The sequence below is a fragment of the Coptis chinensis genome, chromosome 5 (genome assembly GCF_015680905.1).
Source record: "Coptis chinensis isolate HL-2020 chromosome 5, ASM1568090v1, whole genome shotgun sequence".
Taxonomy (NCBI): Eukaryota; Viridiplantae; Streptophyta; class Magnoliopsida; order Ranunculales; family Ranunculaceae; genus Coptis; species Coptis chinensis.
The window spans coordinates 37875052-38019230 of NC_141460.1; the positions used below are offsets into that span (position 1 = coordinate 37875052).

At 37.4% G+C, this 144179-nt stretch overlaps 1 long non-coding RNA gene and 2 pseudogenes across 1 annotated transcript; 1 reads left to right on the forward strand and 2 right to left on the reverse strand.

The window, feature by feature from the left end:
• The first annotated feature begins 2195 nt into the window (after positions 1–2195).
• LOC147497455 (uncharacterized) lies at positions 2196–4002 on the forward strand. Its single transcript, XR_015195130.1, has 3 exons — positions 2196–2272; positions 2396–2495; positions 3888–4002. It is a non-coding gene; the product is annotated as an uncharacterized LOC147497455 (long non-coding RNA).
• A 34998-nt stretch (positions 4003–39000) lies between these two features.
• Positions 39001–95933, reverse strand: LOC147497456 (uncharacterized; annotated as a pseudogene).
• A 19563-nt stretch (positions 95934–115496) lies between these two features.
• On the reverse strand, positions 115497–116107 carry LOC147497457 (uncharacterized; annotated as a pseudogene).
• Between the last annotated feature and the right edge of the window lie 28072 nt (positions 116108–144179).

Below are 144179 nucleotides of genomic sequence, written 5' to 3' on the forward strand. Positions count from 1 at the left end.
GTTCCCTAGCTTTGTAAAAGCTTTGTCCTTAGTTACATGCAGTTGTGTGGTAAAAGCATTCTTCTTGATGCTCTTCGAGTGACAGATAATTAGGAATATAAATAGGGGAACTTATTTCTATTTCTTTTGTTCATAGAGAATTCCAGCAGAATTCTGTAGTTTAGACCTTCCAAAACATGATTCTAATAACAATAATCGCACTTGGTAGGCACTTGTTATATATTTGGAGGAAGATATTAAAGGGAAAGTACCCTTACTTTTAACCAACTATTTCAAGCTGTAACATACACAGGGAGCCTTGTAGCACTTGGTGTTACCAATGAAACGTTAGGAAGAGCTGAGGCATGAATATAGACAACGGTATGTATTCGACACAGATATTTTGAGAATATGAAGTGTCCATGTTACGCAGATTGTAAGTTATATCATTTTTCATGCCCCAAAAGCTTTGCAAAGAGTTTTCATCGAGAATAAGGAGGAAACATGTATTGAAAACAACAAACGTTAATAGTAGTGATTCACTTAATAGACTGGAGTAGTGAGTGTGACTGGAAGCATATCACAATGATTTGAATGTTGGTGTATTATGTTATGGAAAAGACTTTAAAGCAAAGGACATTGGGCATCCATTTATTCTACCGCTGAGGAGAAAGGTTGATCTTAGTAATAACGTAATGAACAAGGCTGGGACAGAAACCTTAGTGATTGAACTGTTACTAAAGAATATAGTGTTAAGGTGATTATCTTGTTATGTTTCTTCTATACTACCATATAATTCGATGTGTTGTTTTGCTTTCCTATAACAAAATTACTTTTGTGATGCATCCTTGCTTTTCATTTGCAGGTACTACCAACTGTTATGAAACTTTTTGCATCGAATGACCGGGCAATTCGAAGTCAAGGCCCTCCAAAGATATAGATCAGTACGGAGAATCATTGTCTTCTCAAATTGTAGACGAGCAAGTATGTGGTCAACGATGATAGTTTCTCTTCTAACATTTAGAAAACTCTTTAGGTCATAATCCACCTGATATATATGTATTTATTCCGTTCAATATCAGATTGGAAATCCTAAAATGTTTGAGTGATCCTTGCGATTAGGTTCACCCTCATGTTGCTATGGGCTTTTTCTGATACATCTGCTTTTCTTCGGGAGTTGACTTTAAAATCCTTGCTTGTATTGGCTCCTAAGGTATGAATCGCTTCTCTAGGCTTTCAAGTTTCATATAACTTCTGACACCTCATAGAATTGTACAATTTATGTTTAAGTCTCTATTTATATAATGAAATTTCATTAAGGAAAGCAAACCATATTACATCCAAGAGAGTCTATACTATATACGTATCTGCACGGAAACTAAGACATCCCAGTGAGGTTTCCACCTTGTAGCCCACTCATCCTTTTCCATCCTAGTTAGATAGGTGATACTATATTGTGAGTTTGTAGATGTCTGTGGCGTACATTTTCAAATATGTTAGAGCCCTTTAATCTATCTGACATTTTTCGTAGAGGTTAGAGTTTCTTTGGCTGTCTTATGGCTTGTATTGTTTCTCTTGTGAGGACAGTAATATCTTTCCATCTTGCTACATTAAATTATTTTTAATAAAGCATATTATAAAAGTTTCTTCGTGTTTGGTTTGGAATTGCAGCTATCGCAACGTACTATTTCAGGATCGTTGCTGAAATATCTTTCAAAACTACAGGTGTGGTTGTCTAAATTATTCTTTGTTCAATGTTAGTGGTCCTACATTCTTTATCATTACACAAGATATGATCATTTTGTACTTTCATTTATTGAAACCATTAGATATGGTTGAATACTTGATATCTGTTTTTCTTGTAGTTTTTACAATTTTATCAGTCATTCAGGTGGATGAAGAACCGGCAATCAGAACAAATACCACAATTCTTCTTGGGAATATTGTTGGCTATCTTAATGAAGGGGTTAGTTTGTAAAACCATCATATTCTGTAGATTTGTTGCTCTTCAAACTACACTGAAAGTTATTTCATTTTAGGTAGTTATAAGCTGGGATGCGGATTTAACTAGTTAAGATGTTAGATATTCGGGGTGATTGTTTAGAACATGCTCATGACTGGAGCATTTTGTTAGCTCTTACAAGTAATTAGGTGGCATATGCCGACCTACTTAATAATAATTTTATTAACCATAATTTTCAATGATTTGCAATGTAGACAAGGAAGAGGGTTCTGATTAATGCATTTACAGTTCGTGCTCTGCATGATACTTTCAGTCCAGCTCGTGGAGCAGGTATTACTCCAATCGATTTCACAATGCGTCAATCATATCTACTCTTTATAGATGTAGTCTCCCATGTTTTAGATAACTTATCATATTTTTCAACTGATGAGTACATAATATATTTTGTGGCAGGTGTTATGGCTTTATGTGCAACCAGTTCCTATTATGACACCACTGAAATTGCAACAAGAATTCTCCCGAATGTTATCGTACTTACAATTGATCCTGACAGGTAAATATTTATGAGCATCTTTTAGTATTTTATTACAAAAATTGGTTCAATAAACCATATCCTATTTGACTATTAAATAAATAAAACCTTACTGGAATGTTGTCCCTATGATCAATTTGAAGTTGGGTATTAAGTGTGTCGGATATGAGATTATAGAAATCCATGCCTTCCAAGGTTTGACTGTTTGAGAAGGTTAGTGTGGGAAATATAGGATAATAGGCTTTAGCATATTATTATTTTCACAGTTAATAAAGAAATCAACTTGTGTCATCATTTTTAGATGTAGAATTATCGTGATTGTATTAGCACATGGAGTTATCCTCGTAAATTCTTTTTCCCAAAATCTAGTTGGATAGTGGGTACTCTTTCTATCCACTATGGCTTAGAATTGAAAGGCATGTCCAATAGGTTTCTAGAGTCAAAAAGCGTGTCCAATAGGTTTCTTATTCGTTTAGGTATTCAGCTAAAGAATCATGTGAGTTTACCTCATCTACTATTTTGTGTTACATACTTGTATGTTTGGTCCTACTAGTTCATCTGTTGCACACTTGCACTTGTCTTTTTCTCTCCCTGTCCTTGCTAGACACTTTCTCTTCACACTCTGTGGATTCTCTTGATGGATAGTTTTTACAGGCATTACAGATCCTTTATGTATACCCTACCTTTATTTGTTATCTCTTCTCATCACCATGCATAGTTCTTTCTATCTTATGAGATGTTGATATATTATTAGTATTATTTTAATAAATCTTAGGTTTAGGCAGACCACTACCTGTAATAGTAGAAACTATTACAATTCTCCCACATAGACTTCATGGAATTGTGGGAGGGGCGAATAATAATGAGAACAAAGCCTGAAAGTTGCGCCAAAGCCGCCAATCCTACAGGCTAGGGGAACCTAGCTTAAGTCTAACAATCATATCAACATATTTTCTTACATAAATTGAAAAAATAAGAAGGTTTTAGGTTTGAATTTTTTTGAAAAACACCGGTGATATACGGTATACCCCCAAGTTGAAATGGAATTGTGACCTTGTAGATGGATTGCGGATTGTAAATTATTGAAAAACGTTTGTTCTACCCCCAACATTTAGTAGTGTCAATTTTATGAGCTTTCAATTTCTCCATCAGTGTTTTGTAAGTGGAAAGATGCAGATTTTCTCTCTGAACTGTTACTTTAATGTTTAAATTCATATTGCTATGGTTGAACTAAATATATTGATATTCAACCAAATTTTTTTGGCAAAGATGACCCAATTGATTCTCAACGAAAGATTTAATGCACCATCATTGATTGACACTCGTTCATTTGATCAACATGTATATCCTTCTTCTCAAGTTTTCCTTCATATTCATTATCCAATATCTTTTTTTTTCTTGTTTTGTTTTTAGGGGACCCAATTATATGGTCCTAAAGCAGAAGGATGGCGAGATCTTGGAATGTTTGATTTGATGCAGGTAAGACACTACACTCAACTTCCTGGATCTTAAATATTGATTAAACGTATATATATTATGGTCACATTTTGCCTCGATTATTAGAAGATAAAATATTGATGCAATAAATGGTTTTCCCATTAGTATAAGTTAATTACATACTATGATACCTTTTTTTAGATATTTGGACGTGCTGGAAGACCGCAATTTGACCAAAGTGGTGAAGGCATCATCATAACATCTCATGACAAGTTGGCCTACTATTTGCGAGTAGTGAAGGCATCACCACAATTCAATTCCTAATATTTTGTATGTTTTAGAGTTACGTGAGAGATCAAAGGGTTTTGTTTTAGAGTTATTAGGACTAATTCTATCCATGTATTTTGTTTACAAAAGACTTAATGAGTTTAATGATTGTTATTATATTTTTGGTTAATTATCTCATAAATAAAGTGTTATCAAAGTTAAGATTTGCAATTTGTGAATGAATTATGTAGAGTATGTTTGGTTTAAGTGCTTTCTTTCCTGTTATTGTATCCAAGTGAATGCTTAAGTTTTTAGTGGGATGGATGTGTATAATATGTGGGATGGATAATAGAAGCAGGTGGTCTAGGAACAATTGGGACCAAAATATTTAATTTTCTTTTTATGCTTCCAAATTTAGCAACGGTTACGTATCCGTTAGTAATTGAAGCATAAGTAACGGTTACCTATCCATTAGAAATGGAAAATTACCAACACTTTTATTTGTTGGAAACGAATTAAAAACAAAATCAATAACCGTTACTAATAAATTACTAACGGTTCTTATGTGTTACTGAAATTAATTTCAGCAACACTTAATAATCGTTAGTAAATTTTTTAACACTTTATAACCGTCACTAATATCTGTTACTAATATTTGTCACGCTTTTGTGTCAACGCAGGATAACCGTTACTAATATTTTTTGTAATGGATGTATATCTGTTACAAGTCTTCTGTTATGGTGTAGTGAATTATGCGAGTAATAAATAAAAGTTAATGCTGATTATGTGTTTTTATGTATTTCAGGCATTAGAGTCGAGATAAAGGAGCAAGGGTTGGTTGCTAAGAAGTTTTGTGATTAAAGACCAAGATTCAAGGAGAAAAAGCCTTTTTAAAGCCCGGTCAAAGCTGAAAAGTCAAAGTCAACGCGGGTAGAAACAGCGCACAAAAGTCAATGGAACTTTCGAAGGCTGTATCATTGGACTCAAACCTCGGAATTGGGTTTACCTTATGTCAAAAAGACCGGCTCGGAAATATCTTTCTAATAGTCTAAGCCTTGACTCAATCAGAGGAGCAGAAGTGGATGAAAAGTCTTTGGAAGTTAAATCCAGCTGAAAAGTCCTAAGTAGACTGAAGAAATTAGGTTTTGGACTCGATTTTCCGGCCCAAAACATGGCTCCTCAGCCCATGCACGAAAATGTGGATCTGGTCTCCTCCATTTGAACACAGAAGACTTAACTCTTAAGCAAGTAGTTTTTTAAGTAGACATTAGCATATAGTTTTTAGATCTAGATTTAGACTCCATTAATTAATTAGTTTTTTGTCTTGTTTTAAATTCAGTTATTGAATTATTGTTATTGCTATTCATTAGATCAATAAAGTTAATTAGTTCTTCATAATCTAGTTTCATTTTCATTAAATCATTGTAGTTTCAATTCATAGATTTAGTTATTTATCATTATTAGTTTCAATTAAATCTTGCATGATTAGATTTCCATTTGAATTGAAATATGCAAATTTAGAATCTTTATATCATGTCTTGTTTAAATTCATTTAGAAATGATAGTGTAATGATTCTAGGTTAAACCTCCATTAGAGGTTGAAGAAGTCTTGATGAAAATTTGATTTTTGTTAGCTTAGAAATCGTCGTGATAATCTATTCAATTCTAGAAAGTAATTAGTTCCCTTGAGAATGGGTTTGATTGCTTCACATGCTAGTTATTATTTGGTAGAGATTGTCATGAATAGTTAGGGATTAGAATTACCAATTTGTTATACGAAAATATTTCAATTTGGATTGCGACATTTCTTTGTTAGTTGATTAAGTTGAGTTAAGGTGGAATCAATCCCCCCTAATTCTTTATCTAGATTCAAATCTTAGTATTTCCATAGTTTGAATTATCGTATCTTGTTAGTATAATTTGCATCGTAGTATAATTTTAGCAATACTCTCATTGACTTTGGATAGATTGATAATCTTAGTAAACGTTAATTCTAAAGAACTAGGAGTGGAACGAATCTTCTATTCCCACTATATTGCTATAGAATCGAGAGTAGAAAAAATTTGATAATCCCTTCACAAGAAATAGTTTTAGTTTTACTTGCGTTTGAGTTTCGTAACTTATTCGTAGGTAAAACTATCATTTTACGTTTATCACCGAACTAAGATAGGTAGAATGATGTCTTCTATTGGGTCAGCTCATGATCCATTGAACCCATAGAGGGGCTACTGGATCGATCATGACTGACCTAGGCATGTTCATCTCCTTCAGAGTTCGGTAAAATAAGATGTCACACGAACTGCCTGGGTTGATCAGGACGTGCTGGACAGTCCAGTTGCTGATCTTGACATGGACCACTAGGGCATCATTGTGTGAGAGACACACATTGTTGAGATTAGCCTCAGTGAAAGTGATGTCTCCTGAGTTGTAGGCCATTGCGTGTGGGGCAGAAGCCACTTGTGAGGAGAACTGGTAGACTTCTTGGAGAGTGCCTACTCATCTCATTTTCTCCCTAGAGGATGCAACAGAGTCATCTTGGAATGTGACCATGTTGATTGTTCTATGATTTTCCCTATCAGAAAAATGTTGGCAGCGTTCATGGCGAGAACGCTCGTTGGAGCGTCCTCTAGCGTGTGAACGAGGTCGTTGGTGGTGGCGTGGAGGAGATCGACTTCCTTCTCGCCAGGCCATGAGCTTGTGGTGTAGGTCACTGATAAGAGCCCAAAACTGTAGTTTTAACTCCTTTAACAATATTTTTTTAGACCAATTATGTGATTAATAAGTAAGAGTTAGTACAGTTATCGTGCTTTTGTGTATTTTAGGCATTAGAGTCAAATATGTACAGAAATACGTCCCTTTTGTGGGATAAAGGAGCAAGGGTTGGTTGCTAAGAAGGTCTATGATAAAAAGGCCAAGATTCAAGGAGAAAAAGCCCTTTTAAAGCCCAGTCAAAGGTGAAAAGTCAAAGTCAACGTGGGCAGAAACAACACATAAAAGTCAACAGAACTTTTGAAGGCCGTATCGTTGAACTCAAACCTCAGAATTGGGCCTACCTTATGTCAAAACGACCGGCTCGGAAAGAGATTTCCAATGGTCTAAGCTTTAACCTAATCAGAGGAGTAGAAATGGGTGAAAAGTCCGTGGAAGTCAAATCCAGCTGAAAAGGCCTTTGTGGACTGAAGAAATTGGGTTTTGGGCTCGATTTTTCGGCCCAAAACATAGCTCCTCAGCCCATGCACGAAAAAGTGGATTTCGACTCCTCCATTTGTATGGAGAAGACTTAACTCTTAAGTTTACCTAGATCTAGATTAGAAAATTAGGTTAGACTCCATTAATTAGTTAGAATAGCTTGTTTTAGATCTAGTTTTTACCTTCAATTAATTAGTGTTAGAACAAAGTAGATTATTATTTAGAATCACTATTAGTTTTATAATAAAGTATTAGTTTTTATTTCAATTTAGTTATTGATTAAATTCTTATTTAGTTTTAGTTGTTTTAAATTCATACATTAGGTTATCTTCATTTTGATTCTTAGACTATTGTTAAAATTAGATTTATAAAGTTTAAATTAGTTATTAAATTATGATTTGTTATTATTGTTCTTGTGTTGGGAATGATAGTATAATGATATTAGGCTAAAACCTACATTAGAGAAGGTTAAGGAAGGCATGTGAGGATGATTGTTTGTTAGAATAGTTGTTATTTAGAATAGAAATTTCACATCTCATTACTCTCACCATTGTTCTTTGTATTTGATTAATTAAATTCTATTTTGTCTTGATAGATTAAGAGTGGAATGATTCCGTACTCTATATATTGCATGAATATATATGTGAGAGTAGGAAATAAATAATTGATACCGTAAGAATGAGGTTAAAGTAAACTAATTGAGTTTTTACTGGTTATCAAATGGCGCCACTGCCATCTTAATCTCATTCAAGACAAGAATTCAATTGTTTGAATTCAAGGGGCAATCCCCCATTCTCTACCCACCCACCCTTTTAATTTTTCATTCTTATTTCTTGAATTTTCGGAACTGTTCATTATTTAAGGCATAGGGGTTGCGGATTCACAGAGGAAAACACTGCAGTAAAGGTATTTTTAAATTTCAAAAAATTCTGAAAATTTACAGGTGTAATCCTTAAGGTGTTATTGATTTACTGTAATTTTGTCAGATTTTTCCTAATTGGTTTGCCTTGTGAACAAATATTATCTTTACAGTACTGCATTTCAGTTTTCAAACCGTAAGTTCTTGAAAAATAGACTAGTAAGATTACTTAAGCAGTTCCAAAAATTCTAAACTTTTTACAGGAGTATCTATCTTAAGTAAGGAGTTTTCAGTAAACATTTGACGGGTATTTTATTTGTTTTGACCTCCTAAATAGTGGAGTGTTTCCAGTGTGTTTCTGCAGTTTTGTAAACACTTAATTTCTGGAACAACAGCCAGTAAGGATGGTTTGTAGAACTCCAATTGCTCTAAAATGTTTACAGAAATAGCCAAGATCTGTCAGGAGTCTCCAGTAAAATTTTGGAGATTTTTGTCTCTGTTTTGATTGGTTAACCTTTCAGTTGTTTGTATTGTGTCCGAAAACTGTTTCACAAACTTTGAAGGGTAGTAGATGGACTTTCATAACTCCGATTGATCTGAAATTTTGCTGACTACTTGATAGACATCTTAACAAACTACTGTAAAAATTTCAAATTTTTTGGAGCGCGCCTCGCACCCTAGATAGCCTATTTCCAAGCGCACCCTGCGCTTAACTGCATGGACATTGTGTCAAGCACTAGCGCGCCCCGCGTTCAACCGCCAAGACATTGTGTCAAGCACAAACGTGACCCGCGCCGTAGGTAGCCTATTTCCAAGTGTACCCTGTGCTCAACCACTTGGAACTTGAGTTAGACAGGAGCTCGACCCATGCCCTACCGAGGTCATTTCTGAGCGCGACCCGCGCCCCTTTCTAGAGCAGCCCGATTTTCACAGGTCAGTCCAAATTTTCATTTTTTTAAGTTATTCAGCGTTTCTAATATCATACAAACACTGAGATCGCATATACAAGATGCTATTCAAATGCGTAGCAAGGAGGCATTCAGGTACTCCTTCTTCTGCTGCTCGCCTCTTCTCTCATAAGAGTTTTAATTTTAGTATAATTAGGCTTGTTTTTCATAGACATAAATACCACATGCCTATCTAGAATTTCACACACTACACCTACATCAATGGCTAAAGAACAAGAGACTCCTCTCTCTGATTTTTATAAAGCCCTAAACGATGGCCCTAAGTCGTGCATCGTTCTTCCAGACCTAGTGGGGGATTTTCGAATTCCCCCTAATATATTTAACTTGTTACAAGTTTTTCATGGTTTAGACCACGAGAAGCCTTACCAGCATATCCATAGGATAGACCAAGTTCTCACTATATTCTATCATCCTAGCGTAAGTCCGGATCAAGTTAAACTTAGGGTGTTTCCATTCACCCTAGCCGACAAGGCGGCGTCTTGGTTAACTCCCCAAACGCCAAACTCTATGGACTCATGGGCTAATCTTGTTCAATTGTTCATGGAACAGTTTTATCCACCACTGAAGACAGATGAAATACTTTAAAAGATTCATTTCTTCCACCAGAATCCTCATTAATCCTTTTCAGAGGCTTGGAATTGTTGTAGGAACCGTTATTTCAGAATGACTATTTCTACAAACCGCGAACACCACACGCAGCGGAATTAATGGGTGTCCACGATTTGTGATTAGAAAACATACCTTTTGAGAATCGGCTTAAATGTAATCTCTGAGAATCCAAGATTTATGAAATCCGAAATCAACCTCTTGATCTTCTGTTGTATTCCTTTAGAATAGATTGGACGTTGTGTGGACAATGATCTACCAACCCCTTCTTTCTCACAAAGCTAGATCCAATTTTGGATCTATCTTTCCTTGCCTCTTTTTCTAATCCAGTGAATAGTGAATTTCGGCCAGAGAGAGATTATTCTATTTATAGGATACAACAGGGACCATGAGGAGAAATTAGGGTTGGGCCTCCTGACGAGGTTGGGCTTCCCATGTTCGCCCAGAACACACGACCCAAGTCCATCAACAAATGGCTTATTCCACTAAAGGCCATTGTTGCACTACCGCCCTAATCCCAAATTACGTGTCAGCATTTATGGACTCCATATTATATGCTCGTTGATCTCCCCGTGTTTAAGATATCGAATGTCCGTTCATTAAGTCAAGTTACTGACAACTACATTAATCAACTTCTTATGTCCTTGAGTAGTACCACTCAACCTCATTGTCATGTCGGAATAAATCCACCTGCAGGGTTTACATGACAATATTTTTGAGCTCCTCAAGGGGACATCATCAACCCGACTTCTTGTGGGACATGAATTCCTTCTATAATCAATAGCACACCTTACATACAATGTCATTACCCAATCCATCGAGTTTGTTGATTCACAAATGAATCTCACTCATTGATGATTTAAAGCCATGTACAATACATGTAAGTGCCCGTTATTATATCCGGATTAGGAGGACAAGCATCCATAATAACAGAGGCGTTTGTTCTCTTATATAGTAAGTAGAAGGAGAAACAACCTCACTTGGTCCTGTTCAATACACACAAAGTGTACTAGTGTAATCCTATAGTCAAGATAGACTAATACCAGATTATACTACAACCGTACTAATGGTTTGTCCAAATCCATCTAGGTTGTGAACGATTACTTATACTTTAAAAGGTATTGATGATATGTGATAAGAGCCCAAAACTGTAGTTTTAACCTTTTAACAGTCATACTTTTGGACCAATTATGTGAGTAATAATTAAGAGTTAACACCGATTACGTATTTTTATGCATTTCAGGCTTCAAAGTCCATTATGTGCAGAAATGTGCCACTTTAGTGAGATAAAGGAGAAAAGGTCGGTTACTAAGGAGTTCCGTGATTAAAGGCCAAGATTCAAGAAGATAAAGCCTTCCTAAAGCCCGGTCAAAAGCTGAAAAGTCGACACGGGCTGAAACAGCACACAAGTCAGCAGAACTTCCGAAAGCCGTATCTTTGGACTCAGACCTCGGAATTGGGCCTACCTTATGTCAAAACGACCGGCTCGGAAAGAGCTTTCCAATGGTCTAAGCCTTGACCCAATAAGAGGAGTAGAAGTGGATGAAAAGTCTGTGGAAGCCAACTGCAGCTGAAGAGGCCTTTTTGGACTGAAAGAATTGGGTTTTGGGCCTGATTCTCTGGCCCAAAACATGGCTCCAAGCCCATGCACGATTTTTGGATCTGAAAGTATAAAAACCAAATCTTAGCTCTTTGTTAATGGTACCTAGTTAGACCTAAAATAATATAGATAATTCTAGATCTGTTTTCATTAATTAAATTAAGCTTTAGTTCCATTTTCAATTCTTGTTTTAGATTAAGTCTTTGAATCATTGTTCTTGATTGATTAGATAAATAAAATAGTTGTTTTATCAATTTCAAATTGTGTTATTTCAATCTATTAGATCTAGTTTTAATTATTGTTGGTTACCATCTCTTAGTTGTTAATTAGAATTTTAATCATTGTTTAGTTTAGATGGTAATTTTCGAATCTTGATAATATGTTTAGTTTAGATTCATATGGAAATGATTGTGGAATGATTCAAGGCTAAAACCTCCATTAGAGGGGTTGATGAAGCCTTGATGAAAACTTGGTGGTATAGTGTAGAAACATTGTAGAATCTATTCCAATCTAGAAGGTCGTGATTCGCCATGAGAATGGGTGGACGACCTCACATGCTAGTTAGTACTCGGTAGAAATGCCATGAACACTAGGGATTAGAACTCGAATTTCTTGCCGTAAGAACGTAAGAATCGAGATACAAGAATCTATGTTAGGCTATTAAGTTGGATTCGAGGTGGATTCAATTCCCCTCTAATCCTTTATCTAGATTCAAAACAATCATATTTCCATAGTATTCGTAGTTAAATTCAAGTAATCAAATTCAGTAAGTATCGTAGCATATCACCTTCGTAAAGCTCTCATTGACTTAAGACCAACTAATTAGATTAGAAAACATTCCATGCTAGAGCACTTGGAGGGGAACGAACTTCCTACTCCACTATATCTCATAGGATTGAGAGTAGAGAAACTTTGATAAATATAAGCATCATAAGATAGTTTTAGTTTACTTACGTTTTGACTTTCATTGTTCATTTCGTAGGTAGACTATTCAATTTTATCTTTTATCAAATGGCGCCGCTGCCATCTTAGTTGCACTTTAGCATTGTTTTCATAGTAGAATTAGTCATTTTTAAGTCCCATTAAACCCACCCACCCTTGTTTGATTCATATTGTGGTTATTCGTTTTAGCGTTGAAAAATTCCGGGACAGAATTACACGGAGCGATCGCTTATAAGGAGCGGCGCTGCGCTCTATAGTTGGACTTCGAGCGACCCCCCTCATACCAAAGCGACCAGCTCACTTGTTGGACAAAGGAGCTGAAATTCTATGCCAAATAACCTGCGCCCTATGCAAAATTTTGCGGATTTCTACAGGTTTGTTTCGAATTTCGATTTTTTTAGTTTTTCAGTGTTCTAACTTGTTATTTACACTGAACACGCGTAAACAAGACGCTATTCATAAGCGAAGCAAGGACGCTATCAGGTATTCCTTTCTTCCATACCTCGCATCTCCAGTTAGAGGTTCATACTAATATATCAAGATTGTTTGGATTGTTTTCGTGTTTAGACTTAGCTTGCATGAGATTAAGGTCTGGTTGGAGAAAAACACCGAGCGTAATTAACCGTCAACAAACAAACATATCGAGTATACCAATCACAACACCTCTAACTACTATCCCACCAACCATACCGACATAATGGGTGAAGAAAAGAGACTCCTCTCTCCAGACTTTTACAAAGCTTTGAGCGATAGCCCTAAATCTTGCATCGTTCTAGCGGACCGGTGGAAGATTTTCGAATCCCCCCAAACATATTTAATTTGTTACCCGTTTTCCATGGTTTAGGCCATGAAAAACCTTACCAACACATGCGTAAGATTGAACAAGTCCTTACAACATTCCATCATCCAACGGTTGGTGCGGAACAAATTAAACTGAGGGTATTTCCCTTCACCTTAGCCCGATAAGGCGCGTCTTGGTTAAGCGCCTGCCCGCTTAACTCGTGGACTCGTGGGCTAAACTTGTTCAGCTATTTATGGAACATTTTACCCCCCCTAAAGACGGATGAAATGCTTTCCAAGATTCATTTCTTCGCCGTAACCCTCATGAATCATTTTCGAGGCTTGAAATCGCTTTCACCGATCCGCTAATAGAGTGTCCACACCATAACCTAGCAAAAGACACGTTAGTTCGTGCCTTTTTCAAAGGACTTCAACATCACCATAAAGAAGTCCTTGACATAATGAATGGGGGTAGTTTCCTAAGTAAAGGAGCCTCGGAGGCTTACAAATTTTAGAAGAACAAACTAAACCTTAATAACAAAAGGTGTTTCCCGATACCAAAACAAAACAAACACAGCCTTTGAGGTAAACGGTAATACTAGTACGTAAACGACAATAGTAGGTGACCTAAATGCCATCACCACTCTCCGCCTGGAAAAGTGGTTGATAACAAAGTAACTATGCCTATAGTTACCCCATCAAGATACTCTACACCGGATATCGAACTAGATAATCTTTGAAATAGAAACCGAAGAACCTACCAGCGTAGAGGTACCGGTTAAACCACAACCTAAGAAACAGAAAGCCAAGGTTACACATCAAGTCGAGCCATACGCTAAATATAGAATTTAAACCACCATTCCCTCAAAAAATTAGCCATGCTAACTAGGGATACCAACTTCGAGGAGATTAGGAACGTTTTCAAAAATCTAACGATAAACCTTCCTTTTCTCGAAGCTATTAAAAAGCTACCTAATCACGCTAAGTTTCTTAAAGATTTATGCACTACTAGGCGTAAGACCAACATACCTAAAGACGCCTTTTTAACTGAACAATCCCCAACTTTATCCGAAAATAATGGAATTGTTAAGTACAAGGACCCTGGTCGTCCTACTGTAAAATGCACCTTAGGAGATTCCCACACGACGACCGCGTTATTAGACCTGGGGGCGAGTGTTAACTTACTCCCATATTACTTGTATAAACAAATAGGTCTACAGGAAATGCAACCTACAAAAATAACGTTGCAATTAGCGGACAGGTCTATTAAGTATCCTAAGGGTGTAGTGGAAAACGTGCTTGTTAAGGTTCAGGATTTCTACTATCCTGCGGATTTTGTTATCCTCGATACGAAGTCACTAATGACTCTGCACCGATCATCTTTAGGCGCCCTTTTTAGCAACCGCCAACGCATTTATTAATTGCGCGATGGTAAGATGTCCTTATCTTTTGGCCATCTCACGGTTGAGGTAAATGTTTTAAAATGATGAAACAGTTACTGTGATTCGTCTATAGATGGGGAGGTTAGCATGATCGAGAGCTTAGCTCAAGATTATTTTAACAACGTTTTTCGAAAACAATATTTACAATTTCCTTTCTTTTGGAAAGTCAGATTTTGTAAATGACTCCTACTTAGAGGAAGTCAACACCATCCTTGAGTCCACACCAATTGTAGACACTTCGGTTGCTCCACATATTGAGTATGAAGACTTGCTACCTAAGCAAGTATTCATTATGCAAAATGAGGACCCCGACGAAACATCTATTGATTTTCCTTCCACCCCAGTGCTTAAACCCCTTCCCCCAGAGTTAAAATATATTCAACTCAATCCGGATGGTAGTCATCCAATAATTATATCTTCTCTGTTATCTAAGGATGAAGAGACACGTTTAATCCGGGTGATTAGGGAACATCGGTCTGCGATTGGTTGGTCCCTAGCTGACATTAAGGGAATTGACCCCTAATATTTGCACTCATCGTATCCATTTGGAGGATAACGCGAAGACTTTCGCTGAACCTCGGCCGCTTGAACCCCGCCATGAAAGAGGTGGTTAGGGAAGAAGTCTTACGATTACTCGATCGCGGTATCATATACCCAATCTCGATAGCAAATGGGTCAGCCCCATTCATGTAGTTCCTAAGAAATCGGGGAGTTACCATGGTTCAGAACGGAAAGGGTGACTATGTTGTCACACAAGGTCCTATGAAATGGAGGATCGTATTGATTCTGACGCGTTTAAATGCTATGACACTAAATGATCACTTTCCTTTACCTTTTATAGATCAAATGCTCGAGCGCCTAGCTGGTCATGCTTTTTATTGTTTTCTAGATGGCTACTCAGGCTATTTTCAGATTATTATTGATATTGATGACCAAGAAAAGACTACCTTCACATGTCCCTTTGGAACGTATGCCTATAAACGAATGCCTTTTGGCCTTTGTAATGCTCCTGGAACCTTCCAGCGGTGTATGCTTCATATATTTAGTGACATGGTAGAGCGCTTTATGGAAGTTTTCATGGATGATTTTTCTATCTATGGAGACTCCTTCATAGACTGTTTGTCTAACCTGTCTAAGGTTTTGACAAGGTGTGAAGAAAAGAGCCACGTTTTAAACTGGGAAAAGTGTCATTTCATGGTGAAAAAGGGCATAGTACTAGGTCACATTGTATCTAGTGATGGCATCGAAGTAGATAAGGCCAAACTAGATAAGATAGCGACTCTACCTAAACCATGGACTGTCCGTGATATTAGAGCCTTTCTAGGCCATGCAGGTTTTTATAGGCGATTTATCAAAGACTTCTCGAAAATAGCTAGGCCTTTACCTAATCTGCTTTTGAAAGATGCAATCTTTGATTTTAATTTTAATTGTAAGCAGGCTTTTGAAACTTTAAAAGCCGCCCTAACCTCTGCACCAATTATACAGCCTCCCGATTGGTCTAAACCTTTCGAACTCATGTGTGATACTTGGGACAAAAACTAGATAATAAGTCCACTGTCATTTATTATGCTAGTAAAACATTAAACGATGCTCAACGAAATTATTCAACTACAGAAAAAGAATTCTTAGCCGTCATTTACGCTTTAGATAAGTTTCGTCCTTATTTGGTTGGTTCTAAAACTTTAGTTTACACGGACCATGCAGCCCTTAAGTACCTTCTTGCAAAGAAGGATGCTAAGTAGAGATTAATCCGATGGATCCTTCTCTTGCAAGAGTTCACATTAGAAATAAAGGACAAAAGAGGGGTCGAAAACGTAGTTGCCGACCACTTATCTAGACTCACAAACGACGATCAAACTGATTCTGAGTCCATACCAGACTCTTTTCCTGATGACCATCTGTATGCCATTTTTTCAGCACCATGGTATGTTGACATTGTAAATTATCTAGCGGCTGATGTTATGCCTTATAATTGGTCAAGAAATGAACGTAAGAAGTTTTTGGCCAGAGTTAAGTTATACTACTGGGATGAGCCCTACCTTTTTAAGTATTGTGTGGATCAAATTATTCGTCGTTGTATTCCCCAGTGGGAATATAATGTAGTTCTATCGTTCTGCCATGACAAAGAGTGTGGTGGCCATTTTAGTGGGATGAAAACAGCCGCTAAAGTTCTTCAATGTGGATTTTATTGGCCTACCCTTTTTAAGGATGCCCAAGTGCATTGCAAGACGTGTATTCGTTGCCAACAACTTGGACGAATCACGAAGCGTAATATGATGCCATTAAATCCAATCTTGATAGTTGAAATTTTTGACGTTTGGGGCATTGATTTCATGGGTCCTTTCCCGGTTTCCCACGGTTTAATTTATATTCTAATTGCTGTGGACTACGTGTCAAAATGGATAGAGGCCCTAGCTTGCCGTAGCAATGACCATAAGACCGTTGTATTTTTTATTAAAAAATATATTTTCTGTCGGTTTGGCATTCCTAAAGCCATCATTAGTGATGGTGGAACACATTTTTGCAACAGAGTTGTTGCATCCCTAGTGAAAAAGTATGGAGTTACACACAAAGTAGCAACTCCTTATCATCCACAAACTAGCGGACAAGTAGAAGTTTCTAATAGGGAATTCAAAAAGATTTTAGAAACAACTGTAAACCCTGATAGGAAAGACTGGTCAAAGCGTCTATCGGATGCCTTATGGGCTTATAGAACTGCTTTCAAAACTCCTATAGGTATGTCTCCCTTTAGACTTGTATTTGGGAAACCATGTCATTTGCCCGTTGAATTAGAGCACCGTGCTCTGTGGGCTATAAAAAGCCTTAACTTCAATATTGATGAGGCAGGTGTCAAACGCAAGTTGCAATTGAATGAGCTTGAAGAAATTAAGTGGCGATTATTCGCATGCGATCTCATGAGAAGGATTATAAAGCTAACATGAAACGCGTGTTCATGATAAGCATATCTTGCGTAAAGAGTTGGTGGTCGGTCAAAAGGTTTTGCTTTACAACTCCCATCTACATGTTTTCCCAGGCAAACTAAAAACCCGTTGGTCTGGCCGTTTTCTAGTTACTGAAGTCACCCCTTACGGGGCAATTACCTTGGTAAATCCAAATGACAATAGTACCTTTCAAGTTAATGGTCAACGGTTAAAATATTTTCATGAACTTCTGTCCCCCGATGTAGAGGAAGTCCTTTTACAGGACCCTGTCTATGAGGACTGACCCTTGTCATTTGGTGTACTTACTTTCATTTCCATATACTGATAAGTGCACCATTCAGGTAACCGGGCCCTCCCTATGGAGTGTGTGGATGTAAGTACCGGATCCTAAGTCCACAGTTCACATAATTAACGTTTTCCACTTTTGCATGTTTTCTCGGTTTTTGAGTCATGTTCCTCTATGGAGTGAATTATGTATTTATTGTTTTTCGTGTTTCTTATAATAAACAAATAAAATTAAAATTAAAATTCTTAAAATCATAGAAATAGCAATCCAACAAGTCTTGGGAATCTGACTTTAAACGACCCACGTTGTAAACAAATTTTGTGTTTAAAAAATTTGTTTGGGGGTGGGCAGTCAATATTTCCAGCGGGATTGCTCGAACTTTCTATTGGTTTTGTTTAGGCCCATTAGTTCAATTGGGTTGACGTAATCTAAACTTAGATTTCCTTCGTTCGCATAACTTACGTCACACACGCACTTCGAGGCGTTCTTCCACCCTCTTTTACGTCACCCATGGTTGGAATTGAGTGTTTTATGGATCATTGGATTGGAAATTCTCTACTGATCATTTCCATAACTCATTCGCCAAAATCGGGAAAGTAACGAAGCGGCAAATTGAGTTTGAATTTGAGCGAAAAATCGAAAAATTTCGGAATTCAAACTGGGCTTGGGCCCAACCCGCATGCACGTTGCGCGTCTCCTTCCTTCCCAACCCACACACACAGTGTTTCCACTTCAATCCCAAACCGCCGGTTACAAGTTAAATTAAATTTTGGAAACCAAAATAAAAAATAAATATAGAGAGAGTGAAGAAAACCTAACTACACCTACAACAAGGAAATCAAATCAACCTTAAATCTTCTCTAAACAATCATCACCACCAACCCAACTTCGAAAAACAGCCACCAATTATAGTTTCCACCACCACCACCAACGCCACCAACGCCGTTTTTAGTAGTTTTCTTCAAACTCGCCTCCCCCACAGTCTACAAACCATTAGTAGTCTAAGAAATTTCAATGGCGCTACGACGTAGAATTTTGCCGGAAAACGCGTTTGCTTCCGACAATTTCGCACCATTTTATGACGCGGAGATGTTCAAGAGACATTGGAACGGACTGTGGTACTCAACTGAGGAGTTCTATCACTATGATTTGGTAGAACAGTTTTATAAAAAGCGAGAATTGGAAGGATAGGATTTTCATAAAGTTAGGAGGAACGCGGAGAGAAGTAACGGTGAGGCGGTTGTTAGTGAACTATTATGAATTACGCTTTGAAAGCAACCTAGTAGCGACAATTCAGGAATCGGTATCTTGGAGTTCCTGCTTTGATGAAGGATACTTGTCGTGGAGGGTGAATACAATCCGACATCCCATTCGTCCGCCCGGACCACCCTCGAACCAATCAACCGGGCCGTAGCTCGGTGGATTGGTAGGAACATCCTCGGGAAAGACAAAGTCGAGTGATATCACCGCAATGTCTCGCGACGTTCTCGGATTTTGCAAACAAAGAAGTATAATTTCTGCATCCTTGATTTAATGTTTAATGTGATTCGAGGAGTGGGGAAGAGTTTAAGCGCCTCTTCCCATATTGATCACTAAGATCATGCTCTCCTTAGAAATGCGCAAGATCTGCTCCTATTAAGATGAAATTGCATTCTAATGCAAGTATCTATCTGGATTGCATCCAAGAGACTTGGCCGTTAATGCGAAGAAAAATGGATGAGTCGGAGGATGAAAGGGAAGATATGACATGTCCGGATGAAGATGCATTAGAGAAGTGTAATTCTAATGTAGAACGATGCAAGTGTTGCAAACTGCCTTGCGGTGCGTTTATGGTATTTGTGGAGATATCCGAAATAGACAGATAGTAGTTCAAAAGAAGCAAGGGAACCTTCAGAGGAGATTTGAAATGCTCGAAGGGGTTCTGGACGATATCTTGTCTAACATGGAGACTATCCACCAGCAACAACAAACCCAGTATGCAGTACTCGGTACTGAGATGGAAGCCCAACGCTTGTTCCGAATAGAGATGCTACGACGCATGCCACCCGTGGAGGACTCTATTTCGGCCGAGTCCGACAGGCATGAGCGTCGTCGCCGAAGGACAGATGGTTCAAGTCATTCTCCATCCCAGAGCCAATCTCCATCTCAGGGTCCATCATCATCACAAAACTAGGTGTTCACCCCAGTTGGAGTTCGCTGTTATTTCATAATTTCGTTTTATTAGAAGGATTTTAATTCAGTAGTTAAATTTAAATAGTAATGTGTTTATTTAATGTTGTTTGGATTTATATTTTATTTTATTTTTAATATAATTGGTTATTTTCAAGTACTGCTTGTTTTATCATTTATCCCACCTTCCCGACTTGTTTGGGGGTGGAAATATTTAGACCGAGCATAAGTCGTTATATGATCATATATATGTTAAGTTGTCTTGGAGGAAAGGTTGATAATTTGGCCGATATCGGCATATCTATGACTTGTGTGGTGGTAGCATGAAATCTAGGAGAGTTTAGAAGTTATTATTCTAAATCCAGTATGAAGATACCAGGATTTTTAGGAAATCATGAAAATGGCTTGTTTCCGTTTTAGGTTTTGGGAATTTTCCTATTTGCGGAAATTGCCTTCAAACAAATAGGGAACTTCCCGATTCGTTTTGGAAGCTCCTAACCTATTTAAACTCCATCCTTTCTATACTAACAAACCACAATACATCCCACCATCATCCCGCACCATCCACTCCAAGTGTTACCTTCTTTTTGCTCTAAACTCCGATTTGGCTTACGAACGCTACGCTAGCGCGCTTTTGTCGGCGCACTCCGCGCTTTTACTTTTTTTGAAGAATTTTGTCAGAGCGCGACCCGCCCTCAGCTACTGGACCTAGAGCGACCGCCATCATACCAAACCCGCGACCAGCCATAACACCTAATCGCATTTACACAAGGCGCCGCGACGCACCTTCGCGTGAACGCGGAAATTTCCAATTTTCACAGGGTCATTCCAAGATTTTTTGTGGAACTGTTCAAAGAGTAGTTAAGATGACATCTCCTATAGTCATACCTGAACAGTCTTTCGAAGATGTGTTGGGCACCGAGACCTATGGACACTGGTTCCGACACAGGATCCTGCAGTTAGGATGGCGTCATCTACTGGTAAGTGATGACGAGTCATATTCACCACAACTTACTGCTTATTTCTATGACCACGTTAAATTCTATTGTAATTAGGATGGAGATCAAGAATTCTCCGTCGTAGTCGATGACATGACACATGAATTCAATAAAAATTTGGTCGCCTTAGTTTTAGGCATACCAATACCTGATCCTGTTCACACATGGGCATATATGACTGATAATGCATATCTTTATTATTATACATATTTCCATGATTATTATGGGGAGGGTATTTCGAGTAATGGACCGAGGGCGATATAGCATTGCCCCTTGGTAGCTTTTCCTAAACGTAGGCACCACCATGTTATTCATCCCGATGAATATTTTGGGGAATGGCGGTTCATTTTGCAAACAAGATCGCTGGTGACATTTTCCTCGCTTTAGCTGAGGGACGTCGCCGATATGACATCCCCCGAGTTTTAGTCGCTAGTCTTAAGAGAGCCCAAGGCATGAGGCATAAGTATCTTCTTATGCCTGTTTTGGTAAGCCGCATCATGCGTAGTTGTTTACCTTAATTATGTGCACAATTCACAGATTGGAAAAAGGTTGAAGTCATGAGACCCACTAATAGGGTGGTTCGCTCATTGCGAATAATGACTTGGCTGGGATGGCAGGTGCAGCCTCATTTGGTCGCCCCGTACATCCCATCAGACATAATAACACTTAACAGGTTAGCATTAGTAGATGATAAATGGCGGCAAGCTTGGCAAGTTATAATGGACTGGCAAGATGCGAAGGAACCTCATATCTTTAATGAGGAGGAGGATGCTTAAGCGGGAGATAAGGTAAGTTTTTAGTTTTTTAGTGTATGCTTATGTCCCAAGCAATTTAATTCGGTTAACCCATAATGGGTGGAACTCGTATAGAGTTGCGTCAGTTTATTTCCTATAGTAGTACGTTCTAACTTTGTTTTGCAGATGTTCCTGAATTTCACACGTTTCAATGGTATTTTTCCTACCCTCTTTATTTACAATACTTTGAGGACAAAGCATGATTCTTGTTTGGGGGGGGGGGGCATAGAAACACGTGTAATTGAGGCATATGTTAGGATATAGATATGTATAATATGCATTTGTTTTCTAGTTAAAATTTTTAAAAAAATTCAAAAATATAAATAAATAAGTTATGCTATACACTTAGGAATATTGGTATTGTTGTCTTTCTCCATGCTCTTAACAATCTAGAAGTCTCACATAGCTTTTGCATCAGAATAATTGTTAGAAACTTAGGTTAATATATAGGTAATAATCTTTGCATCTATCTATAAATATATTACATGAGTATCTATGATTGTTAGCAGTAAGTTTCTGAAATCTAAGCTAGAGTACTTATTCTACAAATCCTGTGAGACTATATCCTAAAGCCTTATATGAGCGAAACATTTGAGAAATGACACAAGGGAGAAGTAAAATCCGGATAGAGATATCACACGTCCACTTGCTTGATCACTATGCCATATCCTAAGCGAGAATTTAGGCCCTTTTGGATCGATATAGCCAGAAATTCAAACCTATGAATTATTTTTCGCTAGTCGCCCCTCTGAGCCTTTCTTTAGCCTTCCATAAACCACAATTCCTTTACCCTGTTACAAAAACAAAAAAAAAAATAAAAAATAAACCAACCTACCCAATTTAGAATAAGTCTGAGAATAGAATGAGTGAAGAAAGAAGAAGAGAAAAACCTGTGTAAACAAAAATTAGTTAGTTGCTTCAGAAAAAGAAAAGAAGTTTCCATCCAAGGAAAAGAAAAAAAATATAGAAAAAAATAAAAACTCCAAAAATAGAATAAAAGGGAGTCAAAAGTCAAAGAAAAGAAAAAGAAAAATATGGCTAAGGATGGAAACAAAGTATAGAAGCAAAAAAAAATAACAAGGTTTTCTCTAAGTTACATAATATGAAGACTCTATTATCTCAGACTTGTCCTTTTGAATATCCATTTCCTTCCTTTTTAAACCATCTCCTAATCCCCACAACACCTAATAAAGACCTCTAGCTCAATTAGGAATAGGTTAGTGTGATAGTAAGTGGCAGATGTGCTTGATCGACTCCGGCTTCCTTGTTGTCATTGAGATTGTAAGGTAAAGTGTGCCCACTGCACACTGGAGTAGCGAAACTTGAGTGGAAAAATCAGAGTGGTTTTTGTCTTGACATTTATGTGAGGACCTACTTAAGGACACTATTCCGAGTTTTCAGAAACGAACCTGCTAGGCATTTCATAGTATTACTCATAGTATATATATTTGTATCATAGATGATTGATTATTATGCATATATTAGCTTAGGTTTTTGACTTGGTTATTCTTATTCATTTGCTAGTGAGATGTATAGATAGTTGGGACATGAATGAGGAAACAATAGTTTTATTTCTTAGTAGTTGTAGTATAGTTGAAGTTTGTGAGTACCTTCACTGGAAAACTCTCACGAGGCTATAACTCGTCCACTAGGGAATTCCTAGTGGTTTAAGGCCTTGTTGCATATGGTCAATGCAATCGCACTCAGCGAAACGAGAGTAGATAGAACTCCATTTTTGGTCACTTATTCTAATTTCTCATCTTTGCTTGAGGAAAAGCAAAATGCTATTTGGGGGTGGTTTGATAAGAGCCTAAAACTGTAGTTTTAACCCTTTAACAGTCATACTTTTGGACCAATTATGTGAGTAATAATTAAGAGTTAACACTGATTACGTGTTTTTATGCATTTCAGGCTTCAAAGTCCATTATGTGCAGAAATGATCCACTTTAGTGAGATAAAGGAGAAAAGGTCGGTTACTAAGGAGTTCTGTGATTAAATGCCAAGATTCAAGAAGATAAAGCCTTCCTAAAGCCCGGTCAAAAGCTGAAAAGTCGACACGGGCTGAAACAGCACACAAGTCAGCAGAACTTCCGAAAGCCGTATCTTTGGACTCAGACCTCGGAATTGGGCCTACCTTATGTCAAAACGACCGGCTCGGAAAGAGCTTTCCAATGGTCTAAGGCTTGACCCAATCAGAGGAGCAAAAGTAGATGAAAAGTCTGTGGAAGCCAACTGCAGCTGAAGAGGCCTTTTTGGACTGAAAGAATTGGGTTTTGGGCCTGATTCTCTGGCCCAAAACATGGCTCCAAGCCCATGCACGATTTTTGGATCTGAAAGTATAAAAACTAAAGCTTAGCTCTTTGTTAATGGTAGCTAGTTAGACATAAAATAATATAGATAATTCTAGATCTGTTTTCATTAATTAAATTAAGCTTTAGTTCCATTTTCAATTCTTTTTTTAGATTAAGTCTTTGAATCATTATTCTTGATTGATTAGATAAATAAAATAGTTGTTTTATCAATTTCGAATTGTGTTATTTTAATCTATTAGATCTAGTTTTAATTATTGTTGGTTACCATCTCTTAGTTGTTAATTAGAATTTTAATCATTGTTTAGTTTAGATTAGTAATTTTCGAATCTTGGTAATATGTTTAGTTTAGATTCATATGGAAATGATTGTGGAATGATTCAAGGCTAAAACCTCCATTAGAGGGGTTGATGAAGCCTTGATGAAAACTTGGTGGTATAGTGTAGAAACATTGTAGAATCTATTCCAATCTAGAAGGTCGTGATTCGCCATGAGAATGGGTGGACGACCTCACATGCTAGTTAGTACTCGGTAGAAATGCCATGAACACTAGGGATTAGAACTCGAATTTGTTGCCGTAAGAACGTAAGAATCGAGATACAAGAATCTATGTTAGGCTATTAAGTTGGATTCGAGGTGGATTCAATTCCCCTCTAATCCTTTATCTAGATTCAAAACAATCATATTTCCATAGCATTCGTAGTTAAATTCAAGTAATCAAATTCAGTAAGTATCGTAGCATATCACATTCGTAAAGCTCTCATTGACTTAAGACCGACTAATTAGATTAGAAAACATTTCATGCTAGAGCACTAGGAGTGGAACGAACTTCCTACTCCACTATATCTCATAAGATTGAGAGTAGAGAAACTTTGATAAATATAAGCATCATAAGATAGTTTGTTTACTTACGTTTTGACTTTCATCGTTCATTTCGTAGGGAGACTATTCAATTTTATCTTTTTCAATATGATCTTCTGTGTGTCCACACCATATCATCTACAACATAAAGTATTAGACACATGCATATAACTAATAACATATATAATATGCATAACATTTGCCCATATGATTCTCATTCAAAATATAAAGAATTAGAGTTAATACAAAAGTAATGATTTTAGTATATAACCCTATCAATTGTTTCACTGATCTTCTCATTGAATGCCCGCATCATAATCTTGCGCAGGACACGCTTGTTTGTGCCTTCTTCAAAGGGCTTTTACATCGTCATAAGGAGGTTCTAGATATCATGATTGGGGGTAGTTTTCTTTGTAAAGGAGCCTTGGAGGCTTATACATTCTTAGAAGATCAATCTAAGAGGAACAACAATTGGGGAGTTAACGACACTTCCCGCTCCACTCTTTCTTCTTTTGAGGTTAAACCTGATTCCGAGCTTAAAACTCTTATCGATGCCCTCACTAAAAAGGTAGATGCCATCTCTGTTCAACAACAACCCACTCCAGTCATGAACATTACATCTACTCATTATAATGTTTGTTTTAGTCTTGAGCATTCCGACTTCTATTGTCCTCTTGTTTATGCACAACCACCACCACAACCATCAAACTTCCACCAGTTAACTAAACCTCAAGGACAAGGAAACTTAGGTGACTAGAATAGAGGTTTAGTGCCCATGACCCAGAACTATCAACATCAAGACATGAACGCTCAACAAGCCTTAATTCCAGTTCAACCATCTACAAACGAAATAGTAGTGACCTTGTTAGAGAAACAAAATCAAATTATGTAACAAAACTCCAACTTGATGAAAGATCAGCATGATCAAAACTCTAATATGATGAAACAAACGATGCAAATGATGTAGTCTTTGTGCCAAAAGGTTATTGACATGTCTCCTAACCAAAATAATAACCAAACAGGCGTGTTTCCAGGTCAAGCCTTGTCTAATCCTAAGTCAACAAACACCGCTTTCGAAATAAAAAGTATTCAGTGTAATAGTAATATAACCCCAGGGGACCTACAGGTAGTCACTACCCTTCATTCAGGGAGAGTAGTTGATAACCAAGTAGCTATGCCTAAAGACCACCCGCAAACAGAAACTGAAAATAAAACCATATCGAATACTGTCATAGAAATTGATTATCCTACACCTGTAGAGGTTCCAATATGGACACCTAGATGGAAAATGACTAGAGATAAAGCGAAGACTAATAATATTGCTAAATATATAGATAAACCACCATATCCCCAGAGACTAGTTATGTCTAAAAAGGATGAAAATTTTTATGAGATTAGGGAAGTGCCGAAAAATCTGACTATAAACCTACCTTTTCTAGATGCTATAAAAAGTCTACTTGGACACGCTAAGTTTCTGAAAGAGTTGTGCGCCAAGAAGAGGAAAACCAACATACCCCACAAAGCATTCTTAACTGAACAATATCCCTCTTTATCTGAACATAACGGAATTGTTAAATACAAAGATCCTAGTCGTCCTACTGTACAATACACCTTAGGTAATACCTTCATAACAACAAGCGAGTGTTAACTTACTCCTTTTTTATTTATATAAACAACTGGGTCTAACAAAACTTCAACTAACCAAAATGACTTTGCAATTAGCCGATCGTTCTATTAAGTATCCCAAAGGCGTAGTTGAAAATATTCTCATTAAAGTTCAAGATTTTTACTATCCAGCCGACTTTGTTATTCTCGACACAGAAGTTGCTCATGATTCTATTCCCACCATTTTTGGGCGTCCTTTCTTAGCAACCGCCAATGCCCAAATCAATTGTTGGGATGGCTCAATGAGTCTTTCTTTTGGAAATCTTTCTGTGGAAGTTAACATGTTTAGACAAAAGCAGAGACAACTAGGTTTTCCTGTAGAAGGTGAAGTTAAGTCTATTGAGAGTTTTGTATATCACATTAGTGCTTCTGACGATCTCGTCCCTACACTAGTAGATACCCCTCTTATGGAAGAAGACAAAGATCATAATTTTTACTCCTTGAACATAACTAAACTAGCAAAAGAATTTTCCACCCTGCCTTCCGACCATATGAGAGATGGAGTTAATCTCATAATAGATGAGATAGATGAATTCCTCAAAGATGGAGATAAATACCATATTTATGTGGATACGAACAACCTAGATGAGGACTTCAACAAATTTCTAAGAGCCTGTGATGATCCACCCTCTCAAGCACTACCTAGAGCACCACCCTACCACCATCCACCTGAGTTAATCCCTCACAGAATCTAATCATTCTTCCCACCCTTTTCTTCTAACACTTATCCACATTCTAAGTATCTTCCACAACCATCCATTTTCTCACGATCATTCACTTAGACACCTTTTCGTTCAAAGAAAAAGAAGAAACTTTATGCTCGATTAGGTTCTAGATCTATCAGAATTCACTCCCATTCTACTAAGCCATGTCATAGGAAATCTTGGTGCTTAATTCTATTTAATGGTGTATCCCGTGTTAACTATTTATGGAAAGATCCACAATTATTTAGATTATTGATATATGGGAAATTACATGTTAATACATATATATCACATTAAGTCTAGGGAATCTGACTTTAAAAGACCCAAGTTTTCTGGAGTATAGGCTAAACAAAAATTTTCAAACTTAAAAAGAGTTTTCTAATTTTGTTTGGGGGTGGCATATTTTGGTATTTCATTTCAAATCTTTTTGCCACCCTTTGCTTGTTATGTTTACTCCAGTAGAGTTTGTGTTAGTTCGTACATAACAGTTTAATTGTGTTTCATGTTATCATATCGTTTTTACAATATTTTTGTTACAGGTACTACCAATTTTTGCCACGTTTCTGTAGTAAATTCTTTCCTTATCTCTTTACACTTTGATGACAAAGCATTCGATTGTTTGGAGGTGGGATAGAAATATTTGCAAAAATTAGGCACTTTTAGGATGTAAATTACATACTTTTCTTTCTATAAAAAGAAAAAAAAATAAAAAATCATAAATATTGTTTATACTAGACACTTAGTGATAATGGTATTGTTCCCTTCTCCATGATGATATTAGTCTAGAAATCTCACATAGTACTTCAATTAGGATTTAATTTTTGAAACATAGATTAATACGTAGGTAATAGTCATTGCTTCTTTTCACGAACATCTTGCATGAGCATCTTCGATTGTACTTGGCAGTATTTTTCTGAGACCTAAGTTAGAGTACTTAATACATATCCTGTGAGCATCTAGCCTAAAAGCCTCATAAGAGTGAAATATCTTAGTGATGACACAAGGGAGAAGTAAATTCTGAGTAGAGAAATCACACATCCACTTGCTTGATCACCACACCATATTCTAAGCGAGAATTTAGGCCCTCTTTGGATTGATATAGCTAGAAATTCACACCAATATGAAATTTATTATCCGCTAGTCGCCCCACTGAGTTTTTCATTAGCCTTTTCACAAACCACAAATCCTTTAACTAATAAAACAAAAGAAAAAATAAAATCAGCCTACCTATCTAGATAAGTCTGAGAAATTGGATGAGTGAAGAAAAGAGAAGAGAAATGTAAACAAAAATTAGTTAGTTGCTTCAAAAAAGAAAAAAAATAAAAGAAAAGAAGTTTCCATCCAAAGAAAAGAAAAAGAAAAGAAAATAAAAACTCCAAAAATAAAATAAAAGGAATCAAAAAACAAAAATAAAAAGGCTAAGGATGGAAACAAAGTGTAGTTGCAAAAGAACAAGGTTTTTTCTAGTTACATAATATGAAGACTGATAAGAGCCCAAAACTGTAGTTTTAACTCCTTAATAATCATACTTTTAGACTAATTATGTGAGTAATAAATAAGAGTTAACACTGATTACGTGTTTTTTATGTATTTCAGGCAGTAAAGTCAATTATGTGCAGAAATGTGCTACTTTGGCGAGATAAAGGAGCAAGGATTGGTTACTAAGAAGTTCTGTGATAATGGCCAAGATTCAAGGAGACAAAGCCTTTCTAAAGCCCGGTAAAAGCTAAGAAGTCAAAGTCAACGCGGGCAGAAACAACACACAAAGTCAACAGAACTTCCGAAGGCCATATCTTTGGACTCAGACGTCGGAATTGGATCTACCTTATGTCAAAACGACCGGCTCGGGAAGAGCTTTCTAATGGTCCAAGTCTTGACCCAATCAGAGGAGCAGAAATGGACGAAAAGTCTGTCGAAGCCAAATCCAAGCTGAAGAGCCCTTTTCGGACTAAAAGAATTGGGTTTTGGGCCCGATTTTCCGGCCCAAAACATGGCTCCAAGCCCATGCATGATTTTTGGATCTAAAGCATATAAAAACAAAATCTTAGCTCTTTGTTAATGGTAGCTAATTAGACCTAAACTATAGATAATTCTAGATCTAATTTTAATTATTTTTAATTAAGTTTAGTTTCAATTCAATTCTTATTTTAGATTAAACTCTTAAATCATTATTCTTCATCGATTAGATAAATAAAATAGTAGATTCTTGTTCATTTTGATTTTGTCATTTACAATTGTTTAGATCTAAATTCATTTATTACTTGTTATTCATTTCCCAGTTATTACCTAAGATTTCAATTATTGTTTAGACAAATTGTATAAAGATAGAATTTTTATATGATGTCTAGTTTTAATTCAATGGGAAATGATAGTTGTATGAATCAAGGATAAACCTCCATTAGAGGGGTTGAATAAACCTTGATGAAGCTTGATCTTTGATAAACTTAGAAATCGTCGTGATAGTTATTCCACTCTAGAAACGATTAATTCACCATGAGAATGGGTTTGATCACTCACATGCTAGTTACAAATTGGTAGAAATGTCATGCATAATTAGGGATTAGAATTACTACTTTGATATTCGAAGCATTCAATTTGGATCACGACGAGTCTTTGTTAGTAGGATTAAGTAGAGTTAAGGTGAATTCAATTCCCTTTAATTCTTTATCTAGATTCAAACTCTTAGCATTCTATCATTTCGTTATTCCTAACTTGTTAATTGAATTCACCTCGTAGTATAGAATTCCCCTCGTAAATCTCTCACTAGACTTACGATTGATTAGTTGACACGAAACCACCGCATGCTAAAGAACTAGGAGTGGAACGAACTTCCTACTCCACTATATCTTAATTTGATTGAGAGTAGAAAACTTTGATAAATTAGGCACGTAATTTCGTTTAGTTTTACTTACGTTTTGAGTTTTATCGTTCATTTCGTAGGTAAACTAGCATTTTTACGTTTATCAAAGACCCTATTTTATCAGACTTGTCTTTTTGAATATCCATTTCCTTCATTCTTTAACCAATACCTATGGCCCGAATCACCTAATAAAGACATCTAACTCAATTAGGAATAGGTTGGTGTGATAGTAAGTGGTAGATGTGTCTGATTGACCTCAACTTCCTTGGATTGTCATTAAGATTGTGAGGAAATGTGTGCCCACTGCACACTGGAGTTAGCAAACTTGAGTGGAAAAATCAGAGTGTTATGTATTTTAACACATTCCTTGTGAGAACCTACTCAGGCACGCTACACAAAAGTTTCAGAAACGGACCTACCATTGCATTTCATATTATAGTTCATTGTATAGTTGTTTATCTTAAGATGATTTGATTATTATGCATGTATTAGTTTAAGTTTTAGAATTATCATTCTTGTTTAAATACTATTGAGATGTATAGATCATTGAGACATAAATAAGGAAACAATAGTTTTATTTCTTAGTCGTTGTAGTATAGATGAAGTTTGTGAGTTGATAACTGTAAATTGTATAGTCTACCTACGAAATGAACGAAGAATTCAAAACGTAAGTAAACTAAAACTAATCTTTTACACTCTATTATCAAAGCTTCTACTCTCGATGCGAATTGCACTAAGTGGAGTAGGAAGTTCGTTCCACTCCTAGTTCCCTAGCATGGATTGTTTTCTAAGTCTAAGAAATCAGTCTTAAGTCAATGAGAGCTTTACTGAAGGAATTAGACTACGATGCAACTACCCACCTAAATGTAACTAGTTAACTATCGACAACTAAAGGGAATGCTACGTTGATTCGATGTTAAGGAGTTAGAGGGGATTGATTCCACCTTAACTCAACTTAATCCACTAGCGACGAAGTCGTCATAATCCGAATTGAATCTGCTACACGCAGAACAATCGGTTCTTCCTAATCCCTAATTACACATGGCATTCCTACCAATTAATAATTAGCATGTGAAGCGATTAAACCCATTCTCATGGTGAACTAAACGTTTCTAGAGTGGAAAGGAAATTACGACAATCTCCGATAATTGGAATCAAGCTTTCATCAAGGTTTCTCAACCCCCTCTAATGGAGTTTTAGCCTTGAATCATTCCGCAATCACTTCCATTTAAATTAAATCTAAACATAATATAAAGCATTGAAATTTACTAATTTAAACAATAATGAAATCTAAATTAATGACTAAAATGAAATAAGAACAAGAATTGAAATTAGATCTAGAAATGGAAATGACAAAATCGAAATTGATAAAAAATACTACTTTATTGATCTAATCAAATGAAGAACAATCATTTAAGAATTTAATCTAAAACAAGAATTGTAATGGAACTAAAACTTAATTAATTAATTAAAACTAGATCTAGAATTCTATATATTAATTTAGGTCTAACTAGCTACCCTTAACAAAGAGTGAAGCTTTTGTTTTTATACATCCAGATCCAAAAATCGTGCATGGGCTAGGAGCCATGTTTTGGGCCAGAGAATCAGGCCCAAAACCCAATTCTTTCGGTCCAAAAAGGCCTCTTCAGCTGCAGTTTGCTTCAACAGACTTTTCGTCCACTTTTGCTCCTCTGATTGGGTCAAGGCTTTGACCATTGGAAAGCTCTTTCCGAGCCGGTCGTTTTGACATAAGGTAGGCCCAATTCCGAGGTCTGAGTCTAAAGATATGGTCTTCGGAAGTTCTCTTGACTTTTGCATCCTTTGTTTACTTTTGCGTGGACTTTGACTTTTCATCTTTTGACCAGGCTTTACAAATGCTTGGTCTTCTTGAATCTTGGCATTTAATCACCGAACTCCTTAGTAACCAACCATTGCTCCTTTATCTTATCAAAGTGGCACATTCCTGCACATAATTGACTTTGAAGCCTGAAATACATAAAAACACGTAATCAGTCTTAACTCTTACTTATTACTCACATAATTGGTCTAAAAGTATGACTGCTAAGGGGTTAAAACTACAGTTTTGGGCTCTTATCAAACCACCCCCAAACAGCATTTTGCTTGTCCTCAAGCAAAGATGAGAAATTAGAATAAGTGACCAAAAATGGAGTTCTAACTACTCTCGTTTCGCTGAGTGCGATTGCATTGACCATATGCAACAAGGCCTTAAACCACTAGGAATTCCCTAGTGGACGAGTTATAGCCTCGTGAGAGTTTTCCGAGTGAAGGTACTCACAAACTTCATCTATACTACTGCGACTAAGAAATAAAACTATTGTTTTCTCATTCATGTCTCAACTATCTATACCTCTCACTAGCAAATACATAAGAATAACCGGTCGAGGAACCCTAAGCTAATATATGCATAATAATCAATCATCTAAAATAAACATATAACAATGAGTAATACTATGAAATGTAATAGCAGGTCCGTTTCTGAAAACTCGGAATAGCGTCCTTAAGTAGGTCCTTACATAAATGTCAAGACAAAAACCACTCTGATTTTTCCACTCAAGTTTCGCTGCTCCAGTGTGCAGTGGGCACACTTTACCTTACAATCTCAATGACAACAAGGAAGCCGGGGTCGATCAAACACATCTGCCACTTAAGATCACACTAACCTATTCCTAATTGAGCTAGAGGTCTTTATTAGGTGTTGCGGGGATTAGGAGATGGTTTAAGAAGGAAGGAAATGGATATTCAAAAAGGACAAGTCTGAGATAATAGAGTCTTCATATTATGTAACTAGAGAAACCTTGTTATTTACTTTTGCTTCTACACTTTGTTTCCATCATTAGCCATATTTTTCTTTTTCTTTTCTTTGGCTTTTGACTCTCTTTTATTCTATTTTTGGAGTTTTGATTTATTTCTATTTTTTTTTTCTTTTTCTTTGGATGGAAACTTCTTTTCTTTATTTCCTGAAGCAACTAACTAATTTTTATTTACACAGGGTTTTCTCTTTTTCTTTCTTCGTCATTCTATTCTCAGACTTATTCTAAAATGGGTAGGTTGATTTATTTTTTTTTTTTTTTTTTTTTTTTTTTTTTTATTTTGTTTTTGTTTTGTAACAGGGTAAAGGAATTGTGGTTTATGGAAGGCTAAAGGAAGGCTCAGAGGGGCGACTAGCGGAAAATAATTCATAGGTTTGAATTTCTGGCTATATCGATCCAAAGAGGGCCTAAATTCTCGCTTAGGATATGGAATAGTGATCAAGCAAGTGGGCGTGTGATTTCTCTATCGGATTTTACTTCTCCCTTGTGTCATTTCTCAAATGTTTTCTCATATAAGGCTTTTAGGCTATATTCTCACAGGATTTGTAGAATAAGTACTCTAGCCTAGATTTTAAACTTCATCGCTAACAATCATAGATACTCATGTAATAAATTTATAGATAGATGCAAAGATTATTACCTACATATTAACCTAAGTTTCTAACAATTATTACGATGCAAAAGCTATGTGAGACTTCTAAATTGTTAAGAGCATAGAGAAAGAAAACAATACCAATATTCCTAAGTGTATAGCATACTTTTTATTTATATTTTTGAATTTTTGAAATTTTAACTAGAAAACAAGTGCATATTATACATATCTATATCCTAACGGATGTCTTAATTACCGTGTTTCTATGCCCCCCAAACAAGAAGCATGCTTTGTCCTCAAAGCATTTAAATAAAGAGGGTAGGAAAAATACCATTGAAGAAGCGTGAAATCGGGGAACATCGCAAAACAAAGTTAAAACATACAAATATAGTAATAAAAAAAGACAACTCTATAAGAGTTCCACCCATTATGGGGTTAATGAATTAAATTGCTTGGGACATAAGCGGACACTAACTTAACTAAAACTTACCACTTGGCATTTACTCGTCATCCTCCTCTTCTATATGAGGTTCTTTCGCATCTGCCATGCCATAACAACTTGCCATGCCTTCCGTGGGTGTATCATCAACTAGTGCTAACCTCTCTAGTGTTATTTGGTGCGATGGGGTGTAAGGGGCAACCAAATGTGGTTGCACCTGCCATCCCGACCAAGTCATGGCTCGGAATGATCTTACCACCACGATTGGTGGGTCTCATGATTTCGACCCTTTCCCAAATAATGCGTAATCTGATGAGAATATGGGTAGGTAAAAGCCGCGCATAATCGCGGCAAACCAAGACAGGCATAAGAAGGTACTTATGCCTCAAGGTATGGCCTCGCGAGTAGCAACTAAAACTTCGGGGAATGTCATACCGACGGCGTCCCTCGGCTAAAGCAAGGAAAACGCGTCACTAGCGATATTATTGGCGTAAGTAAAGCTGCCGTTCCCTAGAATGTTCATCATGATGAACAACATGGTTAATGACTACATTCAGCGATAGGCTACTTTCGAGGCGATGTTATATTGGTCTTGGTCCATGATCTGAAACACCCCTCCCCATAATACTCATGGAAATAGGCATATTCATATAGGTATGAGTTATCGTCATATATCCCCATGTGTGCATAGAGATTAGGGTAATGGCAACCCGAAACCAAAGCTATCAATTGCTTCTTGAATTTCATAGTCGTGCCATCAATAGCAAGGGAAAATTTTTGTTCTCCTTCTTGGGTACAATAAAAAGTAATATTATTATAGAAGAATTCAGTTAGCTTAGGTGAAAAAGAGTCGTCATCATCACCCGCGGAAGATGCCGCCATCTAGCTGCCACGATCCGGTCGCGAACGATGCTCCATAGGTATCGGTTCCCATCAAGTCTTCAAATGACTGTTCGGGAATCACTATAGGAGGTGTCATCTCAAAACTACTCGTAGAACAGCTGCGAAAACCTGGAAGAAACCTCAGAAAATCGAATTTCTGTTTACGGGAGGAGGAGGCTGGCGCCAGTATAGAGCGAGTCGCTCTTAGGTTTTGGAATTACGGTGTTTGGCTGGTCGCGCTTCTGCTTAAGCGCGGGCGCTTTGAGATTTTTCGATTTTACAGTGTTTTAGGGCGAGTCGCTCTGCTTGAAGCGGAGGCGCTCGACAAAAATTTATGGAAGTGTATAGGGAGAAGCGCTTTCGCTTCGTGGCCTTCGTAGAATGCGTGGCTAAATGTTTACAAGAAAAACAAGCTGAAAAAGCTTGGAGTGAAAGGTGAGAGATGATTGTGGGGTGTAGTGTGGGTTGTGAGTGTAGAATGATGGAAGTTTAAATAGGTTCGGGTTTCCAAAGCGAATCGGCAAGTTGCCAAATTGTTTTAAGGCAATTTCGGAAATAGAAAAGCGCCAAACCGAAAGCGGAAACTAACCATAGTTTTGATTTCCTAACAACCACGGTATCTTTTAAACTTGGTTTAGAATAGTAACTTCTAAACTCTCCTACATATCATGCTACCACTACAAAAATCATAGATATGCCGATATCGGCCTAATTTCCAACTTTGACTCCAAGAGATCCTTACGAAAAGATGATCAAAATAAATTATATTAAAATAATATGAAATCCAAGCAATCTAAAACAAACAACTTAATATTTAAATCTAACTACTGAAATAAAATTCCACTAACAAAACAATAAAAACAATGAAATAACGGGACACACAGTGATGGTGAACACCTAAGTGTGAAGAAGATGGTCCCCGAGATGGAGATCGCTTACGTGGTGAAGAATGGCTTGAGCCATCGGCTGTGGTGACGGCGCTCATGCCTCTCGGACTCGGTGAGACGGACTCATCCACGAGTGGCATACGTCGTAGCATCTCTATCTGAACAAGCTGTGCTTCCATCTCGATCTTGAGTCGCATCTTTGGGCTTGGTGATTACGGTGGATAATCTCCAAGTTAGACAAGATATCTTCGACCCCTTTCGAGCATTTCAACTCTCGTCCCCGAAGTTCGTTTGCTTATTTCAAATTACAATTTGTCTATGTCGGATATCTTCACAGATCACGATAACTGCATCATCGCAACCCGGTTTGCGGCATTATCATTCGTTCTAAATTAGAAGTATGACTATCGAAATTATCCTCAACCAACCATGTCATATCTTAGCCTTCATTATTCGACTCAACTTTATTCTCTGCGGACAACGGCCAAGTCTCTTGGATGCATTCCTTATAAATACTTGCATTAGAATGCAATTTGATCTTAATAGGAGCAGATTTAGCGGCGGCTCTAAATGAGAGCATAATCTTAGTGATCAATACGGGAAGAGGCCATGCTCTTTTCCCACTCCTCTAATCACATTCAAAATTACATCGAGGATGCAGAAATTACACTCATTCGTTTGCAAAATCCGAGAGAAGCGTGAAGACACGAAGTCCGATGTCATTTGAATTTGTCTTTGCGAGGGCGTTCCTACCAATCCACCGAGCTCTGACCCGGTTGATTGGTTCTCGGTCGTCTGGCTTAACGCAATGAGATATCGTATTGTATTCACCCTCCATGACCGTATCTTTCATCAAAGCAGGAACTGCAGTATACTGGGATTCCTGAATGGTCGTATCTAGGTTGGTTATAGGCATGATTCCTAATAGCTCAGCCAACAACTGTCTCGTTACTTCCCTCCTCGTTCCTGCTATCCTAATGAAAATCCTATTTCCCTCCAATTCTCGTTTCTTATAAAACTGTTCTACCAAATCATAGTGATAGAACTCATCTGTCGAATACCACAGTCTGTTCCAATCCCTCGTAATCATATTGGCGTCGTAAAATGGTGCGAAATGGTCGGCCTCAAACGCGTGCTCCGGCAACATTCTTCGTCGTAGCGCCATTGAAGTTTCAACTGATTTGGGGTTTGTAGATGGTGGTGGATGCAAGTTTGATGAAAACCAACTAAACACAACGTGGGTGGCGGTGGTGGTTACGGTGGCAGGTTTGAAAACTTGAATTGGTGGGTGTTTTCTTGGTGGAAACGGTTGGAGATTGTGTTGGTGTTTCACAAAGGGCGTGGGTGGTCTTTCTATTTTGATGTATTCTATTTTTTTTTTTTTTTTTTTTATTTTGGTTGCTAGGGTTTGAATTTAAATTTGTGACAAGTGGTTGGAGAAGATGACTCGCGATTTGGTTTTTGGAAAGGGGGGGCTGTGTGTAGGTGTGGCCTTAAGTTGGGCCCAAGCCCAATTCGATTTTTCGACTTTTCGTCGATTTTTAAGCATAACTTCAAACTAAATTTACGCGCCGTTATCGGTCCGATTTTCTCGAATGAGATATGGAAATGATCAGGAGAGAATTTCCAATCCATTGATCCATAAACTACTCTATTCCGACCGTGGGTGACATATAAGATAGTGGAAAACGCCTCGAAGTGCGTGCATGACGTAAGTTATGCGAACGAATGAACACTAAATTAGATGACGTCAACCCCAATGAACTATACTAATGGACCTAAGAGGAAGGTTCGAGCAATCCGGATGCAAGGATCGACTGCCCACCCCCAAACAAATTTTTAAACACAAAATTTGTTTACAACGTGGGTCGTTTAAAGTCAGATTCCCAAGACTTGTTGGATTGCTATGTTTATGAGTTTAGATATATATCTATATCTAAAAATGAAAACAATTATTATTATTATTATTATTATTATTATTATTTTTTTATTTTTTTATTTTTTTTTTTTTTTTTTTTTTTTTTTTATTTTTTTATTTTTTTTTAATAAGCAAAAACATTAAGCAAATAAAGACATAATTCACACCATAGAGAAACATGACTCAAAAATCGAGAAAACATGCAAGAGTGAAAGCGTGAAATATGTGAACCGTGGACTTAGGATCCGGTACTTACTGACACACACTCCATAGGGAGGGGCCGGTTACCTTAATGGTGTACTTACCATTAAATGGAAGTGAAAGGAAGTACACCAATAACAAGGGTCATTCCTCATATATAGGGTCTGTAAAAGGACTTCCTCTATATCGAGGGGGACGAAGTTCGTGAAAATGTTTTAATCGTTGACCGTTAACTTGAAAATACTTGTTGTCCTTGGGATTTACCAAGGTAATTGCCCCGTAAGGGGTGACTTGATAACGAGAAAAGGACCGGACCAGCGGGTTTTAGTTTCCACAGGAAAATATGTAGGCGGGAGTTGTAAAAGCAAAACCTTTTGTCCGACCACAAACTCTTTGCGCAAGATATGCTTATCATGAACCGTTTCATGTTAGCTTTTATAATCCTTGGCGAGATCGTAAGAATCGCCACGGATTTCTTCAAGCTCATTTAATTGTAACTGCGGTTGACACCCGCCTCATCAATATTGAAGTTAAGGCTTTTTATAGCCCACAGAGCACGGTGCTCTAATTCAACGGGCAAATGACATGGTTTCCCAAATACAAGTCTAAAGGGAGACATACCTATAGGAGTTTTGAAAGCAGTTCTATATGCCCATAAGGCATCCGATAGGACGCCCGACCGGTCTTTCCTATCGGGGTTTCTTGTTGTTTCTAAAATATTTTTGATTTCCCTATTAGAAACTTCTACTTGTCCGCTAGTTTGTGGATGATAAGGAGTTGCTACTTTGTGTGTAACTCCATACTTTTTCACTAGGGATGCAACAACTCTGTTGCAAAAATGTGTTCCACCATCACTAATGATGGCTTTAGGAATGCCAAACCGACATAAAATATATTCTTTAATAAAAAATACCACGGTCTTATGGTCATTGCTACGGCAAGCTAGGGCCTCTATCCATTTAGACACGTAGTCCACGGCAACTAGAATATAAATATAACCGTGGGAAACAGGGAAAGGGCCCATGAAATCAATACCCCAAACATCAAAAATTTCTACTATCAAGATTGGATTTAATGGGCATCATATTGCGGCCGTGATTAAGCCCAAGTTGTTGGCAAGCGAATACCGTCTTTGCAATGCACTTGGGCATCCTTAAAAAGGGTAGGCCAATAAAATCCACATTGAAGAACTTTAGCGGCTGTTTTCATTCCACTAAAGTGGCCACCACACTCTTTGTCATGGCGAGCGATAGGACTTCATTATATTCCCACCGGGGAATGCAACGACGAATAATCGATCCGCCACAATACTTAAAAGGTAGGGCTCATCCCGGTGAGTATAACTTGACTCGGCCAAGAACTTCTTACGTTCATTTCTTGTCCAATTATAAGGCATAACATCACCCGCTAAATAATTTACGATGTCCGCATACCATGGTGATGAAAAAATAGCATACAGATGCTCATGAGGAAAAGAATCCGGTATGGACTCAGAATCACTACTATCGTCATTTGTAAGTCTAGATAAGTGGTCGGCAACTACGTTTTCGACCCCTCTTTTGTCCTTTATTTCTAATGTGAACTCTTGCGGGGAGAAGAATCCATCGGATTAATCTACGCTTAGCATCCTTCTTTGCAAGAAGGTACTAAAAGGCTGCATGGTCCGTGTAAACTAAAGTTTTAGAACCAACCAAATAAGGACGAAATTTATCTAAAGCATAAATGACAGCTAAGAATTCTTTTTCAGTAGTTGAATAATTCCGTTGAGCATCGTTTAATGTTTTACTAGCATAATAAATAACAGTGGACTTATTATCTAGTTTACGTCCCCAAGACGACACCAAGCTGCATAGTCACTAGCATCACACATGAGTTGAAGGTTTAGACCAATCGAGGGAGGCTGTATAATAGGTGCGATGGTTAGAGGTGACTTTTAAGGTTTCAAAAGCACATTTCTGAGTTAAAATTAAAATCAAAGATTGCATCCTTCAAAAGCGAGGTTAGTTAAAGGCCTAGCTATTTTCGAAAAATCTTTAATGAAACGCCTATAAAACCCTGCATGGCCTAGAAAGGCTCTAATCTCACGAACAGTCCGTGGTTTAGGTAGGGTCACTATCTTATCTAGTTTGGCTTTATCTACTTCGATGCCATCACTAGATACAATATGACCTAGTACTATGCCCTTTTTGACCATGAAATGACACTTTTCCCAATTTAAAATGAGGCTCTTTTCTTCACACCGTGTCAAGACCTTAGACAGGTTAGACAAACATTCTGTAAAGGAGTCTCCATAGATAGAAAATCATCCATGAACACTTCCATAAAGCACTCTACCATGTCACTAAATATATGAAGCATACATCATTTGGAAGGTACGGGGGCATTACAAAGGCCAAAAGGCATTCGTTTATAGGCATATGTTAGAAGGGACATGTGAAGTTTGTCTTTTCTTGGTCATCAATATCAATAATAATCTGAAAATAGCCGAGTTGCCATCGAGGAAAACAATAAAAGGCATGACCGCTAGGCGTTCTAGCATCGATCTATAAATGGTAAGGGAAAGTGATCCTTTCGTGTCATAGCATTTAAGCGTCGTAATCAATCTGATTCTCCATTTCATAGGACCTTGAGTGACAACATAGTCACCCCTTCCCATTACGTACCATGGTAACTCCGATTTCTTAGGAACTACATGAATGGGACTTACCCATTCGCTATCGGAGATTGGGTATATAATACCGCATCGAAAGTAATCGCATAAAGACTTCTTCCCTAACCACCTCTTTCATGGCGGGGGTTCAAAGCGGCGAGGTTAGCGAGAAGTCTTGGCGTTATCCTCAAATGGATCGATGAGTGCAAACATTAGGGTCAATTCCCTTAATGTCGGCTAGGGACCAACCAATCGCGGAGACCGATGTTCCCTAATCACCCTTATTAAACATGTCTCTTCATCCTTAGTTTAGAGAAGATATAATTATCGGGTGGCTACCATCGGATCAAGTTGAATATATTTTAACTCGGGGAAGAGGTTTTAAGCTTTATTGGTGTGGGCGAGAATGTCCATTGATGTTTCATAAGTGTCCTTATCTTGCGTAATGAAGACTTGCTTAGGTAGCAAGTCTTCATAATCAGTATATGGAGCAACCGATGGGTCTACAATTGGTGTGGACTCGGGGATGGTGTTGACTTCCTCTAAGTAGGAGTCATTTATAAAATCTGAAGTTCAAAAGAAAGGAATTTGTACATATTATTTTCGAGGAAGCGTGTTGTTAAAATAATCTTGAGCTAAACTCGATCATGCTAACCTCCCCATCTACATACGAATCGGTAAGCTGTTTCATCATTTTAAAACATTTACCTCGACGGAAAAGATGGCCAAAAGATAAGGACATCTTTCCATCGCGACAATTTATAAAGCGCATTGGCGGTTGCCAAGAAGGAATCCTAAAATGATCGGTCTGAGTCATTAGCGACTTACGTATCGAGGATAACAAAATCAGCGGGATAGTAGAAATCCACGAACCTTAACAAGCACGTTTTTTCCACTACACCTTTAGGATACTTAATTGACACGTCCGCTAATTGCAGCGTTATTTTTTGTAGGTTGCATTTCTGTGAGACCTATTTGTTTATACAAGTAATACGGGGAGTAAGTTAACTTTTCGCCCCGTGTCTAATAAAGGCGATTCGTCGTGTGGGAATCTCTAAGGTGCATTTTACTGATGGGGCGACTAGGGTCCTTGTACTTAACAATTCCATTATTTTCGGATAAAGTTGGGGCTGTTCGGTTAAAAAAGCGTCTTTAGGTATGTTGGTCTTCGCCTAGTAGTGCACAACTCTTTAAGAAACTTAGCGTGGTTAGGTAGCTTTTTAATAGCCGAGAAAAGGAAGGTTTATCGTTAGATTCTTGAAAGCGTTCCTAATTTCCTCAAAGTTTGTATCCCCTGGTTAGCATGGCTAATTTTTGAGGAGCGGTGGTTTAAGCTCTATATTTCGCATATGGCTCTACTTGCTGTGTAACCTTGGCTTTTCGGTTTCTTTGGTTGTGATTTAGCTGGTACCTCTACCGTGGTAGGCTCCTCGATTTCTATTGCGGTATCTAGTTCGATGTCGGTGTAGGGATCTTGATGGGGTAACTATAGAAGTAGTTACTTTGTTATCAACCACTCTTCCGAGCGGAGAGTGGTGATGGCATTTAGGTCACCTACGATTGTAGTTTCCATACTAGAATTACCGTTTACCTCAAAGGTCGTGTTTGCTGTTTTAGGGTTTGGTATTGCTTGTCCCGGAAACCGCCTTTTGGTTGGGCTTTTCGCTTGGGCTAACTTGTTGTATGCCCGATTTATGGATTGTAAAATCTGTTGGTTTGATTGAGTCATTGTGCGGAAAAGTTGTTGGGTAACTTGTATAAAAAGCGTCGATCACGATCGGTTGTGTAGGTGTAGTAGTCGCGGGTGGTGTTTGGAACTATCTCGTTGATTATTTATGGGTGGGTTGTGATAGTTATTATTATATTAAGGAACGATACCTCTATTGGTATTATAATTATTATAATTATTTCGACCTTGTGCTTGACCTTGTCGTGGTTAAGCTTTGGTTGTTATAATTATTATAATTCCTTGACCTTGTCCTTGCCTAGGTGGAGCTTGGTTATAATTGTTTGCTTGCCTAACGCGTTTTGATTATTGTACCACGGAGGTGTTACTTGTTCATTATTTCTCCAACTGAAGTTGGGATGTTGTCTCAAAGGGCGTTAGGAATAGGATAGTTATTAATAGAGTAAACATTATCTTGTTACGGTGGTTGTTGTTCATAAGCTAGAGGACAATAATCGTCGGGGGTGCTCGGACTCAAACAGAAATTACATGGGTTGGAGTTTACATTCATGACGGGGATAGGCTTTTGTTGAGCGAAATAGCCTCTACTTTTTAGTTAGAGATTGATTAAATTTTTAAGTTACGGATGGGTTTTCGTCTCAAACATACCGTGACCTTTCTTGTTGAAGAAGAAGAACCATTGGCCGGGGATATCATCACTACCCCCAATTATTATTCCGTTTAGTTTGGTCTTCTAGAAATTTGTAAGCCTCAGGGGCTCCTTTACTTAGGAAACTACCCCATTCATTATGTCAAGGACTTCTTTATGGTGGTGTAGAAGACCTTTGAAAAAGGCACGAACTAGCGTGTCTTTCGCTAAGTTATGATGTGGACACTCTATAAGGAGATCGGTGAAAGCGATTCCATGCCTCGAGAAAATGATTCATGAGGATTACGGCCGGAAAAATGAATCTTGGAAAGCATTTCATCCGTCTTTAGGGGTGGGTAAAAATGTTCCATAAACAATTTGAACAAGTTTAGCCCACGAGTCCACGAGAATTAGGCTTTGGGAAGTTAACCAAGGCGCCGCCTTATCGGCTAATGTGAAAGGGAATACCCCGGTTTAATTTGTTCGCACCTACCGTAGGATGATGGAATGTTTTAAGGACTTGTTCAATCCTACGCGTAATTTGATAAGGTTTTTCATGGTCTAACCCATGAAAAGCGGGTAACAAATTAAATATGTTTGGGGATTCGAAAATCCCCCAATGGGGTCGCTAGAAGCGATGCGATTTAGGGCTATCGCTCGAGGCTTTGTAAAAGTCGGAGAGAGGAGTCTCTCTTTCTTGACCATTATGTCAGGTATGGTGTGTGTGATAGTAGTTAGAGGTGTGGGTGGGTGGTGTACTAGATAGACTTGTTTGTTGCCGTGTAATTACGTTTGTTGTTTTGTTCGACCGGACCTTAATCTCATGCAAGACTAAGTTGAGCTTAACTAAACATGCAACACTCCAAACAATTACGATATACTAGTAGAAAACCTCTAACTGGAAATGCGAGGTATGGAAGAAAGGAATACGATTGCGTCCTTGCTCGCTTATGAATAAGCGTCTTGTTCGCTTGCTTGTTAGGTGTATATACCAGGTTAGAACAATGAAAAATATGAAAGATCAAAGTTGAATCAAACCTGTGGAAATCCGGAAATTTTAACTTTTGCCAGCCAGATAGTAAAGGCCTTCGCTCGAAGTAATTTTCAGATTACGGTGTTTTTAGAGTGGTCGCACTCAAATGGGGGGGTCGGCTTCGGTGTGAAGTCGAGTTCCGGTGTTTGTTTGAGCGCTGGTCGCTTGGTATGAAGCGTGGCGACTTTCGGTGGTAAACGAAATTCCGGTAACTTAGCTGGTCGCTCTCCTGAAGCGCTGGCGCGCCATTATATTTTCTCGCGAAATTTGTCACGCTGAAATGGGCAACCACAGTATGAAACAAACAAGGGTGGGTGGGTTTAATGGGACTTAAAAATGACTACTTCTACAAGGAAAACAATGCTAAAGTGTAACTAAGATGGCAGCGGTGCCATTTGATAACTGTAAATTGTATAGTCTACCTACGAAATGAACGATGAATTCAAAACGTAAGTAAACTAAAACTAATCTTTTACACTCTATTATCAAAGCTTCTACTCTCGATGCGAATTGCACTAAGTGGAGTAGGAAGTTCGTTCCACTCCTAGTTCCCTAGCATGGATTGTTTTCTAAGTCTAAGAAATCAGTCTTAAGTCAATGAGAGCTTTTCGAAGGGAATTGCTAACGATGCAACTAATAACTAAAATGCAACTAGTAAACTATCGACAACTAAAGGGAATGCTACGTTGATTCGATGTTAAGGAGTTAGAGGGGATTGATTCCACCTTAACTCAACTTAATCCACTAGCGACGAAGTCGTCGTAATCGAATTGAATCGCTTTCACGGAGAACAATCGGTTCTTCCTAATCCCTAATTACACATGGCATTCCTACCAATTAATAATTAGCATGTGAGCGATTAAACCCATTCTCATGGTGAACTAAAGCGTTTCTAGAGTGGAAAGGAATTTACGACAATCTCCGATAATTGGAATCAAGTTTTCATCAAGGTTTCTCAACCCCTCTAATGGAGTTTTAGCCTTGAATCATTCCGCAATCATTTCCATTTAAATTAAATCTAAACATAATACAAAGCATTGAAATTTACTAATTTAAACAATAATGAAATCTAAATTAATGACTAAAATGAAATAAGAACAAGAATTGAAATTAGATCTAGAAATGGAAATGACAAAATCGAAATTGATAAAAAATACTACTTTATTGATCTAATCAAATGAAGAACAATCATTCAAGAATTTAATCTAAAACAAGAATTGTAATGGAACTAAAACTTAATTAATTAATTAAAACTAGATCTAGAATTCTATATATTAATTTAAGTCTAACTAGCTACCCTTAACAAAGAGTGAAGCTTTTGTATTTATACATCCAGATCCAGAAATCGTGCATGGGCTTGGAGCCATGTTTTGGGCCAGAGAATCAGGCCCAAAACCCAATTCTTTCGGTCCAAAAGGCCTCTTCAGCTGCAGTTCGCTTCAACAGACTTTTCGTCCACTTCTGCTCCTCTGATTGGGTCAAGGCTTGGACCATTGGAAAGCTCTTTCGAGCGGTCGTTTTGAAATAAGGTAGGCCCAATTCGAGGTCTGAGTCTAAAGATATGGTCTTCGGAAGTTCTGTTGACTTTGTGCACTGTTTCTGCCTGCGTGGACTTTGACTTTTCATCTTTTGACCAGGCTTTACAAAGGCTTGGTCTTCTTGAATCTTGGCCTTTAATCACCGAACTCCTTAGTAACCAACCATTGCTCTTTTATCTCATCAAAGTGGCACATTCCTGCACATAATTGACTTTGAAGCCTGAAATACATAAAAACACGTAATTAGTCTTAACTCTTACTTATTACTCACATAATTGGTCTAAAAGTATGACTGCTAAGGGGTTAAAACTACAGTTTTGGGCTCTTATCATGAGTACCTTCATTGGAAAACTCTCACGAGGCTATAACTTGTCTACTAGGGAATTCTTTGTGGTTTAATGCCTTGTTGCATATGGTCAATGCAATCACACTCAGCGAAACGAGATTAGTTAGAACTCCATTTTTGGTCACTTATTCTAATTTCTCATATTTGCTTGGGGACAAGCAAAATGCTATTTGGGGGTAGTTTGATAAGAGCCCAAAACTATTGTTTTAACCCCTTTAACAATATTACTTTAGACCAATTATGTGATTAATAAGTAAGAGTTAGTACTATTATCGTGCTTTTGTATATTTCAGGCACTAGAGTCGAGTATGTTTAGAAATGCGTCCCTTTTGCGAGATAAAGGAGCAAGGTTTGGTTGCTAAGAAGTTCTATGATAAAAGGCCAAGATTTAAGGAGAAAAAGTCTTTTTAAAGCCCGATCAAAGCTGAAAAGTCAAAGTCAATGCGGGCAGAAACAGCACATAAAAGTCAATAGAACCTCCAAAGGCCGTATCTTTGGACTCAGACCTCGGAATTGGGCCTACCCTATGTCAAAACGACCGGCTTGGAAAGAGCTTTCCAATGGTCTAAGCCTTGACCCAATCAAAGGAGCAAGAATTAGGCGAAAATTCCATAGAAGTCTTATCTAGCTGAAAAGGCCTCTGTGGACTGAAAAATTGGGTTTTGGGCTCGATTTTCCAGCCCAAAACATGGCTCCTCAGCTCCTGCATGAAAAAGGGGATCTGGTCTCCTCCATTTTTATGGAGAAGACTTAACTCTTAAGTTTACCTAGATCTAGATTAGAAAATTAGGTTAGACCACTAGGTGAAAATAAGACTTTTTTGACAGGCAGAACCCGTCAAAAAACACTACTTTTGACTGACATTGCCCGTAGTAAGGCCCGTCAAAAAATTTGCAGTCATTTTTTTTCTTGACGGTTAGTTACCGTCAATAATTTTAAATTTATTTGACGGGTGGTGAACGTCATTAATAAATAGAATTTTTGACGTACTAAAACCGTCAAACTTTGTTATTTCACTAGTCAAATTTGTCCAATTTTAATGGAATTTAGGATGCAAATTTGAAAATTATTGACGGTCTGCTACGTCAATTTTCTGTATACATAAATTTTCTTGACGATCTATATCCATCGTTTTTCTAAGCATTAATGTTTTTTTTAAAAGAAATTCTTATAATCTAAATTTCATATCCATTTTTCCTGCAAAAATAAAACTATCCAACTCAAATAAACATTTCGCCAAAATACAATAGATTCTTTCATCAAAACACCAAAATATTATAGCAAAGTACATTACATAAGTTTTAGTATACTCCATATACAACCACACATCTTCATGTATATACAAAACCAACTAGGTTGTAAAAAAAAGTTTAAACTACTAAATTGCAAAAAAAAGTTCACCAACTCCCATCAAATTGGCTCCACAAAAGGCATAGGCCATGTGATTGTATCTCCAATTGAAATGTCTCCAAATGTTCCTTCCCCAACATATAACTCAATTGTGTAATCAAAGATATCGTCAATTGTTATGTTATCTGAAGTCGGTAGATGGTACATCATTAGACACGCTTCCAAGTGCAACGGTTCTTTTCCTGAAGTTCTTTAGAAGGCATCGTGTGGATGGTGGAACATGTGACACTTCATCAAGAACACGTGATTGTCTTCTTGCCTACAATGAACTCTTATGAGATATGCTTTATCCATTATAATTGGAAATAAAAATGTGAATTTAAAGGAGAACGTAGAACAAATCCAAGAAGAGTCGGTAGACACCCATCCAATCTTATATGCAAAATAACTTCGGTGGAGTATCAAGAACTGCATGATACGGGATCTGAGGGATGCTTCTAAGTCCTAACATGAGCAAGCGTGGAGGTCCTAGCCCTGATTTGAAGAGAAGGTACCAAAACAACTACTCACCTAACACATTGGGGGACATGCCAAGGCGAAAAGTAAATAATTACGACTACTGTTGGTCCTCATAAGGTGTCTTTAAATCAATTTGGAAGCAAAAAAGTTATTGATATAAGTTTGATATTAAGTTTAGTCATAAGGGGTCGTAATGGCGGGGAATCTCTGGAAGAACTAGACCACATTATGCGAAAATGGATTCTTGGAAAATAGCAAGAACTATGCATTTTCCTAACACCATCCTACTACTTTTGACCAAGTTTTGGCTTTGGAATAAATTTGTCAACATCTACAGGTGGTAGTTCTCTAGTTTGATTTGCTAAATCAACATGAGCAACGACAAACCCACCTCTCTCAAAAGAGAGGGTCTCACTAGCCCCATGTAACCACTTTTTTGGGGGCAAGCCCACTTGGCCGGAAGCTCGGGACTGGACCCTTGATGAATCAAAGTCAACCAAAGCACCTACTCAAGCGGAGATTCTTTCTCAAATTCGATAGAATATAATTCCAACGCAAGTTCATCCTTGCAAATCACATCGGAGGAAGGCTGTTCTTATTAATGGAGCAGTCTACACGAGAATGGCGTCTGTAATACTCCGTGACCACAAGCATTAAGCCTCCCAAAGACGGTTGGGAGGGATAGATATCCGACTAACATCCTCGACGACGTTCGTTTCGAGGGAAACAAACCGGGCGAATATAGCTTACCTCCGGCACCTGGCTTTCTCTAAGCATATTAGCTTAGTTTGCGCTCAATAGGCCGGTCTTACTTCCTCTCTGGCGGCCACTTTACTTACCTTACCCCGCTACACTCCCACTCTCAATCGCTGTGAGCAAGATGCATTGCGATTTCTTTTTCGTGGACGACCGGAGTATGACCCGGGCCGGAAGAAAGACTTTTTTCTCTGGCGGGCTTTCTCGTAAAGCCAAAGGCGCCCCAAGACAAGGTACAACTGTTGGGAAGGGGACATGATCAATAGAACCTGGGAGGATTCGGGCTGGGATAGTGGCGCCCATTCCTAACCTGCATTCTTTTAGGTGTAGTGTAGTCAGCAGATGGAACTACATGAGAAGAAGCATACTTCAAGTTAGCGACCATCAGGTTGTTCTGGCCGAAGAAGCAGTGGCTTTGTTATGTTTTCCAATGTGCAATATACTCCTCCTCAATGCCAGGGCAGGAGCCATTCGGCCCTCCCCCTCCACGTGAGGCTAGAGCTACCATTGCAAACGCCAATTCAATTGTTTTTCTTTTTTTACCCAACCATCTCTTGTTCACCTACTCCGATACCATGTGAACAAACCCATTGGTAAAACTCATCCTTGAAAACCGGGTTGCAAGGTGAGGGTGCCCAAGTGTTTACTTTCATGCCCAAACTCAAGTTCCTAGGTGATGTTGTACTATCTTAACACTATCATGATTAACTACTCGACTAACAGTGGAATCTTTTTGAAGACAACTAGAAAATGAAAGAGTTTTTGTCAGGATTGTTCTGTTTTCATCAGTATGCACAGAACTTAACAGTTTAACTAGTAATAACATGAAAGACGCTGTGATGTTATCTAATGACGTGTATCTTACTTACAGCTCCCATTATTTGAAACATTAGTTAATACACCAGCTACATAGCTAGTTAATTACTATACCTAAGAAATCATAGGGCTCCGTAGTCGTTGGGGAAGAAAGGACAAATGTACATTTTTAACAGCCAATGCATGATTTTAAAACGATCAAGCTAGTCTGCTCTCCACGACTCCACTAGAATTTGGACATTGACAGACACATATTCTGCCACCCTACAACATACAAGTACAATCTTCTAAAAAAATAAACAACTACATACTAACTGCTACAAGATACAACAAGTACTGATTGCAAACCCTCAGCAACTCCAATAAATTTCATGAGAAAGATGCATCATCCCAATATACTAATTAAAGAAAAAGTAACATTTTTTCTGAATAAAAGAAACAAACCGGTGAAATTGAAGCTTGCTGAATTTGTTTGCTTTGGCGGAAGTTGTTTGAAGCTGCTGTAGAGATGAAATTGTTAGCTTTGGAGCCTTGAAGTAGCTGCGAGACTTGCAAATGGAGCCTTGAAGTAGCTGCTACTTGTGAGGTATGGAAGGAGATTGTATATGACGGCGAGTTTGTGGTTTTGAGTTTTAACCAAATTGAAACCGAATGAGAGAAAATTGGAAAAGAGCAAAAATTTTGGGGGGAAGGTATTCGCGCTTGACTGGGATTTCGGGGAAATTTTTTGACGAGCGTCGATCATCAATTTTTTGTTTGACGGTTATGGACCATCAATTTAATAAAAATCCCGTCAAATATATTCTTGACTATTAGTACCGGTCAATTCCTCTCCGGGATAGGAGTCAAAAAAATCATGTTTTCACCTAGTGGACTCTATTAATTAGTTAGAATAGCTTGTTTTAGATCTAGTTTCTACATTCAATTAATTAATGTTAGAACAAAGTAGATTATTGTTTAGAATCACTATTAATTTTATAATAAAGTATTAGTTTTCATTTCAATTTAGTTATTGACTAAATTCTTATTTAGTTTTAGTTGTAAATTCATACATTAGGTTATCTTCATTTTGATTCTTAGACTATTGTTAAAATTAGATTTATAAAGTTTAAATTAGTTATTAAATTATGACTTGTTATTATTGTTCTTGTGTTAGGAATGATAGTATAATGATATTAGGCTAAAACCTCCATTAGAGGAGGTTAAGGAAGTCATGTGAGGATGATTGATTGTTCGAATAGTTGTTATTTAGAATAGAAATTTCACATCTCATTACTCTCAACATTGTTCTTTGTATTTGATTAATTGAATTCTATTTAGTCTTGATATATTAAGAGTGGAACGATTCCGTACTCTATATATTACATGAATATATATGTGAGAGTAGGAAATAAATAAATGATACTGTAAAAATGAGGTTAGAGTAAACTAATTGAGTGTTTACTGGTTATCAGTCACCATCGGCAATATCAGTATAGTGTCTGAGATGCCCAACCTCAACGAGGTCTTGAAGATATTCCTTGAGCATCTAGCAGTCATTGGTCTTATGGCCCTTTGTTTTATGGAAAGCACAGTATGGCTTTCCTATTGTGTCTTCTGGCTGTTTTACCTCAGGTCAGTAATAGGCCGTTGTTCTTATTTTCTCTAGTATGTAGATTGGAGATCTTGTCAGCATAGCAAACTCACGTTTCATGTGCGTCCTGGTACCAGACTTCTGTCCTTGTCATCTGGGACGTTTGTTTGAGGACTGGGCAGCATCTGAGATTGCTGTAACTTCCTTCTGTTCACCGTCATGATCTAAAGCTTCTTGTAGCTTTATATATTTGTACATGCTAGCGTACAAGTCTTCTAGTTTTTTAGGATGCTCCTTCATGAGCAACCTGTATAGCCAGGTGCTTTTTCAGATTGCCTTGGTGAATGCCAAGGTTGCAAAGGACTCTTCGAGGTCGCTTTCTATAGACATCAACTCTGTCTTGAATCGCCCTAAGAAGGAGCAGATTAACTCGTCTTTATTCTGACAGTATGAAGAATGGGTCTACATCAATTTTCTTAAGTCTGTTACGGATGTAATGGTTAGCGAACTGATCAGTTAGCTTTTCAAAACTATCGACGGAGTTTGGTTCCATCTAGTAGAACTAGTTGAGAGCTCCTTCTTTCAGACTTGCAGGAAATAGGCGGCACTGCAAGTAGTTGAACTCTTGTGCACTATAGAGTGCAAGGCTCTAGATGTAGTGAGCTACTTGTTGACTGGGACACAAACTTCCATCATACATTGCAAAGCGTGGATGTATGAAATCATGCAGGGAGGGTTTACTGAGTATCTCCGGTGTGAATGGGGATGCTAGATAAGTTTTTAGCATCTTCTGGATGATCTGAGTGGCGTCCTTCTGCACGGCACTCTGGTCAATTCGCTGGGACAACTTGTTGATTTGCTAATTCACTTTATTAGTGTCGTCTTCAGCTGTGTCTCATTTGGGGTTCTGGGCTACCACATAATTTTTCAGTACGGCGTTCTCCTGTCGTAAGAGGGTGATGCTGTCATTCATGGTTCCCATCTATGCGGCCATGACCTTTATTTGATCTTGGAGCCTTTCCATGCTTCGTGGGCTTGAATATTGACGATTCCATGAAGATGGTTTGAAGAAATGGAATTTTTGAGTAGATGAATTTTCAAGTAATTCGATCCATAAACGTCGCCAATGTAAAGGATGTTTTTGGTGATCCTTACAAATGTAGGATTGATCAAGGGATTGGGATGATTGGATTGAATTGACTGAGTTTGTAAGGACGAACTACCTTCGTATCAAGTTCTCTCTTTGGGGGGGGGGGGACTTGAATCAAATCAGACGTAGTTCCTCATCCTCTTTATATGGGCAAGGTGCCCACACCTCTCGTATTCCCGCGTCAGGTTAGATCCAACCTTGATGACGAAATATGGTAATTTATCATGAAGCGTGCCTGAAGATCCGGTCTTGATGTTTGTAATAAGGACATGTGTTATGATCCATTATGAGAAGAGAGGAGTGGGCACTATGCAGGTCATTTATGGTCGAGATCATCCATTCGACTCGAGTCACTTTGAAGCGAGCTCGCAGGTCGAATGGATGAGATCAGTTGGTGGTATGGTCGCTCTGGGTCCAAGTTGAATATGTTGCTTGCGTAATCTGAATCACTATGAAGCAAGCTATGAGGACGAGGATATAAGGTTGGTTGTTAACACTACTGTGCTAGACATGAGCATAATATTTACTAGAAGTTATATTACTCCCTCACAGACACACAAGATGATAGATGAACACCTTAAAGCATGAATATGACATAAGCTGTATACATGAATGAGCTCTAAAAAGAATAGAGTATACCAACTTGAAAACAAACTGCACGAATAGCGGAATGAACCAAAAAGAGTGTTACGAGAACAAAGGGAATGGAGTTTGGAAAGAATATACAAACGTGAAATTAAAGGCTAATTAATTTTTTTGGATTATATTTTGAAAAACTGTAAAAATATTGGTCTTTTTTAGTCAGATCCCCAAGACTCGAGTCAATCCCAACCAGATGGTTCGATTACTCTATGAAGCTGGGCTCTGTGTTTTGGGGTAAGACACATATAGACTGAAAATACTGAGTCCTCGCTTATCGGCTGAAGCCCAAGGCAGTTTGGTGTTTGACATCTCAAGCACCAGTTTTCCCTGACTGCAAGTCGTCTGTGGGCATAGGAACTTTTTCCTACACCAGGTGTGATGGTGTGAATTCACTTCCAGATATCATGTTTAATATCAATTGGAAGAGACGCAAAAACTTCAGAATCATAGGGTACACGTCTCCATTAAGCCTTGATCAGTGGATAAGAACTATTTTTAGACATTTTGAAAGGTTATGGGGCCGAGGAAGAACATAAGTTTTTGAAATTTTTGGTAACTGGAAATTTTTGTAGAATTTTTTGAAAAGAAGGGGAAATTTTTGAAATTTTTGTACAGAATGAGTTTTTTAGTGTAAAACATATCATGGTTTCACTTTGGGTTACACCATTTGTTTAATTTTAGAATTCGACTCCTTGTCGATTTTTTTTTTTTTTTGGTTCTTGTTTTTCTTAAAAGATATCTCTAACAAAATAGAGGGTTTTTGCAAGAAGATAAAATCATATATTTATCTAGTATCATTTTAAATACAAAGGACTCGTATAATAGCAGGGATAAAAACATACCATAACAGATTGTCTTAGGTAACTTTCATGTCGGTTTGAGTGAAACAAATCTAGACAGACAGACCTTCAGTTACACCAGTTGGGGGATTTACTACATAAGACACGGAATTTCCTGACCCGTGCGAATAGCGCGGTGATATAGACAACCCTTAATAAGCAAAACTGATCTCAAATCGCCCCTAGATTACGTTTTTCTAGGGGTTGGTCTGTGTTGATCCCATTGCCCGTTTTGGAACAAAAATCTCATAACTAGTGTTGTATCGAGAATCCTCTATTATAAAAACTGGAAAGACCAAGAACTTTTATAAAAACAACAAGGAAAAGCTATTTTTAACAAAAAGAGTGTAAAATAAAGAAAAAGAAAATTGTAAACTTGCTCCATAGAGGTACACTACTGAAACTATGAGTAAAAGTGCTAACAAGGAATATGCAAGTATACGTGGACTCAAGGCTCCGACACTTACAACCACACACTCCAAGTGGAGTGGTCCAGTTATCTTTTCTGATGTATTCCATAGAAACAGATGTAAGGGAATGAACAGATTGGAAATACATCACGGAACAGAAGATTTAATCCTCATAGATAGGATCTTCGAGAATAGTTTCTTCTACATCCATAGACCGTAACTCATGATAGTGTTTTAGGCACTGACCATTAACTTGGAAGTTGTTGTTATCCTTATGATCCTTCAAGGTGAAAGCCCCATATGGGGTGACTGCAGTGATCATGTAAGGACCAATCCATCGAGCATTTAGTTTTCCTAGAAACATATGTAACCTTGAGTTATAAAGCAAAACATTTTGACCAATTTTGAAATGTTTTTGTAAAATATGCTTGTCATAATTCTTTTCATGTTGGATTTATAATCTTTAGAGAGATCATACGCATCATTTTGAATTTCTTTGAGTTCATTTATTTGCAGCTTACGCTTCTCACCTACCGTATCGAGATTGTAATTAAGGTTTTTTATTACCCATAGGGCGCGATGCTCTAGTTCTACTAGTAGATGACAAGACAAAGACAAGTATGTAGGGTGACATCCCTATAGGTGTTTTAAAAGTGGTTCGGTATGCCCGTAAGACATCGTTTAAATGGAGAGACCAGTCTCTCCTATTTGGATTAACTATTTTTTCTAAGATACGTTTAATCTCTCGATTAGAAACTTTTTCTTGACCACGTGTTTGGGGATGATATGGAGTTGCAACCTTGTGGGTTACTCCATATTTTTTTCATGACATGTTCATAAACTCGATTAAAAAAATGTGACCCGCCATCACTAATGATGGCTTTTGGAACACCAAATCTTGAAAAAATATTTTCTTTTATAAAAGACATTACAGTTTTGTTATCATTGTTATGGCATGGTACGGCCTTGATGCACTTGGATACATAGTCTACGGCGACTAGGATGTAGATGAAACCGTGAGATATGGGAAAGGGTCCCATGAAATCGATGCCCCATATATAAAAAATCTCCACTATAAGAATGGGATTTAAGGGCATCATGTTATGTTTAGAAATACAACCAAGATGTTGGCAAAGAAAGGCAAGCTTTACAATGATCAAAGGCATCACAAAATAGTGTTGACCAATATAATCCACATTGCAACACTTTAGATGTGGTTTTGTTTGCTCTAAAATGTCTTCCACAAGACTGTTCGTGACAAAAAGAGAGAACGGTAGATTGTTCCCAATCTGGAATGCAACGTCGAATAATCTGGTCAGGACAGTACTTGGAAAGGTAAGGATCATCCCAATGATAGTACTTTACTTGCGCTAAAAACTTCTTCTGCTGATTTCTATTCCACCAGTGTGGAGTGTCTTCAGTTACCAGGTAGTTAACAATATCAACATACCAAAGTGCGGACAGGATAGCATAAAGGTGTTCATCAGGAAATGAATTTGAAATGGACTCAAAATCACTGTCGCTATCATTGGTTAATCTAGAAAAGTGGTTAGCCACCACATTTTTAACTTTTTTTTAATCTTTAATCTCTAATGTAAACTCCTATAGGAGAAGGATCCATTGGATTAATCTCTGTTTAACATCCTTCTTCACGAGAAAATACCTAAGTGATGCATGATCTGTGTAAATTATGGTGTTTGAACCTACCAAATAAGGACAAAACTTGTGTAAAGCATACACAATGGCTAAAAATTCATTTTTAGTGGTTGTATAATTCCGTTAAGCTTTATTTAACGTTTTACTTGCATAGTAAATAACTATCTATGCATTATCATGTTTTTTACCCAGTATAGACCCAATAGCATAGTCACTAGCGTCAGACATGAGCTCGAATGGTTTTGACCAATCAAGAGGTTAAATTATAAGAATAGTTATTAAAGTGGATTTCAAAGTTTCAAAAGCTTTATCGACCTCTATACCATTTTTGGACACAATGTGACCTAACATTGTTCCCTTTTTTACCATAAAGTGACACTTCTCCCAACTGAGGACTAGATTATTTTCCTAACAATGTGCCAATACTTTAGAAAGGTTGGATAGACAATCGTCGAAAGAATCCCCATAGAGAGAATAATCATCCATAAAAACTTCCATAAATCTCTGCACCCTATCACTGAAAAATGTGTAACATGCAGCATTGAAATATGGCAGGTGCATTGCAGAGATCGAAGGGCATACGTGCATAAGCATAGGTTCCAAAAGGGCATGTAAAGGTGGTCTTTTTTTTATCAGTTTCATCAATTAAAATCTGAAAATATCCTGAGTAGCCATCCAAGAAACAGTAATAAGCATGGCCAGCTAGGCGTTCAAGCATCAGATCAATAAATGGCATGGGAAAATGATCTTTCCTCATGACAGCATACAACTTCCTGTAATCAATAAAAATCTTCCACATGATAGGAATTCATTCTAGAATTAACTCCCCATCTACATTATGGACTATAGTAATCCTATATTTATTTGGTATTACATGGATAGGACTAACCCACTCGCTATCAGATATAGGATAAATGATTTCGACATCCAGTAATCGTAAGATCTCTTCTCGCACTACTTCTTTTATAGCTTGATTTAAACGATGTTGTGGTTATCTAGAAGTCTTAGAATTCTCTTCCAGATGAATTTTGTGAGCACAAATCTTTGGATCAATTCCTTTTATACCATCAAGAGACCAACCAATTGTAGAACGATGTTTGTGAATTACCCTAATCAGACACTTTTCTTCCATTTTTGTTAACTTGGATGAGATGATGATGGGATGGGTGCCATCGAAATCAAGATAAATGTATTTTAACGCAAGAGGGAGAGTTTTTAGGTCAGATGTGGGTGATTTGGGTAACAGGGTTTCCACAGGGTTTTCTTCTTCCACAGTGAACACTTAGGCTGGTGGGTTCTCTTTATGTTTGGGTAGATCATCATTCGAATTGTACAAGGGAACGGATGGCAAGCTGTTACTGGCTCTTCTATATAATGATATGTGTTGAAATCAAAGTCTCCAAAAGATAATAATTGATGCACATCATTTTCTGGGTAGGTCTTGTTGCAATATTCTTGGATGACATTTTCTATCATACTCACTTCTCCTTCTAATTCGTCTTCCATATGCTGCTTCATCATCTTAAAAACATTCACTTCCACTGAAAGATCTCTGAAAGACATGGTCATAGATCCATTGCGGCAATTGATAAGGGCATTGTTTATTGCCAAAAAGATACGCCCTAGTATGATAGGTATGGAATCATGAGCTGCTTTGGTGTCAAGGACGATAAAATCTACAGGGTAGTAAAAATCTTTTACTTTGACTAAAACATTTTCAACTATGCATTTTGGGTATTTAATGGAGCGATCGGCTAATTGTAATGTCATAGTTGTAGGTGCAAGCTCATGGAAACAGAGTTGTTTGAATAGGTAATGATAAGATCCCAAAACTGTAGTTTTAAGCCCTTAACAATAATACTTTTAGACCAATTATGCGAGTAATAAATAAGAGTTAATGCTGATTACGTATTTTTATGTATTTCAGGCATTGGAGTCAATTATGTACAGAAATGTGTCACTTTTACGAGATAAAGGAGCAAGGGTTGGTTGCTAAGAAGTTCTGTGATTAAAGGCCAAGATTCAAAGAAAAAAAGCCTTTTTAAAGCCCGGTCAAAGCTGAAAAGTCAAAGTCAACGCGGGCAGAAACAATGCACAAAAGTCACCATAACTTTTGAAGGCCATATCTTTGGACTCAGACATCAGAATTGGGCCTACCTTATGTCAAAACAACCGGCTCATAAAGAGCTTTCCAATGGTCCAAACCTTGCCCCAATCAGAGGATAATAAGTGGAAAAAACGTCTGTTGAAGCAAAACCTAGCTAAAAAGACTTTTGTGGACTGAAGAAATTGGATTTTGGGCTCGATTTTTTGGCCCAAAACATGGATCCTCAACCCATGCTTGAAAATGTGGATCTGGTCTCCTCCATTTCAACACATAAGACTTAACTCTTAAGCGTCTAGTTTTTTAGGTAGCCATTAGCATATAATTTTAGACCTAGTTTTTAGATTCAATTAATTAGTTTTATTTACCTTGTTTTAATTTAGTTATTGAATCAATTGTTATTTCTTCATTAGATCAATAAAGTTAGTTAGTTCTTCATAATCTAGTTTCATTTTCCATTAATTATTTAGTTTCAATTCATAAATTTAGTTATTTGTCATTACTAGTTTCAATTAATTCTTGCATGATTAGATTTCCATTTGAATTCAAATAAGCAAATTTAAAATCTTTATATCATGTCTTGCTTAAATTCATATAGAAATTATAGTTTTATGAATCAAGGCTCAACCTCCATTAGAGGGGTTTGAGGAAGCTTTGATGAAAACTTGATTGTGTAGTGTAGAAATAGTTGTAATAGTCTATTCCACTCTAGAAGGTAGTTGATGCGCCATGAGAATAGGTTGAACTTCCTCACATGCTAGTCATTATTTGGTAGAGATTGCCATGATTGATTAGGGATTAGAACGACCAATTCTTATCGTAAGAACATAAGAATTAGATTACAACAATCTATACTAGTTTATTAAGTTGGATTCAAGATGGAATCAAATTCCCTTAATTCTTTATCTAGATTCAAACCTTAGTATTATCAGTTGAATTATCGTATCTTGTTAGCATAATTTGCAACATAGTATAATTCCCATCATACTCTCATTAACTTTGGATAGACCGATATTTTTAGAAAACGCTAATTCAAAAGAACTAGGAGTGGAACGAATTCTCTACTCCAATTCTATTGCGATAGCATTGAGAGTAGAAAAACTTTGATAAATTAGAGTCTAAAATAGTCTTAGTTTTACTTGCATTTGAGTCTCATTACTTATTCGTAGGTAAAACTATATTTTTACAAATTATCAGGTAATATGGAAGGAGATTAACGCTTGCTCCAAGATCGAGCATAGCAGTAGGTGTGTACTTATCACCTATAGTGCGAGGAATGGTCGGACTACCAGGATCTTTATACTTGATGATTCCATTGGTTTCTGTGAGGGATAGAAATTGTTCTGTAAGGAAGGCATCTTTTGGAATGTTAGTTATTCTTTTCTTAGTGCACATGTCCTTGAGAAATTTGGCATGTTTGGGTAAATATTTGATGTCATCTAGAAATGGTAGATTTATGGTTATATTCTTGAATGCCTCACTGATTTCATCAAAATTTTCATCATCCTTGGGTGTCATCAGGCGTGTGAGAAACGGTGCCCTTGGTTTATATTTCTTAACTGGGTTAGGTGTGGGATATGATGGTGGAAGAACTGGAATTGTTATAGGGACATTATGAGGTATCGATTTTTCATATTCTTGTTCTGGTAATATAGGTACTGCAACGAGTATTTCTATAGGTGCAGGATCTTTAGACAAGACTACTCTATTGTCAACTATTTTGCCAAAACGCATGGTTGTGACAGCTTTGACCTCTTATGTTTCAGTGTGATCATTGGTAGCTTGTTTTTGTTTTTGATGTAACAGCTGGATTTTTTGTTTTATGGTTGCCATGATATGTGTTTGTTGTTTCATCAAAGATAACATCATCTCTGATGTTTTGTCTAACGGGAGATTAGTAGGTTAGGTAACTGGTACTTAGTCTCTTGGGTTGTTGATTGGTGGATTTTGGTATTTCTAGTTAAAGTTGGATGGAACCATCGCTCTATTCAGATTGTTGTAGATATCTTGTCCTTGTCTGAACTATTTGAATGTATTTTGTGGTTTGACATGATTTGTGAACCCTGGAGGTGGTTAAGTTTGCTGATTAGTATTCCATTGAAAATTTGGGTGTTGCCTCTATGGTGCATTTGGTACATTGAAAGCACAAACTTCTTCTGGTTAAAGTGATGTTATATTGTGGAGCAAGGGACAATGGGTAGATACGTGATTTAGATCTAGACAAAAAGTGCATGGTGTTATATTGATGTTCATGACTGGTTGGGGAGTATGGTCTTTTTGTTTGGTTGCAAGGGCATCTATCTTTCTTCTTAGGGTTTCGATTACTGTTTTCATCTCTGGATAGGATTTTACCTCAAAGATACCATTGGCTTTAGAAATACTGGGATGGGATATTCTGGAATTATTTGTGTCACCCCAATGAGTACTCTTTTCTGCTTGGTCTTCAAGAAAGAGTTGAGCTTCTGTATCACATTTATCTAAAAAGTTTCCATTACTCATGATGTCCATTGTGATTTTATGTTCTTGGAGAAAACCTTTGAAAAAACATTAGACGAGTAGATTTTTCAAGTTTATGGTGAGGCCACGAATGGAGCAAGTCAGAGAATCTATCCCATACTTCAGAGAATGTGAAAATGTCTCACTTGGACTCTATCTGAAAAACTGTATCTTGCTTACTATCTCCTCTGTTTTCTTCGGTGGAATGTACTTCTTCATGAATCTATCCCATACTTCAGAGAATGCGAAAATGTCTCACTTGGACTCTATCTGAAAAACTGTATCTTGCTTACTATCTCCTCTGTTTTCTTCGATGGAATGTACTTCTTCATGAAGGAGAACACTACTTTTTCCCATGTATCAAAAGAATCAAGCTTCTGTGATAGAAGCCATGTGTGGCTCTTGCCAGCTAAAGTGAAGGGAAACACTCTCAATTTCACCTGAACATCATAAACGCCCGAATGATTGAACGTATTGCATACCTCATGTATCCGGCGTAAGTGTTCGTAGGGTAATGATAATAGCCCAAAACTATAGTTTTAACCCCTTAACAATATAGCTGTGAAACCAATTATATGATTAATAATATAGGTTTATCACTAATTATGTGCTTTTGAGTATTTCAGGCTTTGGAGTTGAATAAATGTAAATTTCTTACTAATTAGGCGTGAAAAGGAGCTAAAGTGGTTGCTATGAAAGTTCTATGAAGAAAGCCCAAGTTTCATGGAGAAAAAGCCCTTAAAAAGCCCAAGTCAAGCTGTTAAGTGAAAGTCAAACCGGATTAGAAAGCTGAAGAAAAATCAACAGAACTTCAAAAGGCCATATCTTTTGGCTCAGACCTCAGATTTGGGCCCATTTTATATCAAAATGACCAGATCAGAAATCTCTTTCAAATGATTTAGACCTTGACTTGATCAGAGCAGTATAAGTTGGTTAAAAGTCGCACTACAGTAACACGACTAGAATGGAAAGTCTTGGATTCAACGAATTAGGTTTTGGGCTCAATTTTTCGGCCCAAAACATGGCTCCTCAGCCCATGCACGAATTTGGGGATCTAACTCTTCTATATCAAGAGACAAAAGCTTAGCTCTTAAGCTATCTAGATTTAAACCTAGTTCTAGTTCATAAAATTTAGTTTTTGTAATATAGAATTAGTTTTAATTCATTAAATTAGTTTTTATAGATTAATCTTGTTAGTTGTCAATTTTATTAGTTGTTAGAACAAGTTTTGAATCTTAGAATAAAATACTTAGTTTATATTTCAATCTTTAATTTCGAATAAAATACTTATATTAATCCCTAGTTGTTTAATTTGATAATTAGTATTCATAATCTTAGTTCTAAATTAGTTTTAAATCTTATTTTAATTCATTTTGAATCTTAGACTATTGGGATTTAGATTAAGAAAGTTTCATTAGTTATTCAATAATGACTTGTTTTGATTGTTCTTGCTTTAGAAATGATGTATAATGATTCTAGGCTAAAACCTCCATTAGAGGTTGAAGAAGCCTTGATGAAAACTTGATTTCGATTAGCGTAGAATAGACGTAATAATCCATTCCATTCTAGAAGATAATTAGTTCACCATGAGAATGGGTTTGATTGTTTCACATGCTAGTTGTTAGTTAGTAGAGATTACCATGAACAACTAGGGATTAGAAAGACCCAATTGTTATGCGAAAGCATTTCAATTCGGATTACAACGATTCTTCGTTAGTAAATTAAGTTGAGTTAAGGTGGAATCAATCCCCCCTAATTCCTTATCAAAATATCAATTTAGTATTCCGTAGTTGAATCATCGTATCTTGTTAGTATAATTTCCATCACAGTATAATTTTCGTGTTACTCTCACTGATTTTAGATAGACTGATAATCGTAGTCAACACTAATTCTAAAAAACTAGGAGTGGAATGAATATTCTACTCCACTTAGTGCAATAGCATCTAGAGTGTGCAAAACTTTGATAAATTAGAGACATAAGCGTAGTCTTATTTTTACTTGCGTTTGAGTTTCGTTACTTATACGTAGGTAAAACTATATTTTACCTTTTATCAAATGGCGCCGCTGCTAGGGATTGAACCCGGGTCACTTGCGTGACAGGCAGGAATACTCACCACTATATGGTTATGTAGATTTGTTAGTAGATGCAGAACTGTTCTAACATGGTTTTGCAGGCATCTAGAGCAACTGTTATGATCAGAATGATTTCTGGAATGAAATGGATCGATTTTTGTTTTTATGAAAAATTGATTGGTTTTACAACTTTTGATTATTAGTGGATGTAATTTAAATCACGGTATGTATCGTGTTATTTGTTTATTATCCTTGATGTAATCTATTGTAAAGATCAGAAGATCAAAAAGATCAAGAATTGGATTGGTCGAAACCCGGATATGAGTTTTTTATGCTTGAGCGCGGGTGGAGCGCAAGTCGCGCTCAAGCGCCTAGAAGTCGCGAAAGGCAGGAGTGCAGGTTGAGCACGGGTCGCGCTGAAGCGCCTGGAAGTCGATATAGGCATGAAGCGCCACGCAGCCTTCGTGATAGGTTGATTTGAGTCGCTGGTCGCTACTGATGCGCTACCGAAGTCATTGAAGGCATAAGCGCCACGCCTTTATCTGAGCATATTTGGAGCATGGGTCACACCCTTCACGATAGAAAGAGAAATTTTTTTTCTCAGTGACATGAAATCTGTTTGCTGTTCGGGAGTCTATGCTGTGATTTCATGAGGTTTCCAGTGAAGGAAACATGCCACACTTTCTTTTAAAAAAAATAAAAATAAAATCGGGGCGCTGCCCCGAACCCCGCAGATTTTTGCGAAGGCAATTAAAAGAGTTCGGCAAACAATTGGAAATTTATTTTCCAATTTATTGTTCATATTTGCTTACTCTATATGCTTGTTTTTATTTGTGGATGTTTGTTAAAAACTAAGCCCACATGAATAATAGATAACATGGACATAGGCCTGACCAGTAAACAGAAAGATCCTCAGTTCTAAATAACTAAGTGGGAGTGGGAATTTAGTTTCGTATAAATCCCACGGTCTCCATTATTGGTTTGTTGGTGATGTAATTATACTTGCGCGTCGGTTTTAGTGCCTTATGCCATATCGGATGAGTCTAATTACGGATTACCAGAACAAACTTCTGAAGGACAACTATATGAAGTTATAAATGTATGGATTCTCTTCTCCATTTAACAAATAATGGACTAAGAAGTTGAGTAATGGTATACACTTAGATGCAAGTAATGGTATCCTCCCCATCGGAGTCACTACTATTATTTGTATGACCAAAGAAAGGTCAGCATTTTAGTTTTACTTGTCTAGATGGCATGTGTCCACTCTAACGAGCGGTATGTTGTTAAGTTGATGAGAAGTAGAACTAATAGGAAAAACCTCTCTACACGAATGTAGTTATGGTAAACGTCTACACTATCGTGGCTTACTACATCTCGGCGTGCAGGGTGCTGAGGGGTTAATTAATTAATTTTTTTAAGTTAACTCCAAAAGTATTCCCACAAATGTAAAATTGTAAACGTCCACACTATCGTGGCTTACTACTTCTCGGTGTGAGATTAGATTTCTCACTGATTTTGGATAGACTGATAATCATAGTCAACGCTAATTCTAAAGAACTAGGAGTGGAACGAATCTTCTACTCCACTTAGTGCAATAGCATCGAGAGTGTAGAAAACTTTGATAAATTAGAGACATAAGTGTAGTCTTAGTTTTACTTGCATTTGAGTTTTGTTACTTATTCGTAGGTAAAGCTATATTTTACCTTTTATCAGGTAACGCGAGTTCGATACCGTGAAAGACGGGTAAAAGAATGAACATGTTCGGTGTAAGTCGTATACAAGATGGATGTCCATCTTGTAACGGTGTGTAGAAACTAGAGAGATGCTCTTCAGCTTGAATTACTTCATCTACCATCCTAGTAGTTGGGGGATGAGAAATAGGAGCATGTCGAGATCGACGTGCTCTCCTATGTGGGTAAGTTTTAAATGCACTAAGCTTTGTATAACCTGAGCGTAGTCTCATGCACGATTGCGAGACTATTTATAATTTGCTTATATGCGCACACAAATGTATTGGATGCTCATACAACAAAATTGGTTTGTAGCTTTGAAGATTTTGAAAAGTTTGCATGCAATGTCTATAGATTAGATACTATGTCCTGTTTGAATATAACAATGGGCACGAAACTGGGTTTTGGGAACTACACACGTCGAGGGAGAAGATCACTACTTCACCAAATGGTGTGCCACCAAGAATCTCACCCCACGGTATTTTTGAGGGAGAGGAGTGAGGAAGGTGGTTGGTACTGGAATATGGTAGTTCACTACTCTCTTTGTTCATGCTAGATGTTTGTCCTAATGGACGTGACTAAATTGGCTCTGCTTGATTGATTTAATCTTTTTAGTTTGGTCTATGTAACAAACATTCCACGCAACGTCCGTTCTAAAGTGGGGCTTAATCCCACTTTTTGTTCTTATAGGGCTCGGGTTTAGCCTTAGCATTAATGTAAAGATGAGACTGAAATGTAAATCACACAATCATGGAAACATGCTTAGTAACACATAAGTATCCTCTTACATTTTGTAGCGAGGAGGTTTAAAAATTTCCACCCAAGGTGTGCATACACCACCCTTGGGGTGAAGGCAACGTGGTGGAGTTGACGAAGTGTTTGGTGTCTTGCGTGTCAACCCACCATTCGAGTTTTTCCTTAAGGTTACAAGTTTAATCTATCTAAGACCCACAAGTTGGGTCGAAATGTGGCAAAGCCAATAAGATACAATTGATTGCCTTCATGGGCTTAAAACTAAGAAAGCGGTAAACACAAAAATTTAACTACGTTTAGCTAATTAACTATTCCCTAATGATTAATTAAACAAAATATATAAAAGTTGGGTTGAGATGCGCGAGCGTGATGTTACACTATTCGCCTCGCACATCCAACCGGTCCAAGTTGGTTTCCCCAACTTTTGGTAAGTAAACTTAAACCAAAAGACTGAACTTCCAAAACTTAAACTATTTTGTATTTATCCTAATTAATAAAAAAAAATTGTATTTTGTCTTGACTATATGATATTATCTTAATCTAATCATTCATAAACAACTATTAATAGAAAATAAAACCTAAACATGCTACTAGACTAATTTTAATGTTTAACTTTGCTGATGGGTTACTAATTTATTTTAATTAATAAACATGTTTAATATTTAAATTGCCTTTTTTAATTGAATTTTTAACTTCGCAAATCTATCTACTTTTTATCTAGTAACAGTTGAATTAAAAAGACAAGGGGGTATTATAGTAGACTTACACATGAAGATTCCGAGCCAATGGAATCTTCATCGAAGAAAATCGAGGCGCGGACGTGTGTCATATGCGGGCATGGATGAATGATATATGGGCCCGTGTCTTACGCGGGTGCGTGTTTGACATGTGCGGATGCGTATCACGTGTGGGCGCGTGGGTGATAGGCACGGCGTGGGTTCTTTTGCTCCATTTGCGCACTATTTTCTCCAGCAAGTTTTGGTGATTCGTTTCGTGCTATTCTTGGGCTCCATTTGCGCAGAAGTGTGTTGGAAATAAGCTGAAATGAAACATTAGTAATGAAATCAAGGAAAAAAACTAAAAAAATTTGAAATTAAGATTGAAAAGAAAGGTTCAATGAGTGATGTTTTTCTCCATCTTCCTCTTCCCATTTGAATCCATGACAGCGGCGCCATTTGATTTGTGATAGAATAGTGGTGTTGAGGGTTGTGTTGTTCATCTTGAATCCTTAGTTTGGAGGATGGTTTTGATGGTTGGAAAAACTAAACTTGTAACTCTTCTCTCCTACTTTCTAATGGGTATTTGAAATTACTTCTTAATGTGAAACTCTTGGTTGATTTGTAGATGGATTAAAGCTTGATTTTAACTTGTTGTTCAATCAAAACATGGAATGAAATTGGTTTTGATGGATATATGATCAGCTCCCAAATGTAGGTTTTATTACCCGTATATTGCTCCATTACAGCCTTTCTTATGCTTAACGAAAAGACAACACATAGCTTTTATTGCATTTTTCAAGTTATGGAGTGTTTCAGACCACTTATCATAAATGTTGCATCTTAACACCAAAAGGACCCTTAATCACGCTTATTATGAAGACCATAAGCTACTATGGGAAAGTGCTGAAAAAGTCGAAGTCAAACGGTCAAAGTTCAAAGCCCTCAAATTAGAAGACAAGAGATGGAGGTCCTGATAAAAGGTAAAACAATAGTTTTACCTACGAATAAGTGATTAAACTCAAATGTAAGTAAAATGAAAACTATTTTTGTTGCTCAAGTATCAAAGTTTTCTACTCTCGTTATCAATGCAATATGTTTAGAGTAGAGAATTCGTTCCACTCCTAGCTCGTTTAGATGTAAGGTTTCCTAATTCGTATAAGCTAACAAAGTAGTGAGAGTAATGGATTGAATTTAACTACAATGGTGAATCAACAATCAAGATGATATAAATCAAACTACGGAAATACTAAATTAACAATATGAGGAGGAATTAGAGGAATTAGAGGAATTTGATTCCACCTTAATTCGACTTAATAAACTAGTATAGAATACGTTGTAATCCTAATCTTTACGTTTTCACGTAAATGTTGGGTGTTTCTAAATCCTAATTATTCATGGTAATCTCTACCAACTAATAACTAGCATGTGAAGTAATCAAACCCATTCTCATGGTAAACTAATTACTTTCTAGAGTAGAATAGAACATTACAACTATATCCATGCTAATCGAAAATCAAGTCATCATCAAGGTTTCCTCAAACCCCTCTAATGGAGGTTTTAGCCTAGAATCATTATACTATCATTTCTAAAACAAGAACAATACAAACAAGTCATTATTGAATAAGTAATTAAACTTTATAAATCTAATTGAACAATAGTCTAATGATTCGAAATGGATTAATATTGAATTAAAACTAGTTTAGAACTTGAGTTTATGACTAAACTAATTATGAAATTAAGACAAAACTAAAACTAACTAAGTATTGAATTAGAAACTAAAACTTGAAATATAACTAAGTAATTTATTCTAAAAACTAAATTCTTGTTCTAACCACTAATTTCTTGATAATTAACTAGCTAAAAAACTAAGTAACTTAAGAGCTAAGTCTTAGTCCCTTTATATAGAAGAGGCTTAGGAGCCATGTTTTAGGCAGGAAAATCGAGCCCAAAACCTCATTACTTTAGTTTTCAGCTAAAAATAACTTCAACAGCCTTTTCGTCCACTTCTGCTCCTCTGATTGGGCCAAGGCTTGGACCATTAGAAAGCGCTTTCTGAGCTGGTCGTTTTGACATATGGTAGGCCCAATTCAAAGTTCTGAGTTCAAAGATACGGCCTTTTGAAGTTCTGCTGACTTTTGTGCGGTATTTCTACCCGCGTTGACTTTGATTTTTCAGCTTTGACCAGGCTTTAAAAAAGATTTTTCTCATTGAATCTTGGCCTTTAATCATAGAACTTCTTAGCAACCAACCCTTGCTCCTTTATCTCGCAAAAGGGACTCATTTCTGCACATATTCGACTCCAATGTCTGAAATACATAAGAACACGATAACAATACTAACTCTTACTTATTAATCACATAATTGGTCAAAAAGCAATATTGTTAAGGGGTTAAAACTAAAGTTTTGGGATCTTATCAAACCACCCCCAAACAGCATTTTGCTTGTCCTCAAGAAAATATGAGAAATTAGAATAAGTGACCCAAAATGGAGTTCTAACTAATCTCGTTTTGCCGAGTGCAATTGCATTGACCATATGCAACAAGGCCTTAAACCACTAGGAATTCCCTAGTGGATGAGTTATAGCCTCGTGAGAGTTTTCCAGTGAACGTACTCACAAACTTCATGTATACTATGAAGACTAAGAAATAAAACTATTATTTCCTTATTTATTCTCAATATCTATCCATCTCACTAGCAATGAATACAGACTAATCAAGTCGAAACCTAAGCTAATATATGCATAATAATCAATCATCTACGAATAAACATATATATAATGAGTAACGCTATGTAATGCACTAACAGGTCCATTTCTGAAACTTTGGAATAGCATCCTTAAGTAGGTCCTCACATAAATGTCATGACAAAAACACTCTAATTTTTCCACTCAAGTTTCGCTACTCCAATGTGCAGTGGGCACACTTTACCTTACAATCTCAATGACATACAAGGAAGCTAAAGTCGATCAAACACATCTGCCACTTACTATCACACTAATTTATTCCTAATTGAGTTAGAGTTCTTTATTAGGTATCGCAGTGATTAGGTGATGGCTTAAGAATGAAGGAAATGGATATTCAAAATGAACCAGTCTGAGATAATATAGTCTTCATATTATGTAACTAGAGAAGACCTTGTTCTTTACCTTGCTTCTACATTTTGTTTCCATCCCGAGCTATTTTTTTCTCTTTCTTTGGCTTTTGACTCCTTTGATTATATTTTTGGAGTTATAACTCTTTATTATTTTATTATTTTTTTATTTTTATTTTTTTCTTTAGATGGAAACTTTCTTTTCTAATTTGAAGCAACTAACAAATTCTTGATTTCAATAGTCTTTCTCTTTTCTATTATTCATCTCTATTCTCAGACTCATTCAAATAATGGGTAGGCTGATTTTTATTTTTATTTTGTTTTGTAAAAGGGTAAAGAATTTGCGGTTTACGAAAGGCTAAAGAAAGGCTCAGAGGGGCGACTAGCGGAAAATAAGTTCAGAAGATTTGAATTTCTAGCTATATCGATCCAAAGAGGGCCTAAATTCTCGCTTAGGATATGGTATAATGATCAAGCAAGTGGACGTGTGATTTCTCTATCCGGAGTTTGCTTCTCCCTTGTGTCATTTCTCAAATATTTCACTCATATAAGGCTTTAGGCTATATTCTCACAGGATTTGTAGAATAAGTACTCTAGCCTAGATTTCAGAAACTTACTGCCAATACAACATAGATACTCATGCAATATATTTATAGAAAGATGCAAAGATTATTAGCTACATATTAACCTAAGTTTCTAAAAATTATTCTAATGCAAAAGCTAACGTGAAACTTCTAGATTATTAAGAGTATAGAAAGAAAACAATACCAATATTCCTAAGTGTATAGCATAAACTTTTTATTTATATTTTTTAATTTTTTTTAATTTTTTTTTACTATAAACAAGTGCATTTTATACTATCTATATCCTAACATATGCCTTAAATTACACGTGTTTCTATGCCACCCCCAAACAAAAAGTATGCTTTGTCCTCAAAGTATTGAAATAAAAAGGGTAGAAAAATACGATGGAAACGCGTGAAATTTTGGAACATCTGCAAAACGATGTTAAAACATACTAATATAGATAAATAAAAACATACGCAACTTTATATGAGTTCCACCCGTTATGGTGTTACAAGAAGTAAATTGCTTGGGACATAAGCAGTGATAAAAGTAAAATGATTAGTCTACCTACGAAATGAACGATGAATTCAATCCATAAGTAAACTAAAACTGTAGTTTTACTAGACTCAATTATCAAATCTTCTACTCTCAATGTGAATTGCACTAAGTGGAGTAGGAAGTTCGTTCCACTCCTAGTTCCCTAGCATGAATTGTTTTCTAAGTCTAAGAAATCAGTCTTAAGTCAATGAGAGATTTATTTAATTACTTAACTAGACTACGATGCAACTACCCACGAAATGCAACTAGTCGATTATCAGACAACTAAGGGAATGCTACGTTGATTCGATGATAAGGAGTTAGAGGGGGGATTGATTCCACCTTAACTCAACTTAATCCACTAACGACGAGTCGTCGTAATCCGAATTGAACTGCTACACAGAACAATCGGTTCTTCCTAATCCCTAATTACACATGGCATTTCTACCCATTTATAACTAGCATGTGAACAATTAAACCCATTCTCATGGTGAACTAATTATTTCTGGCGTGGAATAGAAATTACGATGACTCTACGATAAACGGGATCAAGCTTTCATCAAGGCTTCTTAACCCCCTCTAATGGAGTTTAGCCTTGAATCATTCCGCAATCATTCCCATTTAGATTAAAACTAAACATAATATAAAGCATTGAAATTTACTAATTTAAACAATAATGAAATCTAAATTAATGACTAAAATGAAATAAGAACAAGAATTGAAATTAGATCTAGAAATGGAAATGACAAAATCGAAATTGATAAAAAATACTACTTTATTGATCTAATTAAATGAAGAACAAGATTCAAAGGTTTAATCTAATAAAGGATTTGAAACTAATTAAATAAAACAATTAAATCTAGATCTAGAAGCTATTTTAATGGCTACTTTCTATTCTAACCTATCTACCTAACCTAACTGCCCCTGGCTGCCATTAACACTGAGTCAAGCTTTTGTTTTTATACATCCAGATCCAAAAATCGTGCATGGGCTTGGAGCCATATTTTGGGCCAGAGAATCAGGCCCAAAACCCAATTCTTTTCAAATCCCAAAAGGCCTCTTCACCTGGGTTGGCTTCCACGCACTTTTCGCCCACTTCGCTCCTCGATTGGGTCAAGGCTTGGACCATTGCAAGGCTCTTTCCGAGCCGGTCGTTTTGGAATTCCAGTGTTTTAGCGAAGTCGCTTTTGACTTAGGAAGCCTAGTGGCGCTAGTTTATGAGCAAAATTTTTGTCGAAGTGTAGGGCTCGGCGCCCGAAGTTGCTGATTTGCAAAAATGAAGTCTAAACGTGGGAATCGCGGGTGTGAAGGGTGAGTGATGGAGTTTAGGTGTAGTGTGAGTTGTGAGGATAGTTTGTATCAAGTTTATATAGGTTTAACGTTGCTAAAATGGATCGGAAAGTTGCCAAAACTAATTACGGCAGGAAATCCTAAAATTTCCAAACTCGAAAACGGAAACAACTCATATCCTGGATTCTAATTCAAACCCAGTATCTTTTAGGTTGATTTTATGATAGAATGTACCTATTTAATCTAGATTTCATCCTACAATGATACTTAATCATATTTCTGCCTAAACATCCATATTTTCACCTTGACTCCACAATTAATTCTAATACGAGGGTTATACAAAAATAGTGCTTGAATTGATAAAACCACCCCCAAACAAGTTGGGAAGGTGGGGTCAATATGAAACAACCATGCATAATGAAAATAAGCCCTTATATTAAAATTTCATTCGGAGTACCACTACAAAATTCAAATTACGGAAATAAAAGTTACATTACAATAAAAACAACAAAAATAAATAAAACAACAACCACTATCAAACCTCAGACTCTCTAAACACCTCGCCACTGGTGGCGGAGGGCACACTCTCTAGTGGTGGTGGCTCCCGGGGTCCAAAGAGTTAGCCGTCCTTCGCCGACGACGCCATGCCTCAGCCGTTGTGTCCTCGGAGAGTAGAGTCCGATGAGGTGGGAAGCGTGCAAGCATATCCAATCTAAACTGGCGCTGGGCTTCCATCTTAGCCCTCGCTTGTTCCCATCTCTCATCCTCTCTCTGGGTGCGGATCTCGAAGTTGTGATGAATAGTCGCCTGTCGAGTCCGGAGGTCTGTACAGATAGTGTTTAGTGAACGCATGCCCCTATGAAGCATAGCCATGCGTTCTGCATCAGACCAACACCTCTGGAAGGCATCTGCATCAAAGCAGGTCAAGTCTTCCTCATCCTCGGAGGCATCCTGATGTCCCCCAGCGTCCTCTTCATTCCCAGCTCCACCATCCTCTTCTTCTTCTTCTCTATCCTCAGCCCTCCTCCAAACTTGTTGGACACACTCCCTATAGATACGCGTGTTACGGTGCAGGGTAATGTAAATCCTCTCGACGCCGAGTCGCTTTCATCTTCAAAGATGATCTTGGTGATTAACACGGGAAGAGGTGCCAAAGACTTTCCGACCCCTAATCATGCTTTCAAAGAAAACTCCGGGATACAGAAATCGTACTTCGCCTCCCCGGAGTACCCATAAGACGATGGAGGCGGGTCGGACCGATGTCGTGACCTTGTCCTTCCCTAGGACATTCCGACTAATCCACCGAGCCATGTAGCCACCGGTTGGTCCCGGAGGGATGCTCGGGCGCACACAATGGGAGTTTGTATTGTAGCTCCCATTGATGATACCACTTCATCATCGAGGCTCTACCCGTCAAACTGGGGCTCTGTAGAGTGACATCGAGATGGATTCTAGGCGGAATGCCTAGAATCTCACCAAACGATCGAGTCAACTCCTCCTCTTCTTCCTTACCAACACGAAAATCCTACTCCCCTCCAACTCCCTGGTGTTGTAGAACCGTCGGACCAAGTCTTCGTGGTAGAAGGCTTCGGTCGAGTACCAGAGACTATTCCAGTCTCTACTAGCCATTTCGTCACCGTAAAACGGCGCGAAGTGGTCGGCAGTGAAAACTTGTTCCGGTATAATTCGGCGTTGTTGAGCCATCTAGTTTGAATACGGTTTGGGGTTTGTAGAGGGTGTAGGAATAATGAGGAAAGACCTTAGTGATAAAAAACAATGGTGGTGGTGATGTGGTGGCGTGGCAGCACCAATTTTTAATTTTTTCGGTGGTTTTTGTTGGGTTAAATTGGTGGGGGTTGTGGTGGTTTGGTTTTAGAGAAGATTTGGGGTTAGGATTTGATTTTAGGCGTGGGTTATTTTGGTTTTCTTTTTAATTTTTATTTTTGTTAGGGTTTTGAGCTTTGTTAATGGCGGTGGAAGATGAAAAAAAAAAATGATGAACTGTTGCTGAAAATGTAAGGGCGCGAGCGCGCTGGTCGTGGGCGCGGGTTGGGCCCAAGCCCAAAATCGAAATTTTTGATTTTTTCGATTTTTTTGCGAATTTCAAATCAAAATTTCCGTTACATGGTCCGATTTTTTTAATGAGATATGGAAATGATCAGGAGAGAATTTTCTATCTAATGATCCATAAAACACTCTATTCCGACATCAGATGACATACGAGATAGTGGAAAATGCCTCGAAGTGCGTGCATGACGTAAGTTATGAGAACGAATGAACTCTAAATTAATAGATTATGTCAATCCGAGTCGTAATACAATAAAACGGCCTAAGCAACTCTAATGGGACATAAAACATTTTAGTACGGAAACACGAACACCCCACCCCCAAACAAATTTTTTACAAAGAAGCTTAGAAAATTTGTTTTTAGCAGTGGGTCTTTTACAGTCAGATTCCCGAGACTTCCTAGATTACTATGTTTATTTTTATTTTTTATTTTTTATTTTATTTTTAGAAGGAAAAACAATAAACAATAAAGACATAATTCACACCATAGAGAAACATGAATCAAAAATCCGAGAAAAACATGCAAGAGTGGAAAACGTGAACTATGTGAACCGTGGACTTAGGATCCGGTACTTACAGCCACACAATCCATAGGGAGGGCCCGGTTTCCTTAATGGTGCACTCACCAATATATTAAAGTGAAAGGAAGTGCACCAAACACAGAAATTGAGTCGTTTATAGTCAGATACTCGAGACTTTATCTAAAACATATGTATGAATATGCAGTTGATCATATATCAACAACCGAAATAGTTGTGGATCATTCCATAAATAAATATCACAGAAAACATATCCAAACACAATCAAGCACCAAGATTTTCTACGACCTTGAGCCTAGTGAAATGAAAGCTTAAGTCGGATAACCCTATTGTGTAACCTATCATGCACCTTCTTTTTCATTTTTGAATGAGTGGGTGTTCTAGTAAATAAGTGTGGAAAGGTGAATGGTTGTGGAGAATATGGTGGATATGGATAAGTTGTAGAAAAACAGCCTGTACACAATGAGGATGTAGTTTTAGCACCGAACTCATTCATTGTGTGTCTAGGTTCTGTCTCAATTCTGAAAATGAAGGTGTCAAATAGTTTGTCCTTCTGAAGTATCTGTTTGCTAGGAGGATTTAAAAAATTATGAAGCACAGGAGAAACAAAAGGATCGAGTGCAAACTTGATATTCCTTTGAAAGGGTGGAAGGAGGGGAATCGAGGTGGATGTTGTGCAAGTTAGTTCTTGATAGGGTGAATTGTCACCTACTCGAAAAAACTCATCGAATTCCTCATCTAGATTGGTCATATCCACATTACTATGGTAGTCCTCTACATCTTTGAGAAAGTCATCTATCCCGCCCCCTCATCAATAATATGTGTATCGACTAGTGTAGGGATGAAAATGTTGAGTCCGACTTTCCAAAGGAAAGAATTTTGGGCATATGACTATCGTGGGGAACGTGTTGTTGAAATAATCTCGAAAGTGAAGCTCTCGATCATGCTTACCTCTCCATCCATAGACTTAATCGGGTAATCGTGTCCTTGTTTTAAAACATTGACTTCAACAGCAAGATGGCCAAAAGACATGGACATTGAACCATCACGGCAATTAATGAGCGCATTGGGCAGCTGCCGTGAAAGGGACGCCCTAAAATAATCGGACAGAGTCGTTAGCGATTTCAGATCGAGGACTACAAAATCAGCCGGATAGTAGAAACTCGAACTTTTACCAAAGACATTTTCGACTACACCCTTAGGATACTTAATAGACCGATCAGCTAATTGCAACGTCATTTTAGTGGGTTGCATCTCGTCTAGACCTATTTGTCTATACAAATAAAATGGGAGTAAGTTGACACTAGCCCCCAAGTCTAATAACGCGGTCGTCTTATAGGAATCTCCTAAGGTGCATTGTACATTAGGACGACCAGGGTCCTTGTACTTAACAATTCCATTATTTTCAGATAAGGTTGGGAATTGTTCTGTTAAAAAGGCGTCTTTTGGTATATTTGTCTTACGCCTAGTAGTACACAATTCCTTAAGAAACTTAGCATGATGTGGTAGCTTTTTAATAGCTTCGAGGAAGGAAGGTTTATAGTTAGATTCTTAAAACGTCCCTAATCTCCCTCGTAATTTGTATCCCTAGTTAACATGGCTAATTTTTGTGGAAACGGTGGTTTCGTCTATATTTAGCAATGGTATCACCTGGATGTTTAACCCGTGGCTTTCGTTTCTTAGGTTGTGTTGTAACCGGTACCTCTACGGTGGTAGGCTCTTCAGTTTCTATTTCGTATCTAGTAAAATAGTAGGTGTAGGGGTTATTGGGTGGGGTAACTATAGGCATAGTTACCTTGTTATCAACCACTCGCCGAACGGAGAGTGGTGATGGCATTTATCTCCCTACATTTTCATATTCATTACTAGTATTATCGGTTACCTCAAAGGTCGTGTTTGTTGTTTTAGGACTAGGTATTGCGTGACCGGCAACACACCTTTGGTTTGGGCTTTATCTTGAGCCAACTGTTGGGTTAAATTATTAACGGATTGTAGGTTTGTTGGTTAGATTGAGCCATGGTTTGAAAAAAGTTTTTGGCTCACTTGTATGAAGGTGTCAAGGCGATCCGGTTGTGTGGGTGTAGTAGTCACAGGTGGTGTGACTGGAACTATTTCACGTGAATTATTTATTGGTGGATTCTGATAATTATTATTGACCGGAACGATACCTCTATTAGCATTATAATTATTATAATTACCTTGACCTTGTGCTTGACCTTGTCGAGGTTGCACTTGGTTGTTATAATTATTAAAATTACCCTGACCCTGTCCTTGTCGTAGTGGAGCTTGGTTAAAGCTGTGCGTTGGCCTAACATATTGATTATTGTACCCTTGAGGTGTGACTTGTTGGTTATTTCTCCAACCGTAGTTGGGATTTTGTCTCCCGGGGTTAGGTTCACTATTAATGGAACAAGCCTGCTCATAGGCTATAGGACGATTGGGAGTCGGGATGCTCGGACTCCAACAGAAACTACATGGGTTTGAATTTACATTCATGACGGGGATAGGCTTTTGTTGTACAGTAATGGCTTCAACCTTTTTAGTGAGTGATACGATTAGAGTTTTAAGCTCGGAATCGTGTTTAATTTCAAACATACCGGCAGCCTTAACTGTTGAAGAAGAACTAGCGGAGCGGGAGTAATCGTCACTACCCCCCCAATTATTATTTCGCTTAGTTTGGTCTTCTAAAAATTTATAAGCCTCCGAGGCTCCTTTGCTTAAGAAACTACCCCCATTCATTATGTCAAGGACTTCTTTATGGTGATGTTGAAGTCCTTTGAAAAAGGAACGAACTAACGTGTCTTTCGCTAAGTTATGGTGTGGACACTCTATAAGCAGATCGGTGAAACGATTCCAAGCCTCTGAAAATGATTCATGAGGATTTTGTCGAAAGAAATGAATCTTGGAAAGCATCTCATCCGTCTTTAGGGGTGGGTAAAAATGTTCCATAAAACGGTGAACAATTTTAGCCCACGAAGTCCATTGCAATTAGGGCTTGGGGCAGTTAACCAAGACGCCTTTATCGGCTAAGGTGAAAGGGAATACCCTTAATTTAATTTGTTCCGTACCAACCGTAGGATGGTGGAATGTTGTTAGGACTTGTTCAATCCTACGCATGTGTTGATAAGGTTTTTCATGGTCTAAACCATGAAAAACGGGTAACAAATTAAAAATATTTGGAGGGATTCTGAAATCCCCCGCTTGGTCTGCTAGAACGATGCAAGATTTGGGGCTATCGCTCAAGGCTTTGTAGAAGTCCGAGAGAGGAGTATCTCTTTCTTCCCCCATTATATCAAGTGGTGTGTGTGAAATAGTAGCTAGAGGTGTAGTGTGTGGTATACTAGTTAGATTTGATTGTTGATGTTGTTGTGTATTTACGTTTGGTGTTTTTGTTCGGCCGGACCTTAATCTCATGCAAGACTAAGTCGAACTTAACTAAACATGCAACATTCCAAACAATTCTGATATACTAGTAGAAAACCTCTAACTGGAAATGCGAGGTATGGAAGAAAGTAATACCGATAAGCCCTTGCTTCGCTTTTATGAATAGCGTCTTTGTAGACGCGTGTTCAGTGTATATAAGAGATTAGAACACTGAAAAATATGAAAGATCAAAGTTTGAATCAAAACCGTGGAACGGAAATTTTAACATCAAGGCCAGGCGCCAGGCCCGAAAGTAATTTTCAGATTACGGTGTTTTTTTATGGTCGCCCAAATGGGGGGGTGGTCGCTTCAGTGTGAAGTCGAAGTTCCAGTGTTTGAGCTGGTCGCGCTTTGGTCGCGTATGGCGCTGGCGGCTTCTTTGGTAGACGAAATTCCAAGAACTTAGCTGGTCGCTCTCCTTGGCTGGGCCCGTGTATTTTCTCGCGGAATTTGTCAACGCTGAACTGGGCAACCACAGTATGAAACAAACAAGGGTGGGTGGGTTTAATGGGACTTAAAAATGACTACTTCTACAAGGAAAACAATGCTAAAGTGTAACTAAGATGGCAGCGGCGCCATTTGATAAATGTGGAAATGTTATAGTCTACCTACGAAATGAACGATGAATTCACAACGTAAGTAAACTAAAACTGGACTTTTACTAGTCTCAATTATCAAATCTTCTACTCTCAATGCGAATTGCACTAAGTGGAGTAGGAAGTTCGTTCCACTCCTAGTTCCCTAGCATGAATTGTTTTCTAAGTCTAAGAAATCAGTCTTAAGTCAATGAGAGATTTACTTAATTACTTAACTAGACTACGATGCAACTACCCACCTAAATGCAACTAGTCGATTATCAGACAACTAAGGGAATGCTACGTTGATTCGATGATAAGGAGTTAGAGGGGGATTGATTCCACCTTAACTCAACTTAATCCACTAACGACGAAGTCGTCGTAATCCGAATTGAACTGCTACACAGAACAATCGGTTCTTCCTAATCCCTAATTACACATGACATTTCTACCAATTTATAACTAGCATGTGAACAATTAAACCCATTCTCATGGTGAACTAATTATTTCTGGCGTGGAATAGAAATTACGACGACTCTACGATAAACGGGATCAAGCTTTCATCAAGGCTTCTCAACCCTCTAATGGAGTTTAGCCTTGAATCATTCATAATCATTCCCATTTAGATTAAAACTAAACATAATATAAAGCATTGAAATTTACTAATTTAAACAATAATGAAATCTAAATTAATGACTAAAATGAAATAAGAACAAGAATTGAAATTAGATCTAGAAATGGAAATGACAAAATCGAAATTGATAAAAAATACTAATTTATTGATCTAATTAAATGAAGAACAAGATTCAAAGGTTTAATCTAATAAAGGATTTGAAACTAATTAAATAAAACAATTAAATCTAGATCTATAAGCTATTTTAATGGCTACTTTCTATTCTAACCTATCTACCTAACCTAACTGCCCCTGGCTGCCATTAACACCGAGTCAAGCTTTTTGTTTTATACATCCAGATCCAAAATCGTGCATGGGCTTGGAGCCATGTTTTTGGGCGAGAATCGTGCCCAAAACCCAATTCTTTTCAAATTCAAAAAGGCCTCTTCAGCTGCAGTTGGCTTCCACAGACTTTTCGTCCACTTCTACTCCTCTGATTGGGTCAAAGCTTGGACCATTGTAAAGCTCTTTTCCGAGCCGGTCGTTTTGACATAAGGTAGGCCTCTATCCGAGGTCTGAGTCCAAAGATATGGCATTCGAAGTTCTCACGACTTTTGCTCCTTTATCTCGCTAAAGTGGCACATTTTCGCACATAATGGACTTTGAAGCCTGAAATGCATAAAAACACGTAATCAGTATTAACTCTTACTTATTATTCACATAATTGGTCTAACAGTATGATTATTAAGGGGTTAAAACTACAGTTTTGGGCTCTTATCAAGCAGACATGAACAAAAATAAAAACTTACCTCTTATCCAACATTTAGGCGTCATCATCCTAGTCTATTGATAAAACTAAAATGTATAGTCTACCTACGAAATGAACGATGAATTCAATCCGTAAGTAAACTAAAACTTATCTTACGAGTCTCAATTATCAAAGCTTCTACTCTCGATGCGAATTGCACTAAGTGGAGTAGGAAGTTCGTTCCACTCCTAGTTCCCTAGCATGGATTGTTTTCTAAGTCTAAGAAATCAGTCTTAAGTCAATGAGAGCTTTACGAAGGGGAATTAGACTATGATGCAACTACCCACGAAATGCAACTAGTCGACTATCGACAACTAAAGGGAATATGTTGATTCGATGTTAAGGAGTTAGAGGGGATTGATTCCACCTTAACTCAACTTAATCCACTAGCGACGAAGTCGTCGTAATCGAATTGAAGCTGCACGCTGCGAACAATCGGTTCTTCCTAATCCCTAATTACACATGGCATTCCTACCAATTAATAATTAGCATGTGAACGATTAAACCCATTCTCATGGTGAACTAAACGTTTCTAAAGTGGAAAGGAAATTACGACGATTCTACGATAGTCGGAATCAAGCTTTCATCAAGGCTTCTCAACCCCCTCTAATGGAGGTTTAGCCTTGAATCATTCCGCAATTATTTTCATTTAGATTAAAACTAAACATAATATAAAGCATTGAAATTTACTAATTTAAACAATAATGAAATCTAAATTAATGACTAAAATGAAATAAGAACAAGAATTGAAATTAGATCTAGAAATGGAAATGACAAAATCGAAATTGATAAAAAATACTACTTTATTGATCTAATCAAATGAAGAACAAGATTCAAAGGTTTAATCTAATACAATGAATTGAAACTAATTAAACTAAGTTCTAAAACTAATTAATGGAGGCTAACTAATCTAGGTCTAACTATCTACCTAACCTAACTCCCCTTAACAAAGAGCTAAGCTTTTGTTTTTATACATTCAGATCCAAAAATCGTGCATGGGCTTGGAGCCATGTTTTGGGCCAGAGAATCAGGCCCAAAACCCAATTCTTTCAGTCTAAAAAGGCCTCTTCAGCTGCAGTTGGCTTCCACAGATTTTTCGTCCACTTGTGCTCCTCTGATTGGGTCAAGGCTTAGACCATTGCAAAGCTCTTTCCGAGCCGGTCGTTTTGACATAAGGTAGGTCTCATTCCGAGGTCTGAGTCCAAAGATATGGCATTCGAAGTTCTCACGACTTTTGCTCCTTTATCTCGCTAAAGTGGCACATTTTCGCACATAATGGACTTTGAAGCCCGAAATGCATAAAAACACGTAATCAGATTAACTCTTACTTATTATTCACATAATTGGTCTAACAAGATGATTATTAAGGGGTTAAAACTACAGTTTTGGGCTCTTATCAAACCACCCCCAAACAAAGATTTTTCTTGTCCTCAAGCAAAGATGAGAAATTAGAATAAGTGACCAAAAATGGAGTTCTAAACTACTCGTTTTCGAGTGTGATTGCATTGACCATATGCAACAAGGCCTTAAACCACTAGGAATTCCCTAGTGGACGAAGTTATAGCCTCGTGAGAGTTTTCCAATGAAGGTACTCACAAACTTCATCTATACTACAACGACTAAGAAAATAAAACTATTGTTTCCTTTCATGCTCAACTATCTATACATCTCTAGCAATTGAATAAGAATAACCAAGTCAGAACCATAAGTTAATATATGCATAATAATCTATCATCTACAATAAACATATACACAATGAGTAGTACTATAAAATGTTTAGCGAGGTTTGTTTTAGAGAGACTTCGGAAATAGGCCCCTTAAGTAGGTTCTCACAATAATAGTCAAGAAACAACACTGATTTTTCCACTCAAGTTTTCAGCTACTCCAAATGTAGTGGGCACACTTTACCTTACAATCTCAATGACACACGAGGAAGTTCGGAGTCGATCAAACACATCCGCCACTTACTATCACACTAACCTATTCCTAATTGAGCTAGAGGTCTTTATTAGGTGTTACGAGGGGATTAGGAGATGGTTTAAGAAGGAAGGAAATGGATATTCAAAAGGACAAGTCTGAGATAATAGAGTCTTCATATTAGGTAACTAGAGAAAACCTTGTTATTTACTTTTGCTTCTACACTTTGTTTCCATCCTTAGCCATATTTTTTTTTTCTTTTCTTTGGCTTTTGACTCCCTTTAATCTATTTTTGGAGTTTTTATTTTATTTCTATATTTATTTTTCTTTTCTTTGGATGGAAACTTATTTTCTTTATTTTCCAAGCACTAACTAATTTTTGTTTACATGGTTTTTCTCTTCTTCTTTCTTCATCATTCTATTCTCGGACTTATTCTAAATTGGGTAGGTTGATTTATTTTTTTTATTTTGTTTTGTTTTTGTAACAGGGGTAAAGGAATTGTGGTTTATGGAAGGGCTAATGAAAGGCTCGATTGGGCTTGACTAGCGGAAAATAATTCATAGGTTTGAATTTCTAGCTATATCGATCCAAAGAGGGCCTAAATTCTCGCTTTAGGATATGGTTTAGTGATCAAGCAAGTGGACGTGTGAATTCTCTATCCGATTTTACTTCTCCCTTGTGTCATTTCTCAAATGTTTCACTCATATAAGACTTTAGGCTATATTCTCACAGGATTTGTAGAATAAGTACTCTAGCCTAGATTTTTGAAACTTATCGCTAACAATCATAGATACTCATGTAATATATTTATAGATAGATGTAAAGATTATTACCTATATATTAACCTAAGTTTCTAACAATTATTCTCGACGCTAAATGACTCATTGAGACTTCTAGATTGTTAAGAGCATGGAGAAAGAAACAATACCAATATTCTTAAGTGTATAGCATAACTTATTTATTTATATTTTTGAATTTTTGAAATTTTAACTAGAAAACAAATGCATATTATACATATTTATATCCTAGCGGAGATGTCTTAATTACACGTGTTTCTATGCCCCTTAAAAACAAGAAGCATGCTTTGTCCTCAAAGCATTTAAATAAAGAGGGTAGGAAAAATACCATGAAGCGCGGCGTGAAATTGAAACATCTCCAAAACAAGGTTAGAACGTACTAATATAGGAAATAAAACCGACGAACTCTATAAGAGTTCCACCCATTATGGGGTTACAGAATTAAATTGCTTGGGACATAAGCGGACACTAATGTAAACTAAAACTTACCTCCACTCCCGGCCGTTATTCGTTATCTTTCGTCATCCTCTACTTCTATAAAGAAGTGAGGCTCCTTCGGCGTCTGCCATGCTATGATAATTTGCCAGGCTTCACGCCATTTATCATCTATGGTTGCTAACCTATTAAGTGCCACTTGGTCTGATGGGGTGTAGGGTGCAACCTGGTGAGGTTGTATCCGCCACCCTTGCCAAGTCATTGCACGGAAAGATCGAATAATACTATTGGTGGGTCGCGACCGCGGTCTACCCTAATCCAATCCGTGAAACGTGTACAAAAAATAGGAAAGAAACATAGCATAATACGTGAAATTAGAACAGGCATAAGAAGGTACTTATGCCTCATGGTATGGGCTCGTGCTAAACTAGACATCAAAGTTCTGGGAAGGTCATAGAACCGGGCGAGTGGCTAAAGCAAGGAAAACGCCGCAAGTGGCGTCATTCACGTAAAGAAAACGCCATTCCCCTAAAATGTTTAGCATAATCCAAAACATAACAGTTCCTATGTTCATGGAAGCTACCAAGGGCAACGTTATAGTCCCCTTGGTCCTCAATACGGAAAATGCCTGCCCCATAAGCCTCGTGCAAAGACTCATAAGTGTAGACATGCATATTATCGACCCAATAGCACCATGGGTCTTGTATCTTAGTGGGCATAGCAAGTCCAAGAACAAATGCTAGCAAGAACCTGGTAATTTCCATTGGTTCATCGTCAATGTTGATGGAGAACACTTGTTCTCCGTCCGGTCTCTCAAACAAAATGCAGTTATTATAAAAATAAGATGCAAGTCTTTGGAGAATAAAGTTCACCGGTCTTATCATAAGAGGTTCCTACCAACGATGTGATCACCTCGTGAAACCAAGCACCGTAAGTAGTGCTTTGGAACAAATCTTCAAAAGACTGTTCGGTATTATTATAGGAGATGTCATCTCAAAACTACGCCTGGAACAGCTGCAAAACAACGGGCACAACTCGCGGAAAATTGGAATTTTTCTCGGTCCACGGAAGAAGCGCTGAAAGCCATTAACTAGGCGCGAAGTCGCGCTCTTTGTATTTTGGAATTCCAGTGTTTTAGCGAAGTCGCGCTTTTGACTTGGGCGGGGCGCCTCGAGCAAAATTTTCTGTCGAAGTGTAGGAAGCGCTGCGCGCTCCTCCGGATGGCGCGTAGCCGAAGTTGCAGATGCGCGAAAATGGAGGCTAAACGTGGGAATCGCGGGTGTGAAGGGTGCGTGATGGAAGTTAGATGTAGTGTGAGTTGTGAGTGTAGAATGTATGAAGTTTATATAGGTTTTATGTTGCTAAAACGGATTGGGAAGTTGCCAAAAGTATTTACGGCAGGCGGTTCGAAATCCTAAAATTTCCAAACCCGAAAAACGGAAACAACTCATTTTCTTGATTCTAATTCAAACCCAATTATCTTTTAGGTTGATTTTATGATTGAATGTACCTATTTAATCTAGATTTCATCCTACAATGATTCTCACTCATAGATATGCCTAAACGGCCATATTTTCACCTTACTCATAATAAATTCTAAACTAGGGTTATATAAAAATAAAGCTTGAATTGATAAAACCACCCCAAACAAGTTGGGAAGGTGGGATCAATATGAAACAACCACACATACTGAAAATAACCCCTTATATTAAAATTTCCATTCAGAGTACCTTTCACTACAAATTCAAATTACGAAAATAAAAGTTACATTACAATAAAAACAACAAAAATAAATAAAAAAAGAACAACCACTATCAATCCTCACACTCTCTAAATACCTCGCCACCGGTGGCGGAAGGCACACTCTCTAGTGGTGGCTCACGGGCTCCCGAAGGTCCAAAGAGTAGATCGCCGTCGACGACGTTCATGCCTAAGAGGCTGTGTCCTCGAAGCGAGTCGTATGAGGTGGGAAGCGTGCAAGCATGTCCACTCTAAACTGGCGCTGGGCCTCCATCTCAGCCCTCGCCTGTTCCCATCTCTCATCCTCTCTCTGGGTGCGGATCTCGAAGTTGTGATGAATAGTCGCCTGTCGAGTCCGGAGGTCTGCACAGATAGTGTTTAGTGAACGCATGCCCCTATGAAGCATAGCCATGCGTTCTGCATCAGACCAACACCTCTGGAAGGCATCCGTATCAAAGCAAGTCACGTCCTCCTCATCCTCCTCCGAATCATCCTCATCCTCCTCCTCTACCTCATCCTGTTCCCTATCCGCGGGCAATATCCAGCGTTGTTGGACACACTCCCTATAGATACGCGGGTTACGGTGCAGGGTAATGTAAATCCAATCGACGGAGTGCTTTCATCTTCAAAGATGATCTTGGTAATTTAACGGGAAGAGGTGCCAAAGACTTTCCGACCCCCTAATCATGCTCAGCAAAAACTCCAAGATACAGAAATCGTACTTACGCTCCCTGGAGTACCCATAAGATGTGGAGGCGGGGCGGCACCGATGTCACCGACCTTGTCCTTCCCTAGGACATTCCGACCAATCCATCGAAATGTGAGCTATTTGGTTGGTCCCGAGGGATGCTGGCGCGCACAATGGGAGTTTGTATTGTAGCTCCCATTGATGACGATCACGCCCCATCAAAGCCTCTACCCCGTCAAACTGGGGACCTGTAAAGTGGCATCCAGATGGATTCTAGGCGGAATGCCTAGAATCTCAGCCAACAGTCCCGTAGTCAACTCCTTCCTCTTCTTCCTTACCAACATAAAAATCCTACTCCCCTCCAACTCCCTGTTGTTGTAGAACCGTCGGACCAAGTCTTCGTGGTAGAAGGCTTCGGTCGAGTACCATAAACTACTCCAGTCCCTACTAGCCATTTCGTCACCGTAAAACGGGCGAAGTGGTCGGCAGTGAAAACTTGCTCGGTAAAATTTCGGCGTTGTTGAGCCATCTAGTGTTTGGAATGGAGTGAGGGTTTAAATATGATGTGGTGGTGGTGGTTTAAATTGACCGACTGAAAGAACAGTGGTGGTGGTGGAGTGGTGGCGGCGCAGCACAAAAATTATGAATTTTCGGTGGGTTTTAGTGATTTAAATCGGTGGGGGTTGTGGTGGTTTGGTTTTAGAGAAGATTTGGGTTGGGATTTGATTTTGGGCGTGGGTTTATTGTATTTTCTTTTTAATTTTTATTTTGTTTAAGGTTTTGGAGTTTTGTTAATGGCGGAATGGAGGAAAAAAAACGATGAACTGTTGCTAAAGGTAAGGGCGCGAGCGCGCTGGTCGTAGGCGCGGGTTGGGCCCAAGCCCAAAATCGAAATTTTTGATTTTTTTGATTTTTTCGCGAACTTCAATTCAAAATTGCCGCTTCGTTACCGGTCCGATTTTTGCGAATGAGATATGGAAATGATCAGGAGAGAATTTCCTATCCAATGATCCATAAAACACTCTATTCCGACTTCAGATGACATACGAGATAGTGGAAAACGCCTCGAAGTGCGTGTATGACGTAAGTTATGCGAACGAATGAACTCTAAATTAATAGATTATGTCAATCCGAATCGTAATACAATAAAACGGCTTAAGCAACTCTAATTGGACATAAAACCTTTCAGTATAGAAACACGAACACCCCACCCCCAAACAAATTTTTACAACGAAGCTTAGAAAATTTGTTTTTAGCAAGAGAGGTCTTTTACGATCGATTCGAGAGACTTCCTAGATTACTATGTTTATTTTTTTTTTTTTATTTTTATTTTATTTTTTAGAAGGAAAACAATAAACAATAAAGACATAATTCACACCATAGAGAAACATGACTCAAAAATCCGAAAAACATGCAAGAGTGGAAAATGTGAACTATGTGAACCGTGGACTTAGGATCCGGTACTTACAGCCACACACTCCATAGGGGAGGGCCCGGTTACCTTAATGGTGCACTCACCAATATATTAAAGTGAAAGGAAGTGCACCAAACACAGAAATTGAGTCGATTTATAGTCGATACTTTCGAGACTTTATCTAAAAAATATATGTATGAACATGTAGTTGATCATATATCAACAACCGAAATAGTTGTGGATCATTCCATAAATAAATATCACAGAAAACATATCCAAACACAATGAAACACCAAGATTCCCTATGACTCAACCTAGTGAAATGAAAGCTTAAGTCGGATAACCCTATTATGTAACCTATCATGCACCTTAGTTTTCATTTTGAATGAGTAGGTGTTCTAGTAAATAAGTGTGGAAAAGTGAATGGTTGTGGAGAATATGGTGGATATGGATAAGTTGTAGAAAGCAGTACTGCTGTACACAATGAGGATGTGGTTTTAGTACCGAACTCATTCATTGTGTGTGTAGGGACTGCCTCAATTCTGAAAATGAAGGTGTCAAATAGTTTGTCCTTCTGAAGTATCTGTTTGCTAGGAGGATTTAAAAAATTATGAAGCACAGGAGAAAAAAAGGATCGAGTGCAAACTCAAGATTCCTTTGAAAGGGTGGAAGGAGGGGAGTCGAGGTGGATGTTGTGCAAGTTAGTTCTTGATAGGGTGAATTGTCACCTACTCGAAGAAACTCATCGAATTCCTCATCTAGATTGGTCATATCCACATTACTATGGTAGTCCTCTACATCTTTGAGAAAATCATCTATCCCTTCCTCATCAATAACATGTGTATCGACTAGTGTAAGAATGAAAATGTTGGAGTCTGACTTTCCAAAGGAAAGAATTTTGGGCATATGATTATCAGGGAACGTGTTGTTGAAATAATCTCGAACAACGCTTTCGATCATGCTAACCTCTCCATCCATCGACGAATCGGGTAACTGTGTCCTTGTTTTAAAAACATTGACTTCAACAGCAAGATGGCCAAAAGACATGGACATTGAACCATCATAGCAATTAATGAGCGCATTGGCGGGTTGCCGGAAAGGACGCCTAAAATGATCGGGACAGAGTCGTTAGCGACTTATTTCAGATCGAGGACTACAAAATCAGCCGGATAGTAGAAATCCCGAACTTTTACCAAACACATTTTCGACTACACCCTTAGAATACTTAATAGACCGATCAGCTAATTGCAACGTCATTTTAGTGGGTTGCATCTTGTCTAGACCTATTTGTCTATACAAATAAAATGGGAGTAAGTTAACACTAGCCCCCGTGTCTAATAACTTGTCGTCGATAGGAATCTCCTAAGGTGCATTGTATGCGAAGAGGGATCGACCGTGGTCCTTGTACTTAACAATTCCATTATGTTCAGATAAGGTTGGGAATTGTTCTGTTAAAAAGGCGTCTTTTGGTATATTTGTCTTACGCCTAGTAGTACACAATTTCTTAAGAAACTTAGCATGATGTGGTAGCTTTTTAATAGCTTCGAGGAAGGGAAGGTTTATAGTTAGATTCTTGAAAACGTCCCTAATCTCCTCGTAATTTGTATCCCTAGTTAACATGGCTAATTTTTGTGGAAACGGTGGTTTCGTCTATATTTAGCAATGGTATCACCCGGATGTTTAACCGTGGCTTTTTCGTTTCTTAGGTTGTGTTGTAACCGGTACCTCTACGGTGGTAGGCTCTTCAGTTTCTATTTCGTATCTAGTAAAATAGTAGGTGTAGGGGTTATCTTGGTGGGGTAACTATAGGCATAGTTACCTTGTTATCAACCACTCGCTTTAACGGAGAGTGGTGATGGCAATTATCTCACCTACATTTTCATATTCATTACTAGTATTATCGGTTACCTCAAAGGTGTGTTTGTTGTTTTAGGATTAGGTATTGCGTGACTGGCAACACACCTTTGGTTTGGGCTTTATCTTGAGCCAACTGTTGGGTTAAATTATTAATGGATTGTAGAAGCTGTTGGTTAGATTGAGCCATGGTTTGGAAAATTTTTGGCTCACTTGTATGAAGGTGTCAAGGCGATCCGGTTGTGTGGGTGTAGTAGTCACGGGTGGTGTGACTGGAACTATTTCACGTGAATTATTTATGGGTGGATTTTGATAATTATTATTGACCGGAACGATACCTCTATTAGCATTATAATTATTATAATTACCTTGACCTTGTGCTTGACCTTGTCGAGGTTGCACTTGGTTGTTATAATTATTAAAATTACCCTGACCCTGTCCTTGTCGTAGTGGAGCTTGGTTAAAGCTGTTCGTTGGCCTAACATATTGATTATTGTACCCTTGAGGTGTGACGTGTTGGTTATTTCTCCAACCGGAGTTGGGATTTTGTCTCCAAGGGGCGTTAGGTTCACTATTAATGGAACAAGCCTGTTCATAGGCTATAGGACAATGGGAGTCGGGATGCTCAGGACTCCAATGAAACTACATGGGTTTGAATTTACATTCATGACGGGATAGGCTTTTGTTGTACGAGAAATGGCCTCTACCTTTTTAGTGAGTGATTCGATTAGAGTTTTAAGCTCGGAATCGTGTTTAATTTCAAACATACCGGCGGCCTTAACTGTTGAAGAAGAACTAGCGGAGCGGGAGTAATCGTCACTACCCCCCCAATTATTATTTCGCTTAGTTTGATCCTCTAAAAATTTATAAGCCTCCGAGGCTCCTTTGCTTAAGAAACTACCCCCATTCATTATGTCAAGGACTTCTTTATGGTGGTGTAGAAGCCCTTTGAAAAAGGCACGAACTAACGTGTCTTTCGCTAAGTTATGGTGTGGACACTCTATAAGCAGATCGGTGAAACGATTCCAAGCCTCTGAAAATGATTCATGAGGATTTTGTCGAAAGAAATGAATCTTGGAAAGCATCTCATCCGTCTTTAGGGGTGGGTAAAAATGTTCCATAAACAGCTGAACAAGTTTAGCCCACGAGTCCACGAATTAGCGCTTTGGGCAGTTAACCAAGACGCCTTTATTGGCTAAGGTGAAAGGGAATACCCTTAATTTAATTTGTTCCGCACCAACCGTAGGATGGTGGAATGTTGTTAGGACTTGTTCAATCCTACGCATGTGCTGATAAGGTTTTTCATGGTCTAAACCATGAAAACGGGTAACAAATTAAAAATATTTGGAGGGATTCTGAAATCCCCCACTGGGTCTGCTAGAACGATGCAAGATTTGGGGCTATCGCTTCAAGGCTTTGTAGAAGTCCGAGAGGAGAGTCTCTTTCTTCCCCCATTATATCGTGGTGTGTGTGAAATAGTAGTTAGAGGTGTAGTGGGTGGTATACTAGATAGATTTGATTGTTGATGTTGTTGTGTATTTACGCTCGGGTGTTTTTGTTCGGCGGACCTTAATCTCATGCAAGACTAAGTCGAACTTAACTAAACATGCAACACTCCAAACAATTTCGATATACTAGTATAAACCTCTAACAGAGATCGCGAGGTGTGGAAGAAAGGAATACCTGATTGCGCCCTTGCTTTCGCTTTTATGAATAGCGTCTTGTTTACGCTTGTTCGGTGTATAGAGCAGGTTAGAACACTGAAAAATATGAAAGATCAAAGTTGAATCAAAACCGCCGAACCGATAAATTTAACACAGGCGGCCAAGATAGCAAGATGCGGTCGTGCGCTCAATAATTTTCAAATTACAAGTGTTTTAGTGCGGTCGCTCCACATGGGGGTGGTCGCTTTCCAGTGTAAAGTCAAATTCCAGTAACTTAGCTGGTCGACTTGGTTGCTGGCTGGTCGCTCGAAGTGTAAACTCAAATTCCAGTAACTTAGCTGGTCGCTTGGCCGCTCTCGCTTGGCCGGCATCCGTATTTTCTCGAATTTGTCAAAGCTGAAATGGGCAAACCACAAGATAAAACAAACAAGGGTGGGTGGGTTTAATGGGACTTAAAAATGATTACTTCTACAAGGAAAACAATGCTAAAATGCAACTAAGATGGCAGCGGCGCCATTTGATAAAACTAAAATGTATAGTCTACCTACGAAATGAACGATGAATTCAATCCGTAAGTAAACTAAAACTTATCTTACGAGTCTCAATTATCAAAGCTTCTACTCTCGATGCGAATTGCACTAAGTGGAGTAGGAAGTTCGTTCCACTCCTAGTTCCCTAGCATGGATTGTTTTCTAAGTCTAAGAAATTAGTCTTAAGTCAATGAGAGCTTTAATGGAGGGGAATTAGACTACGATGCAACTACCCACTAAAATGCAACTAGTCGACTATCGACAACTAAGGGAATGCTACGTTGATTCGATGTTAAGGAGTTAGAGGGGATTGATTCCACCTTAACTCAACTTAATCCACTAGCGACGAAGTCGTCAGTAATCGAATTGAATCGCACGAGAACAATCGGTTCTTCCTAATCCCTAATTACACATGGCATTCCTACCAATTAAAAATTAGCATGTGAACGATTAAACCCATTATCATGGTGAACTAAACGTTTCTAGAGTGGAAAGGAAATTACGACGATTCTACGATAGTCGGAATCAAGCTTTCATCAAGGCTTCTCAACCCCCTCTAATGGAGGTTTAGCCTTGAATCATTCATAATCATTTCCATTTAGATTAAAACTAAACATAATATAAAGCATTGAAATTTACTAATTTAAACAATAATAAAATCTAAATTAATGACTAAAATGAAATAAGAACAAGAATTGAAATTAGATCTAGAAATGGAAATGACAAAATCGAAATTGATAAAAAATACTACTTTATTGATCTAATCAAATGAAGAACAAGATTCAAAGGTTTAATCTAATACAATGAATTGAAACTAATTAAACTAAGTTCTAAAACTAATTAATGGAGGCTAACTAATCTAGGTCTAACTATCTACCTAACCTAACTCCCCTTAACAAAGAGCTAAGCTTTTGTTTTTATACATTCAGATCCAAAAATCGTACATGGGCTTGGAGCCATGTTTTGGGCCAGAGAATCAGGCCCAAAACCCAATTCTTTCAGTCCAAAAAGGCCTCTTCAGCTGCAGTTGGCTTCCACAGACTTTTCGTCCACTTCTACTCCTCTGATTGGGTCAAGGCTTGGACCATTGCAAAGCTCTTTCCGAGCCGGTCGTTTTGACATAAGGTAGGCCTCATTCCGAGGTCTGAGTCCAAAGATATGGCATTCGAAGTTCTCACTGACTTTTGCTCCTTTATCTCGCTAAAGTGGCACATTTCTGCACATAATGGACTTTGAAGCCTGAAATGCATAAAAACACGTAATCAGTATTAACTCTTACTTATTATTCACATAATTGGTCTAACAGTATGATTATTAAGGGGTTAAAACTACAGTTTTGAGCTCTTATCATCTATATAGAAACGAGATTCTTTTGTGTCCTGCTATGCCATGCCTCTCTCCATGTATCATCAACCCGTGCTAAACTGTTAAGTGTTACTCGATCTGATCGGGTGTAAAGAGCAACCCATTGAGGTTGTACCCTCCATCCCGGCCAAGTCATAACACGAAATGAACGAACAACACAATTGGAGGGTCTCATAATTTCAACCACAACCCAATCCATATAGCGGGTACAAAAATTAGGGAAAAAACAGCACATGATACGACAAACCAAAACGGGTATAAGAATGTACTTATGCCTTATACTATGGCATCTAGCTAGACTTGCCACTAAAACCTTAGGAATGTCGTATAGGAAACGTCCCTCAGCTAAAGCAAGGAAAACGTCACCAGCGGTACTATGCACGGAAGTAAATTGCCAATCCCCTAAAATATTCATCATAATGAAGAACATGGTAAGGCCTACATTCAGGGACAGGCTACCAAGGGCTATGTTATACTGCCCTCAGTCCATTACATGAAAAACTCCTCCCCCATAGGTCTTGTGAAAGTACTCATAGTTATACCGGTATGCATTATTAGTTAGATATCCCCATGAGTTTGTAGGGACAGGCATAGGCAGTCCCACAACAAAAGCAACCAAAAACTTACTGAAAACCATAGTCATATCATTAACTACGACAAAGAACATTGTTCTCCATCTAGTCGACAAAAGAACTTTGAATTATTATAGAAATATTCCATAAGTTTAGGGGAATACGAGTCATCAGAACTTACCAGTAGATGTGTCCATTTTGACTTCACGATTCTATCATGGAACCATCCTCCCTAGGTGTTACTTCGGAACAAATCTTCAAAAGACTGCTCTGGTATGATATGAAGCGATGTCATCATCACAAATACACTCTAGAAGTACTGCAAACAACCTTGGAAAAACTCACAAAAAATCAAAAATTTGAGTGGCCGCGAAGGTCAGGGCGCGGCCTACGCTCAGAATTGGCCTGTGGAGGGCGAGGGGTGTGCTCTTCCCTTGATCAAGGTCCAGGCAATTCAGCCCAGGGTGCGCTCAGATTTTTGCTATGAAGGGCGCAGGGCGCGCTTTTGCCTAACACGAAGTTCGTGCACTTCAGGTAGTAGGGTGCGCGAATTGGCTTGTTGTTATGGTGCGCCCAGATACCTTGAAAGTACTCTGTAGTGGAAAACTAAGAGAAAAAAGGAGAATGAAAGGTGAGAGTGCAAGGTGAGAGGTGTGGTTTGTGAGTGAAGAGTGAATCAAGTATTTATAGGGTTTTAGTTTCTAAAACCAACGTCCACAAGTTGCTAAAATATTAAGGTAATTGCCGGAAACAAAATATACTAAAAGCCAAAACGGAACCTCGTGGGGTGGCATGTGCTGTAGAACTTCCACTCGGAACCTGCACTGTGCCTCCATAAATGCCTTCATGTCTACCCAACACTCATCATCGCGCTGGGCATTTGTCTCCACAGTCTTCTGCAGGTTAACATTTTCATCATGAATGGCAACCTGCCTATTCCACAAGTCTTCACAAATATGGTTCAGGGAACGCAAACCACAATGCAGCACTGACATGTGTTCCATATCAGAATTACACTTTTAAAAGGCATTAGCATCAAAATATGTCGTGTCCTCCTCCTCCTCCTCCGAATTAACATTTTCCACAACCCTATCTCCAGTCAATCTCCACACCTTCTGAACATGAGTCAACATCGAAGCACCCACTTTTTTCTTCGCACCATTCACCTTCACAAAAATCTTTATACCCTCGATTTCCCGCTTCTTGTAAAAATTCAAAACAAAATTCTCATGGTAGAAATCATTCTTCGTATACCACAACTTTTGCCAATCCCTATGTTTCATCTCATCATTGTAAAACGGCGCAAAATGGTCCGATTTGAAAAATTGTTCCGGAAGGATTGTGCGTTTTTGGGCCATTGATATTTAAAATCGAAAATGGGTTTAGGGTAAGGTGGAGGAGAGGTGTTGAAACAAGAAATCAAAATTTGGTTTGATGTGGTCATTTGATTTGGGCTAAATTTTGATTTTTTTTTACGAACTGTTGGAGAGAGAAGTGAACTGGATTGGGGCGAAATTTGGTGTGGGTGGGTTGATTTGAGGTGGTTAAAATTGGAGTGGGGGTTTCCTTTTTTTTTTTTTTTTTTTTTTTTTAGTTCTTGGTTCGTTAATGAAGACCTGGAGGCGGGAGGAAGAAGAACGTGATGCGTTCTTGGGCCCAAGCCCAAACAATTTCCAAAATACCCATTTTGTCTCTAAGCGTGCAAAATTAAAATTGAAATTCTCAACTCGTTACTGGTCCGATTTTTGTGAATGAGATATGAAAACGATCAGGAGAGAATTTCCAATCCAATGATCCATAAAACACTCAAGTCTAACCATGGTTGACATATAAAAAGTAGAAAATGCCTCGAAGTGCGTGAATAACGTAAGTTATGCGAACAAATGAAATCTAAATTCATAGATAATGTCAACCCAAATCAAAATACAATTTAACGGCATAAGCAACAAAAATGGAAAGTTGAGCAATCAAGGATGGAAAGACCAACACCCCACCCCCAAACAAATTTTATTGAACAGAGTTTAGAAAATTTGTTTTAAACGTGGGTCTTTTAAAGTCAGATTCCCGATACTTCCTAGATTACTATTTTTATGGTTTTAATATTTTTTACTTTTTAAGAATAAGATTTAATATAAAGAAAAACAATAAGCAATAAGGACGTAATTCACTCCATAGATAAACATGACTCAAAAACCGAGAAAATATGCGAGAGTGGAAAGCGTGAATTACATTAAACATGGACTTAGGATCCGGTACTTACAGCCACACACTCGAATAGGAGGGTCCGGTTACCTGATTGGTGCACTCACCAATATATGGAAGTGAAAGGAAGTACACCAAACAACAAAGGTCAGTCCTCGTAGACAGGGTCCTGTAAAAGGACTTCCTCCACATCAGGGGACATTAACTCGTGAAAATGTTTTAACCGTTGGCCATTGACTTGAAAGGTATTATTGTCCTTGGGATTTACCAAGGTGATTGCCCCGTAAGGGGTGACTTCAGTAACTAGAAAAGGACCAGACCAACGGGTTTTTAATTTCCCTGGAAAAATATGCAGACGAGAGTTGTAAAGCAAGACCTTTTGACCAACTACAAACTCTTTGTGCAAGATTTGTTTATCAAGAACATGTTTCATGTTAGCTTTATAATGCTTTGCGAGATCATAAGAATGGCTACGGATTTCTTCAAGCTCATTTAATTACAATTTGCGCTTGACACCCCTCATCAAAATTAAAGTTAAGGCTTTTTTTATAGCCCACATAGCACGGTACTCCAATTCAACGGGCAAATAACAAGGTTTCCCAAATAAAAGTTTGAAGTGAGACATACCTATAGGAGTTTTAAAAGTAGTCCTATACGCCCATAAGGCATCGGTTAGATGCTTAAACCAATCTTTCCTATCAGGATTTATAGATGTTTCTAAGATTTTTTTGATTTCCCTATTAGAAATTTCTACTTGGCCACTAGTTTGTGGATGAAAAGGAGTTGTCACCTTATGTGTAACTCCTTACTTTTTAACTAGAGACGCAACAACTTTGTTGCAAAAATGTGTTCCACCATCACTAATGATGGCTTTAGGAATGCCAAACCGACAGAAAATATATTCTTTAACAAAAAACACAAATGTCTTATGGTTATTGCTACTGCAAACCATGGCCTATATCCATTTAGAGACGTAGTCCATGGCAACTAGAATATAAATGAAACCGTGAGAAACAGGAAAAGGACCCATGAAATCAATGCCCCATACATCAAAAATTTCCACTACCATGATGGGATTTAGACACATCATATTACGTTTTGTGATTCGCCCCAATTCTTGGCAATGAACACACATCTTGTAATGCACTTGGGCATCTTTAAAAAGGGTAGACCAATAAAACCCACATTGAAGAATTTTAGCAGCTGTTTTCATACCACTAAAATGGCCACGACACTTTTTGTCATGACAGAACGATAGAACCTCATTATATTCCCACTAGGGAATACAACGATGAATAATCTGATCCGCACAATACTTAAAAAGATAGGGCTCATCCTAGTAGTATAGCTTAACTCTGGCCAAGAATTTCTTACGTTCATTTCTTGACCAAACATCAGGAATAATATCATAAGCTAAATAATTCACAATGTCAGCATACCATGGTGCAGAAAAAAGAGCATAAAGATGCTCATCAGGAAAAGAGTCAAGTATGGACTCAGAATCACTATCATCGTCATTTGTTAGTCTAGATAAGTGGTCGGCAATTACATTTTTGACCGCTCGTTTATCCTTAATTTCTAAGGTGAACTCTTGCAGTAGAAGAATCCATCGGATCAATCTCTGTTTGACATCTTTCTTTGCGAGAAGGTACCTAAGGGCTGCATGGTCCGTGTAAACTAAAGTCTTAGTACCAACCAAATAAGGACGAAACTTATATAAATCATAAACGACAGCTAAGAATTCTTTTTCTGTAGTTGTATAATTCCTTTTAGCATCGTTTAAAGTGTTACTGGCATAATAAATAATATTGAACTTATTATCTAGTGTCTGTCCCAAGACATCACCAAGATCATAATCACTAGCATCACACATGAGTTTGAAAGGTTTAGTCCAATCGGGAGGTTGTATAATGGGTGCAGATGTTAAAGCGGCTTTTAAAGTTTCAAAAGCCTGTTTACAGTTATAATTGAAATAAAAAATGGCATCCTTTAAAAACAGATTAGTTAAATGCCTAGATATTTTTGAATTTTTTTTGATAAAATGCCTATAAAAACCTGTATGGCCTAGAGAGGCTCTAATATCACGGACAGTCCCTGGTATAGGTAAAGACGCTATCTTATCTAGTTTGGCCTTATCTACTGCGATGCCATCACTAGATACAATGTGACCTAGCACTATTCCCTTTTTCACCATGAAATGACATTATCCCAATTTAAAACCAGACTCTTCTCTTCACACCGTGTCAAAATCTTAGACAGGTTAGACAGGCAGTCAGTGGAAGAGTCTCCATAGATAGAAAAATCATACATGAAAACTTCCCTGAAACACTCTACCATGTCATTAAAGATATGAAGCATACACCGCTGGAAGGTACTAGGCGCATTACAAAGGCCAAAAGGCATTCGTTTATAGGCATATGTTCCGAAAGGACATGTGAAGGTAGTCTTTTCTTGGTCATCAATATCGATAATAATTTGAAAATAGCCAGAGTAGCCATCTTAAAAATAATAATAAGCTTGACCAGTTAGACGTTCGAGCATCCGATCGATAAAGGGTAAAGGAAAATGATCATTTCATGTCATGGCATTTAAACGTCTATAATCAATACAGATCCTCCATTTTATAGGGACTCATGTGGAAACATATTCACCCTTAGCATTACATACCGTGGTAACCCCCGATTTCTGAGGAACTACATGAATGGGACTTACCCATTCGCTATCGGAGATTGGGTATATGATACCCACATCTAGTAACTGTAAGACTTCTTCCCTAACCACCTCTTTCATGGCAGGGTTCAAGCGATGTTGAGGTTTGCGAGAAGTCTTTGCATTATCATCCAAATGGATACGATAAGTGCAAACATTTGGGTCAATCCCCTTAATGTCATCTAGGGAACAACCAATCGTTGAACGATGTTCCCTAATTACCCTAATCAACCGTGCCACTTCATCCGCAGACAACAGAGAAGATATAATTACCAGATGACTACCATCTGGATCAAGTTGAATATACGTCAACTCAGAAGGAAGAGGTTTAAGGACAGGGGTGGGAGGTATGTCGATAAAAGCTTTTGGAGGGTCCTCATCTTGAGTAGTGAAGACTTGTTTAGGTAGCAGGTCTTCAAACTCAGTAGATGGAGCAATAGAAGGGTCTACGATAGGAGTAGACTCGAAAATGGCATTGACTTCCTCTAAGTAGGAGTCCTCGGAGAATTCTGAACTTCGAAATGAAAGGAATTTATGCATCTGGTTTTCCAAAAATGTGTTATTAAAATAGTCTTAAGCTAAGCTCTTGATCATGCTAACCTCCCCATCTATAGCGAGTCTGGTAACTATTTCATCATTTTAAAAATGTTTACCTCAACCAAAAGGTGTCTAAAAGACATGGACATCGAACCATCGTGGATAACAAAATTAGCAGGATAGTAGAAATCTTGAACCTTAACAAGCATGTTTTCAACCACACCCTTATGATACATAATAGACCAATCAGCTAATTGCAACGTTATTTTAGTAGGTTGCATCTCCTGTAGACCTATTTGTTTATATAAATAATAAGGGAGTAAGTTAACATTCGCCCCCAGGTCTAATAGTGCGGTCGTCGTGTGGGAATCTCCTAAGGTGCATTGTATCGTAGGACAACCAGGGTCCTTGTACTTAACGATTCCATTATGTTCAGATAAAATTGGAAATTGTTCAGTTAAAAAAGCATCTTTTGGAATATTTGTTTTACGCCTAGTAGTGCACAACTATTTAAGAAACTTAGCATGGTGTGGTAACTTTTTAATCGCTTCGAGAAAGGGTAGATTTATCGTTAGATTTTTTAAAACTTCTCTAATCTCATCGAAATTTGTATCCTTGGTTAACATGCCTAATCTCTAGGGAAACGATGGTTTCTCTCTATATTTAGCATATGGATCAACAGGATGTCTAACCTTGGCTTTTTGTTTCTTAGGTTATGGTTTAACTAGTACCTCTACTGGGGTAGGATCTTCAGTTATTACTTCGGTATCTAGTAAAATCTCCGGTGTAGGGACTACTGATGGGGTAACTACAGGCATAGTTATGGCGTTATCAACCACTCTGCTAGAACGGAGAGTGGTTATGGCATTTAGCTCACCTACGTTTCAATTTTCATTACTAGTATTACCGTTTACCTTAAAGGTTGTGTTTGTTGTTTTAGGATTAGGTATCGCTTGACCTGAAAACACACCTTTTGGTTGTACTTTCTCTTATGTTAACTCCTATAAGGAAAGTTGGATGGACTGTAAAATCTGTTGTTGGGTTTGCATAAAGGCGTCGAAATGATCCGGTTGTGGATGAGTGTTTGTTACAAGTTGTGTGATAGGAACTATGTCACGTTGATTATTAATGGGTTGGTTGTGATAGTTATTATTTACCAAAACGATACCTCTGTTAGCATTATAATTATTATAATTCTCTTGTCCTTGTCCTTGTCGTGGTGGAGCTCGGTTGTAATTGTTTGCTGGCCTAACATTTTGATTATTATACCCTGGAAGTGTAACTTGTTAATTATTTCTCCAACTGAAGTTTAGATTTTGTCTCCAAGGGGCGTTAGGAATAGGATAGCTATTAATGGAGCAAACATTATCTGGTTGTGATGGTTGTTGTTCATAGGCGAGAGGACAATAGGAGTCGGGATGCTCAGGACTCAAATAGAAATTACATGGAATAGAATTGACATTCATGACGGGGATATGCTTTTGTTGAACAGAAATAGCTTCTACCTTTTTAGTGAGAGATTTGATTAAAGTTTTAAGCTCAGGATCAGGTTTAATCTCAAACATACCGGCAACCTTAACTGTTGAAGAAGAACTAGCGGAGCGGTGGATATCGTCACTACCCTCAAGTTATTATTACTCTTTGTTTGATCTTCTAAAAACATATAAGCCTTTGAGCCTCCTTTATTGAGGAAACTACCCTCATTCATTATATTAAGGACCTCTTTATGGTAGTGTAAAAGTCCCTTGAAAAATGCACGAACTAACGTGTCTTTCGCAAGGTTATGATGTGGACACTCTATAAGAAGATCAGTGAAACGATTCCAAGCCTCTGAAAAGGATTCAAGAGGATTCTGGCGGAAAAAATGAATCTTGGAAAATATTTCATCTGTCTTTAGTGGTGGGTAAAAATGTTCCATATACAATTGAACAAGTTTGGCACATGAGTCCACAGAATTTGGCATTTCGGCAATTAACCAAGACATCGCCTTATTGGCTAGGGTGAAAGGAAACACCCTCAGTTTGATTTGTTCCGCACCTACCGTAGGATGATGGAATGTGGTAAGAACTTGTTCAATCCTACGCATATGCTGATAAGGTTTTTCATGGTCTAACCCATGAAAAATTGGTAACAAATTAAATATATTTGGGGGGATTCGGAAATCCCCCACTGGGTCTGCAAGAATGATGCAAGAATTAGGGCTATCGTTCAGGGCTTTGTAAAAGTCAGAGAGAGGAGACTCTCTTTCTTCAGCCATTATTTCAGGTGTAGTGTGTGGTATACTAGATAGGTGTGTGTGTTGACGGTCACGGTAAATTACGTTTGTCGTTTTTTCTCTACCTAACCTTAATCTCATGCAAGGCTAAGTTCAATATTAAAGAAACACGACAACAATCAAAATAACCTTTATATGCTAGTATAAATCCTCTAACAGGAGATGCGAGGAGTGGAAGAAAGAAGTACCTGAATACCTCCTTGCTTCGCTTATGAATAGTGTCTTGTATACGCGAGCTAAGTATATTTAACAAGTTAGAAACACTGAATAACTTGAAGAAATGGAAGTTTGTACTAACCTATGGAAATCGGGCTGTTCAGAAGAGGACACGTGGTGCGCTCAGATTTAGCCTTTTAAGGGCGTGGTCGTGCTCTTGCCTGACTCGAAGTCCAGGCACTTTAGCGCGGGGTGTGCTCTAAATTTGCCTTGGAAGGGTGTAGAGCGCGCTCTTGCCTTGAACGATGTCCAAGCACTTTGGCGCGGGGTGCGCTCGAAAAATAGGCCAATGAGGTGCAGGGCGTGCTTAATGTATTTTTGCGAGAAAAAATTAGTTCTTAAGCAAACAACCACAGGTAGAACCAAACAAGGGTGGGTGGGTTTAATGGGACTTTGGTAGGATTAACACTACTAAAGGGAATGAAACTAAACACAACTAAGATGGCAACGGTGCCATTTGATAAAAGGTCAAGCCATAGTTTTACCTACGAATAAGTGATTAAACTCAAATGTAAATAAAACTAAAACTATTTTTGTTGCTCAAGTATCAATGTTTTCTACTCTCGTTATCAATGCAATATGTTTAGAGTAGATAATTTGTTCCACTCCTAGCTCGTTTAGATATAAGATTTCCTAGTTCGTGTAAGCTAACAAAGTCGCGAGAGTAATGGATTGAATTTAAGTACGATGGTGAATTAACAATCAAGATGATATAAAACAAACTACGGAAATACTAAATTGACAATATGAGGAGGAATTATGGGAATTTGATTCCACCTTAATTCGACTTAATAAAATAGCATAGAATACGTTGTAATCCTAATCTTCACGTTTTCACGTAAAGGTTGGGTGTTTCTAATCCCTAATTATTCATGGTAATCTCTACCAACTAATAACTAGCATGTGTAGTAATCAAACCCATTCTCATGGTGAACTAATTACTTTTTATAGTAGAATAGAACATTACAACTATATCCATGTTAATCGAAAATCAAGTCATTAACAAGGTTTCCTCAAACCCCTTTAATGGTGGTTTTAGCCTTGAATCATTATACTATCATTTCCAAAACAAGAACAATAAGAACAAGTCATTATTGAATAAGTAATTAAACTTTATAAATCTAATTGAACAATAGTCTAATGACTCGAAATGAATTAATATTGAATTAAAACTAGTTTAGAACTTGAGTTTATGACAAAACTAATTCTAAAATTAAGACAAAAACTGAAACTAACTAAGTATTAAATTAGAACCTAAAACTTGAAATAGAACTAAGTAATTTATTCTAAAAACTAAATTCTTGTTTTAACCACTAATTTCTTGATAATTAACTAGCTAAAAAACTAAGTAGCTTAAGAGCTAAATCTTAGTCTCTTTATATAGAAGAGGCTAGATCCACAATTTTGTGCATGGGCTTAGGAGCCATGTATTGGGCTGAAAAATTGAGCCCAAAACCTCATTACTTCAGTCCACAAAGGGGTTTTCAGCTAGAAATGAGTTTAATAGCTTTTTCGTCCACTTTTGCTCTTCTAATTGGGTTAAGGCTTAGACCATTAGAAAGCTCTTTCCAATCAGGTCGTTTTGACATATGGTAGGCCCAATTCCGAGGTATGAATCCAAAGATACGGCTTTCAGAAGTTCTGCTAACTTTTGTGCACTATTTCTGCCCGCGTTGACTTTGACTTTTCATCTTTGACTGGGCTTTAAAAAGGCTTTTTCTCCTTGAATCTTGGCCTTTAATCGTAGAACTTCTTAGCAACCAACCTTTGCTTCTTTATCTCGCAAAAGAGATGCATTTCTGCACATATTCGACTCTAATGCCTGAAATACATAAGAACACGATAACAGTATTAACTTTTACTTATTAATCACATAATTGGTCAAAAAACAATATTGTGAAGGGGTTAAAACTACAGTTTTGGGCTCGTATCAGGTCCTTATCTGTAAAAGGCAAAAGTAGGGTTATATAACCCAAAAGTAAGAGAGAAAGAAACCATCCATTGTCTTAGGATCCAAACCATTTTGTTTGTTTAATTTCTTGTCTAGTTTTTCAATCCAAGTTTTTACTTTATTGTTGTTTTATTTCCTTTCAATCAAAACTTGTTATTTTACTTCTTCTTATTTCAATCTTTAATCTAATCTTGTTGTTCATATTTCATGCTTTAATAAATCTTTCTTTCGATGTTTTCAAGTTATTTCAATACCAACAACTAAACCTTTCAATGTTTTCATTAGCTTAAAACCAATCTAATCCATACATGAGTCTACCTTTCTTCTTCACAACTCCCACACTCAAACTTTAAACTATTTAGAATGAATCTCACTTCTAAAACAAACTCTTTTGAAGTTACCACCACTATCTAAAGCTTCAAATGGCGCCGCCATCATGGGTTGAAAGAGTGAGAGTGATTGGTTGAGAATATAAGAAGAGAGCATCATTCTCATCTTTCCATTTCTATTTTTTTCAATTTTTTGTCATTTTATTTTTTTGCTTTTTAGTACTGATCTACTTTATTACAAATCAGGTTGCGAGATAACAAAGCTGGAAAGGAGCTGAAGACACAGCCAAAGAACGACCGAGCTTCACCGGCAATGGCGGGCTACCGTGAGCTGGCTAGGGGGCGACTGCCCATTCACTTCCAAAGACGTGTGTCCAGTTTTTTGGCAACCCTAGTTGCTTTTTGATGAATAGTTATACTTGGAGCCTAGATTTAGTAATAGAGTAAGAGAAGTCAGTGGAACTTGTTTGTAATAGTTAAAGATAAAAAGAAAAAATAAAAAAAAATTAAGAAAAATTGGTTTTTGATTGATTCCTTATGATGAACATGGGTTAAACTTGGTTTAAGCTATATATTTACCAAGGGATTAAAGTTTTAATTGTCTTTGAAAGTTCAAGTGTGTGAGGCAAGTTGTGGATCATAGCTCACACACTATGAATCAACTTGGTAATCAACACTCTAAGTCAATTTGACTCTAGTTAATCTAGGTGATTAATCTAAAACTAGTTAATCTATTAGATTAGTATAATATTAGTTTAGTTTTAAGTTTGGGCCCTTGAAGGTAAAGTTGTATAAATTATTAAAAACCTAACTTGTGGGCTTTTTAAGTGGGCTTTATTGTAACTTAAAATACAGAGCAAAGCTCGAAAGGTTGGGCCTTATTCTAAGATCACGCACCAACCAACGTCGCATTCTCCTCAAGCAGTGTGTAAGCACGACTTCAGAGGTAAATTCTAAACCTCCTCAAAGCCCAAGTAAGAGGATACCTTGTGTGTTCAAGCATTTTACATGATTGTTCGAAATTTAATTTCTGCACTACAATTTACATTCGCGCATAAGGCTAAACCCGAGCCACATAACAACCATTGGGAAGTTATTACCCAATGTAAGTAAATTGGACGTTGCTCGATTCTTGAAAGCCCTAGACCAAAAAAAATAATTAAAATCATACAACTAGAGCCCAAAGTAGTCACGCTCCTCCAAAAAAGGACAAAAATATAGCCATGAGGATTTAGAGTAATCAGTTATCAGATTCCTGTGGACCAACTACCTTCCTCACTCCCATCCCCCAAATTTATCGTGAGTAAGATTCTTGGTAGCACACCACTCGGTAAAGTGACTGCCTACTCTTCTGAGACGTGTTGGAGAGGCATCCTAGCCTCGCGTCCAATTGTTCTTCTAAACAGGGCATAGTAAAATATAGACCAAAAGCAAAGTTTTCAAAACTTCATACTTGCAAAAACGAATTTCGAATTCTTGAGCATACATTGCACCGTTTGCGCATGTTATGATAGTTTTGGGGTCTTACTAAAAGTATATGATACTGCGTTCAGGCACTTCTAGTATTAACAAGAATAAAACTTACTCACGTAAAAGAGCTCATCGCCCTAGACAATCTCCTGTTTCTAGGCCTCCATCACATAAGATGGCTGACGAAGTAGCGCAAGCTGAATAACCTCTCTCCAACTTCTACACACCATTGCAAGATGGACCTCCATCTTGTATATGACTCACACGGCTCACAAGCGATTTTCACATTCTACCGAACGTGTTCAATCTTCTACCCATCTTCAATGGGTTAGAACACGAGTTACCGTACGAGCATCTATGCCGAATACATGAAGTATGTAATACCTTTCATCATCCGGGCATCACCGACGATCACGTTAAGCTATGAGTGTTTCCTTTCACTCTAGCTGGTAAAAGTCACGCTTGGCTTCTCTAATAGAAGGTCGACTCTTTCGATATATGGGAAAAGGTTGTGTTCTCCTTCATGAAGAAGTACTTCCCGCCGAAGTAAACAGAAAAGATAAGAAGCAAGATATAGTTCTTCAGACAGAGTCCGTCGAGACATTTTCCGAAGCGTGGGATAGATTATCCGACCTACTCCATTCATCTCCTCACCATAAACTAGATAAATCCACTCTTGTCCAATGTTTCTTCAAAGGCCTCTCCCATAACACAAAGTAACCCTCGACATCTTGAGTAATGGTAATTTTTTGGATAGAGGTGCAACTGAAGCCTTAACCTTTCTTGAAAACCAAGATGAAAAGAGTACCTATTAGGGCGACATAAACAATTCCAGAACAGCCCAACCCAGTACATCTAAGACTAGTGGTATTTTTGAGGTTAAATCAGATCCAGAAATCAAACCCCTCACAAGAAAGATAGATGCCCTCACAGCCAAACAAAAAGACCAAAACCTTTATTCTGTCATGAACGTAAATACCTCAGCATGTAATTTCTATCTAAGCCTAAATCATATAGATGCCACATGTCTCTTGATCGCAAACCTATCATCACTTCTGCCAGAAGAAGTATGTTCTTTCAATGTACCAAATGCACAATGGAAACAACATCCAAACTTCGCATGGACCAACATTCTGCAAAACCAAATACGACCAGGTTTCATCAAACCAACAAATACATTCAGACAGGACAAGGTACCTATAACAATCAGAACAAAGCATTGTTTCTATCACATTTTAACCAGAACTATCGAAAACCCACCAATCAATAACCAAAGAGACCTAGTTTCCATTACACCATCAATTAGTGTCCAAATAGATAAGCCCACCAAAATAATGCTATCTGTCATGCAACAGTAAACCCATATCCTAGCATCCATGCAACAATCTCTGAACTTGTTAGCCCAAGATAAAACCAAGAAAGGTGTGTTCCCAGGTTAAGCTATTCCTAATTCTAAACCAACAAACAAAGGCTTTGAAGCAACAAGTGACGTGAACAAAGCTGGAGCGCTAAAAACCCTTTTTTAAAGATCCCATCTACGAGGATTGACTCCTCTTTTCCGATGTATTCCTTTCCCATTCTATTCCACCTTTTCCTTCAAAGGGTATACTTCAATAAGGTAACCAGACCTCTCCACTTGGAGGGTGTGGTTGTAAGTGCCTGAGCCTTAGTCATCGTTGGAGTAAGTATGAACCTATGGAGCTAGTATATAATTTTTCTTCTCTTTATTTTATACTTCTTTTTCAAAAATATTTGTTTTCTTTGCGCTATTAATGATAGATTCTCGATACATCAATAGTTAAGTGATTTTTCAAAATGGGCAATGGATTTTACACAGACCAACCCCTAGAACAACGCAATCTAGGGGCGGTTTAAGATCAATTTTGCTTACTAAGGGTCGTCCATATCACCAAGCTATTTGCCCGGGTCAGGACATTCCATGTCTTGCGCAGTAAATCCCCCAACTCGTGTAGCTGAAGCTCTGTCTGTCCAGATTGGGTTCGCCACATAGCCTACACGAAACTTGCCTAAGATTATCTGTTATGATTTGTTTTCAAGTAGTAACATCTAGAATCACAGCTTTTGAGTATGAGTTTCTTAAAATATCTCTCCATAGTTTTCAAAACCAAAGGACATAAAAATGAAAGTTATATGCCCGGAGTAACCAAAATAATACCGGATTAACGCATAATTTTATCTTCTTGGCAAAACCTCTATATGGATAGAGATGTATTTTGAATGAGAAAACCAACTAAAAAAAAAAAAAAAAAAAGATGAGACGTCTCCAAACGAGAATTAAACAAATAGAGTAACCCAAAGTGATATTATTCTCTGTTTAATTCTATCTTTTGCCTCCACTTCTCTATTTTGTCTCGAGAATTTGACGTTAAAAGACTCAAAAAATTTCAAAATTTCAAAATTTCCTTTCTTAAAAATCTTTCCCCTATCGTTTAAATCTTTTCCCCTTCTAAATCTCTCTCGTTTCTAAAAAACTTTTCAAAAATGTCTTCTGTAGCAAACAAAAACCCTCCACCTAGCTAGACTAGATGGATCAGTTTCAATGATCCTGTGCAAGCACTTTCTACAGAACTGCATCTTAAGATATGGACACATATACCGAAAATTATTCTTGGTTTAGGTAATAGTTCATACGCATGAAAAAGGCGAGCTATGAGAGAAATCTATTGCTCAAATTGTCAAAAACCAACTTGCCCCAGTCTTCAACGTCATAATAATTATGTTTATAAAGTTTACATGTGTTATCCCCCAATGGATGACGCCCGGTCTAAGAAAGTAATCTAGCCATCTGGTTGGGATTAACTCGAGTTTTCAAAAACTTCTAAGTCTTGGGGATCTTACTTAAAACGACCCACCTTTTTAAAAAATTTGTCAAACTTATTCAAAACCAACAAAAAAATTAATTAAAATTTTACTTCTGTTATCTGTACATATTTCCCTACAATTACTGTATAGTTCTTTCCATCATCTATTTTTCATCCATTGTTGGATGTGAGTATACCCGATACCATTACATTGCATTGTTTATGTTGATCATTTTGGTACCTCACGGGTCAAGATCGGACAAGTAACGAAGTGCGGATCGGCTCTTGAAGTTGGCAAGGCACTGAGGACAATATCGGAATTTCTTGATTTCATTTGGGCTAGGGCCAAAATTTCAATTTCCTTAAAGAGGCACGTGTCGTGAAACTATTTAGCCCACGTGACCGTCCACCTTCCCTTCTTCTTCTTCACAAAATCCCCAACACTAGCCACCCAATTCAATTCGCGCCTACACCCATACACACCTCCACCAAAAAAATTTATAGCATGCTCCATTTTCAACCCCCATTCCAACTCAAAACCCCAATTTTATCAATCCCTACTCTAAATGGCTCGATTTCTTAAAATTGTGTGGGAGCAAAATTTTCAAGACCTCTTTTATTCATATCTACTTCAAGTGCACATCAGAGCTGAGATGAAAATAAGAGGATGGGAACCCTTGGTTTTGTTGGAAGGTGCGGCTTATTCTCCTTCTCTTACTCTTTCCTTTTATAACTACATGCTTAGAGGGGAGGATGACCGCATCACGGTTGTCAAGGATGGCTACTCGCTGGAGCTCACCAAGGGGGTGGTGAGTGGAGTTGTGGGGATTCCTCTTAAGGATTATGTTCAAATGGAACAGTCCCCAGACGGAAATACCATCGACGTGATGATGGTAGATACACTTCTTGAGGGGATTAAAAATCCCAAGTCTCACTACGTGTTTCGGAGTTCCCTACGAAGGAACCAGCTAGCAGTATCTCAGTGGACAACCTACAACCTGCTAGGCTCAGCCAAGCCTTCGGATATAGGTAAGGCATTTTTTTTGCAAGAAAATGTGAATATATTATTATAATAATAAAGTTACATTATAGAGTTTCCACCATAAGGAACAAAAGGGCATCTTGCTACACTCTAGGGAAATATTAACTATAACCGGTCTTGGTTTTCCAATTTTGTGACAAAAGGTGGTCTTTCCACGCTCCATACAAATTCATCCTTTTCTAAAGTGGCTCCATGCTTTGCCGCAGCATCTGCGCTGAAGTTGGCTTCCCGCCATGCGTGCGATATCCTATAGGAGGAGAGCGCCACAATAGCTCTCACCTACCTCAATTTCATGACCCAGTGTATATGGCCATAAGAGAAGGCTAGTGCAACTGACTATGAATCTGTTTCTATCCAAACTCTTGTCCAGTTCCTTGTTGCTGCACCTTCCACTGCCAAAGTTAGTGCTTGACACTCCGCTTCATAGCTAGTAACTATCCCCAGTCTTTGTGCGAGAACTCAGAGCAGGTGGCACTGATGGTCTCTGAAGATTAGTCCCACACCCCCTAGACCAGGATTCCCGAGAGAGCTACCATCACAATTGATCTTAACAACTCCTACCTCTGGTGGGTACCATTTGACTTGTTGAATGGCTTTTATCAGTTTGGGCTTGCAAACGATTTCCAGAGAGTGCATAATTGCCAATTCCTTGACAGAATTGAACATGCATCTCTTGGACAATCTACCAATCGTATGAACTCCTTGCCAGACCAGCTTTCTTATGTAATGATGGTTGAAGTTTGAGTTGTTGTACCTCTGCGCATTTCTCATCTTCCATATTACTACCAACAAGCTCAGAACTACTGCTGTCCACAATTCCTTGATCATTGGGCTTGCATGATTTGTCGCTTTAAGAATTCCTTCATATCTCCATTTCCGTTAACTGATAGTGCATTCAACTGGAATAAGGTTTGATATAGGAAAGGTGATGCTTCACCTTTTATGGATTCTTCAAGACCAGAAGAACAGCTTCTGTATCGTGTTCTTTATCTTTGAGCAACTCTGCAAACCTAAGAAGTCAACCGCCCCTCTACCAATGCTGGTCACCAGGATCATGCATCACTAAGGGTTTTAGGCCACAGACGCCCTAGTGGAGGTCAAGGACGCTACCATAGATCTTATCTATACCCACTGCGTCCAGAAGTTATGGCTTCCACCTGCCGCCAGAGCCGATAAGCAAGCACGCCCGACTGAGAAGGTGGATTACTTCGCTGAATATGCCACTTGACAGTTCACTCAGCCCATGGACGGAATTCACTTCCTCCATGGAGGCCAGAGGATTATGCATTCATACCTCTACCAACTCAGGTAAACTCAAGGGAACATTATAGCAGAACAGCAGACCATTAGAGAGGAGTAGCGGTCCTTCCAACAAGAGTAGCGATGTTTTCAGCATAGTGTTACTAGAACACTGCAGAGCATCATAGACACGCTCCCGCATAGTGATAGACATGCTAGGTCCCGACGTCAGCAAGGAGAAGGATAGTCTAGACGTCGAGACGAGTCACACACGGATTCTGACTAGGATTCTCCCTAGTGTCCGTATAGTTGGATTTATTTAATTTTTTGTTTCTTTCTTACGTGTATGACGTAGTATAAGTTTAATTATATGCTTAATATTATTTCCTTCTTTTATTTTGTTTTTCTTGTGGAATTTGGTTTATGAGTAGAAGGCAAAATAGATATATCATGCCAAAATTTTCCATTTTTTTTTCATGCATTCCATATATGTTTTCAAAAATACAAAAACCCAAAAAAAATTTTATAGTATAATAGATATCCTTAGTATAATAAACCATGTATTTTGAGTTCTATATCAAACAGCCTACGCCCCAAACTTATTCGGGGGTGGCGTATTTTCATCATGAAGAATAGAATACAGGTGTATCACTGTTTTTGCTCAATATTTCTATGGTAATCTCTTTCCTTATCTCTTCATACTTTGAGGACAAAGCATAGTTCTATTTGGGGGTGGTATAGTAACATTTGCAAAAACTAGACATTTTCTATATAGTAAATATAATAGTATGTTTGTTCCTTTCTAAAAAAAATTTCGAAAAAGACCAAAAAGTCTTGTTTCCTTTTTCTATGATGAATAAAAAGTTTAGAAGTCTCATTATAACAATAGAGTAAAGACTTGTTCTTCGTAATTAGACTAATATACGTACAATAGTTTCTGCATCCTTTCATGAATGGCATGCATCAACATTTGTTTGTATATAGTAGTGAGTTTCCGAAGCCAAGGTTAGAACAATTAAGTTCCATATCTATGAGAATCTAGCCAAAAGCCTCATCTGAATGATTATTGAGTGATGACACAAAGGATGTCCGGATATAAACATAGTTTTCCTATTGATCACCATGCTATATCCTAAGAGAGAATTTCAGCCCTTTTTGGATCGATATAGCCAAATAAACTTTAAAAACCCAAAAAGATAGTTTTCATCTAGTTACCCCTCTTGAGCCTTCACCCTTTTCTAAAAGCCTTTTTATTCTTCACCAAAAATTCCTAACCCGTCACAACACACAATAAAAAGCTTATCCAGCTGACAAGTGGAGAACTGGATGGATATCAGAAAAAAGAGAAGACAAGACCTTGTATGAAAATAGAACAGTTATTTGCTTCGAAAAGAAAAGAAAGAGAAGAAAAGAAAAGAAAGACCCATCAAAAACCAAAACTCCAAAAAAATCAAAGGTGTAAAAAAAAATCGAATCTCCCAAAAGTTTAAAATCGAAAGAAGACGATATCAGAAAAAAAAAAAAAAAAAAAAAAAAAAAAAAAAAAAACAAAAGAAAAGTTAGAACTCCCAAATTCAAAATCATATAGAGTCACAAAGCTAAAGGGCTAAAAGAATTTATTACAATTCGGAAGCAAAAGAATAAAACGAGGTTCTTCTTTGGTTACAAGTATCTTGAAGACACAGTTCTCAACTTATCAGAATTTGTTTTTCCCTTCCTTTTTTTTCCTAAACCATCACACTAGCCCCGTAACTCCTAATAAAAGACCTTTAGCTCGATTAGGAATAGGATGGTGTGATACTAAGTTGCAAGCGTGATCAATTGACCCTAGTTTTTTTGGACGTCATTTGAGTATGCGAGGAATATAAGTGCCCGCTGCACTTGTGAGAACGAACCTTGAGTGAATCTATTAGAGAGTTGTGATTGCAACACACCCTTGTGAGAACCTACCTTAAAGATACTCTCCAAAAGCCTTGGAAAGAACTCTGCTTTTGCATTTTATTGCTCATATTTTGCACATTTATCTTAATTTAGATGATTAAATTACTATATATATCTTATTCTAAGTTCAAAGGAACTTGTCCTTATTTACCACTAATGAGATGTATGAACTTCTGAGAATAAATAAGGAACAAGACCCTCTGTACTAAATAGAAAACATTTGTGAGTACCTTCACTGGAAAACTCTCATGAGGCTTAAAGCTCATCCACTAGGGAATTCTTAGGGGTTTAAGGCCTTATTATATATGGTCAATGCAATCGCACTTTGCGAAACGAGATTAGTATAACTTATAATAAATCACTCATTTGTGATCTTAGTTTCTTCTCTCATCCTTGCTTGAGGACAAGCAGGATGCTATTTGGGGTGGTGATTAGCGCCCAAATGTACTTTTTATTACCCGTATATTGCTGCATTACAGCCTTTCTTTCTGCTTAACGAAAAGACAACTTATAGTTTTTATTATTTTTTTCATGTTATGGAGTATTTCAGACCACTTATCATAAAAGTTGCGCCTTAACACCAAAAAGAGCCTTATTCATGCTTATTATGAAGACCTGAATCTGCTATGGAAAACTGCTGAAAAAGTCAAAGTCAAACTGTCAAAGTCAACGGTCAAAGTTCAAGGTCAAAGGTCAAAGGTCAAAGGTCAAAGCCTTCAAATAAGAAGAACAGAGATGGAGGCCCTTATCTCAAAATATGACATTCTTTCAAAACATACCTTGGTAAAGAAGAAACCAAAAAGCAAAAGCAAAAGTGAAGTGTGAGGTTTCTAATTTGTAATGGAGAAGGACAAATCTGTAAAAGGCAAAAGTAAGGGTACATAACCCAAAAGTAAGGGAGAGAGAAACCATCCATTGTCTTAGGATCCAAACCATTTGGTTTGTTTAATTTCTTGTCAAGTTTTTCAATTCAAGTTTTTACTTTATTATTGTTTTATTTCCTTTCAATCAAAACTTGTTATTTTACTTCTTCTTATTTCAATCTCAATCTTGTCTTGTTGTTCTTATTTCAATCTTTAATAAATCTTTCTTTCAATGTTTTCAAGTCATTTCAAAACCAACAACTAAAACTTTCAATGTTTTCATTACCTTAAAACCAATCTAATCTATACATGAGTCTACCTTTCTTCTTCACAACTCCCACACTCAAACTCTAAACAATTTAGGATGAACCTCACTTTTAAACAAATTCTTTTGAAGTTACCACCACTATTTAAAGCTTCAATATCTTGCTCACAAAGTCATACTCATTTGAACTTGTCAAATTAGTATAACTAGTGTTTGGAATTGAATCAAAGATGAGATAAGTAGAGAAAACTTATATTGAAAGGAAGAATGAAAACTTGTATTAAATCACTTAAAGCTTGAAGAACATAAAAATGGAAAACAAGAAAATAACAAATTACATTATTAAATTAAAACATTTAATATACTCCTAATTGTAGGAACCATTATTTTCAGAACGAATATTTCTACAAACCACGAGAACCCACGCGCAACGGAATTAATGGGGTTCTCACGATTTTGGATTAGAGAACATACCTTTTAGATCCGGTTTAGATAACTATGAGAATCCAAGCTTTATGAATCCGAATAAACAATCAACCCCTTGATCTTCTGTTTTATTCCTTTAGAACAGATTGGACGTTGTGTGGACAATGATCTACCAATCCCTTTCTTTCTCACAAAGCTAGATCCAATTTTGGATCTATCTTTCCTTGCCTCCTTTTCTGTTTCAATGAATAGTGAATTTTGGCCAGAGAGAGAGTATTCTATTTATAGGCTACAACAGGGACCATGAGGAGAAATTAGGGTTGGGCCTCCTGACGGGCTTGGGCTTCCCATGTTCGCCCAGAACACATGGCCCAAGTCCGTCAACAAATGGCTTATTCCACTAAAGGCCATTGTTGCACTACTGCCCTCATCCTAAATTACATGTCAGCGTTTATGGGCTCCATATTATATGCTAGTTGATCTCTCCATGTTTAAGATATCGAATGTCCGTTGATTAAGTCAAGTTACTGACAACTACAATAATCAACTTCTTATGTCCTTGAGTAGTACCACTCAACCTCATTGTCATGTAGGAATCCTTCAGGGTTTACATGACAATCTTTTTTAGCTCCTCAAAGGGACATCATCAACCCAATTTCTTGCAGGGCATGAATTCCTTCTATAATCAACAGCACACCTTACATATAATGTCATTACCCAATCCATCGAGTTTGTTGATTCACAAATGAATCTCACTCATTGATGGTTTAAAGCAATGTACAATGTATGTAAGTGCCCATTATTATATCCGGATTAGGAGGACAAGCATCCATAATAACAGAGGCATTTGTTCTCTTACATAGTCAGTATAAAGAGAAACAACCTCACTTGGTCCTGTTCAATACACACAAAGTGTACTAGTGTAATCCTATAGTCAAGATAGACTAATACCAGATTATACTACAACCGTACTAATGGTTTATCCAAATCCATCTTGGTTGTGAACGATTACTTATACTTTATAAGGTAGTGATGATATGATCTTCTCTATGTTCACACCATATCATCTTCAACATAAAGTATTAGACACATGCATATAACTAATAACTTATATAATATGCATAATATTTGCCCATATGATTCTCATTCAAAAAATGAAGAATTAGAGTTAATACAAAAGTAATGCTTTTAGTATATAACCCTATCAATCTCCCACTTATACTCAAATAAAGCATTGCTTTTTAGTATACTACTAACAAATCTCCCACTTATACTTAAAGCTATGCTGCCAAGCATCTGATTCCCATCCCCACAACATGTCTGTCAAGGGGTCAGCTAGGTTATCTTCTGATGCTATCTTGGTAACATAAACATCTCCTCTTTTCTAGGTGGTACTTGCGCTCAATGTGTTTACTTGCTTACAAGAAGTTCCGGACCCAAAATTGTTTCTTTGGTTGCCTCAATGGCTACCACATATTCAACTTCCATGGTAGAGTCAGACAAGCATTTCTGCTTGACACTCCTCCATACTATGACTCCACCTCACAAGGTAAACACATAACCTGAGGTAGACTTACTCTTGTCCCTATCTGACCCTTCAGCACCCTCCACACCGAGAAGTAGTAAGCCACGATAGTGTGGACGTTTACCATTCTACATTCGTGGAAATACTTTTGGAGTTCACAATAGTGTGGACTGTATACCCTAAGGGAACCAAACTATCTGCATGGTAGACTAGCATATAATCCTTAGTCCTTTTCTGGTACTTCAGTATATGTTTTACCACAGTCCAATGCCCTTGTCTAGGGTTCTTCTGATATCTGCTAACCATGCCAACGGCAAAGCAGATGTCTAGCCTAGTGCATAGCATGGCGTACATTAAGCTTCCTACAACCGAAGCATAAGGAACCGCTTTCATGTCCTTTATCTCTTTTGGTGTCTTGGGACACATATCCTTTGATAGAGGAACTCCATGCCTGAAAGGCAAGAAACCTTTCTTGGAGTTTTGCATGTTAGAACGAGTCAACATAGTATCAAAATAGGTAGCCTGAGATAAGCACAACATCATTTTCTTGCGATCTCTTATAATTTTGATCCCAAAGATGTGACCCGCTTCTCCCATGTCCTTCATATCAAATTTCTTTGATAACCATACCCTTATGTCTGACAACACTTTCACATTGTTTCCAATGAGTAAGATGTTATCTACATAAAGCACAAGAATTACCACTATGTTTCCATCAAATTTCTTGTACAAAACAAGATGCTCTTGAGCTTTTTCAATGAATCCTTCTGGTTGCTCCATATAGATGGTTTCCTCAAGACTTCCATTAAGGAAAGCTATCTTGACATCCATTTTATAGACCCACTTGCATCCAATGGGTTTTATACCATTGGGTGGCTCTACAAGCTCCCAGATCTGATCAGAATGCATAGATTCCATCTCAAAATTCATTGTCTTTTGCCAAGATATTACATCTCAATCTTGGAGTGCTTCATTGTAGGTCCAGGGATCAGGATCTTGGTTATCAGTGGTTATGTCTAAAGACATTCCCAAACCAATCACCTATCTGGTTGTCTAACAACCCTCTCACTACGATGAAACACCTCTTGTTCGTGTACGTCATTTGTGACACGTTGTGGTTCCTATTCTTGTATAATTGGTACTGAAGTAGTTTAATGTCTCTCCTCTCAATATTTCTAGAATAATACTACTCTGGGTAAAATTTAATGCACTGTGGGTGGAATAAGATTAATTGATGAATAAATTGCCTTCTAATGTACCAAAACAGATAAAAAGTTTATTTTTCTTAATGACAATCTTATCATTTAAAAGAAACAGAATATCCATCCTTAATTAACATAAAAACTGAAATCAAGTTCTTTCTAAAATTAGGCACATAAAGACAATTCTTTAACACCTTAGTCTTATTTCTACCAAAAGATAAACAAACATCTCCCATCGCAACAGCGGCTACTACTCGTAGCATCCCCAAAGATAAGGCAATCTCTCCAAAGACTAAGTTTTTCGGTTTCTCGGAACCTCTGCAACGAAATGCAGACATGGTTAGTGGTTCCCGTATCTACACACCAGGTTCTGGTAGATAACACCACTAAACATGTTTAAACTACTAGTGCATGAGACATACCTCCATTATTCTCTTTGTTGAGAAGAGGACAATCTGGCTTCCAGTGTCCTGACTGCTTGCACTTGTAGCATTTGCCCTTAGGCTTTTTCACAGCTCATTGAGGTCCCATGCCCTTCTTTTCCATATTCTTATGCTTCTGAACATTATTCTTCTTCTTTCCGCCATTAGGCGTAGAAGTAGAAACCTTCTCAGTAGCATAAACCTAAACATAACTCTGCTTAAAGAGACTCTCAGCTGACTGAAGTTCTATAATCAGTTTTGCCAAAGAATACAACCTTTTGTTCATGTGGTAGTTAAGGCAGAACGGTTCAAACCTCTCAGGCAGCGTCATGAGAATGATATCGACCTGCATTTCTGCATCGATATCAGCTCAAGGATCTCCAACTCATTCAGATAAGCCATCATCCTGAGTATATGATCCCTTACAGGAGTCCCTTCAGTCATAGTTGCGATCATCATGTTTTTCATGGCAGTTTGCCTAGCAGCCCTATTCTGGTGTCCGAAGAGTTCCTTGAGATTGAGCATCATATCATAAGCCATGGTCATGGCTTGATGCTGATGTTGCAGCACACTTGACATAGATGCCAGAATGTAACACCGCGACATCTCATCTGCCTTGTTCCACTTCTTATATTCTTCTTTCTCCTCTTCTCCAACAATATCTTTAGGCTTAGGTGGGCATTCCTCATTGAGTACATGTTTGTACTCTTCAGCAGTCAACACGATATCCAAGTTGCGTTTCCAGTCAATGTAATTAGGGCCAAGAAGTTTGTTTTCCTTAATAATAGTTGCTAGTGGGTTGAAAGTAACCATTTTGAAAACCTGAGAATCACATAAAATAACTATTATGTAGGGCAAAAACTTCTTGAGTTAATAACAAAAATTAATTAATTAATCAACCCATCACTTGTACCCTCTACACCGAGAAGTAGTCAGCCACGATAGTGTGGATGTTTACCATTCTACATTCGTGGAAATACTTATGGAGTTAACTTAAAAATCAATTAATTAACCCGTCAGCACCCTACACACCGAGATGTAGTAAGCCACGATATTGTGGACGTTTACCCTATCTACATTCGTGTAGAGAGGTTTTTCCTATTAGTTCTACTTCTCGTCAACTTAACAGCATACCACTCGTTAAAGTGGACACATGCCATCTAGACAAGTAAAACTAAATTGCTGACCTACTTTGGTCCTACAAATAATAGCAGTGACTCCGATGGGGAGGATACCATTACTTGCATCTAAGTGTATACCATTACTCAACTTCTTAGTCCATTATTTGTAATGAATCCCTTCAGATGGAGAAGTGAATTCATACATTAATAACTTCATATAGTTGTCCTTTAGAAGTTTGTTCTGGTAATCTGTAATTAGACTCATCCGATATGGAGGAAGGCACTAAAACCGACGTGCAAGTATAATTATATTACCAACAAACCAGTAATGGAGACCGTGGGATGTATACAAAACTAAATTTCCACTCTCACTTAGTTATTTAGAACTGAGGATCTTTCTGTTTACTGGTCAGGTCTATGTTCATGTTATCTATTATTCATGTGGGCTTAGTTTTTAATAAACTTCCACAAATAAAAACATGCATATAGAATAAGCAAATATGAACAATAAAATGGAAAACAAATTCCCAACTGTTATGGCCCATATTCATTGCTTCATCCTATTCGCCGAACTCTTTTAGTTGCCTTCACAAAGTCTGACTGGGTTCGGGGCAGCGCCCCTATTTTTTTATTTTATTTTTTTTTTTTTGAGAAATCGTGACTTTTTTCCTTCACTAGAAACCTCATGAAATCCCTTCATAGACCCCCGAACAGCAAACAAAAATCATCTCATTATAGAGAAAAAAAATTTCTCTTTTTGCCTTGAAGGCGACCAGGCCCAAATATACCAGATAAAGGCGTGTGTGGCCATACCTTCAAATGACTTCCGTGCCCATCAGCATGACCCGTGCTCCACTTTTACCTATCCATGGAGCGTGGTGCACTCACTTCCAATTTCTCTCTTTCTGGCATTAAACACACGCCTTTTCTCCTAGGAGCCGGTAGCGACCAGCTCCAAATGAAAAAAAAAATCAGATCCAGATTTCAATCAATCCAAATCTTGATCTGTTTGATATTTTGATATTTACAATAGATTACATTAATGATAAAAACAATTACACGATAGATACCGTGATTTAAATTACATATATTGATAATCAAAACTTGTAAAAACGATCAATTTTTCATAAAATAAAAAATGATCCATTTCTTTCCAGAAATCATTCTGACCATAATAGTTGGTCTTGACGCCTGCAAAACCATGTTAGAACAGTTCTACATCTACCAACAAATCTACATGCTCCAATACCAATTTTAGGAACCGTTATTTTCAGAACGAATATTTCTACAAACCGCTAGAACCCACGCACAGTGGAATCAATGGGGTTCTCACGATTTTGGATTAGAGAACATACATTTTAGATCCGGTTTAGATAACTCTGAGAATCCAAGCTTTATGAATCCAAATCAACAATCAACCCCTTGATCTTCTGTTGTATTCCTTTATAACATATTGGACATTGTGTGGGCAATGATCTACCAATCCCCATCTTTCTCACAAAGCTAGATCCAATTTTGGATCTATCTTTCCTTGCCTCCTTTTCTATTTCAGTGGATAGTGAATTTCAGCCAGAGAGAGAGTATTCTATTTATAACCTACAACAGGGACCATGAGGAGAAATTAGGGTTGGGCCTCCTGACGGGCTTGGGCTTCCCATGTTCGCCCAGAACACATGGCCCAAGTCCGTCAACAAATGGCTTATTCCACTAAAGGCAATTGTTGCACTACCGCCCTAATCCCAAATTACGTGTCAGCATTTATGGGCTCCATATTATATGCTCGTTGATCTCCCTGTGTTTAAGATATCGAATGTCCATTGATTAAGTCAAGTTACTGACAACAACATTAATCAACTTCTTATGTCCTTGAGTAGTACCACTCAATCTCATTGTCATGTCAAAATAAATCCACTTGCAGGGTTTACATGACAATCATTTTGAGCTCCTCAAGGGGACATCATCAACCCGACTTCTTGCGGGACATGGATTCCTTCTATAATCAACAACACACCTTACATATAATGTCATTACCCAATCCATCGAGTTTGTTGATTCACAAATGAATCTCACTCACTGATGATTTAAAGCAATGTACAATGCATGTAAGTGCCCGTTATTATATCCAGATTAGGAGGACAAGCATCCATAATAACAGAGGCGTTTGTTCTCTTACATAGTCAGTAGAAAGAGAAACAACCTCACTTGGTTCTGTTCAATACATACAAAGTGTACTAGTGTAATCCTATAGTCAAGATAGACTAATACAATATTATACTACAACCGTACTAATAGCTTGTCCAAATCCATCTAGGTTGTGAACGATTACTTGTACTTTATAAGGTACTGATGATATGATCTTCTGTGTGTCACCACACACCATATCATCTACAACATAAAGTATTAGACACATGCATATAACTAATAACTTATATAATATGCATAACATTTGCCCATATGATTCTCATTCAAAAAATGAAGAATTAGAGTTAATACAAAAGTAATTCTTTTAGTATATAACCATATCAATGCATAACATTTGCCCATATGATTCTCATTCAAAATATAAAGAATTAGAGTTGATACAAAAGTAAAGCTTTTATTATATAACCCAATCACTAATGACCAAAGATTAGCTCTAGGGTCACACTACTCCTAACAAACAAAATGGCTTGGACCCGAAAACATTGGATAACTAATTCTCTATATCTCTTTGGTTTATATAGGACACCAATTACATATTTGCCCTTTCTTGAGGATAAGATTAAGCTTCATGGGCTTTTGACTTAAGCCCATCTAATTGAATTCTTGATTTAGTTTTAAGTCCTTGAGTCTTCAGCTTTCAGCATTGAGTCCTTCAGAATTGACTTGGACAGTTGAATTTTCCTTGGAATTTTGCTCTGGATCCTAAATTGGAATCTTCCTAAGCAGTGTCAATAGCAATCCTTTTGGAACTAAAATGCACATTTTAGAAATATACGTCTTAAATGGCATGTATCTTGCAAACGGTAGCGAAAGCTTTAAGTTGTCTATTCATTAAGCATAAGAAGTGCATATTTGAAGCATTGTAAAGGTAATAAAATGCACATTTGGGTACAAATCAATGTGCGAGCATGATATTACACTACTCGCCTCGCACATCAAACCAGTCCAAGTTGGTTGAATCCCTAACTCTTGGTAAGTAAACTTTAACCAAAAGACTAAACTTTCAAACTTAAACTATTTTATATTTATCCTAATTAATTTTTTTTTTGTATTTTGACTTAACTATATGATATTATCTTAATCTAATCATCCATAAACAACAATAAATAGAAAATAAAACCTAAACATGCTACTAAACTAATTTTAATGTTTAACTTTACTGATGGATTACTAATTCATTTTAAATAATAAAAAAATTTATTTTTTAAATTCCCTTTTTTAATTGAATTTATGGTTTTGAAAACTCAAAACTTTACAAGTCTATCTACTTTTTATCTACTCATAGTTGAATTAAAAAGACTAGGGGGAATTAAAGGTAACTTACATACGAAGATTCTGAGCTAATAGAATCTTCATTGAAAAAAAACAAGGTGCGGCGCTGGTTAACATGGTGCGGGCGCAGGACGGACGCTGGAATGGGATACACGCGGGTGCATGTCTGACAACTGCGAATGCGGGACGCATGTGGGCGCGGCAAGTACACCGCCGCATGGGTAGTAGCTGCAGCGCTGGTTGATTTGCTCCGTTTTCGCTCATTTTTCCCAACAGTCTCCGGTGAACCGTCTCATGCTATTCTCGGGTTCCGTTTGCTCAGAATTTTACTGGAAATACACGAAAAAGAACCATTAGTAACGAAATAAAAGAAAAAAACATGAAAAAGTTGAAAATAAGATTGAGAAGAAGAGTTCATAGATTGATTTTTTTCTCCATCTTCCTCTTTCCATTTGGATCCATGACGGCGGCACCATTTGATTTTTTAAGAATACTGGTGTGTTGGGTTTTGTTGTTTATCTTAAATCCTTTATTTGGAGGAATGGTTTGATGGTTGAAAAATCTATTTCTTAACTTTCTAGTCTTTCTTTACTCTTGTTCTTGATATTTTAATGGTGGAGACACTAGTTCTTTATCTAGAATGGGTTGAAGTCTTAAATAAACTATTGATTTGATAGAAAAACATGTATAGAAATGAATTTGATGGATATCTTGCTCACAAAGTTATACTCATTTGAACTTGTCAAATGAGTATGACTAGTGTTTTTGGGTTGAATCAAAGATTAGAAAAGTAATGAAAACTTTGTATTGAAGACGAGATTTAGAAGTTGTGTTGATCATAATAAGAACTTGATTTAACAACTAAAACTTAAAGAATATAAAAATGGAAAACAAATAAATAAAAAATTACACTATTAAATTAAAACATATTATCTACTCCTAATGACCAAAGATTAATTCTAGGGTAAGGTTTTTTCTCCTCATACTTTGGTTTATATAGGACACCAATTACATATTTGCCTTTTCTTATAGAAACAACCTTGAGGATAAAATTAAGCTTTGTGGGCATTTGACTTTTGCCCATATAATTGAATTCTTGATTTGGCTTTAAGTTCTTGAGTCCATAGCTTTTAGGTTTGAGTCCTTGGGAGTTGACTTTGACTTTTCGGCACTTTTGCTCCTAAACTGGAATCTTCCCAAGCAGCATCAATATCAATTCCTTTTGTGCTAAAATGCACGTTTTAGAAATATACATCCTAAATGGCATGTATCCGGCAAAAGGTATCAAAAGCTATAAGTTGTTTGTTCATTAAGCATAAAAAGGGCATAATTGAAGCATTGTAAAGGTAAGAAAATGCACATTTGGGGACTGATCAGTCTTGCATAATTCTTGCAGATACTACAGGAGATTTTAGATCGAATCCCCCCTCCAATATATTTAATCTGCTACCTGTTTTCCATGGGTTAGGCCATGAGAAGCCTTATCAACACTTACGTAGGATACAACAAGTTCGTACTACATTTCATCATCCTAACGTAAGACCTGAACAAATAAAGCTCAAGTCTTACATTTCATCATCCTAACTGTTTGGCTAACAACACAAAAGTCAAACTCAGTCGACACATGGGAAAAACTAGTTGAATTATTTATGGAATAATTTTACCCACCACAGGAGACTGAGGAGATGTTATCCCAACATCATAAAGAGAATTTAGATATCATAAACGGAGGAAATTTCATGGGTAAAGGAGCCATAGATGCTTCTAACTTTCTAGATAATCAATCCAAGAAAAGTAAGAACTGGGGAGGTAACGATTACTCTCGCTCCATTCCTTCTTCTTCTACAGCTAAGGCAGCCAGTATTTTTGAGGTTAAACCAGATCCTGAACTTAAAACATTAATTAAATCCCTCACTCGTAAGGTAGATGCCCTTTTTGTAAATAAACAAGAAGAAAAACTCATTCCTGTCATGAATATAAACTCTCCTAGCTGTAATTTCTGTTTTAGTCTTGAGCATTCTGATCATTATTGTCCTCTTGCCTATGAGCAACCACCACCACAGCCAGAAGATGTCTGCTCTTTTAATATACCTAACGCACCTTGGAGACAAAATCCTAATTTTAGTTGGCGTAATAATCACCATCATGCAGCACCTCCAGGTTTTAATAATCAAAACATTAGGCCCACTAACAACTACAATCAATAGCAACCAAGATAAGGACAATGACAAGGTAATTATAATAATAAGAATAATAATAATAATAATAGAAGTTTAGTCCCGATAAATAACAACTATCAAAATCCACCCATTAATAATCAACGTGAGATAGTTCCTTTTACACAACCCGTGCCAACTCAACATTCCCAACCCGATAGATTCGATGCATACATGCAAACTCAATAACAGATATTACTAGCCATCCAACAATTATCCCAAGAAAAGACCCAACAAAAAGGCATGTTTCCAGGTCAACCCGTACCTAATCCAAAATCTACAAGCACAGCCTTTGAATTAACCGGTAATCTTAGTAAGGAAAATTTAATACAAGGAGAATTAAAGGCCGTAACTACTCTCCGTTCCGGAAAAGTGGTTGACAACAAAATAATAATTCCTGAGGACTCCCCACAAACTAATAAAGATAAAGGAACCTTACTAGATACCATACCTAAAACTGAAGATCCTACCACTGTTTATGTACTTTTGTATATTTCAGGTTTTTGAGTCAACTATGTGAAGAAAAATGTCACTTTTACAAGAGAAAAGAGCAAAAATTAGTTTCTAAGAAGTTTTATGGTTAAATCCCAAGTTTTAAAGAGAAAAAGCCTTTTTAAAATCGAGTCAAAGCTACAAAGTCAAAGTCTACGCGGGTAGAAATAGAACATAAAAGTCAACAGAACTTCCACAGACCATATCTTTGGACTCAAACCTCCGAAATGGGCCTATTATATGTCAAAACGACCGGCACAGAAAGAGATTTCTAATGGTGTAAATTTTGATCCAATCAAGAGAGTAAAAGTAGATGAAAAGGTTGTTGCAATAATTTTTAACAGAGAAACCCTTTTTGGACTTAAGTAATTTGGTTTTGGGCTTGATTTAGTGGCCTAAAACATATCTCCAAAGCCCATGCATGAAATTGTAAACCTAGCCCTCTCCTATATAAATAGGCATAAGGCAAAACTCTAACTCTCTCCTACCTCTTCTCTTTAGTTTAATCTAGTTTTAAAAGTATATGTTTTATTAGCCTAGTCACCATTAATACAATTCAAGTTATTTTTAATACAAGTATTCCTTTAGTTATGTTTTCTTCTTCTCATTATTTATTCCATGATAGTCTAATGAACCATAGCTAAACCTCCATAAGAGGGGTTTGATTGAAGTTTTGATGAAAACTTGATGTGTTAGTATAGAATAGTTGTATTAAAAAGCTTCAAGTCTATGGTTTTCTATTTAGCAATAAGTAAAATAAACCTAGACTAGAAGGTAATTCATTTACCATGAGAATGGGTTTCAACTTTCTCTCATGCTAATTATTAGTTGGCTAGAGATACCATGAATAATTAGGGATAATAAAGACCTAACCTTTATGTTGAACCTTGTGTGAAAACATAAAGATTAGGGTTGCAACAAACTCTATACTAGCATGTTAGGGATTAATCAAGGTGGATTTCAAATCTCCCTAATTCCTTCTTCATATTTACATCTTAATATTTAATTATCATAGTTTAATTTAGAATATATTCAATATTAGTTCTCACCATATTAGATCTATTTTAAATCATTACTCTCATGCTGTTTAATTGTTCATCATTAGTGGAATTAGCTATTATCTAAGCAATTAGGAGTGGAACGAATTCTTACTCTAGTTTTATTACATGATAATTCGAGAGTAGAACTTTGATATCATACTTAAAAACTTAAAAACCGTCACAAAAAATCATATATTTAGTGACCATTTCGACAAAATAGTAATGTAATCATCTTGTAACTGTCACAAAAGAAAAACTAGTCATGACGGTTTGGTTAAAACCATGAGAAATAAGTTTTTTTTATTAAAAAAAATACTAAATATATGTGAAAACAAAACATCAAATGGAATTGAACGTGCAATAAATCACTATACACACCTGAATATTATCCATTAAATTTCAAGTAGCAATAATAAAGTGTTATAACCATTCAAACATTTCAATCACCTTGGATAACCAATATATATTCTTAAACATGAAGATATGAAAAAAGATTATTCTTAAAACACTAATTCAATTGAAATGGATATAATATTTGGAACAAACTAAGTTTTTTTCTTTATCTTTCGTCTGCAACTTTGGATTTCAAACCATTAATATGCATCCTTGATCCTCGCTTCACAAGATGAAAATAAGTTATGGGGAATATTCTTTGATATCCTCCACTTTTACCACGACCATAGACACCATAGAACTTAGTAGTACCAAACACCAAGGCGTGGACGTCATTACTACCCTCTTTCCATAGGTCCCTCCTCAAAGTGCTTTCTATTAAAAGAAGTAACAGTGATAGTAATACAACAATCTACCATTTCATCATCAAATATTTATGAAACTACAGGAAAGAAAGCTAATATAATACTTTGGGAAGAAGAGAACATACCTGCAGCCGGATCGTATAGTATTATGAACCACCAGATTAATTTAAAGACATTGTCGAGCCCATTTGAAGTGATTACGAGATAGCAAGTAAATACAGATGGAGACGACACAACCCAGTTGAAGTGACAGTGAGTGAGAGCAAATAGAGATGGAGACGATACACCGACAACATAGAGATGGAGATGATACACCGGTAACATTGCTACTATCTAAATTGGTTTATGGTGAGCAGTCCATGCAAATTAACTAAGCCATCCTACACTTCTCATAATAAAACCCTGCCTCATTTTTTATTGTTGATACAAGGTACCTAAAAAATCAGTATCCACTGTTTTTCTCTTGGCAAGACAAACTATAGTCAGTTGAAATCCCAACTTTCCAATCACTTGCATTTTTCAACAACCGCTATCATAAATTGCACTCCTTCCCTTCATCTCCTCCCCATACCAGATAAGGTTCCTTCGTCCTCCACATAAGTAAATCAACATTATAAACATCATGTTGGATCAAAATCCTATATTCCCTGTAATACAATTTACCATTTAAAGTTTCTAAATAGTTTTAATTAGGCGCACTAATATCCTAAAAGATATTCCTTTAAAAAAGTAGTCGCATTTAAACTTTAGCATAGAAGAGCAAAAGTGTTTTGTCGCACAGTTAATAGAAAAAGAATTTTAGACTAACCATTTATCTACAACAAAGACCTTAGCATACCACAACAAAGCATGAACGCACCTAGTAACCAATTTCACCTCGTACACATAGCGAGTCACTTCCTGCAAGAAGAAACCCAATTTCTACTAGCAAACCATGTTATTGCCATTGAGAGTTCAGTAAGACAAAGATATCTTATTTTGAATGAGCAAATTGAAACCCAATTTCACCAAACAAAAACAAAAAAATGCAACCAAATTTTGTTTTTTTGGATTTGCTCTTAGAGAATTACCATTATTGCAACCTGAACAGAGAAAATGGCCAAGGGAACATGGTATTAGAACTAGAACAATAAAGAGAAAAAATAACTCCTAACAAAGAAATAGGGGACAAAAAAAAATCCTAACTAACTTGGCTCGATTGTTTTTCGTAGTCAATGCAAAGCAATCGACTACGGAATTCTCTTTCCCCTTTCTAATACTCCATCTCCAACTTTTAGCAACAATAGAACCAGGAAAAAAACAAGATAAAGAGAGGCTTTCATTCCTAAGTTAGCAAACAAATACAATTTACTACTTCATGATTCAAATCATACAAGTAATTTCACTATAATGCAACAAATATCCATGATTATTAAAATAATATCCACTAAGCAACATGATAAGCACGTAAATGTTACATATTTACGGCCAATTTTATATTAGTTAGTCCATTTAATTTATTTGTTTGATTTAGTTAGTGTATTTTTATTGATTTTGCAGGAATTGGAGCTAAATTGATTAAATGTGTCGAAACTGACGAGATACGCGAGTTCTTAGTTTGTTTGGCGTGATTTATTGGGTTGGGCCTAGTAATATTGAGCTAAGGAAAAGAGGACAAAAAGGAAGTAAATGGAAATGGGCCCATGGCTTATGGGCTTAAGTACACCCACGTGAGCAGCAACTAGAATTGAAGCTTGTTGGGTTTGTGGTCCCGATACAGCACATGCCTTACTAAAGGCCATAACATTCATGTCCACCTTGATGCACCGAATCAGACCTTAGTTTCCTTCTCCATCTCCCATTCTCACGAATAGAAATCAGAAACCTTCCCATACAATTCAAGAAATCAACAGAAATCAAGGGGATCGCCCAATCACCGAATAAAACATTTTCTATTTCCATTGAAACACAAGATTCATACCTGGATCAATTGAAGCCTATAAAGGAGGAGTCGAACCGAAAAGGAGAGCTCTCCAGAATATCCAAAACACAGAACAGAATACCGAAGAACGGAGAGCTTAGGAGAGAAAGAGATGAAGACGAAGATGAAGCCAGACGAGCTCATCAGGATATCGGTTTTACTAATGACTTTATTTTCTTCTACCCTGGTTATTCAAAATACCATGCATAGCTAACTCTAGACTAGGACAGGCGAAGTCTGGAACTGGTTGTTTGTGTTTGGGATTGGTTCTCTGATTTTAAGTATACTTCATATTTATATAAACTCTTCACTGTTCATGATTAATTAGCAAAAGGTTTAGTCTTTCATATGGTATGTGATGCATGCGATATTGTTTGGTCACTTTTGTTATTAGTTAAACACGTTTTTACTGTTTAAGTCCAGATTGTGTACTATTCGTGCTGTAAGAAAACGAATATTTATGTGACCTTGACCTTAGTGTTGAACCGTTAGAAGACACTTATCGATTAAGAGTTACCACGTTCATATCATCGAGACGGCAGTCAATACTCATTGCCAATGCCACTCATATAAAAACTGAAATAGAGAATCTAATCATACAAATACAAACAATGGTTTAAGATGGAGTCATAGTCCTAGTACTCTCTCCACGTAACAGAAACCTAATTATTTAGTTTATTTCCATTTTAGACCGTAGTTAAGTAAAATAGTTTTAGTAGTAATCAATTCAAATCAACAAATATTGTTCGAATTAGGTTAGGTAATATTTTAGTATTCAATTGTCCCTAAATAGCAATCCCTGTAGGATCAACCTCGTTCTTGTGCACGTATTACAATAGACCTCGTGCGCTTGCAAGTATTAGTATAAGTACAACAAAATTTTACTACCTGGAAAGAAACGAAGGACTTAATTCAAGAGAAAGGATAAGCAACAAAACAATGAACAAAAATTTTAGCCTAGTACCAAAAGACACTACCCAACCGAAGGCTACAAGTAGAACCAAACTTGTTTGATGTGCATATAACACCCCACCAGAAAATGCATGAGCATGTGCATAATAATCTCAAGTAACATACATAGCTATTTCATCCAATTCCAAACCTTGGCATCAAAGATCATAAGTTTTATATTGGAAAGTCAACAAAAAATATATGAAATAGGATGTCAATTTATCTGCACATGTACACATAAATCTTCATTAGCAAATTAACAAAGTGCGACAAAACTAATCAAACACCACTAAAAATAAATAAGACAAAGAAGAAATATCAACCAATAATATCAGTAATAGCCATTACAAATTATAGCAACAAAGAGAAATTTACAATTTTCTATATAACTAAAACCCAATTGCACAAAAAAAAAATTAAAAGAAAAATGCAAACAAAATTCTCACCTGTTATGGTGAACGAGAAAATATCCAATTGGTCAACTTCATATCCAAGCTTTGAAGCTTACCTCTAACTAAATTCTCACCTGTTATGGTGGTCATGCCCCAAATGAAAGAAGAGAGAGCTAGAGTAGCGTTGACCGCGATGGAATGAGATCCGAATCAAAGAGCTTTATCAGTCGTCAACTTTGAAATTAACGAACCAGATTAAAGAGAAACGAGCGAGAGAGTTTCTGGATCGAACATCATTGAGGTGGAACTAAAGCTTTTGGGGAGAGAGAGAGACTGAACAATTTTGAGAAACTGTAGATCATGGGGTATGGTGTACTATTTAAACTTTAAGAACCAACTTATAGTTTCTCAATGCCTTAATTTTAGTATTTTACTAGTGCTAAATAACAAGAAGCTCTCTAATTAAGAAACCGCATACCAGGTAGGATCATTCTATCTATCTTTACATGTATTCCTAATATTTAATGTGTATAGTACAATAGATTGACCAACATACATGTACAAAGGATCAAGGAAAGGAATTGATACCTAATATTAAAGATATGTATGAATGACCCTGCACCATGGATTGATAAAGTACGTGTACATGGAAGTTTAAAAGTCAAAACCATGAAGCTGAAATGCCATATTTGGATTTCTAGGGAACTCCTAAATCAGTACAAATTTCACACTAGTATCATTTATGCACAAACCAAGATTAAAGCACCAAATTTAAAAAAAACAAGAAAAAAACCTTCACAGTAGAGTCAAACAAACTATATGATGAAAACCGTATCATCTACCTTGTTAGACTTAGGTTGAGTGTGTATGTATCTGGCTTGATTCCTCCTTGTAGATTTGTTCTGTAGAGTCAAAGAAACCTGAAGAAAAATTAACATGTAACTCAAAAATCATCAACTTGACTTTTTTGTTGACACATTCAAGATTAAGTACCTTAAATAAAATAAATAAATAAAAAATAGGCAATTAAGGAGAGAGAAAGATGCATAGCAAAACAAAATTTGTTCACAACTAACACTAATTTTATAAGTTGCCACAACTTGAAAGGACTGAAATTTGCTGGCCTAACCACAAGCGAGGGAAAGGGAAGAGATGGGTTGCTGCGTGAATGAAATCCAGTTCATTTAACACGGAAACCCCAACCACAATCGAGTTCATCGACTATGATTTTTGAAGCGCAAACTGGAATACAAATTAATCAACGCTGACTTTGGGAGCCGCCCCATTTCCCCAACCAGAACAGACTTCAAACACAACTGAAACTTGAAGCCCTAACGAGTGCCAGTGACATTTAAAACATATTTCCGTAAGATTCACCACAATAATTTCAAAGACCCAACCATGAGTTATTCACTTACCATAAATCTTCAAACACTTCAACGCCAACTCAATGAATTCTAAACCATACTCAGTTGTATCATTCACCCAAAATTCAGGTAGTATGTGAACTAAATTACTTAAAACCACACCAAAAAACATGCCAAGTGCTCACTATAACTAAGGAAAATTTGTGGGCATAAGAGAGTTAAAAGATGATTCACGTACAATTGAATACTTATGAAGCTAATAAATCAACTTCAATTTATCAAAAAATTAAGTCATACCTGGTCCCCTTTTAATCAAATTCCAAAATCTCAGTAACCATAGCTTTCTTTGCATCCATCGCCATAATAACCAACAAGATTCTCAGCACATTTCTCAAATTTGAAATTCTGGAAATTAGAAATCAAATCCCCAAAAGTGTAATCAATGCAACAAAGATCATAGAGAAATTCGGCCCTAACCCTTTTGATCCTAAAAAATAGAATAGGAAGATGGGCACTGGGTGAGATGCGACTTAAATCAGAGTTAAGAAGAAGAAGAAGACTGGAGATTTTGTGTTTGAGATATTTGGGAGATTGTAAGAGGCACGATACCTGTTGGTACGTGCAGGAAGCAAGAGAGTGAGGGAGAGAGAATGTGGGCGAGACCAAAATTAGTTGTGTTTTGGAGTAGTTGTTTTTTAGTGGAGTTGTGCACATAGAACTTGGACCAAAAACATAGATGGGTACTGTGAGACTGTCACATAAGGTCCCGGAATATGCAATTGTTTTAGAAGAATAGTCACAAATAGTACTCAATACATATGCCTTTTCATAGAGAAAACCATTTGTGATAGTTTATAATCCAATAGTCACAAAAAAACTTTTTGAAACAGTCACGAAAACCTTTTTCTGCCATTTGTGACCATTTCGAACACGACAATCACAAATAACCTTTTAAAACAGTCACAAAAACCCTTTTTTGTTCTAGTGTCTATTTTAATTACTTCAAAAAAGTACCTCATTTGCATGGACAAAAAAATGCCAAAAAGCATTCGATCAACTCATAACGTACCTGGGTTCACCACCAATCCTTTCTAAACTAGGTGAGGGAGAAGTTTTGTGTCTTTATATCTCTCTTCATCTGACTACGGTATTAGTTATGTACTGATACGTGTGGATGAAAAGAAGGTTGAAAAACCTGTCTATTTCTTGAGTCAAACGCTTTTACCAGCAGAAACAAGGTACCCTAAACTCGAAAGAGTCGCTTTAGCCCTTGTTTTTGCGGCAGAGAAATTACGGCCATACTTTCAGTCTTACACTACCAAAGTAATCACAGAATACCAGTATGATCAGTTCTAGAAAGACCGAACAGGTCAAGAAGGTTAGCTAAATGTTCAGTGCAACTGTCAGAGTATAATATAATCTGCGACCCACGAATCTCAGAGAAGAGTCAGGTACTAGCAAAATTCTTTGGAGATTTCCCAATAACCTATACTGGACCAACTCAACAATCCCCAGTTCATATGATAACATCCTACCTGAATCTCCAAATATGCATCCAGACCCTTGGGAGCCACGCTTCGGATGGTGAATGTTTGTCGATGGATCTTCAAATGACATGGGCGCAAGAGTTGGAGTTGTGTTAGTTACTCCTAACAACATGCGACTAGAGAAATCCATTCGGTTAGGTTAGAATGCCTCTAACAATAAAGCAGAGTATAAGGCGACACCTGCTGGCCTTATAATGGCTCTCGACCTGGGCTTAACATACCTTATAGTTTTTAGTGACTCACAGCTGGTTATGTTTCAAGTTGATGGAAGTTACGAGGCCAGAGATGAACGAATGGCTAAATACTTGGAACTGGTAAGGGGTATTCAGAGCAAGTTTGAGAATATTCAGTTTTATCAGCTGCCTCGATCAAAAAATTGACAAGCAGATGCTTTGCCATATGTTACCTTAATGTTGGGCAACAACGAACCTCGCTCCATCCCAATAAGGTTCTAGGACAAACCTAGCATCCATGCACCCACTGTCACAATAGTTTGTCTTATTCTTGCCACCATACCAAACTTGATGGATCCATACAAGTCTTACCTCAAGGACGGGACACTCCCAGAGGATAAGAACACAGCAAGGCGTCTGCTTGCAAAGCTACCAAGATTCACCCTCATTGGGGATGATCTTTATAAGAAATCCTTCTTGGGACCTCACCTATAATGTTTCTCCCCAGACCTCGTTAAACAGGTTATGCGAGAGGTTCACAAAGGAATTTGTGGCAACCACACTGGGGGCAGAACACTCTCTCTTAAGATCCTAAGGTAAGGGTACTTTTAGCCTTACATTCAAAATGATGCACAAGTTTTTGCCCGCAAATATGAAAAGTGTAAGTGACATGCTCTGCTTATCCATACTCCTATGACAGAGCTGTACCTATTGGCCAGCCTATGGCCATTTGCACAGTGGGGAACTGACATTGTGGGACCCTTGCCACCCGCTCCTGGTAATGTCAGATTCTTACTGGTCGCAATGGATTACTTCAGCAAATGGATAGAGGCAGTTCTCCTTGTCTTCATTCGAGAATAGGACATCAGAAAGTTCATTTGGAACAACATTGTCTCTAGGTTTGGCATACTCAAAGTTATCATCTCAAATAATGGGCAACAATTTACTGGTAGATCGGGGGTCGAACTCTGTGAAAAGTTACACATCACTTATTTTTTCTCAACCCCGAGGTATCCACAAGGTAATGGACAGCCTGAGGCCTCCAATATGGTTATTTTAGATAACATGAAGCACAAACTAGATGACATGAAGGGTTTATGGGCAAGGAACTACTTAAGGTCCTATGGGTATACCGAACTACACCCAGATGATCGACTGGTGAGTCTCCATTTTCACTTACCTATGGAACTGAAGCTGTCATACCTCCCAAACTGGTAGCTCCCACTCAGAAGTCGAAAATTATGCACACACTAGACAATGAGGAATTGCTATGTAGAGAAATAGATCTCCTAGATGAAAAGCGGGAAGGCACCGCATTATGCTTGGCGGCCAACCATCAGATGCTGAAAAGATCATATCACAAGATAGTCTGAATTCAAGATTTCAAATATGGCGATCTGGTTCTATGTGAGATCTCGGAGCACAACGACAAGCTTGGGCCTAACTGGGAGGAACCATACATCACCGAACTGGTTTTTACTACTTACGTACTATAGAAGGGGACGTTATGGAACGTAGAGTACCTCCGCAAGTACTATTAGTAAATTGTTATTTCATGCTCCTTTATGCATTATTTAATCCTTGCAGCCATCAATAATGTTCCTCACCTTGCAATTGAATTTATTCCTTACGTTAGATCTTTATTTATTATCCACAATGGACTAAGCCTTTAGGGCATAACTTCTCACTATCTATTCAAGAATATTGTATGCCAATTTGCTTTGGAACCAGAGATATTGAGTTTGGGGACAATGAACTGTATGGAAGTTCCTCTCTCGTCCCCATGCAGCATGAACTGTACACCTTTTCCTTAAGACTAAGATTATCCTCGATAGGTTAAGCCTTTAGGGAATCTAACCACACTAATTGTTCAGTAAACTTCATAACATCACTAATGGGGGTTGCTAGGAAGATTTGGGTTGGATCCAGATCCTAGCACGCGATCATTGGCCTCGATTTAAATCGGCATGATTGCATTGAGGAAGACTCCCCCACTGTTATTCTGGCGATAACCTATTTATTTTTTAAATAAAGAAGACCTATCGTAATTAAACACAGTGTTGTGCTCAAGGCACCAAGTTACCATCGCATAGACATACAGCTCCTCTGTGACATTGTTCCTTTATTACGATCGAACTTTCAGTTACAGTTAAACTTAGATGACTCCCATGATATCCTGATCAGATTCTGGTTATGCCTCTATTTAACCTGTTTAGCCTATTAGGGGTTACCTATTGTTGTTCCAAATGAACTTTGGGGGCATCAGGGGTAAAATATGCATAGTAGTTCATGTCATACTTAATATGCTATATAACATAGAATGTCTTAAATGCATGCATAAACTATAAGAGCTGCAGAGCTCAGCAAGTAAATAGTATGTGAGCAACATAGCTCAATACTACAAACCCATAGAAATATTGTTTCAAAATAAATGTGAACTAGATAGCTAAATCTTCACTTAGCTTGTTGAGCAGGGGTAGAATTGAATTTCGGTTCAATATCAGTACTTGCTACTGCACCAGTATCAAGAGCTCCTGGGCCACTCTCAGGAACTGATGGTGCAATTGGATTGGCTGGGATGGTTGAAGGCTGAACAGAACATTCACCTAAAATGGGTATAGGCAAAAAAGGAAGTTAGATGGTAGGCATGTCATCATTGGTGTCTTCTCCAAAAGATGAAGAAGCATCAGGCATAAGTTCATTCTGAATCGCTGAGATACTAATAGTCAGGTTAAAAAATAAGATGAAATGGTTAGTCACTCACCCCTTATCATCCACTGGAGAAACATACCCAGTAGCCTTTATAGCTTCCTCAAACTTAACTTGTTTAGCTGCATTGAAGGATTCTTCAGAAACATCAAGTACTCTCAGGGCAAAACGAATAGCATTTTCAGCTGACCTCTTCTTTACCTCTTGCACCACCTTGGAATAGAACTCAGAGGTCTCTACCAAGAGATCACAAGCCTTCTTTTCATAACATAAATGCTTCCCTTTGAGAGCCCTCTCATAACCTGCCATAACTTCATTTGCATGAGTAATGGCTTGACTAAGGGTTCTCATCTTGGTATTCCTACGGTTAAGCTCCCCTTGGACTTGGTCATGCTTTGCTTGCTGTATGGTGAAGTGGGAGCACAGCTCCAAGAACTTCACTTTTAAAGCGGCAGCCTCGGTAGCTCCCTTTTGGGCCTTGTCTAGAGAATTTTGGAGGTTCGCAATCGTCTCTCACATATTCCTAAATCCAGCATCTGACTTTTTCTCTTTGGCCAAATGTTGGTTGACATAGGTTTGTCGTTCCTCAACTCTTTTCTCAGCAGCCTCTTTCACCCAGATCAGTTCACTAGTGGCCATGTCATCAGTAGCGGTACTGGCTGAGGTCGCAAAGATTGGCTCATTCATGGCCAAGAAGTTATTCACTAACTGAAAAATAGTATATGGTGTATAAGCAACACAATGAGGAAAACAAAACATTGTACAAAGAAGGAAGTTATACCTTGGTAAGATAAACGGCGGATCTGTGAAATGAGAAATCCAGACTACCAGCCGTAGCTTCAACTCTATTAATAGGAAGTCGTGCAGCTTCCAGAATGCCAAATGTGATGTCAACATCATTAACTGAATGGCTTATTGGTAATAGGAAGCTCATCAGCTCGGCCCCAATACCTCATCTCCACGATCATCTCCCTTTTAGGAGAATCTAGGGATTCTGGCAAGAAGGGCATATCATCTTCCCTCCTCCTCCTATTAGTTCAAGAAGGAAGGAGAGCAACAGTTGTAGTGGTCATCTCAATGACGCCTTTCCCCTTTCGGTCATTAGGGAGGGAAGGATCAACAATCAACGGTACATGGCCACCAGCCTATTCAGAACCTAGGAGAGGGTCTGGAACTGGTAGTGGTGTAGTAACTTATTTAGAAAACTTACTTGGAACATTCATAGGAGCCTTAAAATATGTCTCTTCATCCATAGATAGAAGACTAAATTTGGTTCTATTACTTTAGAGTGCAGCGCCAAGAGCCATAACAGAATCAATTCTCTTTGACTTTGAATGGTTGGACGCGCGTACTTCCCTTTTAAAATTGCTTGCTGATAGAAGTTCGTGTGGCAATTCAGGGCCCCTCCCACCAGTGATTGCACAATCATCGTTGACATCAGGCTCCTGAACTGTACCCGATGTGGCAACGTCACTGGAAGTCACAACATAACTCTTCTTTTTATGGTTCACATTTCTTCTAGTGTTGAGAGAAGATTTGTCTTGACCTGGAGGGGTCATTTGATAAATGTAAAATGAATAGTTTACCTACGAAATGAACGATGAATTCAATCCGTAAGTAAACTAAAACTGTTCTTTTAATCTCAATTATCAAAGCTTCTACTCTCGATGCGAATTGCACTAAGTGGAGTAGGAAGTTCGTTCCACTCCTAGTTCCCTAGCATGGATTGTTTTCTAAGTCTAAGAAATCAGTCTTAAGTTTAATGAGAGCTTTACGAAATGTTATGCTAACAAGACGCGTTAATTTAAATAACGAGATATAATAAATAACAAGATAAAATATAAACTAAAGTTAATCTACGAAAAGCTACGAAATACGATTGTTTGAATCTAGATAAATAAATTAGAGGGGAATTGAATCCACCTCGAATCCAACTTAACGACCTAGCGTAGAATGTTGTATCTCAATTCTCACGCGTTTCGGGCGTGAGAATTTCGAAGTTCTAATCCCTAGTGTTCATGGCATTCCTACCGGATACTAACTAGCATGTGAGGTCGTCCACCCATTCTCATGGTGAAACACGACCTTCTAGAGTGGAATAGATTCTACAACCAATTCTATACTAACCACTAAGTTTTCATCAAGGCTTCATCAACCCCCTCTAATGGAGGTTTTAGCCTTGAGTCATTATGCAATCATTTCCATTTAGATTAAAACTAAACATAATATAAAGCATTGAAATTTACTGAATTAAACAATAATGAAATCTAATTTAATGACTAAAATAAAATAAACACAAGAATTGAAATTAGATCTAGAAATGGAAATGACAAAAATCGAAATTAACTAATAGCTATTTATTTATTAATACTAATGAAGAACTATGATTCTAATAGTTTAATCTAAACAAGAATTGGATTTGAAATTAAACTTAATTAAAACAATCAAATATAGATCTAGAAGCTATTCTAATGGCTGCTTTCTATTCTAAGCTATGTACCCTAATTCTCTACTAAAAAATCTACCATTAACAATGAGCTAAGCTTTTGTTTTTATACATCCAGATCCAAAAATCGTGCATGGGCTTGGAGCCATGTTTTGGGCCAGAGAATCAGGCCCAAAACCCAATTCTTTCAGTCCAAAAAGGCCTCTTCAGCTAGATTCGGCTTCAACAGACTTTTCGTCCACTTTTGCTCCTCTGATTGGGTCAAGGCTTGGACCATTGCAAAGCTCTTTCCGAGCCGGTCGTTTTGACATAAGGTAGGCCCAATTCCTAGGTTTGAGTCCAAAGATATGGCATTCGGAAGTTCTGTTGACTTTTGCTCCTTTATCTCGCTAAAGTGGCACATTTCTGCACATAATGGACTTTGAAGCCTGAAATGCATAAAAACACGTAATCAGTATTAACTCTTACTTATTATTCATATAATTGGTCTAACAGTATGATTATTAAGGGGTTAAAACTACAGTTTTGGGCTCTTATCAAACCACCCCCAAACAGCATTTTGCTTGTCCCCAAGCAAAGATGAGAAATTAGAATAAGTGACCAAAATTGGAGTTCTAACTACTCTCGTTTCGCTGAGTGCGATTGCATTGACCATATGCAACAAGGCCTTAAACCACTAGGAATTCCCTAGTGGACGAGTTATAACCTCGTGAGAGTTTTCCAATGAAGGTACTCACAACTTCATCTATACTACAACGACTAAGAAAATAAAACTATTGTTTCCTTATTCATGCTCAACTATCCATACATCTCTCTAGCAATTGAATAAGAATAACCCAGTCAAAAACCTAAGTTAATGTATGCATAATAATCAATCATCTACAATAAAACATATATACAATGAGTAGTACTATCAAATGTTTAGCAGGTTTGTTTCAGAGAACTCGGAATAGCGTCCTTAAGTAGGTTCTCACAATAATAGTCAAGAAACAACACTCTGATTTTTCCACTCAAGTTTCGCTACTCCAGTGTGCAGTGGGCACACTTTACCTTACAATCTCAATGACAAACAGGAAGCCGGAGTCGATCAAACACATCTGCCACTTACTATCACACTAACCTATTCCTAATTGAGCTAGAGGTCTTTATTAGGTGTTACGGGGATTAGGAGATGGTTTAAGAAGGAAGGAAATGGATATTCAAAAGGACAAGTCTGAGATAATAGAGTCTTCATATTATGTAACTAGAGAAAACCTTGTTATTTACTTTTGCTTCTACACTTTGTTTCCATCCTTAGCCATATTTTTCTTTTTCTTTTCTTTGGCTTTTTGATTCCCTTTTTTTCTATTTTTGGAGTTTTTATTTTATTTCTATTTTTATTTTTCTTTTCTTTGGATGGAAACTTCTTTTCTTTATTTTCGGAAGCAACTAACTAATTTTTGTTTACACGGGTTTTTCTCTTCTTCTTTCTTCATCATTCTACATTCTCGGACTTATTCTAAATTGGGTAGGTTGATTTTTTTTTTTTTTTGTTTTGTTTTGTAACAGGGGTAAAGAATTTGTGGTTTATGAAAGGGCTAATGAAAGGCTCGATGGGGGCTGACTAGCGAAAAATATACTTAGGTCAGAATTTCTAGCTATATCGATCCAAAAAGGGCCTAAATTCTCGCTTTTAGGATATGGTTTAGTGATCAAGCAAGTGGACGCGTGTGATTTCTCTATCCCGATTTTACTTCTCCCTCGTGTCATTTCTCAAATGTTTGGCTCATATAAGGCTTTAGGCTATATTCTCACAGGATTTGTAGAATAAGTACTCTAGCCTAGATTTGAAACTTACTAACAATCATAGATACTCATGTAATATTTTTATAGATAGATGTAAAGATTATTACCTATATATTAACCTAAGTTTCTAACAATTATTACGATGCAAACAACTCATTGAGACTTCTAGATTGTTAAGAGCATGGAGAAAGAAACAATACCAATATTCCTAAGTGTATAGCATAACTTATTTATTTATATTTTTGAATTTTTGAAATTTTAACTAGAAAACAAATGCATATTATACATATTTATATCCTAGCAGATGTCTTACTTACACGTGTTTCTATGCCCCCCCCCCCCAAACAAGAAGCATGCTTTGTCCTCAAAGCATTTAAATAAAGAGGGTAGGAAAAATACCATTGAAGCGCGTGAAATTCAGAAACATCTGCAAAACAAGGTTAGAACGTACTAATATAGGAAATAAAAACCGACACAACTCTATAAGAGTTCCACCCATTATGGGGTTAAGCAATTAAATTGCTTGGGACATAAGCGGACACTCAATGAAACTAAAACTTACCTCCACTCCATTTGTTATTCATCATCTTTGTCATCCTCTACTTCTATAAAGAAGTGAGGCTCCTTCAGCGATCTGCCATGCTATGATAATTTGCCGGGCTTTCGACATTTATCATCTATGTTTGCTAACCTATTAAGTGCCACTTGGTGCGATGGGGTGTAGGGTGCAACCTGGTGAGGTTGTATCCGCCACCCTTGCCAAGTCATTGCACGGAAAGATCCAATAATACTATTGGTGGGTCGCACCATGTCTACCCTAATCCAATCCGTGAAACGTGTACAAAAAACATTAAAGAAACATAGCATAATATGTGAAATTAGAACAGGCATAAGAAGGTACTTACGCCTCATGGTATGGGCTCGTGCTAAACTAGACATCAAAGTTCGGGAAGGTCATAACCGGCGCCCCGTGGCTAAAGCAAGGAAAAGCGCTGCAAGTGGCGTCATTCACAGAAGAAAACGCCATTCCCTAAAATGTTTAGCATAATCCAAAACATAACAGTTCCTATGTTCCCCGACGAGGGCTACCAAGGCAACAACGTTATAGTCCCCTTGGTCCTCAATACGAAAAATGCCCCATAAGCCTCGTGCAAAAACTCATAAGTGTAGACATGCATATTATCGACCCAATAGCACCATGGGTCTTGTATCTCAGCGGGCATAGCAAGTCCAAGAACAAATGCTAGCAAGAACCTGGTAATTTCCATTGGTTCATCGTCAATGTTGATGGAGAACACTTGTTCTCCATCCGGTCTCTCAAAGAAAATGCAGTTATTAGAAAAATAAGATGCAAGTGCTGGAGAATAAAGTTCAGCCGGTCTTACCATAAGAGGTTCCCAGCCAACGTAGGTGATCACCTCGCGAAACCAAGCACCGTAAGTAGTGCTTTGGAACAAATCTTCAAAAGACTGTTCCGGTATTATTATAGGAGATGTCATCTAGGTAGGGTTCCAGCGTAGTATTGATAAATTGTAAAATCATTTGATAAATGTAAAATGAATAGTTTACCTACGAAATGAACGATGAATTCAATCCGTAAGTAAACTAAAACTTTCTCTTTTAATCTCAATTATCAAAGCTTCTACTCTCGATGCGAATTGCACTAAGTGGAGTAGGAAGTTCGTTCCACTCCTAGTTCCCTAGCATGGATTGTTTTCTAAGTCTAAGAAATCAGTCTTAAGTCAATGAGAGCTTTACGAAGGGGAATTATACTACGATGCAATATGAAATTGATTATTTGAATTTAAACTACGAATGCTAGGGGAATACGATGGGTTAAGGGGAATTGAATCCACCTCGAATCCAACTTAACAACCTAGCGTAGAATGTTGTATCTCAATTCTCACGTTCTTCGGCGAGAATTTGAAGTTCTAATCCCTAGTGTTCATGGCATTCCTACCGGATACTAACTAGCATGTGAGGTCGTCCACCCATTCTCATGGCAAAACACGACCTTCTAGAGTGGAATAGATTCTACAACCAATTCTATACTAACCACTGAGTTTTCATCAAGGCTTCATCAACCCCCTCTAATGGAGGTTTTAGCCTTGAGTCATTATGCAATCATTTCCATTTAGATTAAAACTAAACATAATATAAAGCATTGAAATTTACTGAATTAAACAATAATGAAATCTAATTTAATGACTAAAATGAAATAAACACAAGAATTGAAATTAGATCTAGAAATGGAAATGACAAAAATCGAAATTAACTAATAGCTATTTATTTATTAATACTAATGAAGAACTATGATTCTAATAGTTTAATCTAAACAAGAATTGCATTTGAAATTAAACTTAATTAAAACAATCAAATCTAGATCTAGAAGCTATTCTAATGGCTACTTTCTATTCTAAGCTATGTACCCTAATTCTCTACTAAAAAATCTACCATTAAGAATGAGCTAAGCTTTTGTTTTTATACATCCAGATCCAAAAATCGTGCATGGGCTTGGAGCCATGTTTTGGGCCAGAGAATCAGGCCCAAAACCCAATTCTTTCAGTCCAAAAAGGCCTCTCCAGCTAGATTCGGCTTCAACAGACTTTAATCCACTTTTGCTCCTCTGATTGGATCAAGTCTTAGACCATTGCAAAGCTCTTTCCGAGCCGGTCGTTTTGACATATGGTAGGCCCAATTCTGAGGTCTGAGTCCAAAGATATGGCATTCGGAAGTTCTGCTGACTTTTGCTCCTTTATCTCGCTAAAGTGGCACATTTCTGCACATAATGGACTTTGAAGCCTGAAATGCATAAAAACACATAATCAGTATTAACTCTTACTTATTATTCACATAATTGGTCTAACAGTATGATTATTAAGGGGTTAAAACTACAGTTTTGGGCTCTTATCAAACCACCCCCAAACAGCATTTTGCTTGTCCTCAAGCAAAGATGAGAAATTAGAATAAGTGAACAAAAATGGAGTTCTAACTACTCTCGTTTTGCTGAGTGTGATTGCATTGACCATATGCAACAAGGCCTTAAACCACTAGGAATTCCCTAGTGGACGAGTTATAGCCTCGTGAGAGTTTTCCAATGAAGGTACTCACAACTTCATCTATACTACAACGACTAAGAAAATAAAACTATTGTTTCCTTATTCATGCTCAACTATCCATACATCTCTCTAGCAATTGAATAAGAATAACCCAGTCAAAAACCTAAGTTAATGTATGCATAATAATCAATCATCTACAATAAACATATATATAATGAGTAGTACTATCAAATGTTTAGCATGTTTGTTTCTGAGAACTCGGAATAGCGTCCTTAAGTAGGTTCTCACAATAATAGTCAAGAAACAACACTCGATTTTTCCACTCAAGTTTAAGCTACTCCGATTAATGCAGTGGGCACACTTTACCTTAATCTCAATGACACACGGAAGCGGAGTCGATCAAACACATCGCCACTTACTATCACACTAACATATTCCTAATTGAGCTAGAGGTCTTTATTAGGTGTTACGGGGATTAGGAGATGGTTTAAGAAAGAAGGAAATGGATATTCAAAAGGACAAGTCTGAGATAATAGAGTCTTCATATTATGTAACTAGAAAACCTTGTTATTTACTTTTGCTTCTACACTTTGTTTCCATCCTTAGCCATATTTTTCTTTTTCTTTTCTTTGGCTTTTGACTCCCTTTTTATTCTATTTTTGGAGTTTTTATTTTATTTCTATTTTTATTTTTTTTTTTCTTTGGATGGAAACTTCTTTTCTTTTATTTTACGAAGCAACTAACTAATTTTTGTTTACGGGTTTTTCTCTTCTTCTTTCTTCATCATTTTATTCTCGGACTTATTCTAAATTGGGTAGGTTGATTTTTTTATTTTGTTTTGTTTTGGTAACAGGGGTAAAGAATTTGTGGTTTATGAAAGGGCTAATGAAAGGCTCGATTGGGGCGACTAGCGAAAAAATATACTTAGGTCAGAATTTCTAGCTATATCGATCCAAAAAGGGCCTAAATTCGCTTAGGATATGGTTTAGTGATCAAGCAAGTGGGCGTGTGATTTCTCTATCGGAGTTTTACTTCTCCCTTGTGTCATTTCTCAAATGTTTAGCTCATATAAGGCTTTAGGCTATATTCTCACAGGATTTGTAGAATAAGTACTCTAGCCTAGATTTGAGAAACTTATCGCTAACAATCATAGATACTCATGTAATATATTTATAGATAGATGTAAAGATTATTACCTATATATTAACCTAAGTTTCTAACAATTATTACGATACAATGACTCATTGAGACTTCTAGATTGTTAAGAGCATGGAGAAAGAAACAATACCAATATTCCTAAGTGTATAGCATAACTTATTTATTTATATTTTTGAATTTTTGAAATTTTAACTAGAAAACAAATGCATATTATACATATTTATATCCTAGCAGATGTCTTAATTACACGTGTTTTCTATGCCCCCCAAACAAGAAGCATGCTTTGTCCTCAAAGCATTTAAATAAAGAGGGTAGGAAAAATACCATCAAAGCGTGAAATTGAGAAACATCTCGCAAAACAAGGTTAGAACGCATACTAATATAGGAAATAAAACTGACACAACTCTATAAGAGTTCCACCCATTATGGGGTTAACAGAATTAAATTGCTTGGGACATAAGCAGACACTAACAGAAACTAAAACTTACCTCCACTCCCAGCTGTTATTCGTCATCTTCGTCATCCTCTACTTCTATAAAGAAGTGAGGACAAAGCTAATTTTATCAAAGTTTTGGGGTAAATATATTAGTATATTCTAACCTTGTTTTGCAGATGTTCCAGAATTTCACGCATTTCCATGGTATTTTTCTACCCTCTTTATTTAAATGCTTTGAGGACAAAGCATTCTTCTTGTTTGGGGGCATAGAAATACGTGTAATTAAGGCATCTGTTAGGATATAGATATGTATAATATGCATTTGTTTTCAAGTTAAAAATTTCAAAAATAAAAATAAATAAGTTTATGCTATATACTTAGGAATATTGGTATTGTTTTCTTTCTCTATGCTCTTAACAATCTAGAAGTCTCAATGTAGCTTTTGCATCGAATAATTGTTAGAAACTTAGGTTAATATGTAGGTAATAATCTTTGCATCTATCTATAAATATATTACATGAGTATCTATGATTGTTAGTTGTAAGTTTTCAAATCTAGGCTAGAGTACTTATTCTACAAATCTGTGGAGAATATAGTCTAAAGCCTTATATGGCGAAATATTTGAGAAATGACACAAGGGAGAAGTAAAATCCGGATAGAGAAATCACACGCGTCCACTTGCTTGATCACTATGCCATATCCTAAGCGAGAATTTAGGCCCTCTTTGGATCGATATAGCCAAAAATTCAAACCTATGAATTATTTTCGCTAGTAAGCCTCTCGAGCCTTTCTTTAGCCTTCCATAAACCACAATTCCTTTACCCCTGTTACAAAAACAAAACAAAATAAAAAATTCAACTTACCCAATCTAGAATAAGTCCGAGAATAGAATGAGTGAAGAAAAGAAGAAGAGAAAAACTGTGTAAACAAAAAATTAGTTAGTTGCTCCTAAAAGAAAAAGAAGTTTCCATCCAAAGAAAAGAAGAGAAAAAGAAAAAATAGAAATAAATAAAAACTCCAAAAATAGAATAAAAGGAGTCAAAAGCCAAAGAAAAAAAAAAAGAAAAATATGGCTAATGATGGAAACAAAGTATAGAAGCAAAAGAAAATAACAAGGTTTTCTAAGTTATATAATATGAAGACTCTATTATCTCGGACTTGTCCTTTTTATATCCATTTCCTTCCTTCTTAAACCATCTCCTAATCCCCGCGAACACCTAATAAAGACCTCTAGCTCAATTAGGAATAGGTTAGTGTCATAGTAAGTGGCAGTTGTGTTTGATCGACTCGCTTCCTTGTGTGTCATTGAGATTAAGGTAAAGTGTGCCCACCGCATTAATCGAGTAAGCGAACTTGAGCGAAAAATCGAGTGATTTTTGTCTTGACTTTTATGTGAGGACCTACTTAAGGACGCTTATTCGAAGTTTTTAAACGGACTCGCTAAGCATTTCATAGCATTACTCATTGTATATATGTTTATTAAGTAGATGATTGATTATTATGCATATATTAGCTTAGGTTTCGACATGATTATACGTATTCAATTGCTAGTGAGATGTATAGATAGTTAAGACATGAATGAGGAAACAATAGTTTTATTTCTTAGTCGTTGTAGTATAGATGAAGTTTGTGAGTACCTTCATCGAAAACTCTCACGAGGTTATAACTCGTCCACTAGGGAATTCCTAGTGGTTTAAGGCCTTGTTGCATATGGTCAATGCAATCGCGACTCAAATAAAACGAGAGTAGATAGAACTCCATTTTTGGTCACTTATTCTAATTTCTCATCTTTGCTTGAGGA